General features: G+C 36.3%; 2 protein-coding genes across 5 annotated transcripts; both read left to right on the top strand.

The window, feature by feature from the left end:
• Nucleotides 1-23,733: 23,733 nt before the first annotated feature.
• On the top strand, nt 23,734-85,171 carry LOC126970404 (probable serine/threonine-protein kinase kinX). 4 transcript variants are annotated; one of them, XM_050816236.1, is made up of 4 exons: nt 23,734-23,908; nt 72,272-72,311; nt 80,278-83,360; nt 84,221-85,171. In XM_050816236.1, the coding sequence occupies exons 2-4, from the start codon at nt 72,273-72,275 to the stop codon at nt 84,330-84,332; spliced, it is 3,234 nt and encodes a 1,077-aa protein (XP_050672193.1). In that variant the 5' UTR covers nt 23,734-23,908; nt 72,272; the 3' UTR covers nt 84,333-85,171. The 4 variants fall into 4 exon arrangements, with proteins under 4 accessions (XP_050672193.1, XP_050672191.1, XP_050672192.1 ...); XM_050816234.1 differs by lacking the exons at nt 23,734-23,908; nt 72,272-72,311 and adding exons at nt 79,004-79,153; nt 79,327-80,000; XM_050816235.1 differs by lacking the exons at nt 23,734-23,908; nt 72,272-72,311 and adding exons at nt 79,151-79,197; nt 79,327-80,000.
• Nucleotides 85,172-88,262: 3,091 nt separating this feature from the next.
• LOC126970716 (uncharacterized) lies at nt 88,263-90,978 on the top strand. Its single transcript, XM_050816809.1, has 2 exons — nt 88,263-88,277; nt 89,105-90,978. The coding sequence occupies exons 1-2, from the start codon at nt 88,263-88,265 to the stop codon at nt 90,866-90,868; spliced, it is 1,779 nt and encodes a 592-aa protein (XP_050672766.1). The 3' UTR covers nt 90,869-90,978.
• The last annotated feature ends 53,201 nt before the right edge of the window (nt 90,979-144,179 follow it).

Raw genomic sequence — 144,179 nt, 5'->3', positions numbered from 1 at the left:
CCTTAAACTACACAATATGAGATATTAATTCACAAATAAACCCCATTCGATAATGCAATTATTGTCGGGTTCATGAGTAAGTCAGAATCGTAAATAGCATGTATCTTCAACAGTTTAATGGGATGTGCTAAATGCAGTGCGTGTCCTGAATACGGTTGCTAAATAATCAATGTTAGTGTAAACGTATTGTTTTCTAAGAATAACTACAGCTCAGTACATTCTTCAATTTATAGCACTCTTTTCCTGGGGAATAAGCAAACATATCATTGTTGTTTGTAATCCATAAACCATTAACCACCAGTGGGAGGCTCCTTTGCACAGGATGCCGGCTAGTTTATGGGTACCACAACGGCGCCTATCTCTGCCGTGAAGCAGTAATCTGTAAACATTACTGTGTTTCGGTTTGAAGGGCGCCATAGCTAGTGAAATTTCTGGGCAAATGAGACTTAACATCTTATGTCTCAAGGTGACGAGAGCAATTGTAGTGCCGTTGAGAATTTTTGGGTTTTTCAAGAATCGTGAGCGGCACTGCATTGTAATGGGCAAGGCCTATCATTTACCATCAGCCGAACGTCCTGCTCGTCTCGTCCCTTATTTTCATTAAAAAAAAACATTAAATAAAAAGGGATTACTTTGCAACTCCAGAGGTATTACGAAAGCTTGTATATTGTATATTAAAATCTCATACTAACAAAAAAAAAACACAAAATGGCTTCTAAATCATGCCAATACCATGCATATAATATAACGTTAAACTAGAATTTAATCTTCTTTAATATTTATACTGAAAAGATCAAATGAGGAGTTGGAGCGACTTTAAACTAAAAATGTGCACATTCGCTCCTCTGACGTTGATAAATGACATGTCGTTCGATTTGTGCAAGTATCACTCGCTCAAAAATAAACCAAAACTTATAACATGGAAAACCTTTCACAATCAGACATCGCATCTGCAGGAAACCGGCTACAGTAATTGGCAGGTAACAGTTTTCCTTATATTTTATCCAAGTGTCCTTTAAATTGGATTACCATTGGGTATTTGATATGTATTTTCCATAGTTATATTTGTGATTAGCGCGAGTGTTATATTTAAATAAAATACTTTTTGAGATCTTAAGCATCCCCAGATTGTGTTTATTTGTCTTGTTTTGTCTGTACTGGTATTCAATAAATTTCATGTTTTTCTTTAAAAAGTTCTAGTAAATAAAGGGAATGAATAGTTACACCTATATAATAAATAAAATGAATGTTTGTCTGTATGTCTTTTATAGAATCGTAAACTATCCATTTGATCATATGATGATCTTCAGCAAAGTGTAGTGCATGAGCCACGAAGGTTTCTGAGTTGGTACAACCAATCTTTGACCACGGACAAGTAAAAAAAGAAGGACTCCACGCCGTGATATTAGCAAGTGAAGTACCGTTATGCTAGTGTGTGTGCGGTTATGGGGGATACTAGTTACACAATTTTTTTAAATAATCATATATGGCCACAAATGCTTACATAGTATCGTTTTTACACTTTTTCACAACGCACGACGGCATTTCTTTAATATTTTATTGAGACGCAAACTGATCTGTCACAGACGATGACAATTCTCATAATGGCCGCCTATCGGCCTGTAGTAGTGTAAGTGTGTGCGTGGGACTATGTATTTACACGTTAATCGGCTTGTTTTGGTGCTACACTGTTATGTAAGGTGACACGGAGTCCGTATTTTTTTACTAGTCCGTGTCTTTGACAGATGAGTGTCACATTGTTTTGAAATGAACAAAATCAATAAAATGATTAAAAATAAATTGAATATTTGTGTAATGTATTTCCTTCACAGCACAGCAAGGATTAAAACGCGTGTAATTGTAACTCTATTATAACATTAGGTTTTTCCGTAAAAGTAACATCTTTAGCTGTGGTCTTTAGTATTATTTTATTTAACCCGACGTTTCGTGACCTTTGTAGAGCATGTTTTCAAGGCGACTACCGTTGACAGGATTCGAGATAGTATTTTTCATAATGTCATTGTGAAGTTTAGCGCCATTTGTTGCCTCGGTGGTGGTATTTGCTGTAGACAGATAGTTTTGGCAAAATTTACTGACGGTGTCCTCGTGTTTTTGGTATGTGTTTCCAAATAAAAACACAACGCGTTTTAGTACTTAAAAAAGTATTTCATTTAAATGTATTTTCCAATCTGCCTTACATCATCAATCATTTTATTACAATAAGAATCATTTTAAATACTCCAAATTCATACAAAAATTTTGAAGCTTGTAAACACAACAGAATTTTATTAATGATTAATTCTCCTTTTTTCATTTTCTTTATGAGCTTTTGAGATATTGAGCGTTGCTCGTTTTTATTTTGATAAATTTTTATGGTCTTGTTTCTTCTTTCAAGAAAGTAATATTTTATGTTATTAAGATTGAATTGACTAAGGATTTTTGATTAAAGAAATTGTACTTGTACCATAATATATAAACGGTAATATGAAATAATTACTCGCATAGATTGCATGAAACAAATATCAGTGAAATGTTTTCATCTACAAAACGTAATTACTAATGCGTACAATTTTTGCACACATTGCATATCGTATGCAACCTTCATTATAATTAAAGTTTACATTGAGGAAAGGTTGCTATACAACTTACATTGGTGTTAAATTGAAACAATATCACACTAAATAGAAACAATGCTGTCACCTTTTTGATATTTTTATGATTTTAAGTATTAAATTAAATAGATTTACGACGATATACTACTACTAGTAACTTGTAAATTTAAATTTGTGACAGTAGCAATAGATTTGCTTTCCTTTTCTGTGTTATTCTCCCTTGCACGTTTTTTTAAGAAAATAGGAGACGAGACGAGCAGGAAGTTCAGCTGATGGTAATTGATACGCCTTGCCCATTACGATGCAGTGCTGCTCAGGATTCTTGAAAAGCCCAAAAATTCTGAGCGGGACTTCAATTGCGCTCGTCACCTTGAGACATAAGATGTTATATCTCATTGGCCCAGAAATTTCACTAGCTATGGCGCCCTTCAGACCGACGTAGTTAGTGAAATTTCGGGCTAGCAGTAATGTTTACACATTACTGCTTTACGGCAGAACGACTACACATCCCGATAGTTACCAGGTCTCTTTCGACGCTCCGCTCGGAACGTCCGACTATTGCCTGGTCAGGAGTGTAGTGCCTATCCGACGTCAACGTCGCAGACCACCAGTGACCCACTGCGTTTGGCACTACAAGTCAGCAGATTGGCAAAGGATGCGTTCCTTTTTTGCATCCTACCCTTGGGGCATTGTTTGTTTCCCTTCGCATGATCTTAGTGCCTGCGCCGTTGCAGTAGCTGATGTGATACTGGGCATGGATATTTTTATATCAACCTCTGTAGAACCGATCGGTGGCACAGCCCTGGTTCGATGCGTCAGTTAAAGCAGCATCGGACTGCAAAAAACAGGTGTATCGAAATTGGGTTGTGGCACTGGGCTCAAAGGATCCGAACTGCAAAGTTTCGAAGAGGAAATATGACCGTGCTTCCAGATTTTTTAAGCGGCAAATCGCCCCTGCGAAATCGAAGCACGTGGTCAAAATTGGCGAGCACCTTTCCAGTTACCCGACCGGAACACGCAAGTTCTGGTCGTTGTCGAAAGCTGCTCATGGTAACTTCAACCAGCCGTCCATGCTGCCGTTGCACATGAGGAATGACACCCTGGCCCATATGGCAATAGAGAAAGCCGATCTGCTATGCACTCGAGTACGATTCAGGCAGGTAACGCGAGCACACGTGCCGCGTTATCTGTCCTCCTTCGAATATTTTTATTACCTGCGTTATCGCACTATCTGCTCAGGCCACCTGGGCTAGCTATTGTTATCGCGCGCTATTGTTCGGGACTCTTTGAGTCTCGCACCTGTTACGTTCCTTCACGGAACGTAGCTTAGTTATTATCCGTGTTAATTACCCGGTTTTACGATCGTGTTAGTTAGCACCTGTGCTGTGTTTCGCGATTCTGCACGCTAATCGTGTGTGTTGTGAGTGTTGCAGATCGTGCCGTGTGTGTCTTCTCCGTGGGTGCCTGCACAGCGTGCATCGGGGTTCCGGCCCAGCCAGTCTACATCCAGCAAAGCTAAGTCTTAGGCTTAATTATTATTATTAATTTCTTTTAATTTTGCATACTTTATTATTATTAATAGTATTTTATTAATGTGCAAGTGTACAACTAAACTATAGTTGCCCACTTTATTATTATATTCCCCCTCTGCCTGACTCGGGCAGCGGGGGTTGCCACCCGCTTAACCTAATTAATAACAACCATGGCTTCACCAATGGTTGCCGACAAGGGCCTTCTACGCGCCCTGCTAGATGAGTTATTTACGGAGAAGATCGCTCCGTTAATTAAGGAAACAATAGATATCCAGACAGCGAAAGCCAAAAAATATAAATCGTCATCTGACGTTTCGAGTTCCGACGGGGAATCCGAAATGAAGATAGGTAATGCGTCCGACGCAAGTTCCGTGGCCTCGGTCAAACCGAGAAAAGTGATCACCCGATCAGCCCGTCCGCCTGTCTTTCAGGCGTACTTTGACGCGCAGGCGACCCCTAAGGTCCCCGCGGTCAGTCCTGACTGCACGGAAGCCCCTCAGGCTTCCGGTGCTTCACCGGCCCAGCCGGAAACCGCTCTACCGAGAGCGGAGAGTGTCGCGTCGGATGCTGACGGTTTCATCACCGTCAGTCGCAAGAAGAAGCGCGGTCGCGAATCGCCTTCTCTTGATGGCACACCCGCGAAGAAAGCCGCCGCCACGACTGGCTCCGCTCCCGCGTCCGCGCCCGCGCCCGCTAAAGCCCGCGTACCGCCTCCGACCAAGCGCCCGCCTCCTATTTTTATAGGAGACCGAGGCCGCTGGTTAGTTATTAAAAATAGGATCCCGAAGACGCTCTCCTTCCAGGCGAGGGTGGACCACCGCGCCTTGACATCTCTTCTTATAGAGCTGAGTGTGGGTTTCCACACGTACGCTCTGCCTGAGGAGAAGCGTCTGAGGGTCGTTATTATGAACGTCCCCAGAGAATTAGACGAGGCCGACATTCTGTCGGACCTCAAAGAGCAGGGTTACCCTGCACACGAGGTGCACCGTATGCGCGGAACCACCAACAAACAACCGTTTAACATGGTTCTCGTCGTCCTCGACCTCACGCAAGAGGGAAAGGAAATTTTCAATATTAAATCGGTTTTCTCCCTTCAGGGTATCCGTACCTAAGCTCCTCGCAACCGCGGGGGGCCCGGTCAGTGTCACAGATGCCAATTATACGGGCGCTCGGCACGCAACTGCGAACACACCCCGAGGTGTGTGAAAGTGCCTCGGAAAACACGGCACGCCGGAGTGCCCTCGACCAGCGCAATGAGTGGAGCCCCCGGCCTGCGTCTTGTGCGGGGAGAAGGGGCACCCCGCGAGCTATCGCGGGTGTCCCAAGGCACCCAAACACAAGCGTCACCCAGGGCGCCGCCAGCCGCAAGGCAGAGCAGAGAAGGTGGAGTTCACTCCGACCTTCAAACCTGCGCCGCCTCCGAAGGTAAACGCCTGGGCGAGGTCTCCTCCGGCTGCCAACGTTGCCACAGAGGCCACTCTCGCGGCCCCCGCGCCCCTCCGGCCACCGCTAGCGTCCCGCCCGGCGCCGTAGGTCCCGCGACCGAGGCCACCGGCGCCCGCGTCCGCGGCAACAGGTAACAAAGGCGGCAGCACCTTTGCCTTCATGTTCGAACTGTCAGAGCTGTTCGACATTGATGAAATCACAGCCCTGGCCAGCAGGCTCGATGCTGTCCGGGAAGACCCGCCGTCGCTCCTGCAAGTTATGGCAGACAACGGCAAAATATTCCGTGCCCTCACCGATATAGGGCTAAAGTATAAAAACATTCGCGATGCCTAATTACGTAAGCGGACGGGTTAAACCACATACGCTCCGTATAGCGTATTTTAACGCCCATGGCCTTAAGCCTCAACTAGACTTGGTGAAGGAGTTCGCTCACGAACATCAACTAGACCTATTCTTAGTGCAAGAGACATTTCTAAAACCACGTATACGCCATCCGCGTATCGCTAATTATAACTTAGTCAGGAATGATCGCACCACCCGTATGGGTGGCACCCTCATTTATTTTAAAAGGTCTCTACACTGTATACCTATAGATCCTCCGGTCCTCACTAACATCGAGGCCTCTGCCATCCGGGTCAGTATGGCGAATCACCAGCCGATCACTGTTATTTCAGCTTATCTTCCGCCCAACAAAAAAGTATTATACACAGATATAGAAGCATTACTCGGCCACGTGGCTGCAGTCATAGTGGGTGGCGATCTTAACGCCAAACATTCCAGCTGGAACAGTAGAGCCACAAATAGAAACGGAATCTTATTAGATTCGCTGACAGACACGCTGAACTTTTCAGTAATAGCACCCGACGAACCAACACATTATCCGGATAACGTCGCGCACCGACCCGACATTCTAGACGTTGCGCTACTTAAGAACGTAACGCTCAATGTAAATTCAATCGAGGTTTTTCACGAATTAGAGTCAGACCACCGGCCTGTCGTCCTAAATCTAGGCCCACCGGTCATCTTTCAACCACCGACGAAAACAGTGATCGACTGGCAATGGCTGGAAAAGGATCTCGAGTCTATCAAGTCCGACGACCTTGACCTTATACCGGACGTCATCGATTCGGTCGTCACGGCTCACAGTGCTATCTCTCATGTGACGTCACACATACAGAATAGGATCAAGGCCTGCTCCAGGCAGGTTCCGACGATGCAACCGCATCGCCTAAACCTGCCTCCAGAGGTCAGGAACTTACTCACACAGAAGCACAGAGCCACTAGACTTTACGACAGGTATCCGTCGGTCGAGAATAGGCGCCACCTCCGCTACCTACAGCGGGTGGAACGGGAACGTATCGCGGAACTCCGCGGCGAACGTTGGGACCGCTTGCTCGGCAACCTTAAGCCATCACATGTGGCTTTCTGGAAGCTGCCTCGCGCGTTCAAACAGGAGCCGCCCACTGTCATGCCTCCTTTGGACAAACCGGGACTGCAGCCGGCGCTCGATGACGATGAGAAGGCTGAATGCCTCGCCGATAGTCTCGAGAGTCAGTGCTCTCCAAATGCAGCAGCCGACCCGACACACGTTGACGAAGTTGATCGTGAAGTTGAACGTCGCTCCGCTCTGAGCCCTTCAGGCGATGTAATAAAACCCACCTCTTACGAAGAGGTGAAGCTAATCATTAAGGAGCTTCACTCCAAGAAGGCCCCGGGGCCCGACACTATAAACAATAGGGTTCTTAAAATCCTACCCTCGACTCTTATTACTTTATTGGTTACCATTTTTAATATTCTATTGTCTAATAGCGCGTTCCCCGAACAATGGAAAGATTCCATTGTTATCGGTATCCCAAAACCCAATAAACCTAAAGCTAATCCGAGTAGCTATAGGTCTATTAGCTTAATTAACTCGATCGGGAAACTTTACGAAAGATTAATTCTCGCGCGTCTTAATCATTACATCGCGGAGCTCAACCTGACACCCGACATACAGTTCGGATTCAGAACCGCTCACTCGTGTCCCCAGCAGGCTCACCGACTCACCGAGTACATTCTCGTACGGCGTCAACTTCACGCTACCACGGCAGCCGTGTTATTCGATGTCGCGAAGGCATTCGACAAGGTATGGCACAACGGCTTAGTATTCAAGCTGTATCAATTGGGAGTGCCAGACAGGCTCGTGCGCATCATACGAGCCTGCCTTACTGATCGCTCCTTCCGATATCGAGTAGAGGGCACCCTATCCTCACCCAGACCCATCAGGTCTGGCGTGCCACAGGGTTCAGTCCTCTCTCCCACTCTTTTCTCGCTCTTCACGAGCGACATTCCCAAGTTTCCAAATTTCCAGCTCGCTCAGTACGCTGACGATACGGCACTCTACTTTGGCTCCGTTCTATTGAACCGCTCAACCTTGAGCAGGAACATTAAAGTGCTTCAAGCCGCCGTCGATGAACTAGGCAACTGGTTCAGAAAATGGCGGATTGAAGTGAACCCCACCAAGAGTGCAGCGGTACTCTTCGGTAACGCGAATAGCATCCGCGCTAAAAAACGACCGACCGACGTCATTAAATTGTATGAAACACCCATACCGTGGGTGAAGGATTATAAATACTTAGGAGTCACGTTCAACAGCAATATGAACTTCAAGAAACATATTGATACGGTATGCAATAGAGCCCGATTTGTCCTCAGTCGCCTTTATCCACTTGTGTGTGGGCGAAGCAAACTTCCGCTCAAACACAAAGTGACGCTGTACAAAACCATCGTACGGCCCATACTGTCATACGCAAGCGTCGTTTTCGCGCACACCCGACCGAGCTACTTACGTCGTTTGCAAGTAGTTCAAAATAAATTCACGCGCATGGCAACCGGAGCCCCTTGGTTCATCCGAAACGTTGACCTTAACCGCGACCAAGAGCTTCCGACGATAGCTCAACACTTTAAAGAGATCTCGCGACGCTTCTTTGACAAGGCGCCTAACCATCCCAACATCTTGGTTAGGAAGGCATGCGGGTACACCCCCCTTCACCATAGTCTCAACCCAATAAGACGTCCCAGACACGTAACGGTAGACCCGGATGACGACATCACCATCGCGAACGCGACACCCACACAAACACCGACACAGACACGCACACACCGCCTTCGCAGGCGTAGGCGCGGTCAACCACCGCAAACCACTGGCACTCGTCACTCTGACGATGGCCAGCGGCCCGCACCCTAGATACACCACACATTGTTTTGATACCCGACGAGACGTTAGTCCTCGTCCTGTAATCGTTTCACTACACTCACTAACACACGGACTGACTGACGGACTGACATACACCACTTACACAACCACAAACACACTCCACAAGCAGACACAAAACACAAACATACATGCACACTAACATTTACACTACTTACACACATACAAACATACATACATACAATCATAAACACATACACACACACTTACATACATTACACTAAACATCACCACACTCGCCGGCGAGTGTGTTCTTCTCATCTTTTCATCTTCATTTCATCTTCATTTTCATTTTCATTCTCTCTCCTTCCCACAAGCACACAGCCGGTCTGAGGTTCGAGTCTCCTTAGGAGACGCCCCGCGACTGTTGTTGCGTAGTCTTTGCGGCCTCCACGGCCCACATCCTACTTCGCTGTGAAAGCCAGGGCTGCTAACAGCACAGAGGAGGTTTTAGTCGGCATGGGGCGTCCGCTTACGCGGACACTCGAGTCCGACATATTACGCCCCGTTTCGGGGCGTAAATACGTAACGGTATTTCCTCCTCTCAAAAAAAAAAAAGCTGTGCACTCTTTTTGCCTCCAACTCGACTCTTGACGACAACGGAAAAACACCGCCGACCATCCCGTGGTGTCAGAGCTCCATGCCTGAAGTACAGTTCAGACAGAAAACTGTTCGGCGAAACATAGATGGGCGGCGGCTATTGAAAGCAAGGGGGAAGACCTGGCAGTTAGGCTGGATATAGCGAAGGCCTTTGATTGTGTATTGTACAAGGCGCTCCTCTCAAAACTTCCACCATTTGGGCCTCTCGAGAACTTACTGGTCGTTGTCGTCTGTTATTGCTAAAATCCCAAGCCCGTGAACGCTGGAGTGCCCCAAGGCTGTGTGCTATCTCCCACGCTATTTCTTCTGCATATCAATGATATGTTAGACACCTCCAACATACATTGATATGCAGACGACAGCACTGGTGATGCCGTATACACGGGCCATCTCTAGGGAAATCGTCGACCAGAGCCGGGAGAAACTTTTGTTCTCTGAGAAACTTGTCTTCTATCGAGTCCTCTCTCAAAAAGGTCGCGGAATAGGGTAAATTGAACCTTGTCCAATTTAACCCCCAGAAGACTCAAGTTTGCGCGTTTACCACTAAAAAACCCCATTTGCCGTATCACCGCTCTTTGACAATACTTCCCTTAAAGCCTCGCCTAGTATCGGAATACTGGGTCTCGAAATATCGAGCGATTGCCAATTCAATGGCCATCTGGAGGGCAAAGCCAAATTGGTGTCGAAGAAGCTGGGCGTCATTAATAGAGCACGGCAATACTTCAAACCGGCCCGGCCCACATTCTAGCGCTCTTCAAAGCGCAGGTCCGGCCACACATGGAGTATTGCTGTCATCTCTGGTTTGGCGCACCCCAGTATCAGCTCGATCCATTTGAACGCGTGCAACGCAGAGCAGCTCGAATTGTCGGGGACCCACTGCTCTGTGAACGGCTGGATCACTTGGCATTGGATAGAGACGTCGTTTCATTGTGTGTCTTCTACTGCATTTATCACGGGGAATGTTCCGAAGAACTGTTTAACCTGATTCCTGCCGTCGAATTCCACCTTTGCCACAAGTTAGGATATCATCCCCATCATCTGGATGTGTGGCGGTCCTCCACAGCGCGGTTTTCAAGGAGCTTTCTTCCTCGTACTATAAAGCTGTGGAATGAGCTTCCTTGTGCGGTGTTTCCGGGACGATACGACATGGGAACCTTCAAAAAAAGTGAGTACACCTTCCTTAAAGGCCAGCAATGCTCTTGTGATTATCCGTACGCTCGTTTGTCCTCCTATTCCATAAAAAAAAATAGGCGCCGTTGTGGTACCCATAAACAAGCTGACATCCTGTGCAAAGTAGCCTCCCAATTTTTATGTTTCTTATGTTGTAAGTGTATGGACAGGACGGTAAGTAAATTTGAGCTATTGCACTCGTGATTTTGACACCAAACACAAACAATTGGTGTGTGTACACTAATACTTGGTACCTACTAAGGCTGCGTCCCCTGCATAGGATCCTTCATCCCATTGGAAAGAAAAAATGCGAGCCCTCTCGCGCTCCGTTCGATCGCTTTTCCACAGAGCCAACCGTTCAAGTGACGTAAAGTTCAAAAATCTTGATTTCTTTGTTCAAATCTCAGGTTGTGGCTTCATCTACACTTTACAGTTGATAGCCTGCTCAACCCCAATATTTGCATATTAGGATATTGACATGATATGTCGCTCTTCCAAATCTAAACAATTTGTATCCTCACTTCAATCCCAATTAATTACACATTTGAACAAAGACATGAACTTTACGCCACTCGAACGGCTGTCTCAATAGAAGACCGCTCGCTCGGAACGCGATAGGTCGCGGGTTCGAGGACCGCATCGTTCATAAATTTTGTTTTTTAATTTAATGTGTGTAATTAATCCCATATGTGAGGGTTGTCACTTTAAAAATAACAACGGCGCCTATTTCTGCCGTGAAGCAGCAATGTGTAAAAATTATCGTGTTTGGGTCTGAAGGGCGCCGTACCTAGTGAAATTACTGGGCAAATGAGACTTAACATCCTATGTCTCAAGGTGACGAGCGCAATTGTAATGCCGCTCAGAATTTTTGGGTTTTTCAAGAATCCTGAGCGGGACTGCATTGTAATGGGTCGGGCGTATCAATCACCATCAGCTGAACGTTTTGCTCGTCTCGTCCCTTATTTTCAAAAAAAAAAACAAATAGATAAATAATTTTAAATAGATCATATTATTTCGTAATCACCAGTGAAGTTAAATGTTTCGTGTGTCGTCAACGCGCAATTTAGCATGTTTTATTACATCGAGTCTGCGTGCGTTTTTCATAGCGGTTCCGACACATGCTAAGAATATATTATTGGTGTTACAGCGATGACGTATGCACTCGTATCATCAACGGAAATAATTTCAAGTATAGACAGAAAATAGTGCCGATGCAAAGAGAATTTTATTTCCAGCTTTCCGACAGACACCGCTGGCTCAAGAACTATAATGGTTGAAAGCAAAATTATTCTCAATGAACTGGACTAAATTGGTTTTGTTTAGTCTTTTGTTTCTTTGATGAGTGAAATGATATTAATTTATAATTGATTCAGTCTAACTAAACTACACACGGAAATCTTGAAACTGACAACTATCTAGTGATGTGAATAATATATATTTTTTTGATGAAGGTAAGGGACGAGCCGAGCAGGACGTTCAGCTGATGGTAATTGATCAATCTGCCCATTTCAATGCAGTGCCGCTCAGGATTATAGAAAAACCCAAAAAATCTGAGCGGCAGTACAACTGCGCTCGTCACCTTAAGATATAAGTTGTCAAGTCTCATTTGCCTAGGAATTTCACTAGCTACGGCGCCCTTCAGACCGAAACACAGTAATGCTTACACATTACTGCTTCACGACAGAAATAGGAACCGTTGTGGTTCCCATAATCTCGCCGGCATCCCGTGCAAAGGAGCCTCCCACTGGTATGAATTGCACATTTCAAAAGGTGAATCTGTTTGCCTGTTCTCTATTTTTAATTAAAAAAAATAAAGTCATTAATCGGATTTTCGAGATGGTAATTATATTTATGGAAAACAATTTTAACCTTATTTTTACGTCGTCATTTTACTTCGAAAATATACGCGTCTATTTAGATTAAATTGTTATATTTGGATAAAATATAACAATCTAATCTATCTTGGAAATGCATTTATGTCCTTGGTAGTGATAGTTTTTTTCATGTATTCATATTAAGTATATTATTTCATAAAATTGCGATAGTTGTGTGTGTTATGTCCTCGGGGGGTATCTCAGTTATGGTATTGCTTCACGTAAAGGCCTCAATTGTTTATTATGCTAATTTAACCGCAATGTTGAATAATTACAAAAAGAATTTTTGCATCAAATCATTGCTATATAAAAATAACAGAACTAGTCGAATTCAGACTTTAGTCATAGCTTATCTTACCTTATTAGTAATATTAATCTATCGTGATATTTTTTTATTAATAGTAGTACGGAAAGAGGTTTTATATTTTATTTATTGTATGATACACTTTTCTGTTTTATATACTACAACAATATATAATATACATATTTATAATTTTTTAAATATTTTATCTTTATTTAATGGCTAAACAAAAGAAATTTAAAGTTGGATTTTTTAACCCGGGATCCCTAGGAACACACCATGATGAAATAATTGTTCTAATGGCACGACATGATGTAGATATAGTCGCATTAAACGAAACATGGCTATATCAGGGAGAAGAAGGTAAAGCTCCTCGTATACCCGGATACCGCTTACGCCATATTGCTCGAATACCTAATAATTTAAGGTCGCGAGGTGGCGGTGTAGGTTTTTACATTAAGAAGGGAATAACAGTCCGCTTTCTTGATTGTCCCACTCCGTCATTAATTGAGCAGATGTGGCTAAGAATAAAAGTAGGAACCAAAATTATTGCAATTGGCACTGCTTATCGCCCACAGTGGACTAACACAGCAATATTTCTCGACTCACTTACTGAAACGATAGGTTCGCTCCCATATTATGACTATATATTATTAGTAGGAGATTTTAACATAAATTACTTAAACTCTCAGGAAACAAGTAGCAAGGGCTTAGATAATTTTCTAACAATTCATAACTTGAAACAACATATTAATGAACCAACACATTTTACTGGGGATACTGCAACTTTACTTGATCTTGTTTGTTCGAATACAAAAGTACATAACGTGTGTCTTGACTTAGTTGCGGAGGTCAGCGCTCACACATTTATATCTTTTAATCTCAACATCATGAGGGATAAACTTTCGCCACAAAATATAATCTTTAGGCCGCTTAAGGATATAAAATCGGACAATTTGGAAAGTGCATTAAATTTAATTAATTGGCAGAATATTTCACAAGCGCCTAATGTTAATGACATGGTAGACCAATTCAGTCAGAACGTTTTGTGGTTGTTCGATATATTAGCTCCGTTGAAGACCATATGCATACGCGACCATCAATATCCATGGATAACTTATAATATTAAGTTACTCATGAGACGCAGAGATGAAGCACAAATAAGGGCTAGAAAAAACAAATCGGAGGTGTCTAAAAATTATTATAAGGACCTCAAGTCTGAAGTTACGGCCGCAATTGACAGGGAAAAAGCGGTATATTTTGACACTTATATAAATTCGAATTTACATAAATCGGAAGTTCTTTGGAAACATGTGAGAAGGCATGTTAATGTGAATCAAAAAAATTACAATGATCTTCCTGAGCACCTTAGGGATCCCGATTTAATAAATTCACATTTTGTGAATGTACCTGGAAGCCAATATGTACCGCTTTCGACTCTTTATTATTATGAGAATAATAGGTATAACCGTAGTGTATTTTCTTTAAAGCCCACGAACGAAATATCTGTTTTAAAAATAATACGTTCGTTACATTCTAACGCTGTTGGTCTTGATGGTATTTCACTTGATATGCTCCAATTATTGTTACCCCACGCTTTACCCGTCATCACTAGCATAATGAATACATCCATATTATCTGGTGTATTCCCTACAAGTTGGCAAACAGCTTTGGTGAAGCCCCTACCAAAAAAAGAAAATATTAATTTAATGATAGAGTTACGACCAATCAGTATATTACCGTGCCTATCGAAAGTATTAGAAAAAATTGTTTATGCTCAACTCACAGAATATTTAGAGATAAATAACATACTACCAAAATTGCAATCGGGTTTCCGGAAACGGTATAGCACAACAACTGCTTTAATTGAAGTATTGGATAATATATTAGATGCACAAGATAAGGGGGCGGGTACAATCTTGGTCTTACTAGACTTCTCGCGTGCCTTTGAAACTATAAATAGATCTTTATTAATATCTAAGTTAAAATTTTATGGCTTTAGCTTGGAAACTCTTAAATGGTTTCTAAGTTACTTAGAATATCGTAAGCAGACTGTGGAGCTTACATCATCTGATGGCAAGAAATGTTTTTCTAAATTTACTCCTGTCAATCGAGGTGTTCCACAAGGTTCCATCCTAGGCCCTATAATTTTTGCACTTTACTGCGCAGACATTGTAGAAAGTATTAGACATTGTAAGTTCCACTTATATGCTGACGATATACAATTATATATTACATGTAAGCCTGACGATGTTAGTAGCACTGTTACGAAACTAAATGAAGACTTACAACGTATTTCAGAGTGGTCAGAGTCTCATACACTATTATTAAACCCCGATAAAACGAAGTTCATGATATTAGGAACTAGAAATCAGATCGATATTATAGGCCAACAGCATCCATTACTTCAAATAAATGAGAAAAGTATCGAAAGAGTTAATGAAGCACGTAACTTGGGTTTATTAATGGACGAACAGTTAAGATTTGAGAAGCATACACTCACTACCGTCCGAAACTGTTTCTATCGACTTAAAATTTTATACAATATTCGGAATTACTTGAATGTAGGGACACGTATCAAGCTTTGTGAGAGTCTAGTTCTATCTAAATTCAATTATGCCGATGCAGTTATAAGTCACAGGCTCTTAGCAAGAACTAAAAATCTTATTCAGCGGGTACAAAATGCCTGCGCTAGATATTGTTTTAAAATCCCTCCTCGTGAACATGTCTCACCATATCTAAATAATGCTAAAATGCTAAAAATGGAATATCGGCGACAATTGCATTTCGCTACTCTTCTTTTTGGGGTTATAAAATACAAAATTCCACAATATCTTTATACCAAGTTACGATGGTCTGCTGACACTTGCAAGTATCACACTAGAGCTTCTCCTTACCTGCTCTGTGTACCACCACACCGGTCAGCGGCATTCGAAGGAGGCTTTTGTTATAATTATTCTAAAATATGGAATGACTTACCTCCTCCCCTTCGTAATATAAATAGTGTTTATACCTTTAGAAATAAATATAAAACGTATTTGTTTACACTTCAGTTGGGCCTCTCTCAAAATACATCTTAATATGTAGTTTTAAAAAAAATCACGCCGCAAATCTCTTTCATAGTTTGAATGAATATATTTAATGTGTATATGTATATATGGATATATATGTTTATATATGTATGTATATATATTTATATATTGGGCATATAAAATAAAAAATATAAAAAACCGGTATGCACACAAAATTACATACAAATTGGTACAGCCGTTTCGGAGGAATTTGGTAAGAAACACCGGGACACGAGAATTTTATATATTATATAATCAATATATATCTAATTAATAACTGTAACGATCTAGCCGTCTACTATAATATTATTTTTTACCTTATGTTTTGAGTACTATCATTTATTTATTTTTATTTATTACATAATTATTGTATTTAATAATGGAAGCACTTGTGGCTGTTATCGCGACGGCCGGCTTATTGAAGGTAGCTACTGAAAATCAGTGTTGGGTGATACCCAACTAATATGCTGAGTAGCAAACCTTTTTGGGACATAACACTGCAAATACCACCTTATTATGTTGATATAGAATAAGCCTTACTTTAGTTTTTTAATGTATGTTAGTTTTACTTAGATTAGGTATATTATAGTAATTTTTAAGATAAGTTTTTTCATGTTATTTGTTATTAAATTTTGTAAATGTTCTCGTGTATTTGTAGTGTTTGTTCCAAATAAAGATATACTTACTTACTTACTTACTTACTTACTTAAGTGTTATAAATAAAGTTATTAAACTTAGATTAAACATTGGTCTCGCTGAGACCAATCCCTGGATCTACGTTATTAAATTTTTTTTTTCAAAAAAAGAAAAAAAATGATAATTTCGTTACACAATTTTGTAGTTATAAGAAATCCCAATTTTAATAGATTAATTAATAAAAGCTATATTAATTGGAATAGTGAAGACATTACCACAAATCTGAATTGTATTGCCTTCCATATTTTATTCTGCAGAATATTGTGCTTGTTTTAATGGTCGTGTGATGGTAGAGCTAGAAGATGGTAGAAAAAGGCTCGGCTGAGCAATGCTTGGTTTGATTCTCGCCCGCGACGTATTTTCGGTTTTCGAATTAATATGTTCGTTTAATCGAGGCATTATAAGGTTCGCAGCTAACTCGTGACCTCTTATATTATATTTATATCATCATCAGCCGGAAGACATCCGAAGCTAGACAAAGGCCTCCCCCAAAGGTCTACACGACAATCGGCCCTGCACTGCCCTCATCCAACGTATTCCGGCGATATTGACCAGATCGTCGGTCCATCATAAGGGAACCCTACCAACATTGCGTCTTCCGGTACGTGGTCGCCATTCAAGGACTTTTCTGCACCACCGGCCATCTGTCAGTCGAACTATGTGCCCATCCCACTGCCACTTCAATTTCGCAATCAAATGGACTATGTCGGTGACTTTGGTTTTCCTACGGATCTCCGAATTTTTGTATCGATCTCGCAAGGAAATCTCCAAGCATAGCCATCTAAGCGACCTTGAGCTTACTGATTAGGCCCATAGTAAGCGACCACGTCTGCGTACCGTAAGATATCACTGGCAACACACACTGGTTGAAAGCATTCGTCTTCAGACACTGTGTGTATTTGGGACGAGAAGGTTTTATGGAGCTTCACGAACAAAATATGAACAAGAATTGAAAACATCAGGCCCATACTTAGCCTAAAACACCTCTTATATACCCTAAAAAATACAGCAGTTTACGATTTTGTTAACATTGACATCACAGTAAACACGTGTCTTACTTCCTAAATATCAAATCAAAATCACTTTATTCATGTAGGTCACGGAAATGACACTAATAATAATATTCAAACTACAAATACTCAAAAAAATGTAAATTAATACGTAAAAACAAAAGTTATTGAGTACAGTCACGGCCGTCTACTACTGTATCAAAAATAATAGTACGCCATGGTACAGTAGATGCATCAATCCACATACACCGTAAATAAATAAATATATTTAGCGACCATTTTATTAGCAATTAAAAAAAATATAATTTTTAATTTTAAAACCATGAAGCAGAGTTTCCGGCTACAGGATCATCCTGCCACCGCAAGTAGCGCCCGTTCACGAGCATATCGCTTTTAATGTATTCAATTTAATTTACAATTACATAATAACCAGAACGAAAATCATAAAGGGCTTCAAATTTCATACACGAGTTAAATTATATGTGAGCAGTTTTATAAAATTAAAGAGCGACTTTAAAGTTTCCGCAAACAGTATTAACTTTCCCGACGGTTGCTCCATAATTGAATACAAACACAGCTACCTCATATCCAGTTTACACTAGGAAACTTTCCCAGAACTTCGTCAAAGCAACCTTTAATTTAAAGCTTTATTATAAACTCAAGCTTAGTTGTTACAATTTTATACGAAAAATACTTGCTAGTTAATATATTTTTTTTATTATAAATTATCCGTTACAACATTGCATATGTTTGAAAAAATTTTCTTCGCTTGCTCGTAAGGCTAACTTATCGTTAGTTTTTTTTTCAGTTTTTAAACTACTTATTTTCTAGTTTACTACTTATTTTAAAGCTTTTTAGTCTCATAAAAGCGTCAAATGTTAATTTAAAAGGTCTCGACTTTTGTGTGTGTGTGTCAACTTTTCCACTTTAAAATATTGTATTGTAAGCAGTCCTACATACATGTGTATTTCTTAAAATTACTTAACACTAGGTGAAGAATTAAAGTGGAAGGTGAAAGATTAAGTAACATAGAAGGACAGATAGATAAGGATATGTATATAAAGCGTACTTAGATGCGTAAAAGTAAAATCGGCTAATTAGCTCACTGATGTAACGAAAAACCTTAAGTCCTAAAAAAAAAAATTTCTATATATTAAAGTATGTACAAAATTACTTATAATCTACTTATTATAGCAATTCACAATCAAGCCTGATATATAATGTAGGTCTCAGAAACTTATTTCTACAACCCTATCTACGTGTTGAGAGATAAAAGTTTATTGTGCTTATAACTAATACATCTGGTTTGTGGGGGAAAATCCAGGAAACTGGGAAAACCGGGCTATTTGCTATAACGAAAAACATTAAGTTAATTCAAAAACTAAAATAGCTGTCACCAAACCACTCAAATGGACATTTATATAAATCATCTGCATAAGCCTTAATAATATAACTCCAAATACGACTGGGATGGCATTATTCAGGTATTTCATGAGAACCCTTTTTTGGGTGGGAATATAATAGTGAATATGTTTTGTATGAGAAAAAGTGACGATAACGAACGAAAGATATTCACCTGAGGGTGCATGAGACGCCCTGTACGATACAATGTAGTGCCGCACAGGATTGTTGATCATAAATGCCCTCGGTACAAGATGTTAAGTCTCTTTGTCCCAGGGATTTCATTAGCTGCCGTGACCTTGAAACCGAAACAGAATAATACTTACACATGCCCTTCGGACCCAAACACAATAATATTTATACATTACTGCTTCACGGCAGAAATAGGCGCCCTTGTTACTTTTAAAGTGACAACCCTCACATCTGGGATTAATTACACACATTAAATTAAAAAACAAAATTTATGAATGATGCGGTCCTCGAACCCGCGACCTATCGCGTTCCGTGCGAGCGGTCTTCTATTGAGACAGCCGTTCGAGTGGCGTAAAGTTCATGTCTTTGTTCAAATGTGTAATTAATCCCAGAAGTGAGGATTATCACTTTAAAAAATTACAAATTGTTTAGATTTGTAAGAGCGACATATCAAGTCAATATCCTAATATGCAAATATTGGGGCTGAGCAGGCTATCAACTGTAAAGTAGATCCTGTAGATGAAGCCACAACCTGACAGTGGAGAATGGTGCTGTTGTGGTACCCACCTTCCCGTCATCTTGTGATAAGAAGCCATTGACTGGTATATTCGTATCATCGACCCCATCGCTCTCGAGTTTTTTACTTAGTAGTCTTAGATTTAAGGAAAAGAAGAGCTATGAAGAATAGCTTTTATATTACGGCAACTTTATATTGTAGTGTGTATTGTCTATTTGTAAAGATGTGTTTGTGGCATCTTGACACTCGATGGCATCTTTCAAAATTTGTAACTTACGCTTCGTGTTATTTTACATTGAAATTTATAAAATAGTAAATACTTACTGATGATATGTAATCCCAATGTCTTTCTTATTACTAACAATATTATTTTTAGAGTCTTACTACGCAAACCCGGCTTTTTAGTTTCAATCATTAGCAAAGTTTAACAGAGCATGTGGCACGTTAACGTTACACATTGTTCGAGACTGGCTGGAGTAGGCCCACTTGGGCGTAGTATTAGTTGCTTCACTTTGCGATTACGACCGGTATATAGTTTTTATTTTTTTTATTTATTTAATAGGAAGCCCACGTTGTATACAATGTATTACCTTATAGTATATTTACACATTAATTACTTATATTATTTAGCATCGTATACTCCATTTACGGGCTAACTCGACATGCAATTAATTACTTAATTTAATAATTACAAGTACTTAAAAACATTATTAACATAATGTGACAATTTCTTCGTTTACTTACTAATTATCTAAATGACTTAATAAATTGGTTACCTAAACAAAAATATAAAAAAATTATCACTCAAAACAAAAAAAAAAAAAAACTAAATTTTATATAAACTAAATTTAAAATACAGCAACTATAATTAAATACGAAAAAAAAAAACGAATGATATTATTTAATTAAATGATTTCTAATTTTGCGCTTGAAAATCGATGCAGAGTTCCAAAATAAGTCCAACTCTAGTAGTTAATAGTTAATACTTAATCTAAATAAGTAGTACACATAGCCAATTCATTTTATTTACACGTATTTTTTTAAAAGGAATTACATTTTATTGTTGAGAACAAATATAGTTAAGCCCTCATAGTAATTCATAATAAGGCGACAAGTTTTCTAAATAAATTTAAAAGAATGTAGGACTTATAATATTGACTTATTAAATTAAAAATTTGACAAATGGTATACATTATTAGGTACATACGCATACTTAAAAGAGGGAAAAGATTATTTTATTCTTTGTCATAAATCGAAAACAAAAATACATCATAAAATTAAAAATCTGTTTAATGCTGCCAATGAAGCCCTTTAATACGATTCCCCACATGAATTCAATAAAGACACAGGGTCTTTATTAAATTCAGTTTTTTTTTTCTGTGAAATACTCTCTACTCTCTACTGTAAGTACAGTAGAAGTCGCTTAATAAGTTTTCTTTCATAAAACGCCATTTTATGCAAGTCCCTAATGCTCAATACGATTCAACATCCCGTTTAACACGCCTAATACGTTAACAACAGAAGATCAAGAACCTCTGATACTGCAGAGTTTTCCTATATATTCTTCCATTGATGACAATATGGCAGCCAACGAAATTAAATCGATTGAAGATCTTATTGAGAATATAACACACAAAAAGCAGCCCTAAGTGAGAATATAAAGATGAAGAGGAGAAGAGGAGTCAATTCCGATTTTGTCAATTGCCCAGGCATTCAGCTGTTTGTGATGATGAGTGAGTCAAATTATGTGATAAGTTTAAGCAACGTAATTAAAATTACACTTTATATTTAACTGTATTTATAAATGTACTAGCTGACCCGGCAAACGTTGTTTTGCCATATAAATTATTTTTAGAATTAAACCGTTTCTTGGACATTGCAACATTACCTTATTTTTCTAAAATAAACATAGCCTAAGTTACTCCTTATTACATAAGCTACCTGCCAATAGAAGTCCTGTCAAAATCGGTCCAGCCATTTCAGAGATTAGCCGGAACAAACAGACACACAGAAAAAATTGAAAAATATGTTATTTTGGTATATGTACCGTATGTATGTTCATATACATGTAGTAAAAAAGGGTTATTTCAATATTACAAACAGACACTCCAATTTTATTTATATGTATAGATGTATAGATAATTTAATACCTACATTACCTATACAATCGGTCTTTTCTGTAATGACAAATGTATAGTAAATAGTTTCAACCTTTCACTAAACTGAGTATAAGACGGTATTAAATTGCCAAAATTCGAATCAAACCAATCGATAAAAATCGAGGCGAAACCAAGAAAGATGAGTGCCACATGCCGAAATACCTACGTAACATAAAAATTCACAATAAAATGATTTACATATTCTTGTTAGGAAAATCATAGTGAAAATTTTCACGTTCAAGGAAATCCTTCGGAAATCTCTCAAATTGATGGCAAGCCTGCATTTGACACTTAAACAGCCTCGGCATGGCGCTTGTTACGCGAGCGCCACGTACCAACTACACCGTCATATCTGTCCTTGACAACTTTTCTATAAGACAAGACATATAAGCAAATTTTATCCTAGTGCTTTCGTTTGCAGAAAACTTATATTTTTGCAATGATATGAATTGGATTATTGTAATGTTGTAATATCAACTAACAATTGTGTGGTTTTATGAAGCCATCGCAAGTGAAATAATAATAAAATTGACACAATTTCATATAAATTGGACGTCATTCCTGAAAATTGTTCCATTGGCTGCCATTTTTTGTTAGTCCGTTAATATGAATCACATGACCAGTTTTGTGTTCTTAACTCAATTTGGACAAGATTGTGGCTTGGAACGTTTTTCTGGAATTACGTCCAATTATCTTGCCCCAAACTAGGCAAAGCCTATATGTTCTGTGAGCACAAGACAACGATATGTTAATATGTTACAATATATTTACTAAAACATATATAAATACAGAATATCCATGACTCGGAAATATACATCCATATTCATCATACGAGAATAATTGTTTGCACCTACCTACCATTATATAATTTCAATTTATTATAAATTAAGGTCCACGACTTATTTCTATAACTCTATCTACGTGTTGGGGACTATAACTTTATTATGCGTAGCATAATTGATTGCAAAATGTATTTGGGGGAAATACAGAAAACTGTTACAACCTGGCTGTTTTCTATTTATTATGTTATTCTGGCAAATACTTAAACTAACTGACATTGATTTGATGTGACAATTGGATAGTCACTAATGTACATTCATATATTAGTTTGGTGTAATATTTAATTGGCTAGAAACTGTCATAATCACAATGTTAACACCAGGAACAGATATAATCTTATAATGCCTACTACTCGGCTAAGTCGAGTTCGTAAGTCTTTTGTGAGGCGATAATATGCTTTTACAACAAGATCCCAGAAAATGTTCAAAACAAATGTATTAAGAAATTCAAAGGACTTGTTAAACACGTTTGTGTGGTAAATTTTAAAATATAAATGACTTTCTTAATGATACCATAGATGGGGAATGGAGCGACCGCCCTCAGGCTATTAAATAATAAGTTTAATTGTACGATATTACTTTTTAACTATATTTTTTTTGAAAAAAAAAAAAGAAGCCCGCCGAGTTTGTTGCGCCCGTTCTTCTCAGGTCTGAGGCATACTTTTTGAGGGTGGTAGTTTTTGACTTTCAATAATTGATATTATCTATCTGTCTATATTATACAATTATCGTTATATTTTGAATAAAAATATTTGAATTTGAATCTTACTTTGAATATTGTTTACGTCTGCGCCTGCGACAAAAAAGACACCAAGACTGTTATTAAATATGACACTCTTTTATGAAGAAATAATATAATTCGATCTGCTAACGTTTCGGTAAAATGTGTAATTATTTCAAAATTTAATCATCGTACAAAATCGGAGACACTTTTAAGATTCTTCGTAGATTTTAGAGTAATTCGAAGCGTCAGAGAACAAATGGGACACGACATAAATATATTTAATAGGAGTTATCATATCTTAAAGATCCTCAATATCTCCAAGCATTTAAACAGTCGCGCCCGAAGCGCACACTTGTCGCTTTCGCTATATTTTCGCCCAAACAATAAAATTATAAGCGGTTAAAAATAACTCGGAACGGCAGCGCTGTCGGCATCTCGGAAACATTCTAGTGTAGTTCTGGAGACCTGGAGCGTGTGGTACGCTTGCGTATCGTCGGCACACTACAGCAAGGTTTGTAGCACACCTGTACCTTCTCACCTCACTCAATGTCATTACCACTATTATAATAACATAACAAAACTTCAGTCGACCGCGTGCGTCCGCGAAAACTGAAAAAAAAAATGGCATTCGCCAAACAGCGGATGTCTATTTTTACAAGGCGTTATATGCCAGTTGTGTAATAATTTGAAGTTTTTGTGTTACATAATTAGTTTCAGTTTTTTTGTTACGTGGGTATCGATTACATTTTTTTTATTTGTATGATTATAAGAATAATGTGATTCACATCAATTTTAATAGAAATTTAACTTTGGATATTGTAAATTACTTATTTAACATATAATAATAGATTGAAAATTATAATGTCATGTTTAAAATATTTGTCAGTAGACGTTAAATTAAAATTTAAACTGGTTGATGCATAGTAAGTACGTGTCTCCGACTTTGTTTGAGTTGAAATTAAACTGTTAGTACCTAAAATTATTTTTGCCTATGTTAATACAATAATATAAATTTTCTGTTTAGTATATAAGTAATACAAAAACCTGTTGCACTCAGAGAGCAATTGTAAATTGTCACGAATGCTTGCTTTTCAGCAGAAGGTCATGCGCATGGCAAAAGTGTTTATCCCCACAATGTTCGCAATTTTTTTAACATAATATTAATATCATACTTTTTCATTAGTTTAATTTAAGAAATATGTTTATAGAATAAGTAGTATTTGAAAGAATGCCGAGACGATGGGAATTGGAATTCTTAATTGCAAATTGCGATTTTACGTACCGGATTTGATACCTACTAGTATTTTCATACTTTGTTTTTTTACTATCCAGAGGCAGTGTCTCCTGTAATAAAAAAAAGATTTTCGTAACTATTTGTTTTATAAAGAGTCATAGATTTTCTGAAAACAGATTCCCTTAGAATACCTACTTTTTGATGTTATTTAAAACGCTACCACCTTTTCGCAAAGAGATCAAACGGCTCGAGTAATAAAAAGTTTACTTTTTTTTTTTTTCAAATTATGTATTATAAAATTTGCCATTCCTATAAAATATTCTGCCGTAGTAAAGTTCACATCATTTACTTATAATATAAAAAAAATTAAATTCATCAATTTAAACTTATAAAATGTACGGGACCAATTTAATACCAGGAATTTAATTTAGGCAATAATTAAAAAAAAATGCAAAAATTTTAAAACGGTTTTAATCAAAAACTTTTATCGTTTATTATAAAGAAATTAATAATATTAAAATCATGCACCGTGTCGCAAAGTTGAACGTCTCAAGACAACACTTTAACTCATGCCAAAGTTGTTGAGAACTTCACTAACTATTAACTACAACTTATTATGGCTCCTGAGTATGCATTGAAAACTTGAACGAACCTTAAAACATCCGTGTATAGGGAGTACAAATAGCTTTACTTGTGTACTACATTCATCGTCTTCTTCTCAGTCGTTTCCCTCACTGCTGAGGATCGTGACTCCTTCTGATCTTGTCCACTAGCTATCGCCATTAGTTGCGTTCCTGATGTATTGCAACATTCATTGGCACCTCCAGCTCTTTGGAAATTTGGTCAGACCGCCGTATGGGACTCCGGCCTCTCGGTCTCTTTTCTTCTACCTTCCCTGTCACCATAAGACGCTCCAAATTATAGGCATTACTGCGAGCAATGTGACCAAAGTATCGCACTATTCTTTGCGGGCAGATTGTGGATTGTGATTTTTATGAGAGTAGATAGTTACTCTCGTAAAATTCTAATTATAAACCGTAGTTAATTGCTGCTGTGAAAAGGAAAAAAAAAATGAGCTAAGAACTTACCTCTATTTTGAGCAATTCATGCACACAAGCACAAAGTGTCATACAAATCGCGAGTGTACCTTGTCACGCACACTTAACTAATACTCCTGGCCTGTTTTCATCGGTTGTCTAGCAGCAAGAAGCTCTATCGAGACATATAAATAATCTAAGTTATAAACATTAAAACATTAAATAATATTCATATGCTTTATTATTAAATCACAAAAGCAATATTAAAAAAAAAATCATATCATACCAATTTTTTTTTCCTAGCAAAAAAATATAAATAAATAAAATCTACGGTCACATCGGTAACATTTTCCGTTTCATAAACAATGTACTATTATAAACCAAGAAAGTGCTGTCGATCCTCATGAAGTATACCTAGTAGGATTCCGTAGTTGCTTGGCACAATAAAATAATAAATAATGATATATTGACACACTTTTAACACAAATTATCTTGCCCCAAACTAGGCATAGTCTGAGTTATGGGTACAAGACAACGATATACTTACTTAAACATACATAAATACATATAAACATCCATGACTCGGAAACAAACATCCATGTTCATCATATAAATGTTTGCACCTACCGGGATTCGAACCCGGGACCTCTAGTCCAGTAGGCAGGGTCACTAACCACTGGGCTATTATAGGTCGTAAAAATATATTTATCGTATTTATGTGTTATTATTAAATATTAATTATATGTCGAATTCAAACAATGCCGAGAGAATCGAACCCGGGGCACCATGTTGAGAGTCAATAGTTCTATCTATTGCGTCAGAGACACTTCTAACTGCCCGATACTCCATATATTTGTCAATTTTCTAGCATTAATTACTTCCGAAGCAAATCCGTGGAGAGACGGACAGATGCCAATGGATAAATTGCGAAAATTTTAGAGTCCCGTTTTCTACGAACCGTAAATATAATTGAAATAAAACACTTTTAAAGGATTAAAAACGCGTGTAATTGTAACTGTTTTTACATTAGATTTTTGCGTAAAAGTTACATTTTTATTTTAGTTAACCCGACGTTTCAAAACCTTTCCAGATCTCGTGCTCAAGGGGACAGTCCCCTTTTTAGTTTAGGATTATTATTAAATCCTTTAAAAGTGTTTTATTTAAATATGTATGTATGTGTATGCGCCTTAATCAAAAAAAAATTATTATTATTACAAAATGCACAGATATGCCAGTCTTATTCCTATAGGCGATGTCTTCCAAACAAAATGGTACATTAACCCAGTCGTATGTAATAAGATAGAATAGATCATCATGAGCCGGTCCAAACATTTTTATCATTAAAACAATTTGACTCTTAACAGATGAATTATCAGCCTTAAGCTCACCAGTGGAAGGCTCTTTTGCACAGGATACCGGCTAGTTTATGGGTACCACAACAGCGCCTATTTCTACCGTGAAGCTTTAATGTGTAAACATTATTGTGTACCGGTCTGAAGGGCACCGTAGTTAGTGAAATTACTGGACAAATGAGACTTATCATATTATGTCTCAAGGTGACGAGGGCAATTGTAGTGCCGCTCAGAATTTTTGAGTTTTCAAGAATCCTGAGCGGCACTGCATCATTATGGGCAAGTCGTATCTATTACCATTACCTGAAAGTCCTGCTCGTCTCGTCCCTTAATATCATAAAAAGAAATAGGCTAATTTTCTAATACTAATTGATATGTTCGTCCCATGAATATCATATTGTGTATCAAATAACCTGTTTGTATTGAGCTGTCTTATCTGAATATCCTGCTCGTCTCGTCCCTTATTTTCATAAAAAATTCGCTTCATTGTGTGTCTTCTACCGCATCTATCACGGGGAGTGTTCCGAAGAGCTGTTTAACCTGATTCCTGCCGCCGAATTCCACCTTCGCACGACACGCCACAAGTTAGGATTTCATCCCCACCATCTGGATGTGTGGCGGTCCTCTACAGTGCGGTTTTCAAGGAGCTTTCTCCCTCGTACTACAAAGCTATGGAATGAGCTTCCTTGTGCGGTGTTTCCGGGACAATACGACATGGGTACCTTCAAAAAAAGCGCGTACACCTTCCTTAAAGGCTGGCAACGCTCTTGTGATTCCTCTGGTGTTGCAAGAGAATGTGGGCGGCGGTGATCACTTAACACCAGGTGACCCGTACGCTCGTTTGTCCTCCTATTCCATAAAAAAAAGCCATTTTGTGGAATCATCAGCCGACACAACCTTCAAGTATCATACTTACATCTCAGACTGACAGGACATCTCTTGACATCTGCTATTGCTGATGTCGATGTCTACGGAACCTGTTTTTTTTCTTTAAGTGAGCCACATGCCCGTTTGCCCCTTCCAATAGAAAAAAAAAACAGTCTGCAATGCAAAACAACGGCCAAATAAAAAAAATACATAAATGGAATTTTGTTTGACATAACATCTTATGTCTAAAGTTACGATGCCCCACAGACCTTCGCACTGCATTGTAACGCGTATCACTTACCATAAGCTGAACTTTTTGCTCGTCTCGTCGCTTTTTGACGTGGTTTAGCCATGCTTATGCGTTGTCATTTTATTTTGAATGTATGACTCTTAAGTGCGAAATATGTTTGATGATTGATTGATTTTGATTCTATTTGACTTAGGCTGAGGGCATAGAGCTTACTTAGACTTAACTCAGGTAAAACTTGGCTGATTGTGAGCTTAGCATAATCTTTGTTTCCGTTTTTATAGTCATTTGTGAGTGAAGTTATACTAAGCTATGACAGCCCAATGCAAAAGCCAAGTTCGCATTATATCACACTAAGCTAAGCGGCACTACAACTGCGCTCGTCACCTTGAGACATAAGATTTTATGTCTCATTTTCTCAGTAGCTAATTTCACAAGCTACGGCGCCCTTCGACCGAAACACAGTAATGCTTGCACATTACTGCTTCAGGGCAGAAATAGGCACCGTTGTGGTACCCATAATCTAGCCGGCATCCTATGCAAAGGAGTCTCCCACTGGTATAATATATAAAATGAGTTCTAAATATTAATTCTCTACTATAAACGTTGTCGTATGTGTATTATATTTAGTAACAGCGTAGGAGGTTACGTGTTTTGCAACTTTCTCTAGTTCGTCGCGACATATAAACTAAATGCAACGTATTTTAATATGAAAATGTATTTGTGTCGGCCTTGATACTTCTAATTAGTTGATTTATCATGTTGAGTTGATGTTATACGAGTATATCTTGAAAACAATAAATTCTCTTCAGATGTTATTTCAAGAAATATAAAAGTTTCATACGATAAAGAAAGACTAGAATACTATGTAAGCCTATGAGAAATATGTATGTAATATAATTTACCAGTGGGAGGCTCCTTTGCACAGAATGCCGGCTAGATAATGGGTACCACAATGGCACCTATATCTGCCGTGAAGAAGTAATGTGTAAGCATTGATTGTGTTTCGGTCTGAAGCACCGTAGCTAGTGAAATTACTGGGCAAATAAGACTTAACAACTTATGTCTCAAGGTGGCGAGCGCAATTATAGTACCACTCAGAATTTTTTGCTTTTCTCAAGAATCCTGAGCGGCACTGCACTGAAAATTGTAATGGGCTAGGCGTATCAATTACCATCAGCTGAACGTCCTGCTCACTGTCATAAAAAAATCTAAACAATTATGTGTTTTCCTTTTTGTTTTTTCTACTTAAACATAGAAGCCAAGAAATATTCTCGTTTCGAATTATATTTTTATCCAGAATTTAAGAATGTCAAACATTTTTCATCTCTCCCAAATAACCGTCTGACATTAATTTGTGAGAGCAACAGCGTAAATAATTTGATCCAATATTCCCGCAATTATGTCAAGGATAGTTCTGTTATAAACGGGATAAGCAATTCAAGGTTCCAGGCTTGTTTATTGCTCTTTTCTTGTATTTCATGGCGCTATAAAAGATTATATTGTCATAGTTAATTAGTCTATAAAACATTGCTTATGTACAAATGACGTTAATGTGGGAAGGGTATTGTCGATTAAAAGAGCTATATTTATTATCACTAATAAACTTTTGCAGCTACTATAAGATATATAGATATTCTAACATTTTCTTGCATAAAACTTCTTTAAGAGGCATAAAAGGCATTTATTTCCTCAAAATTGATTTCTTCAGAATTCTTTTTGATGTCAGTTCTAATATTACTACCGCTTCGGAAACAAATGGCGCTATGTGAGAAAAGAAGCGGCGCAAGAAACTCTCCCAGCATTATTTTTTTTGCGCTCTTTTTAATAAAATATACAATATTGTATAGTCATTATTAGTATATATAGATATAGATTAGTTACATTTATTAATAAAACATTTAATTTATTTATATAATAATATATACCTGAACAGTGGCCGGGACTTTATTATAAAAGTGTATACATTTAAAGCTATTATTATATATCTTATGAAGCTGCTAGGATTAGTTACAAGCAATCCCTTATTTTTAGTGTTATAATAATGAAAATCACTATTAAGAGCTTTAGGCGTGTTGAATTATTTTTAATATAAGAAACTCTATAATTGCTTCAACAAAGTGTATCAGAATTTGTAATTTTTAATACTAGCAAAATTCTACCCATCGTCACCGACGATTACCTGTATCTTTAAAATTAACGGACTGCTCATATAAACTTTTACGGCCTTACAAATAAACTTGCAAAAGTTGACTATATCGCTGACAACATATTTTTTTTTAAATGCAAAATCTTTATTATTAAAATATGAAAACAACCATTATACAGCTTCTTAATCTATACAATTAACTAAATAGAATATAACTAATTATTACTCAAAGTTAACTTTCATTATTGTAGGTAACTTAGTGGCTGTCATTAAACTGATTAACCCTATCGTTTCTTACTAGTAAAAACTGTATCACGAAAAGATAGTATTCATCGTCCTTAGATCAGCGATACTTAGGTGCGTGTACTTGACATTAGCAAACTTATACAAACTAGGTATTTGATTGTGTTCAAAATCGATCAAGTGTTATATTATATTTACGTTATGACTGTTATGTGTGTATGGTGAATGTGTAGGGGTGTGTGTATGTGTGAAGGGTGATTTTTTTTTTTTTGCGCCCAAGCAAGGGAATGGGCTACCCTCCGGGATAACGACGGGAGGGAGGTGGTGAATGCTCATGCATACCAACGCAGCCTAAGTCTGCGTTGGTTATGTGGGACTCACGTGAAACCTAGGTGCCTACCCACTAAACACCACCTGCAGTTGGCTTTGGGCAGGTGCCCTCTAAGCCTACATTGAAGGCGACCTTCTCATGGGGAGAGAGAGGCGCAAGCGGCACTCCCTATGGAGTTTCCGCTGGGATGAAGGGTGATGTGTGTACTGTATTTATATACCCGAGGGGAAGAAATGCCTTTGTGCCTACTGGTCAGATAAGATTTTATAGTAAATTTTCGGTCTCACTGTAGTCCAATGACTTCAGATATTTATCAATTGTGGTTTTGCATGATCTATGATTAAGATTTTTAATTTTTAAAATTTTATTTAGTTTTTTGTAAAGGTAACCAAGATAACCATGATATCTTTGAGCAAAGGATGTCCTAAATTTAGGTATTTTATAGACTGCATCTGTTCTACGTCTCGTAGTGAAGTAAGGTTTAACTCTGTATTGTGCTAGGATCTCACATTTAATAAATAATTTACGTACCGTAACTCCCAATTCCGAGTATAGCAAGCTTGTTGGATATGTATATTTTTTACGTGTCATAACTTTTAGAATCATATGTTGAGCTCTTTCAACTAGTAACATGGTGCCCTTTGAGGTACCTCCCCAGGAATAAGACCGTATTGTAATATAGACTGCCATAGTGCGAAGTAACATTGTCGATACAATCATAATTCTGAAGTTTTCCGATTGTACAGCAGCCTTGAAAATGAACGCGGAAAACGTTATACATCCGAATAAAGCAAGCATAAGCAAAATGTCAATTTGTACACATTTTGCATATTCTTGGTTTATTCACTGGTATAACTTTATATCTAGTTCATTTGTGTGGCCGTTCGTCTATATTCGTCATGAAAAATTTACGAGAGTGAAATTTTATGATGCGCACGCATCTGTGAAGTTGGTTCCTAAAATTTTCTGACTTTTGCGACATTCGTTAGTTTTTTTGGTTTCTCCTTCCATTATTAGGACAGGCAAGGGTTAAAGCCCATACAGCCGTATTCGTTATTTAATAATTAATGGTCAAAGCCATCTTTGTAAGATTATTTAAATATTGCTCTTTCTACAAACGTAGAATAGCACGAGGAATAAATAATTTTAATGATTTTTGCTTTGTTACGCTAAAGAAGTATAACATCTTGCGTGCATAACATAAGTACACGCACGTTTTTTTTCAGTTTTTTTTACTGAGATCCATTCAATGCAGTCACCTTATTACTCCATCTTTGGTCTTACAGAAGTGCCACATGTCCCACCCATTTCCACTTCGTGTAAGGTGTAATATAACACGTGTGTGGCTCTGTTCAATAAAGCCTTACTTTATTCTTTCTATAAGTGTTGACCCGGCAAATGTTGTTATATATAAACGGGCCAGACTCGTCCAGGTTAATTACCACACTCGCACAGAATACCGGCGTGGAGTAGCGGCCTAGTGCCGCTATGTTTCGCATAGGTTAGTGTCGAGGACCGGAGGCCATCCCTTCCCCCCCCCAACAAAATATGAGAGCGGTCCATAAAAAGATATGGATATTGGTCCCAGGAGGGTACCGGCTCTACCAGAGCCAGAGAATCCCTCCCCCAAAAACTCTCGCTCGGGCTGCCAACACCACGGCACCCCGCTCCACGCTCAACGTGGACTTTTGCAATATCAGGGGAATTCACTCCAATTTAAACGCCGTCTACCACCTTGAGGTTGCGTAGCCGGCCTTGTGTTTCCTTACGGAGACGCAGATATCTCAACCTACCGATACGTCATATTTAACGTACCCCGGGTACGAAATTGAGCACAATTTTTTGCCTCATGCCGGGTAATGTGTGTACGTTATGGAGGATATCTGCTGTCGCCGTCTCGGCAATTTTGAGGGTAGGGACCTGTCTACTCTCTGGCTCCGCGTAGATTTAGAGGACCGCGTCCCTATCTATGCGTGTGTCTACAGGTCCCATAGGGGTAACGCAGAAACCGATCATCTCATGGGCTGCGTTCAAGCGGCAATTGACGACGTGCATGCACAGATCCCTCCGCTGAAATCGTAGTCTTGGGTGATTTCAACGGGCACAATGCCGAATGGCTTGGATCACGTACCACAGACTACGCAGGGCGATCTGTGCATAATTTTGCATTGACGTATGGTTTGTCCCAATTGGTTCAGTCGCCAACGCGGCTCCCGGATGTGGATAGCCACATGCCGTCCTTATTAGATCTTCTGCTGACTACACATCCCGATGGTTACCACGCCCCTCTCGGAACGTCCGATCATTGCCTGGTCAGGAGTGTAGTGCCTATCCGACGCCAACGTCGCAGACCACCAGCGACAGCAGATTGGGATAGGATGCGTTCCTTTTTTGCATCCTACCCTTGGGTTTGTTTCCCCTTCGGATGATCCTAGTGCCTGCGCCGTTGCAGTAGCCGGTGTGATACTGCAGGGCATGGATATTTTTATACCAAGCTCTGTAGTACCGATCGGTGGCAGATCACAGTCCTGGTTCGATGCGTCAGTTAAAGCAGCATCTGACTGCAAAAAACAGGCGTATCGAACTTGGGTTGCGGCGCTGGGCACAAAGGATCCGAACTGCAAAGTTCTTAAGAGGAAATATAACCGTGCCTCGTGATTTTTTAAGCGGCAAATAGCCCGTGCGAAGTCTAAGCACGTCGTCAAAATCGGCGAGCAGCTTTCCAGTTACCCGACCGGAACACGCAAGTTATGGTCGTTGTTGAAAGCTGCTCTTGGTAATTTCAACCAGCCGTCCATGCCACCGTTGCACATGAGGAATGACATCCTGGCTCATACGGCAAAAGAGAAAGCCGAGCTCCTGTGCGCCCTTTTCACCTCCAACTCCACTCTTGACGACAACGGAAAAACACCGCCGACCATCCCGCGGTGTCAGAGCATAGAGCTCTGAGCCTGAAGTACAGTTCAGACAGAAAACTGTTAGGCGAGCTCTGTTTTCGTTGGACTTTTAGTATACCTAGAGGGTCACCATTTGATCAACGACCGACAGTACGGCTTTCGCCATGGACGGTCGGCAGGTGATCTACTGGTATACCTAACACATAGATGGGCGGCGGCTATTGAAAGCAAGGGGGAAGGCCTGGCAGTTAGCCTGGATATAGCGAAGGCCTTTGATCGTGTATGGCACAAGGCGCTTCTGTCAAAACTTCCATCATTTGTGCTTCCCGAGAGCTTGTGGAAGTGGATCTCCAGCTTCCTCACTGGGCGTAGCATACAGGTCGTCGTCGACGGATATTGCTCGAACCCGAAGCCCGTGAATGCTGGAGTGCCCCAAGGCTGTGTGCTATCTCCTACGCTGTTTCTTCTGCATATCAATGATATGTTGGACACCCCAACATGCATTGCTATGCAGACGACAGCACTGTTGATGCCGTATACACGGGCCATGCAGGTCTATCTCGGAAAATCGTCGACCAGGGCCGGGAGAAACTTGAGTCTTCTCTCTCTCGAGAAGGTCGTGGAATGGGGTAAATTGAACCTTGTCCAATTTAACCCCCAGAAGACTCAAGTTTGCGCGTTTACCACAAAAAAAAACCCATTTGTCGTATCACCACTCTTCGAGAACACTTCTCTTAAAGCCGCGCTTAGTATCTGAATACTGGGTCTCGAAATCTCGAGCGATTGCCAATTCCGTGGCCATCTGGAGGCCAAAGCCAAATTGGCTTCGAAGAAGCTGGGCGTCATCAATAGAGCACGGCAATACTTCAAGCCGGCCCACATTCTAGCGCTCTACAAAGCGCAGGTCCGGCCACACATGGAGTATTGCTGTCATCTCTGGTATGGCACACCCCACTATCTGCTCGATCCATTTGACCGCGTGCAACGTAGAGCAGCTCGAATTGTCGGGGACTCAGTGCTCTGTGAACGGCTGGATCTCTTGGCGTTGCGTAGAGACGTCGCTTCATTGTGTGTCTTCTACCGCATTTATCACGGGGAGTGTTCCAAAGAGCTGTTTAACCTGATTCCTGCCGTCGAATTCCACCTTCGCACGACACGCCACAAGTTAGGATATCATCCCCACCACCTGGATGTGTGGCGGTCCTCCACAGTGCGGTTTTCAAGGAGCTTTCTCCCTCGTACTACAAAGCTGTGGAATGAGCTTCCTTGTGCGAAGTTTCCGAGACTATACGACATGGGTATCTTCAAAAAAAGCGTGTACACCTTCCTTAAAGGCCGGCAACGCTCTTGTGATTCCTCTGGTGTTGCAAGAGAATGTGGGCGGCGGTGATCACTTTACACCAGGTGACCCGTACGCTCGTTTTTCCTCCTATTCTATAAAAAAAATATATAAACAAAGTATCACGCGCCCGCTCATTGTAGGAATTGTCTTACGGCCATTCCCAATATTCAGTCTATCTCCTACTTGAGATAAAAAATCGTAACTATCGTTGACTTTTCTGTCCCTATAAACTAATCGACAGTAACTCATCTTATCCGTACACGCTGTATGTCAATGGGACGATATGTAGCTTACCAGGGATAGAAGTTTGTATGGAAATTGCAACAGTGAACTGGCGATAAGAATGACTTATCGGGTATATTGGGACAGCTTCAGATTATTTACAGTATAAGGTAGTTATTTATTTCTGTCTGTTGATAGTATATTGGGAACGGCCGTTAAACGCAATGAAATGTCAGTGGCAAAAATATTTGTATTATAAATATAAAGGCAAGGCATTATATAAGTCAAAAAAATATAGGTTCCGGTTAAGTGATCACCAACATATCATATACTTAATCCTACTCCGAAACACGCTGCATCTTATGGTATAAGTATTATTCCGATAAGTTCAGTAGTTTCGTTGTATAACCGTAAAAAACAACCGGCTTTCCATTTATTAGTATAAATGCAGAAACAGACAATTGTTTTTTTTATTTTTATTTAATTCCAACGTTACTTTTAAATATTTCTTTTAGACTGTAATACTTATTCTATGTAAGCTGTGCCCTACGCTCTAATTAATCTGTATGTAATTCACTTTCAATAAATAAAATATTTTTTTAAGAGTTGCTTTTTCTGCCATACCGGAATTTTATCTGAACATCCTCGTCTTTCTACCAGGAATGATTATCTGTAATGAGCGGATGCTATGAAATCAGTTCGTGGCTCGAATATTCAAATACATAAAAGCATAATACATTGATAACAATAATTCAGTTTATTCGTATTTGGCACCCGCACAAATATGCAAATGTTATGAATATAGCGATGTAACTCTGATATGTGGCCCAATTAATTTGTTTATATTCATACTTAAAGCTTTGAACGACAATTACACGTATATGAGCTTTTAATGCTGTTTAACCATTGTGTGAAGCACTATTCATTATGCTGAAAATATTTGTTTTCAACGACTAACTGCATTTGGAGTTTTGGTTGATACTATTACAATAATAATATTACACAAATAAAATTTGAAAAACAAAATTTTATGAACAATGCTGGACTCGAACCCACGACCTCCGGCGTTCCGTGCCGGTGCTCTAACCAACTAAGCTAACCGTTCGCGTGACGTGTCGTTATTAAATCTTGTATGCTTTGTTCAACTCTCAGGTTGTGGCTTCATCTACAGGATCTACTTTACAGTTGATAACCTGCTCAACCCCAATATTTGCATATTACGAAATTGACTTGAGATGTCGCTCTTGTAAACCTAAACAATTTGTTAGGTTTTTTCTAAAGTGATAACTCTCACTTCTAGGATTAATACACAGATAAAAGTTGAAAAACAAAATTTTATGAACGATGCGGGACTCGAACCCACGACCTCCGGCTCTAACCAACTGAGCTAACCTAAATAAATAATAATATTATAATAAAGATCTTTTTTTTTTCAGAAAATAAACTCCAAAGATTATTAAGTAGATAAAAGTATGTTAGTAATACAATTTTGTTTATGCATTTTATTGTCCTGTTACTTGAATTGAAGTGAAAATTTCTCGAGGGGCGTTGAGTACTTTTCTTGGGATGGGTATAAAATGTTAAATTCGTGTCAGGACACGTGGCCTGATCAAAAATTCGTAAGACAGTCGTTGAAATTATGGATGAAAGATTTATACTTAAAACTAATTTTAGTTTGACTATTGACGCTTGATGAACATACGGTCATTGGACTACTGGTTGAATTATTGTAGTAGCGAATTCGAAACACCGCGGGATTGAATCTCAGCGGTGAAATATTTTTACAGTTTAATTATTTATTCGTTTTTTTGGCTTTGTCAGTAGCGAGGACTATCCCTAAGGCGTAAACTATAATAGTTATACTTTTATTTCTTTGTTCAAGTTTTCACTTCTGCCGGCACTGCCGGAGTGCAACCCGTATTTTTTTATATAAATGGGACAATAGGCATGAGTGGTTCAAGTGGTAAGGTATGGTATCGGCTAAGGGACACTGCAGCCGGTAATTTATTCTACAAAGTAGATGTGCGAGGCAAGAAGTTTCTCGCAAAACACACGGTTGTAGAAAGCCAAACGTCAACATGATGGGGATGGAATTTCGCATTTTGACGTAATGTACGGTCGTGTTATTTGGTTATGGGAGTTTTCGCACTACGTCCGATCAGAGTCCGATCCGTATCCGTGAAAACACGGTCCGAAGCAGTCGTAGAACTATTTCTACGGTTGACGCTAAGAAATCGGATGATGGAAGCTACGGCTTTAGTGCGTAAACTGCCATGATACGAAACGGACCCGACGCTCCTATGATACCAATACGAACAACTTCTCTTAGCACTGTATATATGCGGTGAAAAATGCAGAGAGAACCCAAAACTCTGCGCAACGTTACATAATGAAGCCTTTATTTATTTATTTTCACAAAATCTACAGCGTCACAATAAATAATATAGAATATAATTATAGTATAAAGTAGAAAAATAAGGTCAAAACAGATTAGTGATTACAGTATGTAGGTATTAAACAAAAGAAGTAATATTTATGATTTCACAAGCCAGAATAAGGTAACAAGTTTACAATTACTACTTAGAATGTAAACTTAACAAAATAAGGTTACATGTGGGTGTAAGTAAGGGTGTGTGTAGTGTATTTCAGGGTGTATGTAGTGTGTGTGTGTGTGTCTGTATGGATAATTATTGCAGTAAATGTATATTGCTTATTTCTTTTTATAGCTGTTCTTTGGACAAGTAAAACATATCTAAATTATAATAAGCTTCATTGTGGGTGAGAGTCAGACGTCGCAGAACAGAGGTTTGCATGTAGTTGTTGTAGGGCTTAGGTACAGCCAAAAGGTCCGTGTGTCGAGTTTTAAACGATGAGACATTCAATGAAAAACTAATAAGGACGATCAATTTTACCATTTAGGATTGATTTGTTAAGTATATATATCTTCTTATCAGCCCAGTAGAAATCTCAAGCCAGCGCCGATATATCGATGTCTCTGATCTGGCAGTAATTATGATCAGTATGCTGCTGCCAGTGATTTTCAGATGCTGTAGTATTGAGGCTGCATGATAGCGAGTAACAGCATGAAGCACATCTGTACGTGAGCCTGCAAACTTTATTTTTAGAAGCATCACAGCATCAAAGCACTTCAGCCTTAATAACGTCTTGATTATAACTGCTTTAGTCTTAGTAGAAAGCCTATTTTGACGTATGGCCTTGGCTGATTTCTTTTAACAAAGAGAGGGTGATACTAATTTGGCAAATTCCATTTATTTTTCACTTATCCAAATTGTGTTCTTTAAAAGATCACGTTTACCTTAAGTGGGTAAGTTCACGGTAAGTGATACGCTCTGTGTAATATGATGCAGTTTTAAACAGAATTGCGAAAATCCCAAATTATGCATGTAATTCTGTTGTACTAAATGATGTGTAACCGTGTAAGTTAACTGTACACTAACTAACATATATTTTTAATTTTTTATAAGTAGTTTATGTATTAGTATGCGATTATTGGGTTTCCAAAGAAATAAATAAAAAAATGTTAATAGTTAGTTGCTTTATCGCCGGCAATGGGACAAGTGCCTAATGAAAATTTGGACGCTTTAAAAAGACTACAAATTCTTAATTTGTCTAATTTACACTTCACTTTTCAAAATAGATACATATATATTCGCAGTTTAAAATAATTTGAACGGTGGTCTATGGAGAGTACACGAATACAGCCACATATTTTGAACGTGCCTTACAGAATAATTAGTATATTACGGAATATTTAGTAAGTCTTCAGGTTATATAGATACTAATAACATAATAATATACACTAGTAATCTAAGCTAAGCGGTTTACTCTACAAAACATACAAATGCGCGTAAACACAATATACGCTACGTTTGCTGATGACGTCAGTGAGGTGTGTCGAATAGTAAGAAAAGCATTACAATATGAACTTTTTACTACCTTTCGCTCTTTATCGGTAACTAGGCAACTTTTGTGGCATCGTCGCATGGAATTCGGATATTATGTCGCGTTCCATCGGGAACCATTGCCAATGAGTGTCTGCGTCATCAGGCGTTTTTTACTCTGCAAACGGTAATTTTTGAGGTGGATGAAATCACTTTCAACAATTCAGGTAATGCCTGAACTCAACGTCACTATGACATCACTAAGATGACGGCCTATCCCTTTGGCAACGCGCGGGAATTATACCTATGGCCTTTTCAGTACCCCTTGCATAGTTAAGGCGTGATTAGGAAAAAAACATTCGCAATCATAATATTATTTTATCTATATATCTTATTTTAGCTTTTCATTTATATTATTCAATATTTGATAAAGTGATTTTATATTATGGTTAGTAATATCTGCTTCGGAAAATGATAAATGATCAATTATAATAAAAGAGCAAAAAGGTAAAATTTGTATACTGGTATTAAAAGAAATAAAAGTTAATTTTAATTTATTTCTTAAAAGTGATTGCAACTTTAATTCTCTTTACTTTACTTTTATCTCTTTACTTAACTTTAATTTAATTATGTCATTACCGCAGTGCAGAGAGCCTAAGACGTAATGCATCATAACGTGCTTGCCATATTAATATCCGGGATTCCATTTTGTGAATGGATGCGGATCTAAGATGGCTGGCGGGCTGCCAGATGACGTCACTTCCGGAAAGGTACAGGTGACCCGTCTGAAGCTATCCAAATATTAATGAACTACACGTATGAAAGCAAACTTTATACACAGATTGAATAGTTTGTAAAGAATTCTTACTACAGGTTGTATATTTTAATTTAAAGAATGGTTTATATTTTTATTATCTTTGCATTGCTTTTTAGGTTGTAAAGTTGGGAAAGGAGTTCTTTATGTTTCAATAAATGTTAATTTTTTTGTGCATGACACATAAATTATGTAGATTGTAGATACTAGTTTTGCCCGCGACTTTTTCACGTAAATTATGGTGCATTTGTATGAATGCTTATTTTTTCATGCAAACAAGAACGTAACGTTTTTTTCCATGCACCAATTTTGATGAAATACAGCCAAAATGTTGCTCCAGGCAAGATACGATAAAAGCATTCGTACAGTTAACAGACAGACAGACGGGCGATGTTTTTAAAAATTATATCAATCAGTTTTTAAAAGAAATAATCAATCTGCAGACACGTCGACTCTATAGTTTTATTCTAGAATGCGGATATTCGAATGCAGACGGTTGGCTAAGTTGGTAGTGTTGGGGAGCGGTGCGGGTTCGATTCTCGAATCGTCCATAAATTTTGGTTATAAATTTAATTTGTATCTTTTTATTATCTTAATATTCAAATCAAAACTGGGCCATTTTAAAGAATCCTTACATATCATTAATTCTTTGCTTATACATTACTATCATCACACATATGTCGGTATAATATGTAATTAGATATATCATATTTGAAGCGTAACAAAAATTTCTAAGGGTAAGTAAATTACACTTTCACGCGTGAACAGATAGACTTTAAATATATCAGCGTATAAATGACCTGACAGCCCGATAGCTCGCGGTCAATTTTGTTTTGTCAATGTGTGCGATACTCAAAATTCTGAGGAGCTAATACCAAGTGTGGCTGACTGTTTACGACTTGTCAATCAAAATCAGTTACAGTTTCTATAGATTCGCTTCTTTAGGCACGATTTTCTATGTTTCGTAAGTATTGTTACACTATGCGTGAGCCTATGGTCGGACTCGGGTGTCAACCTTTACCATAACATATTGAACCCTGACCTGAGACCGAGGGGCATTCCCAATTAATTTTCAAAACTTAATTTAATGTTGTTGAAATTGAAATTATTTTTATTTGCAAGAATCATTGTACTTATGATGTTAACATAATACTTTTGATAATCTAATGCGCACCTATCGTCAATTGACATGCAAAATATGTTATGAAGTTGTCTACATGATCAATATTGACCGATTAAGAATACCTTCTTCCCTTTCTTGTAAAATTTCGCTAATTAACATGTCGAATTTCACAATGCCATCATTAATATTAATAAAAGATTTAAAGATATTATAATAATTCATTCAGTACCTATGTATAATGTACACAAATATAATGTCACGAAAGTTAATTAACATAATATATAAGTATCAAATAAAATGTATCATAGATAATATAACATTATATACTGCTATGTTATTTTTTTTTATCTACACCCATGCTTTAAATTCTTCAGTTAGTTTATTGCCAATATTAAAACACCCAATGTCCTAATAACCATTACATCATCCAAACGATTGTTGTAATGAAATTCAGTACAACATTACAACACTCTTTTGGATGATGTAATGGTTACTAGGACTGGCTTTTTTAATGTTAGTAGTAGGCTAACTGTTTCAGAATCTTTTATAGAGGATTCATATTATGGATGTAGATATAGTCTTGTATGCAACTGTTGATAATTAGGAATTAAAACACTCATGTGATACTATTATCACGTACATTCGTGTTTTAATACCTCTTATAACACAACAGTTGCATAATAATAAAAAAGTAGACGATAAATAAAAGAGTAGATGATTTTTATGCTATTCTGAGGAAAAAGATTTTTTCAATTATAAATCTATTTAATATTACTAATCCTAGAATAAGTTAATACTAACAATATATGGGCAATGCTGCCTGAAATAAAAAAAAATATTATTATTATAAATAACTAAAGTTTCACACAAAAATGACGCACTTACAAATTCAGTGTGCCAACAAACTGAAACTTATAGTTTTGTTACAAAGTGATATTATATTCGCTTTGTATTATAACAGTACTCAAAAATGATACAAATATTTTATGACAGTTTCGCTGCACTGTGTGATAAAATAAAGTTTGTTGCAACCATTTGAAAATATTTTATACGAAAGCTGTTTGGTGTAAACCAGCACTTGTAACTTTTCCATTTGGCTATTTTTGTATCAATACTCGAAACATGAATTTTCACATAGTTTATTATTTAGTACAGCTCGTAGGCTGTCTGTCGACTGAGTGCCAAATGCAGATTGCTTTTGATTTTGTTATTTACGGTTCTAGTTTTTGGCTCTGGATTTTTTCTAAAATAATGATATGTTTTTATCAAGGCTGAATTTTAATGAGAAATTGACAAGATGAGCAAGATGTTCATCTGATATTCAATGCTACGCCCTGCCCATTATAATGCAGTCGGGTCACTGGCCTCTGATGCAGCGGTGGCTATTTTTTTTTTTCAATTTTGTGTTGATTATCATAATATGTACCTAGTAGATTATATTATAGAACTTAACCTAATTCAGATAATATTTATGATTCTATAATGTAGTGTCTATAACTCCATTAAGTACATTTTACCCTATATGGCTCTTCTGCTGTCATTTTGGATTACTCTATTAGTTACGTGCATCTAGAAACTTAAATAAGCGAAAGAGCAAATAATTCAAATAAAATTCATTGCTTTAAAGCACGAAACAGTATGTAATAATACTAAATATGTTTTAGTTTAAATCCTGTATATTTAAGCGCTTGAAGGCGCTGTTCTCGCTGTATTTACAACAATAACGTCGGCACTGAGAGAAATGTTCGTCTATTAACTTTGATATAGAGCACACTATACAAAAGAGCTATGGTTGCTTCTATATTGTTTGAAGGATTATTCATTTAATTGCTAATTGTTAATATAAATAGTACTTAATAAATCTTCAGTAAGAGTTAAGTCAACAATAAGCGTTTTTCTACTAAAATAAATCAATTTACTTGTGGCACCTCGTATTGTGGTCTAAGAGCCCGTGGACCCCAGACCTACGTTATTTTATAATAGCCGAAAGTTTGTCAGCGCATGCTCCCACTACCACAAAAAATCGCACATTATTATTAAACTTTACTAAAGTAAATTGTAACGATCTCCCAGACACGTCCAAAGACATGTAGCTAAGTTTGTAAAATCCAAAAATAGTTCTGAAACAAAAATAAGAAAATTTTTAAGGTATTAATATTGGTATACAAATTAATTCATTGAAAATCAAAATACTGAGGCATTTTAAAGCAATATTCCCCTTTTTTATATGTAAAAACTAATCATAACCGGTACATAAATGTAATACATAAATGTTTATAATAAAGACATCCATGACTGTTAAATAAACATTAACATTCATCATCTTCTAGAAGCGTCTAGGAGTGGTGTAAGGGCTAGTACCGTTGCCTCCATCCGGTTCGCACCGGTTAATTCGTCTACTTTATTTGACGCTCTTACGGTGAAGGAGAAGGCCATGTTGGATTTAAAAAAAGTTCCCAAATTCGTCCTCTGTTACAATATTTTATTTTTGTAATTAATCCCAGAAGTGAGGGTTAGCACTTTAAAACATAACAAATTGTTTAGAATTGCAAGAGCGACATCTCCAGTCATTCCTAATTTCCAAATATTGGGGTTCAGCGTGTGGGATTATCAACTTTAAATTAGATCCTGTAGATGATCAACCTGAGAGTTGAACAAATCATACAAGATTTTATCAATGATACGTCACTCGAACGGTTAGCTCAGTTGGAACGAGCGCTCGAACAGAACGCGAGAGGTCGTAGGTTCGAGTCCCGCATCGTTCATAAGATTTTGTTTTTAAATTTCACCCAAACCTTGGAGTTGATATATTGGTGCAATTATACTATTGCGCGAGCGCCATCTGGAATTTCAAAGTATTGTGCTAGGGATCTATTATTGGTTAAAAGTCCATGGCATGTACTAAAGTTTGTCATTACTTCAAAGTGGTAACTGAAAAGTGACATAGCGCATATTCACGCTTGATTTTACACCTCATAAAATTTAGAACTGGGCCTATAACTCAAAATTATAAAATAAAAAAAAAATAAGAGGTTACCTACCAAAAATTGGTATTCCGGTTCCATATGCATACATTGATATTACAAAAACACAGACAGTTCAATTAATTTTTATTTTTGTGTAAGTATATGTATAATGAAAGTATTTATTTAGAAAACCAATGATAAAGTAAAATGAGTGGAGGCATTTTATTACTGTTTGTAGAAAAATTTAAAATGGAAACAAATTAAATGTACGTAGCTACAATCTTGTAGGTACAAGATTGTAGTACATTGTATTACACGGACTAGTAAAGAAATAAGAACTCCATGTCACCTTACATAACAGTGTAGCACCAAAACAAGCCGATTAACGTGTAAATACATAGCCCCACGCACACACTTACACTACTACAGGCCGATAGGCGGCCATTATGAGGATTGTCATCGTCCATGACAGATCGGTTTGCGTCTCAATTAAATATTTTAAAAATGCCGTCGTACGTTGTGAAAAAGTGTAAAAACGATACTTTATAAATATTTGTGGCCATATATGATTATTTAAGGGAGAAAAGATTTGTGTAACTCGTATCCCCCGTAACCACACACACACTAGCGTAACGGTGCTTCACCTGCTAATATCACGGCGTGGAGTCCTTCTTTTTTTACTCGTCCGTGGCATCAGCATGTTTGTGTGTTAAAACCAAAACAAAATCGCTTCCATTTAAACGGATAAATAACTAACAAAATATTTACTAAAATGGTAAATACGTTGACACTGGCAGATTGCCAAGTTTCGGAATACATATTTCTAAACCAGGATAACAATAATATGACAATATTTATGAACGATGCAATATTTTGGCTTCATTGCGGTTATCGCGTAGTATTTTTGAACAAAATTCATGTAATACGACATATTTATTTCTAACTCTGCTATTTCTTAATTATAAAAATATTATATTAGTTTTCTTAGCAAAACGATCGAACGCCTGCAGTTTTATATATCACCTTCTTTATTTTATAAATTACTAGCTGACCCGACAGAACGTCAATAGAAAAAAAAAATATGATGAAAGAATTCGGGAAAAATGCAGGTTAAAGCAATATTAAAAGTGGTTATCATTATTTAATTAGTTAAAAGAAACAATGGATGTAGTACGTTACCCATAAGAGATAAACATATGCCATTGCGGACTATTCTGTAGACCTATATATGATATACAATTCCACCATTCATTATTTTGTTGTATATCAAAAGGGCTTAGACAGTTTTACGCTCCTTTTTTTCCCGAGACCTCCAAATAATATCGTTAATTTATACAAATATGTATACAAAATACTTAACAAATTCATCACTTAAGCTTTCCTCGAGAATCACGCTATCCATTCATGAAAGCAGCAAGAAAATCGGTGCAGTAGTTTTTGAGTTTATCGCGAACAGACAGACGGGCAGACGCGGCGGACTACTTTGTTTTATAATATGTATTATAAATTACATAATAATGTCATTTAAGTTTAACATGAAATTATTCAACGTAAATTTGGTAGTTTTTTTGATGAGTGTTTTTAAACAAATGTAATGAATATTTGTAAGGAAAATATCAAAATCAGCACACACTTCATTAAATTTTCTACAAATTCTCATAATCGGGTTGTTATGCGATTCATTATTATTTGAGAAATTGATTGAAGATAGGCATGGAATACGCACAGATCGTGTTGGCACTTTAAACTATTTGGCTTATCAAACTTAATAGAGGACTATCCCTAGTACTATTCGCAATTGGATCTACGGTTTTGTTTATAATTACAAGTATTTTAATTATATAAGAAAGAGAGCTTTAGTTACTCTTTATAGCTATCAGTCACGACAAAATCAATCCTGTCGTTTCGGAGATCAGCTGGAAGAGACAGATATACAGATAGGCATTCAAATAAAATTGTTTCCTGGTTTATTTACGGCCGTTCCTAATATACTATCAACAGATAGAGATAAATTACTACCTTCTAGTATTAGTAATTAGCTGACAATAATCTGAAGCTGTCCCAATATACCCGATAAGTCATTCTTATCGCCTTATATTGGGACGCGTGAATTGGAATTTCCATACAAACTTCTATCGCTGGTAAGCTATACGTTGTCCATTGAGAGAAAGCGTATCCCTAGATAAGGTGAGTTACCGTCGATAAGTTTATTGGGACAGAAAAGTCAACGATTGTTACGGTTTTTATCACAAGTAGGCCACAACCGGAGATAGACCGAATATTGGAAACGGCCGTTAGCATGTTAACATCATATGCAACTATACTAGCGGCACACTATGGTGGCCGTTTTGAAATATTATAATAGTGATGTGAAATGTCAATTTATTCTTGAAAAAAATATAATAAAATCTATTAGTTTTTGTTACAAGTAGTACCTGATTAAAAAGGTTCAATAAAAAAAAATTTTGTTTTTCAAATTTTATTTGTGTATTAATCCTAGAAGTGAGGATTATCACTTTAAAAACATAACAAAAATATAAATGTTTACTTAATATATTTAAACGTACGGCAGGCTATGATGGCCTTTTTGACGTTTTTCCACTCATGAAGTTTCGTATTAATTAATAATTACAATGAAGGAGAAAATTACTGTTCTTTATTGTCAATAGTGACAAAAATTTATCGAATGTATAACTTTAGGCCACAAAATTTATTTATTGCATTAATTTCTAAACTATATTAGGGGTCTTGCGAACATTTATTTTTTATTTTATAAGATTCTAATTAATTACCACAAAACACGGCATTTGTTGTTCGAAATTCAATATTTATTGATTCCATTTTGTAGTGGAAACACCTGTCATACCTATTCACAACACAAGAACATACTTCAATTGTTAATACCCCTGTACTAATATTATAAGTCTCAAGGGTATATTTCATTGACTTTTTTATGGGAGAGGAGGATAAACGAGTTCACACGCGGTCCACCCAATGGTATTTAATTCATGGTATTTCCAGGACAATATGACACGCTTACTTATTCACTAATAGTCTAACAGCCGTTCCCAATACTCAGTCTATCTCTTACTTGAGATAAAAATCGTAACTATCGTTGACTTTTCTGTACCAATAAACTTATCGACGGTAACTCACCTTATCCATGCACACTGTCTGTCAATGGGACGACGTATAGCTTACCAGCGATATAAAGTTTGTATGGAAATTGCAATTCACGCGTCCCAATATAAGGCGATAAGAATGACTTATCGGGTTTATTGGGACAGCTTCAGATTGTTGACAGCTAATTATTGACAGGAGAAGGTAATAATTTATCTCTATCTTTAGATAGTATATTGGGAGCGGCCGTTATACACTTTATTCATGTAGATCACGGAAATGACACTAATGAATGTAAAAAAAAAACATTTTTCTTATTGAATTTACCGCTACTTCGTAAAGGGTTGACCTAATGAGTAGAAGTAGCAAGAAACTCATGCCGCTCTTTTAAATTGCCTTTCTTAAATGCCGGCAGCGCTCCTGTAATTCCTCTAGTGTTGCAAGAGAATGTGGGCGGCGGTGATCACTTAACTTCAGGTGACCCGTATCCCAGGTCAGAATTTCTTATAAAACCAGAGGAATCACAAGAGCGTTGCTGCAATAAACGCTACCGACGCTGCTTGATCGTTTGAACTTCGCATTAATCTGGACTTAAATAATTTGTACTGACAGCTTGCCTTAATATTGATTTTTGTGAAAAACCTCTCGCAAGCTGCTTTTGCACGTTTTTTTTATGAAAATAAGGGACGAGATGAGCAGGACGTTCAGCTGATGGCAATTGATACGCCTTGCCCATTACAATAAAACACAAAAATTCTGGGCGCCACTACGATAATTGGGCTCGTTACCTTGAGACATAAGATCTTAAGTCTCATTTGCCCAGTAATTGACTAGCTACAACGCCCTTCATACTGAAACACAATAATGTTTATATATTATTAATTCACGGCAGAAATAGGCGCCGTTGTGGTACCCATAATCTAGCAGGCATCCTGTGCAAAGGAACCTCCCACTGGTGGTACGTATGCTAGCGTATCTGTAACAGATAAATAATATACAGGGTGGACTAAAAGTCCGTTTATAATTGGAATGATGATTAAAAAAAAAAACTAATTACAGTAGATCAAAATTATTTATTGTTTTCGATAGTAAACAAAAGGGGAATTTATTTTTTAAAAATCACATCATCCATATGCAATCCTTCGTTATTCTGGCATTGCTGCAATCTAGAGCGGAAATTTTCGATGACAGCTTTACATGTTTCTGTTGAGATGTTTTGGATTTCTGTGCGAATACGATCCTTTAATTCGTCAAGAGTTACTGGGTTGTTTGGCTGGAATGCAGGGGTTTTTGATCACCATGACATAGTGTCACTCCAATAACGACAATTTTGTCTATTAACATGCCCATTTGTTGAGAAAAAAATGTTTGTAAAACTGGTGATTCGCTCTACCATTTCGTTCGCAAACTGCAACCTAGTGGCATGGTCCTGAGGCCTTAATTCCTGCACCATTTGGATTTTATAGGAATGTAGACTTAAATCTTTCTTGAGAATGCGGTTTAATACATCATTATCTTGGCACGTTAAGAACAGCAGACCGCTTTCGAGTTGATAGTCCAGGTTGGTCACGAACAGACGATTTTACTCGCTCCACGTTTTCGGGGTCCCTTGACGTTCTAGGCTGGCCAGATCGACGTAAATACATTGTTGAACTCGTCTTCTCAAACTTGAGCACCCATTTTTTAAATTAACACACCTGATGGAGCTTGATTTTTATGTCGTATCTTGTAATGATTGCAATACTTTCGTTGAGCTAAGGTCGCAGAATCGTTGTTTCGATAGTACTCGCGTACACAAAATGCACGTTGACTACCGCTAAACGACGCCATGGTACTAAATTCCCATTGACCGCTCTTGCAATGGGTAACCCTTCCACCCCCTTCCGCCGCCGCTGCTAGACGTGGCAATCGATTCAAATGTAAACGGACTTTTGGTCCACCATGTATATTCAATGTTCTACAGAAGTACATTATATACAGAAGTCCGCGATGCCATATTATGTCTATTTATAATACAAAAGCCACAACCGGAATATTATGACAAAAAAATGTATTGGACTTGTATTTGTGGAAATCCCCTTTTCATATTATGATACTCATATCATGTCGGTTTATTATTGTTTCTGATACAAATTGCAGCTAACCTAGAGAGCAGAAACCATTGGAACAAACCAAACCAGCTTACATCATTAAATGCGTACAAAAAAATTACATATATAAAGTTCTGGATATCAATTCAGGTCATGCTTAACTGACCCAGACTCTAAAGGATCAGAGATAAACTCAATCAGTTGAGGATAACAAGTCAAACTTTGGTTGCGAGACTTTACCAGAAGTAACAGACATGCAAGTTAGTTAAAAGTTTGTAAAGAAATTGTCAACTCAATCAGTTGACAATTTCTTGTTGATGTGAAACATCTTTAAATAATAAACAATCTACCTAGTCTTGCCATAAATACTGAAACAAAGAGAGGCCAGTTATCAATAGAAGCACGCACTCTTTCCATTGGAAAATTCTTCACTGCCAATCGTACAGATTGTTATAGGGACTCCTAATTGTCATGGCGTTTAGAGCAAGCCGTACTCTCTAAGGCTGACCGTAAAAAAAATAATTCTGTGACTTTCCATTGCGTACCGTTTCAGTGGTTGTTTCGGTTTTACCACCCAATTCTTTTTTAAATTATCAGTTAAGAAATGACCAGTACTCTTATAGATTATATATTATCTCTTATAGGCTTTAAGTCCTTAGTCATATTTTAAAATACGCAACATGGTTCTAGGTGCTATCTTCATCTCCCGAGAAAAAATCTTTTGCTTTCGGACAGGATTTCTGCTAATTCTTTCTCTCACTGCTTTGACCACCTTTTTATTACGAACACTACGTGGACGGACAGATCTTTTTCTGTTAGAAACAGTGGAGGTCACATTGTACCTATTAATAGCCTGGTACACCAACATTTTACTTAATAGCAAGCGTATGACGAGTTTTTAGATTTGCATTTGACTCCATACCTACTTTCTGTACGAGTAATGCAATCACTGCGATTCGGCTCTCTTTATCACCCTACTTCCTTTTAGTATTGCAAAATATTGTAGAATGTATTGGCGCCAAAATGAGAAACTCAATGAACAATCATACACAAATGACAGATTCCAAATTCAAATGTAATATATGTTTATTTTTAATTGCAACAGTATTTATGGCGAGTCTAAGTATATACCTACTAATTCGGCGCCACGGTCTTGTAGTATTTAGAGATTGGATTGTCACAACTTTAAATATCCTTTTATTTTATAAAAGGATTTCCTAAACACATCTAGATTTGTTTAAATTAAAAGAACATTTTTAAAGTGATATCATTTACGTGATTTATTTAAGGTAAGTAATGCAAATTTAAATAAAATTATTTTCTAGTTACGAAAAATAGCGGAACGGCTAAAGAAATAAATGAGTTTAAACCTCCAAAATTAAGATTAAGTTGTTTATCCTTAAAAAAAAAACAAGTTATCAATTTAAACCTTTACATCACGAATACCATTAGCACAGAGTAGGGATGAATACTTACGTTATTACATATTCTAAAACAAAGTTTTGAGGTTTCACATCTGCCAGCCATCCCAAAAACGAAGAGTCTAACGGCCGTTGTCAATAACCTATCTACCCTTAGTTTAACTAACGGATACATTGCTGTCACCGTTTAATGACAAGATCTTATCTATCCATAGTTATGTCTAATATAGTTATAGTCTAATGCTATCTGTCAATAGGTTATTGAAACGTAAGTAAGCGTAAAAGGATAGATTTGTCTACCTCTAGTAATTTAAACTAAGGATAGATAGGTTATTCAAAACGCCGTAAGAGGGCATCGGTAGTCTTTTACAATCAGAATATATAATTAATTGAAACAATAATATTTAGAAATATCAAGATCGTGCAAATGTAATAAGACCGCCCGAAACCAGTGTTTACCGGATTTCCCGACCATCTGGCATCTACACTAATGGCAATATTGTAGTTTGTTCCATAATTGTCACGTTCCGAACAGATCTAAATATAAGTAGGCAGGAATAAAATAGTTCAGGTCATTTATAGAATGTTGCACATTCAGGAGTGTGATATTTGTCACAGTTTTATTATATTATATGAAGAGGTTTCTGCCCCGAATATTTTATTTATGATATTTAAAACGCTTTCAACAAACACGATTCATATATTGAATGCAGCATCTTACAAACTAATTTGTATTGTATATTACAGCCATTGTAAAATACTCTATTGATTGAAAAGAGTGGCCGTTGAGTTTTTTGTATTTTCTATTTTATATGACTAATTCAGTAATTTAAAAAAAAAGCCTAATTGAATAAAGATTATTTGCCTTTGACTTTGAGAAAATAGCGAAACGAGTAAGTTCATCTGATGGTAAGTGATAAGCTCTGACCGTTGCAATGGGGTGATGCTCAGGATTCTTAAATAATCACAAAATTCTGCGAGACATCGCTGTTGCGCTTGTCTTTTTGAGACATAATATGTTAGGTCTCAACAGCCCCGTTATTTAACTGGACGAGGCGATTAATACATCTCGGTAAGAATATTTAACAAATAAATTCTGAATTGGCCAAAACATTAAATTTTAAATATAAAATAACTATAATTAATGTAGCTATCTAAATATTTAAATTGCTCCTCAGGGGAGTTGAATGGATTTATACCAGCGCATTTCACCACCGGTAATTACGTCAAAATGGAAAATTCCAACCTGTATCATATTGATGTCTGTCATTTTAAAATGGCGCATTTTTGCAGGAAATATCCTGCCTAGTACAGCCACTTTGTTGAATCAATCACCGACTGCTAATTTGCTAAACCGATACAACTTAGGCACCTTCAAAAATTGAGCATCTTAATGCTGGAGACCGCGCCATTGTTCTGGGGAAATTGACCGGAGCAAGAGGTTACCTCTCTCGCAAAAGATCGCCATAGTTTTACTCGTAATTCATGATTAGAAGCATTTTTATTTATTACAAATATAATATAACTTTCTTCATTTTCTTCTCATATTCTGTAGATATATAACTATTATTTGTAAAAACATAAGCTTTATATAAACGGTCAAGAAATGGTTTCAATTATGCGCTATTTTGGCGATAGCGGCATTAATGGCCGGCAACACATCCTTTGACCCCTGGTGTTACGGGTGTTTGTGGGCTGTTGCCTCAAAACTAACTATCACGTGAGCGTCTTGCCTGTTTCCCACTTTTACATAAATTAGTTGAAATATTTAAGCCATTGACCACCAAGGATACCAACAACTGGCGATCTATAAAAATTCTACCGGTGTTTAGTAAAATCTTTGAAAAGCTAATACAAAGTCAATTGCTTTCACACTTTACTGTATAAAACCTACTTCACCCAAAGCAGTTTGGTTAAACATATTTTTGACTCTTGGGAAGACCACCTTGACACAATAGCTATTTTACGTGATCTCTTCTAGGCTTTTGATTGCGTGATACTTACCTTTTTACTTAAGCTCAAGTTTTATGGTATTTGCGATAGTTATTTAAAATTGATTATTATTTAAAATTATTTATTTATTTATTTTCATGTAATCTACAGCGTCACAATTTATATACAATATAATTACATTATTAAGTATAAAAATAAGGCCAAAAACTGATTACAGTATATAGGTATTAAACAAAAGAAGTAACATTTTATGATTTAAACAAGCCAGAATAAGCTAACAAAATATTTACAATTACTGTAATAAGCTACTTAGAAAATAAGCTTTACAAAATAAGGTTACAGGAGTGTGTGTGCGTGTATGTAAGGTTGTGTGTAGTGTATTTGAGGGTGTATGTAGTATGTGTGTGTTTGGATAATCATTGCAGTCGATGTATATTTCTTATTTCTTTTTTTAGCTGTACTTTGGACAAGCAAAACATATCTAAATTGAAATAAGCTTTATTGTAGGTGAGAGCCAGACGTTGCAGAACAGAGTTTTGTGTGTAGTTGGTGTTAGCTTTTGGTACAGCCAGAAAGTGCGTGTGACGAGTTCTAAATGATGGGACGTTAAATAAAAAACCCGCTAATAAGGAGGGACAATCAATTTTACCATTTAGGATTGCTTGCAATTTCGTAGTACTTACAAGCTTCTTCATAGCATGAAAAGTTTGGATTCAATCCATTGTTTGTGTATGATATAGTAAGGTGACCAGATGTTACTTGCATACTCAAGTGCACTGCGAACATAACTGAAGTACAGACTTTTTATGCACTCTATGTTGCTGAAATTACTTGAAGTTTGATGAATCCCAGCTGTTTAAATGCTTTATCTGCTACGATATTAACCTGGTCGTTCATAGAAAGCTTAGTATCAATTTTGACTCCCAAGTCTCTAACTGAGCTCACTTTAGATATTGATCCGCCGTTTATCTTGTAATCGAAAAGTATTGGTTTTACTTTACGTGTCAATGTTATGTAGTGGCATTTTTAACGTTAACGACAATCCTATTATTACTATAATATTCAGACAAAGCATTCAGGTCTATTTGCAACTTGTAACAGTCATCAATATCACGTATTTTGAGGAAGATTTTTTTGTCGTCTGCAAACATTTAATGTTGGCTGTGAGTAAAGCAACTTCCTATATCGAATAAATAGGCATTATACAAAAGCGGGCCAAGGATAGAGCCTTGTGGCACACCTGATGGTATTGACACGAAGTCGCTTCTGGCGCTACCCGTCACAACAGCCTGCATACGATTCGTGATATATGAGGTGAACTTCTGTAGTAATATTATGTGATCCACACGGTCAAATGCTTTTTCAAAGTCTGTGTAGATCACATCTACCTGATACCTCTCATCCATGCACTTTAAAACGTAATCGGTGAATACCGCCAAGTTAGTCACGGTGGAACGATCCTTCATAAAACCATGTTGTTCGAAGGGGATAGACCTAGCAATTGTTGGGGTAATCCGCTTGCAGATAACCGTCTCAAATAGTTTGCTTATCCCATTGAGGATTGATATTGGCCGGTAGTTCTCAATTTTAGTTTTTGATCCACTTTTATGAATGGGAACTATTAAAGCTTCTTTCCATTTATCTGGGAAGGCGCAGAAAACGTTAAGGGACAGATTAAAGATCATGGAAAGGGGCTTAGCCAAGGAAGAAGCACATTTATGTAGAAAAATTGAGGGAATGCCATCACTACCGGCTTCCTTATTTGTATCCAACGACCTTAGCAATTTGAGAGTTTCATCTTCTCGAATAATAATATTGCATATCGTTTCGTTGTGTGTAATGTTTGTGAAACTTGGCGCATCGTTTGAATTTGCTGGTTTTACGAATACGCTTTCAAAGTATTTACTAAAGCCATTGCATACTGTTATTTCATCGGAATATGTAGATTGTCCCAACGTGAGTTTTACAGGATACCCATTGTTATTGTTTTTGAGTGATTTTATGTAGGAGTAAACGACTTTAGGATCTTTACGAATATAATCTTGCATGCGCTCTGTATAATCTGTAAAGCACTTCTTTTGAATATTTTTTTGCCTTGACCTGAGTATCACAAATTCATCATAGTCGCGAGGATTGTTAGTTTCCTTCCAATTTCTATGTTTTTTAAGCTTTTCCTTTACTATGTGAATCAAAGATTTAGAGTACAATACAGGGAATTTAGATTTGGACTTAACTTTAACTGGGATGTAGTTGTCTATAGATTATTTTAAGCAAGCGTAAAAAATATCGGTAATGTCGTTAATTGAATCCGCTGATAGAATTTCGTCCCACTTAATTGAGGACAAAGTTTCATTTATTTTAGTGTAATCACCTTTAAAAAAATTTGGGCCTTTAGTAGGTTTACGCTGTGTATTACAAATTAGCAAGTTAGACAGATCGAATTCAATTATTGACTTCTTACTTAGAGAGTAAAAAGTTTGTAGACATTTGCGGCATACAATAAAAAGTCTTGGATGTAGAGATAGGCATGCCACAGGTTAAAAAGATCAGATAGTTAACTTATGTAAATATAGCTAGTTTGGTCTAGCATTATATCATACGGTTTATTATTGTGAGGAAATGCTGCGGAAGCTCATAGTATGTTTGTGCTCTGCCGTGTTGTGTGTGATAAGTTGATAAACATACTAACTCTTCTCTCAACATACATTTATACAAACGTGATGTATGTTAAAAAATTATTACTGAATTCAAGAAAAATTGTGATTCGAAATCATTCAACTCAAGAATAAGGTTATTTGTACTGTACATGTAGTGTAATAAGTGAGCTAGGGTTAAGGGAACATAAATTTAAGAAATATATTAGCTTCTTTGACAAAGAAGGCTTTCTATAGTATAAAAGGTTATACAGAGGATAATAATGCATCAATTCTGATTGAACCAGAGCCGTTCCAGAGAATTCCGTCCTGCCATCAAAAATTGTATAGTATTATAAAAAGTAAGCTAAGCAATTTTGTTAGTTTGATATAAAGATGGACTGGGAGTTTCTTATCAGTTCTTCCCCCCGTGACAAAGACACTTTACGAATTAATATAGCTTCATTACGTTTATAAAGTGTTGTATATGTATGTAAATATATAATATGTTGTTGTCACTATTGTAAATAAATATATATCTACAAAAAAAGAAAATCATATAAATTATGGCTTGATTATTATCTCGATTTAAATTCATGGCACTGCTGCCGCACGCTACAGTGTAAAAACCTTGTATAAACAAATAACAGTCGTACGAACTAAAATGTAACCTACGTTCCATCTTCAAGTACCGTAATTGTTTTGAAGTAATTTTATTTGAAATGGCCAGTCTAGAAACTTCAGAATGGCCCACGTATACCTCACAACATTCTATAGTTAGTTTCTGTTTTAAAATGGCAGAACAATCCGACTAACTATTAAGTCACGCCTAGAGAAGCCTCTTTCAGCCGAAATCTTTACTTTGCATTCCTGAATTTCTTTTTATGGTGATCTGACCGAATAATCGGATACTGTCAACAAGTGGGGACAGAAATAATATGCTAATAATATTATTATGTACGTGGTGGATGGGGATCAAATCCGGGGCTCCGTGGTCAGAATCAACGGCTCCACCGCGGTTATCACATGCATACAATCAGATGGACACTTTTTTCTCATTTAGACCTGCGAGCAGTCCTCAAGACAAGTGAGTAAAAAGAGGTTGAGCTTTGGTGAGGTGAAGCCACTACTCAATCTCCCCTTATTTAGGTAGCGCATGGGCTTTTGAGTCTTCTAATCTGATTTGGCTGCAAGTTTGACTCGTGGATTTCCGAGTTCGGAGCGTACCAAGGCGCCGATGAAAGTACCCTTAGCTTACTGTTTTGAACTCTGTGGAGCCACGTCATGATGGATTTGCTGGCTGTCAACCATCAGATACGAGGCATACTCGTTTGTCATCTTCTATAAAAAAAAAAAACAATTAATCATTTACTTTACTTCTACTCCTAAGCCAGGTTACATAGTAGACATAGTACATTTACCTTGACTCTATTGTTACTATGGCGAGTCAACACCAACAATAAATGATCTGTTTGTCGTTTCTTTCTACTTCGTTCAGGTTGATCACCCTACTCATCTTAAGTTCGTCCTCCGATCTTTTAAACTGTCTTTTCTCCGTTTAGTGTATTTTCAATATATTGGTATTATCTCACACCAATAGTAAAGATGGTTGGTTGTCTGTTCGACATTTCTTAGCAAAGGCCTCCTTTATATATTTAAAATCTGTTTGTCTTATCTTTCTATTTTTGTTCAGGTGGTTTCCCCTCCAATCTTTTGAACTGCCTCTTCTCCGTTTACTATATTATCAATACATTATTATTTTTCTCGATATGCCCTTTCCTTCCCTCTCTTTGTCTGTCCAATCCTCCTCCATTTGAATTGAAATACTTTTATTGTTACATTTTCTATTTATCTTAATGCTTTCTTCAACTAATTTTCTTTTTCCGATCTTTATCCTTACCATAGCAGTTAGGTGGACTTCTATTTTCCCCAAACCCTGCAAAATAAAGACAAAATAAATAATTTTAGTAATATTGAAAATATTTATTATTTATAACATGCAAACTCATAAAAATTATATAAAATGATTCTAATGTTAGATTGGATATTTTATGACCAATAAAAACTAAGCTAAGGATTTATAGCTTGTATAGCTTAAATTTTGACGTCATTAAACTGTATAAATGCATGAAATTTCAAGGTCTCGATATTTGGAATGAGTTTTACAGCTTCTTAAGAAATAGCCAGTGAAACTTTAGTTTTAATTGTTCGGTTCCTATTTATGCGTCCGTAACTGTACTTTGTAGCTGTATTGATTGCGCTAAATGCATGCCAGATTGTACACATCTTGGATTCGTGTCAAACGAATAAATCTACAGGATTGCGAAACGAATACGTCTCTCGAAATGGATTCATAGCACGGAGAATGTCTGACACAGCGATCAATGGCATATGCCGGACGCATTAGAAAATAACTGAAAGCTTTAAAGTGTCTAAATTATAAAATTTAGATGATGTTTTAACTTTATGGGTATTAAATGAGATTGAGCTGTCACGCTCGGATATGTAACGCTCGTTCGGGTAAAATCAATTTGACGCGACTTAGCTAGCGCGCTCATTCAAAGAAAAATAAACATGAGTAATCTATACACAATTACAATGATAGAATGTTTTAAATGTTATTACTTTATATTTAGAAGTGTACCAAACTGCTATGGTAGGGACAATACTCGGTAATACTTAAATATAAAATTTAACAATAAAAGTAAATGGTTTAAAATGGAGGAGGATTGGACGCATAATAAGAGGAACGCAAAATACAAGTGGGGCAAATTAATAGATTATCGTATGTGTGATATAGTTTATACACGCTTTTTATTAGCTTCACCTGTAAGTATGTTTGTTTGTAACGGACTCAATTGGGCGCGATTTTGATCCACTTCAAATGACCAGATTTCGTCCAAACTTCGTAGATGAGATGGCCGATGACAATACATTGATACGATAAAATTATTCCATTTTTCAATTTACAAAATTAGATTTTTGTTAATTTACACACATCAACAGAATCTAGGGATATCTTAATTCTAAATTATTTACGACTTTAAAATTTTTTTTTAAGATTCCATACACGTTTAAAAGACACGTTAAAAGTTTATATACACATTGAAACGTCTTTTATTCTATTTTCAAAATTAAAAAAAAAAAAAACAAAATAATCACAAAATATTTTTTTGTTTTGTATATAAGACCTTAAAATAGCCTATCATTCTTCCATTTAGTATATTTGAAAATTCCTCATAGATTTTCAGTTATTCAATGAAAAATAAAATATACCTAGATTTTGTTGATGTGTGTATATCATTTTTTCATCTATCGTCGATGAGGCAGGAATTATTATTATCTTTTCAACAAAACCGTGATTTTGAGTTTTTTTTTTAATTTTTGTTACTTCTGTCATTTGGTCTCAATCACACACCAGATTATTTAAAAGATATATACTGTCAAAACCCAGTATTGATTGAAATAACAAAAACATGAATGCGTTTTATATCCATGTTACATCTGTTTTTAAAATCCCGTCTAATTAGCATCGAGAGAGAAGAATATCTCTACCAGAGATACAGCAAGATAGAAAACTTAGCGAATACATTGTTATTCTAACCGTTTTTTTGACACGTCGTAAACAGCCAGTCATGCTCGGCATTAGATCCTTAATATTTTGAATATTAAACTAGCTATATAATATTACTAGAGCTACTGTGAATATAGTGTACCCGTGACATTATAATGCCACTAATCCAGGCCGTTAAAATGCAAGAAATGAAGTCTATTGAAAATCTACCGTTTTATCTATACTGTAATATTATAAAGCTGCAGTGTTTGTTTGTTTGTTTGTTTGTTTGTTTGAACGCGCTAACCTCTGGTAGTACTGGTCCGATTTGAATGATTCTTTCAGTGTTGGGTAGTCCATTTATCGAGGAAGGCTATAGTTTTTTTTTTCAAAATTAGGGATCAGTAATAAAATTGCTATTTTTTAACACAAGGTGTAAAATCGAAAACCTATTTTTGCGTGCGCTGCAAAAACTATTGACAATAGAACAAAATGATGTACAGGCTATAATATAGGCAATATTTTATTACTTATAAAACTATCGCGTGAATTATACTTTATATGGCAAAACAACGTTTGCCGGGTCAGCTAGTTATAATATATAACTAGTGAAATTGTAATATCACGGCTTTGACAATATACCTGCGACATATATACCAGTAGGCTCCTTTGCACAGGATGCCTGCTAGATTATGGGTACCACAACGACGCCTATTTCTACCGTGAAGCAGTAATGTGTAAACATTATTGTATTTCTGTATGAAGGGCGCTGTAGCTAGTGAAATTACTGGGCAAATGAGACTTAACATCTTATCTCTCAAGGTGACGAGCGCAATTGTAGTGTCGCTTAGAATTTTGGGGGTTTTAATTCTTAGCGACACTGTATTGTATCAATTACCATCAGTTGAACGTCCTGCTCGTATCATCCCTTATTTTCATAAAAAAAAAAAAAATGCTTAGTTTTAATGTAATAATACAAGTTGTAGTGTATAATATTATATTTTTGTTTCACTAAGAGTTGGTAAGACGACACGATGCATGTTGCAAGACTATTGTTAAGTGATTAAGACTTAGAATACAATGTCGGAGCGGAGCAAGCTCCAAGAAGCTTAAGTATTTCTCGAAAATGTATTTTATTTTCGTCATTTCTAGGTTCTTAGTTGTCACTGTGACGCAGGTGTTTAAGTTGGCATAAATATAATTTTTGTCAGGTCGTTTATTGGTGTTAAAATGGAGGAGAAATATATTTAGTTACCATAGGGAGATCCCTATGTATCTACAATAACATAACATATTGCAACAACACTTGCTAAACGTCATGAAGGTAAATTAGTTCGTAAAGCGGCCTTGACATGGGGATAAGAACTGATAAGAAACTCCAGCACATCTTTTAAATAATATAACAATTTAGCCTGCGCAGAACCAGACAAGAACTATGCATTATTATTTTGTATATAATCGACTATACTATAGTAAGCCTTCTTGGCCAAAGAAACATTAACATATTTCTTGAATTTGTGCTGAGCCCTTAACTCTAACTAACTTACTAAACGGCCCATAAAGTATATTCTTCCTTATTGAATCAAATGAATTGAGCATAATCAATATGTCAAGGTAATTTTCTGGAGATTGAACCCTTTAGAATTGTATTCGATATCGGTTTTACCGCCGCAATGTGCACATAATTCTTCGCGGTCATGACCACGCCTCAACTCGTGAACGGGTGCTGCTTGTGGTGCCAGGTCGACCTGTTATAGTTTATCATTGTATTTGTTGGATGCAATTACTAATTTTGACAGTAATCAAAATCATCATCACACACACACATCAAATTTTTTTTTATTTTTTTTTATTTTTATATTTCGGACTCGAGTGTCCGCGTAAGCGGACGCCCCATACCGACTAAAACCTCCTCTGTGCTGTTAGCAGCCCTGGCTTTCACAGCGAAGTAGGACGTGGGCCGTGGAGGCCGCAAAGACTACGCAACAACAGTCGCGGGGCGTCTCCTAAGGAGACTCGAACCTCAGACCGGCTGTGTGCTTGTGGGAAGGAGAGAGAATGAAAATGAAAATGAAGATGAAATGAAGATGAAAAGATGAGAAGAACACACTCGCCGGCGAGTGTGGTGATGTTTAGTGTAATGTATGTAAGTGTGTATGTATGTGTTTATGATTGTATGTATGTATGTTTGTATGTGTGTAAGTAGTGTAAATGTTAGTGTGCATGTATGTTTGTGTCTGTTTGTGAAGTGTGTTTGTGGTTGTGTAAGTGGTGTATGTCAGTCCCTCAGTCAGTCCGACACATCAAATCATAAAAAAAGAGTGTGTGTACTTATGTACACGCGTTAGAAGTTATACTTCTTTGGCGTATGGAAAAATAAATCAAATTTTAACAAATAGTTAAGATCAAAGATAGTATAAACACTCGGCATTTAAGGTTAATATAAAACAAGTATAGAAAATTAATTAATATTTTTTATTTATACATAAAATTTGTTAATATAACAGAAATAAAACAAAACGAAAAAGAAAACATTTTTTAGACAAAAATGTAATAATTTTTAATTAACGAAGTAAATAAATTATACATACTGAAAATTAACCTCAAATCTATAAATGCACTCAAAACAGTTTATTCAAATCAGTTATATCACTAATATTCAATATATATATATAGATATACTAATAAATTATTAGTAAATACTACCACCGTCGTATATGAAATTGATTTAATAAAAACACCAAAATAATATTTATTTATTCACACTGTTTAATTGTACTGTTACGAAACACGTGATCTAAATATAAAAATACTAGAATATACAAGTTGAACATAGTTATCGATTTTCATGCCACCTAGAACTTACTTCACGCTGTAGAATTCAAGTGTCAGTGTGCGCGCGCATCGTAAAAATTCACTCTCATAATTTTTCTCCATCGCGCCAAAAGAAGTATAACTTCAATAAAAAATTTAAGCTCTAATAGTTGATATATCCAATATATAGGATAATTTATATTTGTACAGATTATTCTTTATTACTTTTATGAAATATTTGACATTTAAAACGCTTTAAGCTAACACGATTCAATCATTTTTTTTGTATATCAAAGAGTTTGTTTTCACCAAGGGTCGTTCAACTACCGATGCTGGTGTTGACTTGATACATAATATATGTATGTATTTGTATATTGTAAAATACTCTATTAATTGAAAAGAATGCCCGTTTAGGTTCTTGTATGTTCTCTTTTTTTTTTTGAGAGGAGGAAATATGGTTACGTATTTACGCCCCGGAACGGGGCGTAATATGTCGGACTCGAGTGTCCGCGTCAGCGGACACCCCATACCGACTAAAACCTCCTCTGTGCTGCTAGCAGCCCTGGCTTTCACAGCGAAGTAGGACGTGGGCCGTGGAGGCCGCAAAGACTACGCAACAACAGTCGCGGGGCGTCTCCTAAGGAGACTCGAACCTCAGACCGGCTGTGTGCTTGTGGGATTGTATGTTCTCACGAGCTATTCTTTTTCCGAACATAATATGATGGTAGATTATTAAAAGATTTAGGTAGGTAATTTAAAAGAAATATTAATAGTGATGCTTCAAAACCGCTGAGTTGAATAAAGTTTTGACTGTGTTGTTTTAAAAGAGTATTTGACTATGATGGACCCACCGGTCGGTCCGATGGGAGAATCGTACCGTTTGATGGACCAACCCAAAGGTCTGATCGATGCTTCGATCAATCCAGTGTTCAGCATAGTTCAATACCATATACATATAAAAATGAATGTTATATAGTATATCTGTCGGAGTTGCATACTGATTTTACGAAGGTTCACTGATATGATTGAGAATCTATAATGCTATATATACGCATGTAGTCATTTGTTACGAAAAGATGCTATTATACTTTTAGAGAAATTGGATTATAAAAAATGAAAACTGAACCATTAGTAAGTGTAGTTTCGTAGATAACCATCCTGCCTCCACTTCCACCATGACTCCGACTCGCTCTTGATGGGTCGTAATATAGCCCGGTGGTTTAGTGCGAGGCTGCCCCCCGTTCGTCCGATAGTCCGGTCGTACCAAATCTGACCATGCTTAAGTTATAATGTACCACACTATTCATCACCGTTTCTCTATGTTAAAGGTCATTGTCGATCAATCGAATATGTGACATTCTATTAAGTCTGGTGAACTTTCCCCTTGCCAACAAAAGGCAATACATGCAAAAAGATTTTCTATGGACAGGCTGCACCGACTCCATAAGTGTGTAAGAGAACATGGACAATTAAATGCAATAGAAATAAATAGAGAAAAATGTGCAATTAAGGTACATTATTTGGCAGCATTTCCGCGGTGGATAGATCCGTTGACCAAAATAGGCGCTTGGGTTTCCAGTAGCCCTATTGAGCGTTCTCCGCGCCTCTAGGCCCCACGGGCCAAGTTTCTCGACACCAAACGGCACAAAGATTTATGACTCACTGAGACCAACATACTTGCTACGCTTGCTGTGTTCGGCAGTCGAAGCAGCAGCTCCAGCACCAACTGACATAACTTGGACATGAGAATGAGCCAGAGTGGCGATTTAAGTCGCTTCCCACACCAGCGCCCTTCCCCGTGCCCAAGCCACAAGCCTCATACGATTGACATATGGTATATTAAAAACAGCAAATGCCCTGCGGATGAATTCATTAATGCTAGCGTGACGACTGATACGGCCTGCCGATTTTAGGCAAGATAACCATGACGAATGATAAAAAAAAAATGTTATTAAAGTAACTTTATCTATGAGCAAATTCAATAAATCTGAGAACACAGATAAGTTGTTCTTTAAAACAATAAATCATTGAGCATCTTTCATTGTTATTCATCAAGACTTAGGCGCCGGTGGTACAATAGGTAGAACAGTTGACTTTCCCACGGAGAACCCGGTTCGATCCTCGTCTACTACGTACCAATGTGGTCTCAATAAAATTCATATTTATGTTATCCGCATTATAAAGTCGGCAACGCTCTTGTGTTTCCTTTAGTGATACAAGATAGTTTGGGCCGCGGTGGTGACTTACCATCAGGTGACATGTAAATAATAGGCTCGTTTGTCCTCCTATCTCATCAGAAAAACCTAAAATTATAAAGTACAAAAGTACAGACTCCCATTCCCCTCACTAAAAAAATAACAATAAAGAGTATATTTTAAATATATATGATAGGAAAATTAATAAAATAGTGTAATGTACACGCTGCTATCAATAATATTTGGATTAAAGGCATTCATTCCAAATAGATTGAAACCGAATGGGCGTGGCTTAAGCGGGTTGTAATAAACTTCACTCCAATACCACATAAAAGAGATAGCAATGTTAGGTGAACCAATTGCTCGTTTTCCCCTCTAATAAAAAAAAAGATAACAACAGATCAAATCGTGCAAAAGCAATTTAGATAAACGACATATATTTTTTTTTCAACTTGTAATGAATCAAATAAATCAAGCAAATGTATAAAATATTAATATTTATTTTCTTATAATAAAACTCCTGAGCACCGATTTCACCATTGAAATAGAACGCGGTTAGAACGCGATTAGATTACTTTGAAGTAAGCTTTTACCTGTAAACGAGCTAACAGATTTAATTATTCTAATTTCACCAACACAAACTAAACGCTACAGTTACAGGCTAAACGCGATTAAATGCTGACCGCTGAATTTTGTACGTACAACATAATTTGATCGCGTTCAAGAGCTGTCACTTTCGTTATCGTAATAAAAACATTGATATTTAACACTATTGATTTTGTTCATAATTATAGATGACAGTTTTGACAGGGTATTTGATGCATTTTATTGTTTATGATATGTAAACTCACGTTTACGTTAACAGTATTGGCGAAATCGCATTGTGTTTAATAGAGATCAAGACTGGCATTTGAACTCGTTTACGTAAAACTGAGTTTTATTAAACTCAGTTTGAAGTGTCATTGGTGGAATCGGGGCTAAGAGAGTTGAACCAAGGTCTGGTACACTCTCTTCATAGGAAAAAGGGTCTACGTTGGTTTCTTCTATAGAGTTCTATGTTAATTGTGTTTTAACTTAAAATATGTGTACTACATAAACTAGACATGTAAAAAAAGACCACATATTGTATTTTTCAAAAATACGTTCTTGAGGTCTTGCTTACTTTCACTCTTCAAAAATTGTGACACAATAACAAAAAACAATTATCGAATGAGTTTTCAGATATATTATTTATCGCTTTCACGCCAGATACATATTTACCCATTTTAATTTAGGCTACAAGTCTGTTTAAAATTTAAATTTGGAATAAAGCTGTTTTAAAAGGTTGTTTTCCAATTCTTCTGATCAAAACCCTTTCATCTGATACACATATCACGGGACTTCATTAAAAATGTCAGTGTTGTTAGCCGTTAAGAAATTCTTTCATTAGGAGCTTTAAGCACTGAAGCCATCTTGAAGAGACAAAGACAGCGTTGACACTCTAGCACAAATTGACGTTAGTGCAATATTTTTTTTCATAATGGGCGAAAGAATATCTGGCATTGATGACTCGAAATTATAAAAAAAGCTATAATAAATATATATATATATATATATAATATTAAAATAAAATATGAATACATTTCAGCTTATATCAGTCGCCATTTACTCGCATTTCTTATCTGAAATCTGTTCTAGACTTATCGCCGATATACAATTTAGTTTACGTATGAGATTTTCGTAAAGCTACCCATTATTTCGTTAAATATACGAGCTTCAGGCGAATCGCGCCGCAAGCGGTAAGATAGATATTTCTTTGTGTTCGGTTACACTTTATCGAGTGTATCTGATAAAAGTGACTCCAATGTCGAGCTTCTAATATATACGTTTGACACACACAAGCTTGTTCAAAATGTATAATGAACACTAGTCTCGTCTTTTTATCTTTATTATCTTCTTCTATTTATTTAGTAAAAATCACCAGCGGTAGGTGGTCTGACCCAGCAAACGTTATATTGCCGATATTAAAATCCCGATACAAAAGTAATTGTTGATTGTAGATGGGTGAAAATTTGAAGTTATATGTATTATTTAATGTTGACTCATAATCAAACAAATTTAAAAAAAAATCTCAAAAAAATAAAAAAATAAAAATTCGTGTGGACCACCCTTAACATTTAGGGGTATAAAAATAGATGTTGGCCGATTCTCAGACCTACTCAATATGCTTGCAATATCGGTCAAGCCGTTTCGGAGGTGTATGGGAACGAACATTGTGACCTTTTTCTAGATTCTGATTGTGGACACCAGTGTTTTTTAAGGTTTATCATCCAGTACAGGGGATGTTTATAAAATTAAATTAATTACAGAAAATACCCAATTACACAGATATTTTTCTATTCCTTTTATTTTTTTATGATTGTCCTCCAATTGAGCGTATTCACATTCTCTTGCAACATCAGAGGAATCACAGAAGCATTGCCGGTCTAAAGCCGGCCGGTGTTAGCGCTTTTTTTGGAGGTACCCTAGTCGTATCGTCCCGGAAACACCGCACAAGAAAGCTCATTCCACAGCTTTGTAGTACGTGGCAGAAACCTCCTTGAAAACCACACTGTGGAGAACCGCCACACATCCAGATGGTGGTGATGATATCCTAACTTGTGGCGTGTCGTGCGAAGGTGGAATTCGGTGGCAGGGATCAGGTGAAACAGCTCTTTGGAACACGTGATAAATGCGGTAGAAGACACTCAATTATTTATTCCTTATCAATTGTAATTACAAACATTGCTTCTTGATGCCTAATATAAATATTACAATGTCAATGTATAAGTCTCTTAACTCTTATAATAAAACAAAGATCTTCTATGGCATCTTTTATGTTTTAATTCCTGTGGATGGCTCACTAGGACACCCTGTGCAGAGCTAACCAGCATATAAAATAATGTGAATAAAAAATAAATTGAAATTATCATTTTCATCGCGTCAGCAGCAATCAAAAATAAATCGTAGAATAAATCACTGACGCACACTACAACGATCAAAAGTTTGGAATAATATTATCATTTTAGAATTTTATTAATTTAAGTTTTACAATTATGTATGAAAGACTAAATAAAATTAGGGCTGTCGAGGCACAGCCGTTGATTAAAAGTAACGAAAGTAACTAAATATTTATTCAGATATTCAGTGTTAGTTAGTTATTGAGGAATCAGCAAAAAATTTGTGCAATTTATTAAGGCTAGGTTGTATCATATAAGCCGCTATAGTTAAGGTTTAAGTGAAATTTAACGTTAACAATAGCGCCGACTTTAAAATAGACTGCGAAATGTGTTGCACCATCGTATCTCTTGGAATAGTTAAAGTTAAATAGTAGATTGTTAAACGAGGGTCGAAATAATCAATGCCCGAGGTATTTAGATATACAACGTGAACCAGAAAGGGTATAGCATTCCTTCAATGGTACGTTATTTGGGTCATATGCAATAGTATGGCGATGTTTAAGTTTTAACAGATAATTAAAAAAAAAGAAAAAAACTTCCCTACGAAATTAAAAATATTATTTTTCAATTTCTTTTCTTAGACAACCCTAACTTTGTTTATAAACAGAATGAGGTCACCTACCTATGGACTTAAACATAAACAATAATCTATGATTAAGGAGTATGCACACTACATGAAATGTGGCTTGTGTCTATGTTATTATTCATTCATTTTTTACTTCCTGTTATTGACAACAAAATAAGAAATTACATAACAAACTGTGTAACAGTTTCACATCTGTATTCCTGAAGGGATAGAGGTGTATTTTTTCCACCCACGTTTCACTATGTTTAATTCCCACGTAATAGAGGGCGAGCATCTACATTTCTGAACTATGGGCTGCTAGTGCGAAATTTCCTACGAAAAACTCAATAACTGCCCCATTCCATACCCAGGCCGGGTAGAAAACCCGGTCCGGGAATGGAGCACCTATTATTAATACGAGGATGGTCAAAGATATCCATATTTGACAAAAAAATCCGTGAAGAACAATTTCTTAATAGGAGTCTATTAGAATTATCTTTATTGGATAAAACATTTTTGAATTAAAATGTCAAGTCTCATTTGCCCAGTAATAACAACAGCTACAGTGCCATTCAGACCAAATCATAATAATGCTTACACATTTTTGCTTCACGGCAGAAAAAGGTGCCGCTGTGGTACCCATAATCTATAATTACAAATTTGGAATTATTTTCAATGTAACTTGAAGAAAACTTCAACTTCGTAATAACTTATCAAAAATGTGAACTCATTTAATTTCCAACATAATAAACAAATCTTGAATTAAAAATGGTGCAGTGTGTAGGGTGCCTTTAGAATAGACATTTACACACACACAGAGCAGTAAATATCGTGTTCCAAAGCACAATTCAAAGAGTATTAACGCAGACAGGCCGATCTTTTCAACCTTACATTTTTAAATAAACACAAAATGTAAAAACACAGTTACAATAACAGTAGTTTTTATCTTTTAAACGTGTTTTATTTAAATGTGTAACACTCGCGGATATCAGAGTAAATACTAACATAACATAGTTTCATAATTAGATTAGAATTAACTATCTTTATTGGGTAATACATAACTACAGTAAATACAAATTTAGAAGTATTTTCAATGTCAGCTAAAGCAAATGCAAATATAAAATAACATTTGTCTTCATGTCAAAATGAGAACACAAATTGCTTCACAGCTGCAATAAATAGTAGGCATTTTACTATTATCTGATATTATGTCACACCTACGTTTTTCATCTGTTTTAGGTTAAAGAGAGTTCAAAAAAACAGCTGATTAGGGTTGAGGGAATCATAGTTTTTGCGAAAACTTAGAACTTTAAATATTGTATTAAAATATAATGCTAATTCATTTCTGACTTCACATAGTCATTACAGATGACCTAAGGAATGTCTGGTTCAAAGCATAGTATACCCATTTAGTTTCACCTTGTATACGTAGATATATACGTCTACATATACACTAGTCTACACTCTTGGTCCCATACCATAAACTGCCCGAATAGCTCATTTCTGACATAATGCTGTGAAAGTAGATACTTTTGAAATAAACCAAACTTGCAGTTTCAATGTCTGTTAGGGAACTGCGTATGCGTCAAAACTAAGCTTGCTAAATAGTAATAATATATTATATAATATATTTAATATTGACGCACTGTCACACAAATTATCTTGCTCCAAACTAGGCATATGGTAGATTCAAATTCAATTCAAATTCATATGTACTATGGGTACAAGACAACGATATAATATTTTAATACAATATACATTCATAAACATACATAAATAAATATAAACATCCATGACTCGGAAACAAACATCCATATTCATCATATAAATGTTTGCAACTACCGGGATTCGAACCCGGGACCACTAGCTTAGTAGTCAGGGTCACTAGCTATTCGGCTATATGGGTCGTCAATCTAAATCTCTTTCGAATGGTTAGTTATATTAAGTTAAGTTAAATGTATTAAGTTTAATGTATATACAAATGTAGATTATTTAATATTAAAGGCTACCGATTACAGTAAAATGAATTTGAACAAATATGTTTGACCTATTTTAATTTGACATAAATTTATTAAAACAGTAAATATGGCGATGAATCTTTCTATTCGCCGCTGGGTATGAAAGCTGGATGATAACGGCTCGAAGCGAGGTTAATGGGAGGATTGAGTTGGATTGGTGCCTAATGCTTGCTTGACACGGGTGATTCGTTTTTACAATTATATTTATCGGATCCATAAGTTCATTGGACAGTAGAATCTGGTTGCTTACTTTAGTTTTCTTTTTCAGTAATGTTTCCTGCGTATTTCTTGTAGAAAGTTTTTCGGAGATAGATATATCCAATTTTTTTTTTATGTAAATAAGAGACGAGGCGAGCACGACGTTCAGTGGATGGTAATTGATACGCCCTGCCTATTACAATGCAGTGCCGCTCAGGATCCTTGAAAAGCCCAAACATTCTGAGCGACGCTACAATTGCGCTCGTCACCTAGAGACAAGATGTTATGTCTCATTTGCCCAGTAATTTCACTAGCTACGGCGCCCCTCAGACCGAAACACGGTAATGCTTACACATTACTGCTTCACGGCAGAAATAGGCGCCGTTGTGGTACCCATTGCATCCTGTGCAAAAGGAGCCTCCCACTGGGATGACCAGCTAGCCAAGCTACAATATAATGCATTTAAACGTAAAATTCTCTCTGGTTGTGGCCCCCTTTTACAGGATCAACTTTACAGTTAAATAACCTTTTAAAGTCCAATAATTGCATATTTGGAAATTGAATTGATCTCGCACACCCCAACCACTACCACTAGATTTGAGAACACGTATCATGATTTACGTATCATACGTCACTGGGATGGTTGACTTACGGCCGTTTTCAATAAACGTATCTCTAGTTACGGATATTTTGCTATCACCATTTAATGACAAGAACTTATCTACCCATAGTTATGTCCAATATAGTCCAATGCTATCTGTCAATAGGTTATTAAAAAGTAAGTAATCGTCAAAGGATAGATTTGTCTACCTCCAGTAAGTTAAGCTAAGGATAGACAGGTTATTGAAAACGGCCGCTAGTCGGTAAGAGCGCTCGGGCGCATCCCGTGTGAAGCGGGTTGCCGCATCGGATTTGTATATTTATTCCCAGAAGGTACGGTGATCACTAAAAAATACTCGGCGATAAATTTTTGTCCCCTGGGTATGAAATCTGGATGAAAACGGCTCGAAGCGAGGATAATGGGATTGGTTGGTAATTTTGCGAGTTTTTAGTATTACCTGTGTTTTTACACATATATGTCAGACTATTATCGTTACATTACCGGACTATATACACATATTAAAAGACATTTTTTTTATGTAAATAAGAGACGAGGCGAGCACGACGTTCAGTGGATGGTAATTTTGAGACTATAAAGTCTCAAAATTGCTTCCTCTCTCTCTCTCTCAAATTTAGATTTTTTTTGATGTAATTTCTAATATAATAGATACGATTACCGCTTCGGAAAGAAATGACGGTCTAAGTGAGTAAACTCTCACATAATCCTTTTTTTGCGCTCTCTTTAATAAAATATACAATATTGTACTGTCATTGCTATTGTTATAGAGTAATCATAATCTAGTCCCGGGCTGTAGTAGGATTTACGACAGAGTCATTTTTTAATAAAACATTAAAATTCATTTATAGATAATGCCTGAACAGTGGCTGGAACTTTATCATAAAGTGTATATACATTTACCTTTATTACCGGGTGACCGGGTCCCAGGAAATGTTTTTCTTTCTACTCATAAATAATACCTGTTTTTTTTCTAGTTTGTTCTAAATAAATAAATTTAACGTGCGCAGTTAAATAGAATGGAATGTTATATGGTGATCACTTTCGAAAAAGAACAATGCAAACGTGTGCAAGAAAATGTAGCCAAAATGCATGAGAATCGTTTAAAGAGTAGGTATATACGACGTAAAAATATTAGTTTTTTTTTTTCTTAATTCATTTATTGCAGTAGCCTTTACAAAATTCATGAGTACAGTCTGCCAAACTACGTAAGTAGTTTGTCGGCAGCAGCTCTCGTGCAAAGATAATACTAACTATAATACTAACTGTACTACATACAATAAAACTAAATTTACACTATTAACCTAAAACTACTATTAAACCTAATGTACAGCATTAAACTTATTTCGTATTTGTAAATGAATACGGCACAGTAAAGTTAAAATTATAAATTAAATATTAAATAATCTATATTAAATTCATTTCATGGTGCCCATGTGAGAGATAATGTTTTGTGAGAATTTGTTTAAGGTGATTTTTAGAGAAAACATCTTTTAGCAAATCCTGTGGCAGTTCATTTATGACAGTGGGCTCTATCCAGCGTTTTTCTCTTTTCCCATAGTTGTTTTTAATTTTGGGGATAACTAATTTGTCTTTGTTTGACAAACGAGTTGGGTATGTATGTTTAACTTCTATTTTATAATCACTTTTCATAATTTTTATGACACAAATTTTTCGTATTGCTCGCAACAAGAAGTTTTAGAATTCTAGTTTGTTATCTTTTAATTTTGTTTAGATGTGAGGGGAAAGTTAGACCATACACAACCAACCCATATGTGATTATAGCATCCGCCAATGCAAAGTACAACATTTACAATATCTTTCTGGTGACTATATACTTCAAATTATGCAACTTTCCCAATATGGAGCAACATATAACATACCTTATCAACATGCAAATTCCACGTAAAATGATTATCAATATATAATCCCAAGTATCTGTAGGATTGGCTTTTTATTTTATCTTTTTGTTAAAAGTCCGTTCTTGTTCGCAGGATGTCTACAAAATCAGAGTCAGAAACCGAATTTACTGATGTAAGTACCTTCTCATTTATTAGTGGTTTATTATTCTGTTTCTAAACTATTTTAACGCTCATCTGTTTTTATAAACCAAGGCTAACATATAATTTATACGTCTAACGGCCAGTCCCAATATTCAGTCTATCTCTTACTTGAGATAAAAATCGTAACTATCGTTGACTTTTATGTCCCAATAAACTTATCGCCGGTAACACACCTTATCCGTGTACGCTGTCTGTCAATGGGACGACGTATAGCTTACCAGCGCTAGAAGTTTGTATGGAAATTGCAATTCACGCGTCCCAATATAAGGCGATAAGAGTGACATGTGGGGTATATTGGGACAGCTTCAGATTATTGACAGCTAATTACTGACAGTAGTAATTTATCTCTATCTGTAGGTATAACAAATCTTATAACTATATTTACAATACTACGACTACATAAAATTAAAACTATCATTACGTGGAAGCGTACCAAGAATACTGGCAGCATTACCGCGTTGGATACCAAGGCTGATCCGTTGACCGAAATAGCTGCCAGCGCTTGGGTTTCCAGTAGCTTTATTGAGGCGCGAAGATAGTATTTTGAACATTCTCCGCGCCTCTGGGCCCCACGGGCCAAGTGTCTCGACACTAAACGGCACAAAGATGTATGACTCACTGAGACCAACATGCGACGCTTGCTGTCTTCGGCAGTCGAAGCAGCAGCCCCAGCACCAACTGACGTAACTTGGACATGAGAAGGAGCCAGAGTGTCGACGCAAGTAGCGTCCCACACCAGCGCCCTTCCCCGTGCCCAAGCCACCAGCGTCATTCCATCAGGACGCTTGCAATCGCGGCGGGTAATACCATTTGGCTCTAAAACAGCTGGTATATTAAGAGCGGCAAATGCCCTGCGGATGACTTCATTAATGCTGGCGTGACGACTGATACGGCCTGCCGATTTTAGGCAGGATAACCCGTGGCGTCCAAGAGCATCTACCTGAACGCCACATCTACATTGATGTGGTTCATTCAGTTTTATACCTAGCCGGAGTGATACGCATATTGACAATGTCATATTGTCAAGTAGCGTTCCAATCGGCGCAGAAGGCAAGGCTTGTAACCAAAAGCCCGACTCATTTTGTGTCACGGCCAAAAGACGAGCACGCTCTGTTATGTCAGTAGATGAGATCAAAAGATCATCAAAGGCTGACTTACAAAGAAGTGCGTCCCATGCTTTTTGACACTTTAAATCGTCTGGAAAATTTTGAATGTTTGCAATATTTAGCCAAGCATTGTTAGCTTCGTTCAAATACACAATCTCTGAGTTACCTGGTACATGATTTACAATTCTAGTAACCAAAGGCTGCGCACTATGAACTGAAGATAGAAATGCTGGTAAGGCAACGCCCGAAACTTTGCGAGTACCCAAACCACCAAACAGTATCGGTAAAGAGGCTTGAGACCATGCACGATCTGTAAACGCGCAATTCAATACGGTTTCTAAAATATTTTTAAGTGAAATATCCAATCACATCAAGCAAATTTGGAAATTTCCATAACGGGCTAGACCTTAAGAGGTACGTAAATTTTGGAACAAATAAACAAGACCGAATAATAGTTAAGGCCATATGAGAATTAATTTTCAATAATCTGTCCGAAACGTTATTAAATTTTTTAATGTGATCGTTTAAGATCGTTGGAATTGAAACAGGAAATAATGGCGCTCCAAGAAGGTCAAGTGAATTCTTATCCAAAACTTTAATATTGGGGGCCAGAACATTAAATTTATTGGTAATATCAACCCGGTCTGAAATTTGGAAATTTTCGCCGATAAAAAGCTCGCATTTCGAAAAATTTAACTCAAGGCCGATTGAGCTAAAACTTTCTATTACAACTTTCAAATCATCTAAAACAGAGTCCACTTCACCACCCAAAGTACCATCATCCAAGTACCAAACATTAAATTTTGATTTTAGTTTTGTTATGGCGGAATGAATGGCAAGGCTAAATATTGCTGGACCAAGAGGGTCGCCTTGCTGACAGCCAACAGAAGACCAAATATTATGATTTTTGAATAATAATTTGGATGGTTTACTATAACATTGCCAAATATAATGATAGATTGAAGGAATTGAATTTTTAACTTCTCTCAGCAGAGCTCCCCTATCAACAGAGTTAAAAGCATTTTTCACATTTAATTTTAAAAAAACAGCACCAGAGTTCCTCTCCAAAAAAGTTCGCGCAGCGTGGACTGCAGCTTCGCAACCACTTTTGCAGCCGAAACCCAACTGAGTTGGAATGAATTTAGTTGATAGGAAAGGAGAAATATGTTTACAACAAATTTTAGAAACAAGGCGTCGAAATGTGCAGCCCACGGCTATAGGACGAATACCACCATCTTTTTTCTTAAGAGCACATATATTCGCACCATATAAAATTTCGGTAATTTCGGTATTATAGTATAATAGTAATATTCGGTAGTATAGTAGAATCTGTAGGTAGTATATTGATAACGACCGTTAATAGACTATGACAGCTGTGAAATTTCGAAAAAATAGAGTTTAAAACTAACCTCTACTTTGGGGACTCACGCACACTAACACAAAGTGTAATACGTAGCTTGTCACGCACACTAAACTTATATTCTTGGCCTGTTTTTATCGGTTGTCTAACAACAAGAGACTCTATCTAGACGTATAAATTATCTAAGCATATTGTGATGAGACTTACACATTTAAAAGCTAGATTTTATTCAGTTACATGTTACAGAACATCGTGATGTCAAAGTCCAAAAGGTTTTATATGACTTTAGATTATCGTTATTGGTATTGAGTATCGAAGTCTAATTTCAACTCATTTCCGTGTCGTGTCATCAATACTAATATTATAAATATGAATGTAAGTTTGTTTGTTATGCTTTTACGCTGGAGCTACTGAACCGATTTTTATGAAATTTGGTACAGCGATAGACTAGAGCTTGAAAAAGAACATAGACTATATTTTATCCCGGAAAAATCCATGGTTCCCGCGGGAGTTCTGAAAAACTGAAATTTTGGTAGATTAGCTATAACTATACCAATATTAGGTTTAGTTTGCCATAGCAAACTTCCTCGAAATAAGAATCATATAATATGTTGGGAACGGGAGCTAAAAGGGCAACCAGGAACTGGAATAGGACTTGAGACAATCTTCAATTCCCAACTTGCTTATTATTTTTAAAAACCCTTTACCTACGTGCATCAGAAGTCGCGGGCATCAGCTAGTATCATAAATACGAAGGCTGTTACATAAACAGTTTATTTTATATTAAAACAGAACGTACTGTTCTGAAACAATGAGAAAATAAAAATGGTAAGCGAAAACATATAAAATTCAGAATTCCTACAAATATTATTTAAACATAGAATTTTTGGGCAGGGAATCATCGCAGACGTCTCCATGACACTATTTCCAAAGTTCCATTACAATCTTATCATTAGTTTCGGAACGCATCGGGCATAAAAATATAAACATTGATGTTTTTTATATAGTCCGTCAAATAGTGGATGACACTTGTAACTGTGCGAGTTGAAAAATTCTCTCGGTAAAAAAAATGCCAACGACGCGGCTTCTTGAGCGCTCACTATTTAACTTCCTGAAAACTTGAGACAGACAAACTTCGCAGCACCATTCACAATTATATGCCGTTTTCCGGTCTTCTAGTAGAATTACTGTTCTGATCCAACACATCGAAAAAATGGCGGTCAATGATTTCAACAAAAGAGATTTGTTTGGAGCTGTCAATTATATTTTTTTTATATAAAGTTGTAGTTTATTTATTTTCTCTTTTCTTCTTAGTCGTTCCATCACTGCTGAGTATCGTGACTTAAATTCAGGTCAACTGACTCCATTGGTTTCGTTCTTTTGCCTGGTGAAATGACCATCGTTTAGGACTATGGCCTCTAGGTTTTTCACCCTCAATTTTCCCCGTCACCATCAAACGCTTAAGGTTTTCGGCTCCTCTGCGTGCAACATGGCTAAAGTATATCACTATGCGCTGTAAGCAGACCGTGTTCTGACTCTGAGCATCCGATAGACTTGAGCTGCATTAAGATGTAGATGTTTGTGCGACGGGCCGTCCACGGTATTCGGAATATACAGTTATATTGATGATATTAGTTATTTTAAAATATCCCTGACAACTAAAACCCCCCTCGTTGTCATTACTCCATTTAAGGCCTGACCTACTGTCGAAATTCTAAGTCAAAACACGTTGAGCGGTTGTTTATTTCACAGTTATCTAAAGGCAAAACCAAATTGACTTCGAAGAAACTGGGCATCATAAATAGAGCAAAGCAATAATTCAAGCCACACCACATTCTAGCGGTCTATAAGACGCACTCTATCTGGTCTTGTCTGATGCACATCAGTATAAGCTCAAACTATTTGACTGCAGAGCTACTAGTATAGTTAGAGAAAATTTTGTTATATATTCATTAAATTAATAGCTTATTACAATATTTGTTATTATAATTGTGTTTAAATTACTCTGGGAAATTGTCAATATTAATAAATTGGTTAATCATAATAAATTGGTGAAAAGCAGTTGAAAAATTCGTTGAATTTGTCGATATAATATCTTTTATCCTAATGAAAAATATGTAAATCATTCCCGGACACGTTATATATTCCAAACAGCAAACAAAATGGACAATGAAGCCCGTAAAATAATGTCGTGAATGTCAGGAGTCAGGTTGTTATGTGATTCAAGGATTTACGGGTGTTAGGAATATTTCCCGCGTGGCAATAAACCATCTTTCACAAATGTAAAGCCTTTAAATTGCAAATTGTGAAGTATATCTTTATTTGGTACAAACATTGTAAAAACAGGGAAATATTTACAAAATGTTACAGGTTTTTCAAATTTTGTTCATAGTTCACCATTTAATCCTAATCTAATAAAAATAAAAAATAATGAAAATAAGGCACGCTCAGTAAATAATGAAAATAAGGCTAGTTATAGTTCAATGTCTAATGGTTTTGTCCCATATACTCGTATATTAGCTGATTTACATTAGCTACCTACAAGCGAGCGAATTTCGCGATCATAATATAGCCAAAATGCTCGGTGTATTAAATAACAAGAAATGTTTTGGTGATAGTCGACGATTCAAATTAAAAAAAAATATTGCAAGGCACCTGAATATGTGACGCCCGGCATATTAAAGCAACATTTTATAGGGTTCACAAACCAAATATCATTAAGAAGTGGGTATCACAAATAATATATGAAAGATATTTTATTTACTATTATAACAAGAAATGTTTTTGGCCGGTGGAGTGGTAAAGTCCTCGAATGGCAACACACCGGACACATGACCGGAAGACTTAGTGGTGGTAGGCCCCCCATAAGATGAACCGACGATCTGGTCAAGATCCTTGGGAGAGGCCTTTATCCAGCAGTGGATGTCTATTACTAGCTCTCACAACTATTATGGTAAAAAAATTTGGTTATTCATAATTTGACACACTGATGTTTTCAGGTCGATTTGTTAAAATAAACTACCATAAAGGCTGACAACGCTCTTGTTATTGGTCTTGATGTGGCGGCGATTCTTCTATCAGGATACTTTTTATCCTCCGATTCCAGAAAATAAAATCATAAAAATATTGATTTTGTCTGAAGTAATAAATAAATAACTGCTTATCAAATCCCAAAGACGGCTTTCTCCTGTTTCTCACAGACACTGTCAATAACTGGAACATATAACAGATTTGTCTACGAAAAAGGAGGACAAAGGAGCATACGGTTCTCCCGATGTAATAATTACCGCCGCCGCCACCGGCTCACATTAATATAAACACTATGGATAGGTTGACGGATGATTACGAAACCCGCGATGCGCAAATCAAATTCGCTGTATATTTCAGTACAATGAACTAAAAATGTTCGTCACTTGGTTAACAGCCAAATGCGCTTAAAATTGTTCAGATAAACAGACGCCATCAACGTTAAATTTGATTCTTAAGCTGCTTTACAAAGAATCTGAAATAACACTAAATTACCATCATTTTCTTAAAAAGCCGCGCTTAAACGAAAATGGACTAAGCGATGTAAAAGCTCGCGTCAAGAATATCTTATCATATTTATCAATTTTGTAAAACTGGGCTCACGACTAAAATTAGTGGCTTCGAATCTCATCCTACGCGATATAATAAATTGCATTGTAACGTTTATATGGAGTTTTATCTATTCTTTCATTACTTCCGCCTGTCTGTTGATCAAGAAATAGAACTAAAATCTATCAAATACTAACATATAACTTAATTTTAGCATTTTAATTCATTAAACACTGGCTATGCACGAATTTAGGTACTAAATTGTTTATTTGGATGATATAATTAATTATTAATGACGTTATTTTAATGTCTACATAATGTAATGATTGACTAATTTTCAATGCATTTGGTCAGTATCTAATACAAAACAATTAAAAATAAAAGGAAGTACTGTACAATGGAAAACAAAATTAATCGGTGTGAAATAAGAAGGCAGAGACTGACGCGACGACACGATTGAGTAAAGATATTCAAGATTTATGAGGAGTGTAATGGATTGCAAGCGCATTTAAGTATAGTTTACGGGACTATTTGCTTTATTGTAGTGGCGACTCGCTTAAGACAAATTGTAGACAAGACGTCCGATAATATTGGGGTCGCGACCAAAATACACGGCGGCATATACGCGGTGACCGGCAGTCAGCGGTAGGCGGCGTACGCGCCGACTGCGCGCTGCTGAAAAATCTTGCCCTGCGCTAAAATTAACCGCTTCTGTATGTTTCTAATCTGCATTACGAAAATAAGTGATTAGTCTTTAAAGCTGTTTGTGATGTAAGTTGTGATAGTTTAAACATATTCTAATTTCAATTGATCTTGTGAGTATCTCATATTTTTTCAAATCAATGCTGTTGTCAGCTTGCCAAAATCTCATTTCGTTATTGAATTTATATCAGCCATAAACAATATTAAGGAAATGTGTAGAATGTAAATATCGTTTTGAAAAGTTTTTTGCAGCAACATGAATCCGCCATCGGCCTTACACAGCGCTATGAATAGAGACCGTAAGCCCTTTACATATACACCAGGAGGAATCGATTTATCTGAAATCAAGTCGGAACGCATGGCAAAGCGTCTAATGAGAAATGCTATGGATCAAGGTGTACCAGAAACACCGGCTCACTTAATACATTCACCGCCAACACCATCTACACCAATTCAAAATTTTAATTGCTTACCTGTTCAAGTTTTTCCTACATTTGCGCTACCATCAAATCCAAAGTCTCTACTCAGAACAAGAAGTACCCCGGATCCACCTGCGTATCTAAACAACACTCAAGATAAAATATTAGAAGCAAATAAAAAACCGGATTTGAATAGTGTTGATGCGAAATGGAAACCTTATGCAGAAACAAAACAAGCCACAGACAATGTTCCATTTAATGAACCTATAAATTACGGAAGTAGTGGTCATACTTTTCAAAGCTACCCATACAATCAAGAGAATTCATTAAAAAAATCCAACCCAGATTCTTTACATTTAAAGTATGATTTAGAAGAACCATACAACCAGAGCATGCAGCCAATATTTCGTACAATACCAGAACCGTCCCCTAACGTAGTAATAGATCTTAACAGCAATATTGCAACAAGCCTGATGGAAGAGCAAAATAACAATAAGGTTGAATTAAAGTTACTGTATGCTTACTATGTTTATATCTTTATGTCTGTTTATATTGTATGTTATACATATTTAGTGTACAACATTAAAGATCTATAAAGATTAATCTAATACAATTGATCGTGAGTTCATATAACTTTATGTTTTCAAATTTGTGTTCTATTTATATCTTATAATCTGTTGTTGTGAGCACTAATCATATTTATATATTATGTTGCATGTTTTATTTGTCTTTTTTAAAGCCATATTAAAATAAAACTTATGCATAAATTTTCAGGAAGAAATTGAGGTGGAACCAGCACCGCAAAAATCCTTAACAGAAGACGTACCAATAAAAGAAAATGGTGACACAGATACCGCTATTACTGTGAAATTACCTTCAAAAAAGTCGGAAGTGAAATCTGAAACAAAAGTAGAGGTATCAAAGAAAACTTTGCCGAATGGGTCCGTGCAAGAAGTAAAGAAAACAATTACCAAAACTACTATTGATGGGAAAACTGAAATTAAAACTGAAACAGAGACAACAACCATACCAAAACAGGAAGACGATGAAGAGATAGAGTATGAAGTTGAAGAGGAAGAGGAAGAAGAAGATGTTGTTGAAGAAGACGAAAATGATGAAAAAGTAGTTGAAAGTAATTATTTAGAATCTAAGAAAAATGTCGGATGTGAAAGAAATAGTACTGATGAAGTTTATAAAGAAAGTGTTGAAGATACATTTGAAAAAGACAATAAGGAAGAAGAATTAGAGCAGGAAAAGGGCATAGAAAGCAAAGGTCTAAGCGATACTTATAAAACTGGGCAGGTAATTACTCAAGAAGAAAAACACGAATCAAGCACAACGAAAAGAGTCGTAATTGTTCATTCCGAGGAAGATTTTGATAAGCCTGATAGCGAATGTCATAATGAAATCAAGGATGTATTGAATTATCAGGAAAATGATCAAGAATGTGTAGATGCTAAGGCAGATGAAGTTGTAGAAATTAATATTCAATCAAATGTTGCAGAGGAGTCTCAGCTTTGTGATGACGATAAACCAGAAAACGATGAAGTAGAAACTAGAACCATTGAATCACAAATCAAAACGAATTTGAAGCCAAACGAGGATAATGATGAAAAAGAATTGATATCTGAAAATGGTGTGGAGAACGAGGATGACGTTAGTGAAACTTATGAGGAAGCAAAAGAAGGAGAAGACTCCTCAAAGCTAGACGATAAAGTAATGAAAGACACTGAAACAAAAGATAATGTAGATGAGACAGAGGATATGCCTAAGGATTCATTGAATGATCAGAATCAAATTGTTAAAAATGTGGTCGAGGAGTTAAATTTATTAAAACCACAACAACTAATAGACGGTGATCACAAAGACATAGAAATTCCAATAAAAGTAGAATACAATGAAACAATATCACAGCAAGAAACAAAAAGTCACGAGCCCTCTTCAGATAGTAACGTTACAAGAAAAACAGAACAGGCATGTACTGTGCCACTCGATAAAGTGGAAGAGATAGAAATCAAACCTATAGGTCCAGTACAGGAAATTACCAAAAAAACACATACTGAAATAATAACTACGACTTCCGATAAGCCAGCTAGTAGACTGAGCACGCAGACTGAATTTAATATAATTGAAAATTTCGTAACCGTGAATCGGACGACTAAAACTTTGGACCATGCTTATGAAGAAATCCCTGATAATATACCAGAGATTAAAACATTTGCTCCTTCTGACAATCATAGAATACTGATTTCACCTCCACCTCATATCAAAACCTTTCAACCAGTATTCTCCTCAGAACCGACAGAGAGACGACACAGTTTATTACTTGATAGGATTAGCGTAGAACGCCAAATGCCTTCGGAAATAATCCATAATAGCTATATAAGTCCAAATCAATTCAGCAACAACCAACAATATCCACAAGAACCGCAATCAGAAGTTCTTGTAGTAAACAACGTCAAACCAAGTGCTATAATAAAAAATCAGCAATGGTACCAGAGACATAATGAAAATACCAATTGCGAAAGCATGGTTCATGAAACATATCAGAATGATCAATGGCAGGAGAGTCAACCCCTTCGAAAGCCGCATTTTAAATGTCAGTCATTCCCAAAACCTGTTCAGCAACCAAGACCTCAAACACAACAATCAGTACCACCACCTCCACAAAATGCGCCGAGAATACAACCCTCACCACAACCAATTTATCAAACAATGGCACAACAAACACCTTTCGGAACTCACCCAGTAAATCAAGTACAAGAACCACCAAAACCAATCTATCAACCACAGCCTCAATTTCAACAAACATATCACAATACCTCTCAAGAAAACTTCAACATTTCAAACAATAATTATGAGCATAATATTTATCCATCCCATAAATCACAAAATACTTGGACCCCTAGTAATTGGGACATTCAGTCCCAACCAAACCCTCAGTCGAATCAGTACTCCTATTTAACAAAGGAAGTTGAAAATATTCAGAATTCGACTCGCGAATTTAAATCATCATACGTGCCTCCACCGTGGGAACAAGATCCTAAATATGTCGTTGACAATGCACCTCAAACTCATTATCAGCCGGCTCCAACTAAACCACAATTCTCTGTGAACCAACCATGGAAATCATCCAAACCAACAAACAAGTTTACAAAAACAACCACTTCGTCGTACACGCCCCCAGCTCCTAATCAATCCTTTGTTAAGGCGGCTAGCACAACAGAATCCTCAAAAACACAAGGTCGTAAAACTTATTATAGTGAATATGAACGTCGATTCATCTCTGTTCCGGAGTCAAATTACCTGCCCTCTGAGACAAAATATCAACCACAGCCAGATCCATCGCCACAGTACTATTATGATAATAATGAGCCCGCTGAAATTGTTGAGCCCCAGTGGCGTAAGGAATTGAGAGAGTTTAAAGAAAAGACAACAACACATACAGAAGAAACTACTGTGAGACCACCGTGGGAAGAAGATCCGAAATATTCAGCACCAAAAGACTTCACACCAACACAAACACCAATACCAACTTGGACACAGACATTAAAACCCAGATCTTGGCGTGAAAGGAGTTATGAGCCAGAGCATATAGCATCGAAAGAATGGCCAAAAACAAACTCGCTAAGACGGGGTCGCCCGCAGAGTTCCTACATTAAAAATCATGTCGATAGAGTACCTGAAAGGATCAGGGGTGTATCGGTGGATAGATATAATCCAAATAGTTATCAGCCACCGCTAACAAAATTGCATCCAGCGCCAGCTACTCACGTATTAGATCCAATTATACAATCGCAGACGTATCACAACCCCAACGTGCCTGCTTATCACGCTAGAGCTTCAGCAGAACCAAGGTAATTTCATTTCATTTTAATTAAGAGTAAGTTTTTTCCAAAAGAAGAGGAATCAGAGGGACTTTGATAAAGGTATATGCGTTTTTTTAAAGTATCCAAATCGTATTGTCCCGGAAATACCGCGCAAGGAAGCTCATTCCATTGTTTAGTTATAGATTTTTTTATGAAAGTAAGGGACGAGACGAGCAGGAAGTTCAGCTCATGGCAATTGATATGCCCTACCCATTACAATAGCATATAACTGCTTCACGGCAGAATTAGGCACCGTTGTGGTACCCATAATCTAGCCGGCTTCCTGTGCAAAGGAGCCTCCCATTGGTGAATATTGTATGTGCTTAGTTAAGTCTTAAACTAATTTGAAAATATCTATAAAGTTTCGTGACTTAATGAGAATAATTAAGCGTCATTTGATGTTTGAGATCACCAAGTCACTCTCTTTAAAGCTGTTTATTATAATAAGTTAGTTATAAATCAATGATTCTAAGCTTTTGACAAAGTAACAACTCATCAACATCTTTTTCTTTTCAACAAGTGAGCTAAGTTATTATATAAATATATATATATCATTACTAGTATTTATTTTAAATATTAAGTCAAAGGCAATAGTAACATTTATTCATCTAAATTTCTATAAGTAACATATAAATTTTTGTGACAATGAGATAATACGCTAGGCTAAAATGAGTTTCGGAACGTACCGGATCGCATTGTTTATTTTTTTAACGCGGAGTAATTCCGTTTGAGTCAGTGTTTAAATAGATTTTATTTGGTTTCTGACACTTCTGCAATTGTCAAATTTGAAGGATTCGCGGTGTAAAGTCAAGTTTATATTTCAGTTCAAAATTGTATTTATTTTTCAGAGAGCAACCAATTTCTTATCAGCAGCCCCGAGCGAGCAGGGAACCGAAAGCAGCCCCCGTGCAGTCCAGATCTTTTAAATATCTTCAATGGATTACTGGAACTGAAGATTGAAGACAAGACGAAACGAAACTATTATATAAGATAATTATTTAAGGAAATGTTTGTATAAACTTGTTCTGCTCTAATTAATTATTAATATTTCAATTTATACTCATATTCGTCATAACCTCTATAACAATTATAAGAAATCTAGTTGTTAGTTTTAATGTTATACGTAACTTGAGTAATAAATGAAGGATATCTTTGTATAATATTATCAATCTGCTAAGGCCGCTTGAAAATAAATAAGTAATATTTTAGATTAATTCTAATCTTAATGTTTGTTACCGTATCAAAAACGTTTAATCTGTTTTAAATACAATGAAACATGGTTTTTCACTAATTATCTAGTCAACAGTTAAACGATAACTAACAATTCATGGATTTTTAAATAAAACTCATAATAACAAATGAAGTTGTACAAGAATGTCTCTATTAACATGTATAAATTAAAAGCTGCGTCTGCTAGATATAATATTAATTGTAGACAAACCAAAGATGATAAAATTTATTTGATAAAGATAGACTTTTGAATTTTAATTTACCTATTGTATTGAATACTTAAGCATTTATTAATAATCTTTTAATATACATTAAGGGCGTATAGTGACCCATGGCATGTTTTAGATAAATAAAATATGTTTATGCTCATTTCGTAGAAAATACGCTTTTACACATTTTTTTCATTAATTAAAATATTGATGAAATAAATTGTACTTTTTATTAACTTTCAGTAATATTATATTAAGTGTTTTTATACTTCGCAATTGTTTGTTTATTTAATATTATATTTTAAAATTTATTCAGTTAATTTTTGAAGTTTTATAATTTTAATTAAACTATATTATATATTTTGTGATTTTCATTTAGTAGATATATTTTTTAATGAAAATAAGGGACGAGGCGTGCAGCACGTTCAGCTGATTCTTGAAAGACCCAAAAATTCTGAGCGGCACTACAACTGCGCTCGTCACCTTGAGACGTAAGATGTTAAGTCTCATTTGCCCAGTAATTTCAGATCGAAACTAATGTTTACACATTACTGCTTCACGGCAGAAATAGGCGCCGTTTTCGTACCCATAGTCGAGCCGACATCTTGGGCAAAGGAGCCTCCCACTGGTGTTCGACCAACTGGAGTTAGACCAACGCATTGAGCGGACTATTAGAATTGCATAGAAACACAGTGGTTGTGTTGCAGTGACCAACTTTGGTGTGTGATAATAGTAGGGCTCTCACTTTCACAGTGTTTATTACTACATTTCATATTTTTGGTTACAATGAAGTATTGTCATGCAATCAATAACAGTAGCTTGGGTTAAAATAATAAACCCATCATATAAATATACTATATATATATAAATATACCAATTGAAGTTGGGTTATAGGGTACCGGTTAGGCAAGACGCATTGGTCATCACATTGCTAGCTTAATTATCGGTAGCACATGCACCCAGGTAACATCGCAATCGGAAACGGCCCACAGGAAAAGCACACAGCCGGTCCGAGGTTCGAGCCTCCTTAGAAGATGCCCCGCTACTGTTATTGCGTAGTCTTTGTGGCCTCCACGGCCCACGTCCTATGTCACTGTAAAAGCCTTCAGGGCTGACGTATAGAGGAGGTTTTTAGTCGGTAGGTGGTGTCCGCTTACGACACCCGAGTCCGACATATGGGCCCCGTTTCGGGGTCTTCAATACGTAAAAGTATTTTCCTCCTCACCAAAAAAATAAAATTACCAACACTATTATTATGTTTATTTGTATGTATGTATGGAGTATATTCTATACACTTGTTAATAGTTGATCTCTTACACTCTTGCCACTCCATATTCCCATAAATATCAAGTTATGGGAAATCAAACTTTTGCAGAGAAAGTGGACTTTGCATCGGTGTTTATCACTTATCGGAGATAGGATTGTGTCCTATTACTCCATAAATGTCCTCATGTAAATTTCAAATTTATATGTATATTTACCATTTTCATGTCTTTCGAAAATTGAACATAACGAGAAGAAGTTAAAAGAAAGACATCTAAATCAACATTTATAGGTTTTAAAAAATATTTTTACAATCTTAGGCAACAGCCTCGACAGCCGAAATGAAGTAACAACATTAAGAATAAGCGAAATGAAATAAACTTTCGCTTCAATAACTTACTCTGGCTCCTAGGAAGACAAGCAAGTTCAATATAATGTGCTTTCAGAGAACTTAAAACAATATTCTTAGGATCGTATCAGCGCCCTGGTTTACCTACAATAACGAAATACATGAATAAAATAAATAAATGGATTTACAAAATATATGAGAAACAGAACGCTTCAGGATCACTTTTACAATTACTTTTTTTATGAAAATGAGGGACAAGACGAGTAGGACGTCCAGCTGATGGTATTTGATACACTGTACCCATTACAATACAGTGCCGCTCAGGATTCTTGTAAAACCTCAAAAATTCTGAGCCACCCTGCAATTGCGCTCGTCACCTTGAGAGGTAAGATGCTGTGTCTCATTTGCCCGGTAATTTTACTAGCTACGGCGCCCTTCAAACCAAAACACAATAATGTTTACACATTGCTGTTTCACGGCAGAAATAGGCGGCGTTGTGGTACCCATAATCTAGCCGGCATTCTGTGCAAAGTGCCTCCCACTGGTATTTTACATATAATTATTCTTTTTAGTCATTCATCAATAGACAAGCGTAGTTTAACTTGATGATATACGATTAATCCCGTCCATTAATTCACTAGTTATGTATGTACGTTTTCTATATACTTCTAAACAGATGGGCCGATTTGGATGTAATGTCCAAGAAGTCTTCAGATTAGCCCAGTGATTGATGACAAGTTACTAAGCATCAGGTGACCGTACGCAAGTTTTTCCGCTTGTCCCATAAATAAAGCATTCGGCCACTTTCTAATCTTGTGGATAACTTTTGAAGTAACAATATTCGTCGTTTTATATAAGGGATCTATGGCCCTTGTAAATTCTAATATTTTATGGCAATAAAAGTCAAAGTAAGTCTATCGGAAAAAGTTTTTGGCAGTTAGAGTTTACTCGATATTGTAGTAAGGAGTTATGATGGTGACCCAAAACTTTGAATGTTGGAACACAGACGAATGCTGAATTATTAAATTCATATTATGCTAGTGTTATATACGATTACTAAATATACAATTCTCTCATCATATAAAAATTACAACTACTTTATTATATGACGTTATTTCATAAGACGTGACTTTAGACTCAAGGTCAATACCCAGAATTAGAAACAAGTGATGGGCTGGAATCTGCATGTTCAGAAAAGTTATAAAATTTATAGACATAATTTTGAAATATGGTTAATAAACTATTGTTAGAAACAATAGCCCCTAGATGTCGTTATTTAAAGGGCGTCAAATGCTGTTTCCTTCAGAAATGGCGTTTGAGTGAGGTCCGAGTCCAGTTCCGCACGATATGTCATGTCGACGGCTCCTAAGTATACTGAGTCAACTAACAAATTTTAAGAATTGCACTTTTTTGTGTATTAACAATAATTAGATCATTTTCTATTAACCTGTAAAAGAAAAAAAAAACTTTATAAATAACCAAAAAAAAAATAGCGTATACTCGATCAAGTATAGTAATTTATTTATTTTGCACACAGTAAACTGAGTCAAGTGTTTGCTACCAATATACGCGGGACTCGAATGCGCTCATTTCGGTGCAAGTTCAAACTGGTTCAGTATACGGCGGAATAGCGGGGTGTGCGGACGTTATTGTCTGATTTTTGTTATCAAGAAATAGTTGCTTTTCTTGTTTTATTTTTATTTAAATTTAGAGTCATAATTGTATAGTAAGTGGTGATGAGTACTAGGTCTCGAAAAATCATTAATTTAGTGAATGAAAAATATGATAATTATGACGTTAATAAAGAAAATACTTCTGAAGCTTGTGATAATGTTCAAAATGAAGCGGAAAGAGGTAAGTGGAGTCAAATTATTGTTTATTAGTGTAGAAAAATAGTTAAGTACATAATTAATTTGATTATTATTTCATTTTGAAAGTAAACCGCGTATACTGGTTGAACTGTAGATAGCTCAGTATACGTTGAACAATTTTTACAAAGCATTAACTTGACTCATTCTGCTGATTTTGGTCTTGGTTTGAGATAGATAGTTAATAGGAACGAGAACTACATGGTTTTAGTTTTAGATTTTATGAGTTGTAGTTATTACAATGTGTAATTATGTGTGATTTTCTTTCAGATTCTCCCACTGCCTTCAAATGCGAATTTTACCCAAGAAGAATTATCAATATTAGATGATATTGATTTGGAAGATACCGATATCTTATTACAAAATCTGCCATCAAACTCTTCTATTTTTCCGAATGATATTCCTGAATTTTCCCCGTCTCCTGACAATAAACACTTCACTGAAGAACCTTGTAATAAAACTGGGACCTTGCTACCTAACTCTTCACCGTCATCAGTAATTGAAGATTCTCAACCAAACACTCCTAATCCACATATTTTTTATAAAAACTCAGAGCCTCTTGAATCGAATATCAAAGAAAAGCTTAGCACTAGTAACTATCATGAAAGATCAGGCGAGGATACTCCAATGCCATCACCTTATATTGATTTTTATCCTTCACCAATTTGTGTTTGTCTTGATAATCCTGTCGCTACGCCCGCAACTGACGTTAACGATACAGACTCTCCAGTAACTACTCCAACTTTTCAGAGAGGTAAGCGAATTTTTGGAACTAAAAAAAGCTAAGGTAGAAAAAGAGAACGTTGTCTGAAGGACTGGAAGGATGAGGTAAGGAAACAAAATGTCAACAGAGGTTTACAATATATAAGTAGAAATGGAAAAGTGCATAATAAAAAACTACTGAAACCTTCATGTCCTACAACCTGTAGAAAGAAATGTTATGAAAAAATATCCGGAGAGACTAGATCAAAGATATTTAAAACGTTTTGGGATATTGGAGATCATTCCAGGCAGTGGGACTTTTTGACGAAGTATGCTACCAAAGAAATAAAGAAGAGGATAACAACAGACAAGGAGAATACTAAAAGACTGAGTACTATTGCTTATACTTTACCTATTTACGAAACAGACAACGTTGTTATAAGGAATATACCTGTATGTAAAACAATGTTTTTAAATACCTTATCTATAAGTTTCAATTTCCTTTATACAGCTTTAGAAAAACTAGAGAAAGGACAAGGAGCTGTACAGTCTGATCAGCGAGGAAAGCATGTTCACCATCAGAAAAAAATAACTGATGAAATGAAACAAAGTGTGCTTGATCATGTTGCAAGTTTTTCGCCTGTGGAATCGCATTATATTCGTAAAGATTCCAACAAGAAGTATCTTGACAGGTCTCTATCGTCTCCTAAAATGTTTAGACTGTATGAAGAATGGTTTGATTCCAGTAAGTACACAAATAAAATAACTAATGTGCGGCAATGTCGTGACATTATCAACAACAATATAAACATTAGTTTCCATAAGCCGAAAAAAGATGTATGTGAAGAATGTCACATATTTGAAAATAATAAACAACACACAGAACAAGAAGCAGAAAAACAGGCAGAGGACTTGAAACAAAAAGATTTAGCAAGACAGTTAAAAGCAGAAGACAAAGAATTAGCGCAACAGAATCCAGAAATACTGACAGCCGCTTACGATCTCCAAAAGTGCTTGAATGTACCCCATGGGAACGTAAGCACATTTTATTATAAACGAAAACTGACCGTTTATAATTTTACTGTTTTTGATCTAGGACATCGTCAAGGTTATTGCTTTGCCTGGCACCAACAAACTGCTAAAAGAGGAGCAAATGAAATTGCTAGCTGTGTTTTTAAATTTATTGAACAAACAGTTATGGCAGGTATAAAAGATTACCGATTCTGGTCTGATAACTGCAGTGGTCAGAATCGGAACAGAATCGTTTTTTTAATGTATATGATGGCAAGTTATAAATACAAAATAAAAATTAGTCATCGTTTTCTGATTGTTGGTGACACTCAAAACGAGGGAGATAGTATGCATGCGCTTATAGAAAGACAGACGAAAGACAAAATACTATATACGCCTGCCCAATGGTACATGGCGTTTCAATTTGCTAAAACTGACGATAAACCTTATAAGGTCACCGAAGTGTCTCAAGATATTGTGATGGACTTCAAAACAATGCTTACAAAGGTTAACAACTGGAATTTTGCCTGTGATGGATCTAAGATGCAATGGAATAAAGTTACTGAAATAAAAATTGAGCCAGAAAATCCTTACAAATTATGTTTCAAAACTAGTTACATGGCAGATTCTTATAACTGTATTGACTGTGCTAATAAACCTAAAGCAACACGTAATCAAACTGTCCCTAATATAGATTTTCGTGATCTTCGCCCAGCTTACAACAGGCCAATCCCAATAGATAAAAATAAACACAAAGATTTAATGGACATGTGCAACAAATTAGTGATACCTAAGGAATATCACTTGTTTTTTTCTAGTTTGATTAAGACTGACAGCAATAGAAATGAAAGCGATTCAGAATAATTAATAATTTGTCTTTTTTCTTTGTTTAGATTGTTTTTTTTCGTAGATAATTATTAAGTACTTAGCTAATAAGTACATTTTTTGAGACTGATTTTATTTGATACTCAGTATAAGGATAATAATAAGAATTGTGATTTTCTTTAAAAAAAATAAGAAAGATTTATTTTGTTTGTTTTGTTTCTAAATTATAGTGATTTCAAATAATTCTCCTATTTTACAGAAACGTGCAAGTTGTATTTTTATTACTTAAGACTAGACCAACTTAAGTTTTTGTTTCTATTGGTACCTAGTATTGTTGATTTTTTTTATTTTTTTGTTAATTTTATAGATATCCTAAAGTTGTGCTAATGTTTCCAATACCAATTTGATTCTCTCTTTGATTAAAATATTAAACATTAAAGGTGTTTTTTATTGTTTTAACTATTTTGTACCACACTTGACTCAATTTAAGTATGGTTCACTTTTAAAATTATGTCCATGTATAGTGAGTCAATTTATTATATTTTAAGAAAATATAAATCCATGACACACAATATAATATATAAAAAATCTAATAACTAAATAGAAATATTATTTGCCACACTTGTAAAGTAATTATTCCCCCTAACGTAGATTTAATAATACGACGTATAAAAATGTAAGTGGTACTTGATCCATTTTTAAGAAACAAATAATCGCCGTATACTAGTCTATCTACATTATCTCATAAATTAAAAAATAATATTAAATTTATTGTGTACAGATGAAAGGCTTTATTATATTTAATTCACTAAAATTAGTTATTTTTTCTTGTTTGTACTAACAATTTAAATATAACCATTTGATCTTCTTATCGCCTTCCTGTAAAGTTATTAGAAGTATAATTGACTCAGTATACTTAGGAGCCGTCGTTGTGTCATGTCGTTTGACAGTGACAGGTGGACAGGGTGAAGACATATAAGACATGAAGACATATAAGGCGACGCCTCCCGAGTCATTGTGTTGTTTGAAATTTATTATTAGGAGCTGAAACAAAATGATCTATTTCATTTAAAAGTCAATTATTTCGATGTTTTAAATTGTTTTTATTTAGTGGTATTAAATTTTTTCACTAGTTTTAAAAAACCCCTTTTTGATCTTATAGACTATTATAAAGCAAGTAAACCTTCTACTGAAATAATAATATATGATGAAATGGTTATTACTCGTAAGGATTTTAAAAATAGACAGACTGGTACCTAGGCGCACAGACTATAAAAGTAGACATATTGGCTATATACAGAAGAGAACGTAACATTTCAAAATTTTGAAAGGAAACCAAAAAGTTTAACCACAGACAACGACTGCCTATAAAGGTAAATTCGTTACAAGAACATGCACAGATAGCCAATATGTTTGCTAACAAGTTTAAAGTCTTCCACGACCGATAGATGCTGACTTAAGAGCTAGAATCTGTCATCCTTCAGTTGCACTCGACAAACCTGTGGTTAAATTTACTCCTGACCAGGTGATTTAATTAGTTCGCGAAATGAAGCGTGGTAATCACCAGGTCGTGATGAGCTTAGTTTAGAACATATACTCTTTGGAGGTGAACTATTGCACATTAAATTATGTAGAGTTTAGAGGGTAATGGTTTTTATTCTCTTCGTTTATAAAATCGCCAGTCTCATTTGAAGATATACTTCTTCAGGCGTGTTATGGAAAAATGATGAGAGTAAGATGCGCGCGTATCACTTTAACACAGTAACAGGTTGAAGTTGGTTCCTAAAATTTTATGACGTTTGCGTCATTCGTTATTTTTTTTTTGGTTTCTTCGTCCATTATTAGGACAGGCAAAGGGTTTAAGCACGTACAGCCGTATTCATTATTTAATAATTAATTGTCAAAAACATTTTTGCAAGATTTTTGCAAAATTTTTCTATCTATAAACGTAGAATAAATCATTTTAATGATTTTTGCTTCGTTAGGCCACAGAAGTATAACTTCTTGCGTGCATACATAAGTACACACACACTTCTTTTTTATCAATAGAAAAAGAAATTCAGAATTCTGAAATATATGTGTCATAATCAAATAGGCTCCAAGGCGATAATGGAATCTATGGGGTATTGGGGGAAGTCTACGTATAACTTTTTGTTTTTTTTTTCAACAACTAATCAAGCTTTTGTATACTGGTCTTTAATAATGTCTGGGCACTTGGAATATATACAGACAATGCGGTCAAAATATAAATATTCTCACAAATTTACCAGTGGGAGGCTCCTTTGAAGCCGGCTAGATTATGGGTACCACAACGGCGCCTATTTCTGCTGTGAAGCAGTAATGTGTAAGGGATTTGTTCATGTTTCGCCCCGGGTTTTTGTCCCACATTCCTGTTTCGTCCCACGTTGATTTTTATTCCTGTTTCGTCCCACTTTTTAAAATTCTGGTCAATACCAGAGTATTCAATAATACTAACTTGTTGAGTTCATTAAAAATATTTATCGTCAAAAATATGATTTTTAAAATATTTTGTATGCTGTCCGTACAAAACATGTTGTAAGACACATAAATTACTACCCGGGGTGAATAAGGAACAAAAATTGGGGCAAAACAAGAATAAAATAATAAATTACTCATTATTTTTATTTTCGAGACGAAACAGGAATAAAATCTTGGGCGAAACAAGTATTTTTTGTGTGGGGCGAAACTTTGCGGGGTGAAACAGGAAAAAATCGTGTAAGCGTTACTGTGTTTCGGTCAGAAGGGCGCCGTAGCTAGTGAAATTACTGAGCAAATGGGCAGGGTGTATCAATTACCGTCAGCTGAACGTTATGCTCGTCTCGTCTTCTATTTTCATAAAAAATATTATTAAGTACCTACTAAATTTTACTTCACAGATTCTAGTAAATCACATCCACTTTCGCTTAGAACGCGAAATGCACCGAAATAAAGTTAAGTGTTAGTTTGATATCAGGAAGAGAGCTTTTCGGTGTAAGAGAGACTGTAAAATGAGATTTTTACGATAGCCAAGCGTGGAGCAGAGACGTATATTCTCATTACGTTACGTGCCCATTGCTATTTCAATTATAGTTAGTTTTGAACAATTTTAATTTAATTTTTACGGTACTTAGCCTAATGGCAAAAAACGAAACCCTTATGAATGCGTCATGTCGGTCTGTCTGTCCGTTCGTATGTCACAGCCACTTTTTTTCGAAACTATAAGAACAATACTGTTGAAACTTAGCAAGTAGATGTATTTTGTAAACTGCATTAAGATTTTCATACAAATTTAAAAAAGGAATAATAATTTTTGGTGTTTTTTAAACATTTCAAAATATTTGAGTTTCAGTTCTAAGTTTGGGGATGGGGGGAACTGAAACCTAAAATTATTTTCATCGAACCCATACGTCTGGGATATCTATGGATAGGGCTTCAAAAATGATGTTAAGGTTTCTTATATCATTTTTTTCTAAACTGAATATTTTTCGCATCACAAGTGGTAATGTGTCCCCCCGCGGAACTTCTAAAATGAAGAAAGAAAATGAGAAAACTAAAAAAAATATATGATGTAGGTACTTTGTATTACCATGTAAAATTCCACTGAAAATTGGTTTGAACGAGATCAAGTAAGTAGTTTTTTTTAATACGTCATAAATCGTAAACCGCAATTTATCTTTCAATTAATCAACATCATGATAAGTGCGGTAGAAGACACACAATGAAGCGACGTCACTTCATTGCATATAACCATTCAAAGAGCAATGAGTCCACGACAATTCGAACTGCTCTGCGTTGCACGCGGTCAAATGGATCGAACTGATACTTGGGTGTACCAGACCAGAGATAACAGCAATATTTCATATGTGGCCGAAATATAGGCCCGCTTGAGTCTTGAGTCTTCTGGGGGTTAAATTGGGCAAGGTACTATTTATCCTATTCCACGACCTTCTCAAGAGAAGCCACGATAGAAGACGACAGAAGAAGTTTCTCCCAGCACTGGTCGACGATTTCCCGAGAGAGACCTGCATGGCCCATGTATACGGCATCACCAGTGCTGTGGTGTGTTGCAGGTGTCCAACATATTACTGCTGTGAAAAGAGGTCTTGGAAGAAGAAAGAAGTCTTGGCACACAAAGATAAGAGACTAAGGATTCGCCATGGACAAGGAGAAGTTTAAAAAGCTGACTGCTGACCTCCAGTAATGGAGAGGCACGGGAAGTAGAAGTACATATCGTTGATGGGCAGAAGAAACAGTGTAGGAGATAGCATACAGCTTTGGAGCACACCAGCGTTCACAGGCTTCGGGTTCGAGCAATAACCGTCGACAACGACCTGTATCCCGCGCCCAGTGAGGAAACTGTCCACTTGCATAAGCTTTCGGAAGCCCGAATACACGATCAAAGACCTTCTCCCATACCAGAAGATCGCCTGAAGACCGACCAAGGCGAAAGCCGTATTATCCGCAGTAGTGGACGGCGTTTAAATTGAAGTGGACTCCCCTAATGTTGCAAAAGTCCACATTAAGCGTGATGCGGGGTGCCGTGGTGTTGCTGGCTCATTTGTCCTTGGACATTTGCGGTACTGTGCCGCTCGCCACAGAATACGACAGGCGGCTCGAGCGAGAATGCTCGGGGAGGGATTCTCCGACGCCGGTTGAGCCAGTACCCTCTTGGGGTAAAATCTGTTTAAAGGCCGCTATCATATTCTGACTCCGGTTTCAAAAACTCTAAAATCTAGCAATCGAGTACAATAAAAGAAATACTATAAATATATTTCGCTTTACTTGTTAGGTATTTACCTTAAATAGTTACACCAGTATTATAATCAGCGACGCATGATTTTGGTTTAATTTTGTGTTAATTAACAGGTTCAGCGATGCATTGCGTTGCAATTAGAGCTAATGATGTGATATTGTACGAATGTACAGTGGAAGATGACTAATTATTGATTCAATGCAATTGCATTATATTCGCAATTGAGTTGCGGAAATCGTGTTATGGCGATCATTGGTGGATGGGTATTACAATCGTACACTTATTTACTGAGTAATATATATTATATCTTTACATTATCTAGAATATATTGAATACAACAGTAATGATAGTTAATAGTAATAATAATATTACGCTTCCACGTAATGATAGTTTTAATTTTATGGAGTAGTGGTATTGTAAATCTATACTAATATTATAAAGCTGCAGTGTTTGTTTGTTTGTTTGAACGCGCTAATCTCTGGTACTACTGGTCCGATTTGATTTATTGTGTACTTATTATTTATTGTGTACAGATGAAAGGCTTTATTATATTTAATTCACTAAAATTAGTTATTTTTTCTTGGTTGTACTAACAATTTAAATATAACCATTTGATCTTCTTATCGCCTTCCTGTAAAGTTATTAGAAGTATAGTTGACTCAGTATACTTAGGAGCCGTCGTTGTGTCATGTCGTTTGACAGTGACAGGTGGACAGGGTGAAGACATATAAGACATGAAGACATATAAGGCGACGCCTCCCGAGTCATTGTGTTGTTTGAAATTTATTATTAGGAGCTGAAACAAAATGATCTATTTCATTTAAAAGTCAATTATTTCGATGTTTTAAATTGTTTTTATTTAGTGGTATTAAATTTTTTCACTAGTTTTAAAAAACCCCTTTTTGATCTTATAGACTATTATAAAGCAAGTAAACCTTCTACTGAAATAATAATATATGATGAAATGGTTATTACACGTAAGGATTTTAAAAATAGACAGACTGGTACCTAGGCGCACAGACTATAAAAGTAGACATATTGGCTATATACAGAAGAGAACGTAACATTTCAAAATTTTGAAAGGAAACCAAAAAGTTTAACCACAGACAACGACTGCCTATAAAGGTAAATTCGTTACAAGAACATGCACAGATAGCCAATATGTTTGCTAACAAGTTTAAAGTCTTCCACGACCGATAGATGCTGACTTAAGAGCTAGAATCTGTCATCCTTCAGTTGCACTCGACAAACCTGTGGTTAAATTTACTCCTGACCAGGTGATTTAATTAGTTCGCGAAATGAAGCGTGGTAATCACCAGGTCGTGATGAGCTTAGTTTAGAACATATACTCTTTGGAGGTGAACTATTGCACATTAAATTATGTAGAGTTTAGAGGGTAATGGTTTTTATTCTCTTCGTTTATAAAATCGCCAGTCTCATTTGAAGATATACTTCTTCAGGCGTGTTATGGAAAAATGATGAGAGTAAGATGCGCGCGTATCACTTTAACACAGTAACAGGTTGAAGTTGGTTCCTAAAATTTTATGACGTTTGCGTCATTCGTTATTTTTTTTTGGTTTCTTCGTCCATTATTAGGACAGGCAAAGGGTTTAAGCACGTACAGCCGTATTCATTATTTAATAATTAATTGTCAAAAACATTTTTGCAAGATTTTTGCAAAATTTTTCTATCTATAAACGTAGAATAAATCATTTTAATGATTTTTGCTTCGTTAGGCCACAGAAGTATAACTTCTTGCGTGCATACATAAGTACACACACACTTCTTTTTTATCAATAGAAAAAGAAATTCAGAATTCTGAAATATATGTGTCATAATCAAATAGGCTCCAAGGCGATAATGGAATCTATGGGGTATTGGGGGAAGTCTACGTATAACTTTTTGTTTTTTTTTTCAACAACTAATCAAGCTTTTGTATACTGGTCTTTAATAATGTCTGGGCACTTGGAATATATACAGACAATGCGGTCAAAATATAAATATTCTCACAAATTTACCAGTGGGAGGCTCCTTTGAAGCCGGCTAGATTATGGGTACCACAACGGCGCCTATTTCTGCTGTGAAGCAGTAATGTGTAAGGGATTTGTTCATGTTTCGCCCCGGGTTTTTGTCCCACATTCCTGTTTCGTCCCACGTTGATTTTTATTCCTGTTTCGTCCCACTTTTTAAAATTCTGGTCAATACCAGAGTATTCAATAATACTAACTTGTTGAGTTCATTAAAAATATTTATCGTCAAAAATATGATTTTTAAAATATTTTGTATGCTGTCCGTACAAAACATGTTGTAAGACACATAAATTACTACCCGGGGTGAATAAGGAACAAAAATTGGGGCAAAACAAGAATAAAATAATAAATTACTCATTATTTTTATTTTCGAGACGAAACAGGAATAAAATCTTGGGCGAAACAAGTATTTTTTGTGTGGGGCGAAACTTTGCGGGGTGAAACAGGAAAAAATCGTGTAAGCGTTACTGTGTTTCGGTCAGAAGGGCGCCGTAGCTAGTGAAATTACTGAGCAAATGGGCAGGGTGTATCAATTACCGTCAGCTGAACGTTATGCTCGTCTCGTCTTCTATTTTCATAAAAAATATTATTAAGTACCTACTAAATTTTACTTCACAGATTCTAGTAAATCACATCCACTTTCGCTTAGAACGCGAAATGCACCGAAATAAAGTTAAGTGTTAGTTTGATATCAGGAAGAGAGCTTTTCGGTGTAAGAGAGACTGTAAAATGAGATTTTTACGATAGCCAAGCGTGGAGCAGAGACGTATATTCTCATTACGTTACGTGCCCATTGCTATTTCAATTATAGTTAGTTTTGAACAATTTTAATTTAATTTTTACGGTACTTAGCCTAATGGCAAAAAACGAAACCCTTATGAATGCGTCATGTCGGTCTGTCTGTCCGTTCGTATGTCACAGCCACTTTTTTTCGAAACTATAAGAACTATACTGTTGAAACTTAGCAAGTAGATGTATTTTGTAAACTGCATTAAGATTTTCATACAAATTTAAAAAAGGAATAATAAGTTTTGGGGTTTTTTAAACATTTCAAAATATTTGAGTTTCAGTTCTAAGTTCTAAGTAGATGGGGGGAACTGAAACCCAAAATTTTTTTCATCGAACCCATACGTCTGGGATATCTATGGATAGGGCTTCAAAAATGATGTTAAGGTTTCTTATATAATTTTTTTCTAAGCTGAATATTTTGCGCATCACAAGTGGTAATGTGTCCCCCCGCGGAACTTCTAGAATAAGAAAATGAGAAAACTAAAAAAAATATATGATGTAGGTACTTTGTATTACCATGTAAAACTTTCAATTAATCAACATCATGATAAGTGCGGTAGAAGACACACAATGAAGCGACGTCATTTCATTGCATATAACCATTCAAAGAGCAATGAGTCCACGACAATTCGAACTGCTCTGCGTTGCACGCGGTCAAATGGATCGAACTGATACTTGGGTGTACCAGACCAGAGATAACAGCAATATTTCATATGTGGCCAAAATATAGGCCCGCTTGAGTTTGAGTCTTCTGGGGGTTAAATTGGGCAAGGTACTATTTATCCTATTCCACGACCTTCTCAAGAGAAGCCACGATAGAAGACGACAGAAGAAGTTTCTCCCAGCACTGGTCGACGATTTCCCGAGAGAGACCTGCATGGCCCATGTATACGGCATCACCAGTGCTGTGGTGTGTTGCAGGTGTCCAACATATTACTGCTGTGAAAAGAGGTCTTGGAAGAAGAAAGAAGTCTTGGCACACAAAGATAAGAGACTAAGGATTCGTCATGGACAAGGAGAAGTTTAAAAAGCTGACTGCTGACCTCCAGTAATGGAGAGGCACGGGAAGTAGAAGTACATATCGTTGATGGGCAGAAGAAACAGTGTCGGAGATAGCATACAGCTTTGGAGCACACCAGCGTTCACAGGCTTCGGGTTCGAGCAATAACCGTCGACAACGACCTGTATCCCGCGCCCAGTGAGGAAACTGTCCACTTGCATAAGCTCTCGGGAGCCCGAATACACGATCAAAGACCTTCTCCCATACCAGAAGATCGCCTGAAGACCGACCAAGGCGAAAGCCGTATTATCCGCAGTAGTGGACGGCGTTTAAATTGAAGTGGACTCCCCTAATGTTGCAAAAGTCCACATTAAGCGTGATGTGGGGTGCCGTGGTGTTGCTGGCTCATTTGTCCTTGGACATTTGCGGTACTGTGCCGCTCGCCACAGAATACGACAGGCGGCTCGAGCGAGAATGCTCGGGGTGGGATTCTCCGACGCCGGTTGAGCCAGTACCCTCTTGGGGTAAAATCTGTTTAAAGGCCGCTATCGCTTTACTTGTTAGGTATTTACCTTAAATAGTTACACCAGTATTTACACGCATGATTTTGGTTTAATTTTGTGTTAATTAACAGGTTCAGCGATGCATTGCGTTGCAATTAGAGCTAATGATGTGATATTGTACAAATGTACAGTGGAAGATGACTAATTATTGATTCAATGCAATTGCATTATATTCGCAATTGAGTTGCGGTAATCGTGTTATGGCGATCATTGGTGGATGGGTATTACAATCGTACACTTATTTACTGAGTAATATATATTATATCTTTGCATAATATACAACAAAACATGTGAGATCAGGGGACCCCTATCGACCGCCGTACCTTAAAAGGAAAAACTCAAAAGTCAAACTCAAGTCAAATTCAAATTCTAATATTGATATTCAAAATAGGAATAATATCACTGAAAGTTCAAAACTACCACCCATTCGAAAACGTATACATGAGAACTGGCGCAAGGAACTGAGCGGGATTTTTTTTATAATGGTTACAATGTAAAATCGTACACTAAAATGTATTATTTAACAGCCGAGAGCGGTCGCTCCATTCTCAATCAGTGGTATCATTAAGAAAGACATTTATTTTATAGTATTCAAAATTATTTTGAATTTAGTAATAATACATTTGGCAAAGGCATATACATCACTCCACAAAAGATTTACTAAATCGACGTACCCGACTAGTAGGCATTATAAGTTTGTTTGTTCCTGGTGTTATGACAGTTTCTAGCAAATTCACTCATGTGCCTATGTACATTATCTAGAATATATTGAATACAACAGTAATGATAGTTAATAGTAATAATAATATTACGCTTCCACGTAATGATAGTTTTAATTTTATGAAGTAGTGGTATTGTAAATCTATACTAATATTATAAAGCTGCAGTGTTTGTTTGTTTGTTTGAACGCGCTAATCTCTGGTACTACTGGTCCGATTTGAATGATTCTTTCAGTGTTGGGTAGTCCATTTATCGAGGAAGGCTATAGGCTATGTTTTTTTTTTTTCAAAATTACGGATCCGTAATAAAATTGCTATTTTGTAACACAAGGTGTAAAATCGAAAACCTATTTTTGCGTGCGCTGCAAAAACTATTGACAATAGAACAAAATGATGTACAGGCTATAATGTAGGCAATATTTTATTACTTATAAAACTATCGCGTGAATTATACTTTATATGGCAAAACAACGTTTGCCGGGTCAGCTAGTATAGTTATAAGATTTGTTTTGTGATAAAATAAACTTGAATCATCATTAGATGATTATTTCTTTTTAAATTTGCACTCAATGATACTTTACGACCTACTCTTCTAACACACAGATGGTATTGATATCGGCAGCATTGTGTTGTATATCATATCAATCAAGTCTGTCTGTCAAACCCGTTATCTACGGAAGGCGTGGAGGTGTCAAGTTGAAATTAAAATAATATACTCAAGTCTATAGTATTTATAAGCTGTGAATAAATCAAACTTCTAAGTTAACGTAATTAAAAGATACAGTTGTTGATGCCTCAAAAAACGTATATTACGACATTCTCAAGGGTATATATATTATATAGAATATTGTATAGAATGTTGCAAGTAATTAAGTCCTAAAAATAGGGTCTTCATGCAAATTTCAATAATTCAAAAGCTTGAACAGATTTTTTTTTATTATGTATAAGATTCGATGTATATCGAAGAACAAAAGTAACCCTTTTCTCTTTTTTATAAGTACCTTTGGGTAGCCTAATAATATGTACGGAACGCTCTGTGGTCGAGTCGGACTCGATCTTGTCCGCTTTTATCAACTCTGAATCAAATTAGGATAGGTTATGTTAATTATAAATCCCCTCTTATGTCATATCTCTCTAATCTGTTTATTTTATTGAACATGCAAAAAATAAATATAAATAAATAGTTTTATTTAATATTTTAGAAAATGCAAGTATTTCCAATGAGTATTTCATTAAACATTTGACAAAAAATAGAAGCTTAAACTTGTATTCGACTTTTATTCGACACTCGACTGAAAATTAATCTTTACGGATCAATGACATTCTGTGTATACGTATGTATGGAATGTAATTGTAATATACGGATTGTTACCATAAACAAAATAAAATTCAATGAAAAATACCAACTAAAATTAAACAAATTGTCAATATTGTCCCTACAGATTTGATAGAAGGAACTTTGCACTACCTCTCCGTTGCTACTATGTGTACTACAAAAATAAAATAGTATGTTTATAACCTTTATATATAAAGGTAACTTTTCCCCAAATTAGGTGGAAAAAAAAATTGTAAAAGACAAAATAAAAAACCAAAAACTTGGTTATTTGAATTTTTCACATAAATTTTGAGGTTACGTGAAAAGATTGTAAGAATAAAAGTCGTAGATCTTTATATTAACTACAACTTTTCTATTTAACTCTTTACTAATGGACTTGTAGTTTCGCCGGAAATCGATATAAACCGTTTTTTAACCTATAACCACTTCCCGACCTCAAACCGCCCGTAAATTATTTTCCTTTAATTATTGTTACATTCTCTTCCATTTCCAATGGGTTTCATCCTACTATTTTTTTTTTTGATTTCAAAAATTATCGACCCTGGTCTATAACAGAACTTTTTAATAGACATAGACATATTTTATTTCACATCATCTTCACACAATTTAATTTACAAAGTTTTATTATACACCTTAAAGTAAAACATAACAGTATCGCTTAAAGTAAAATAATATTTGTGAACATAATTATATGATTTACAATAGAATAAAGAATGATGCGAAAATGGACACCGCTCAGCGTATGCTGTAGCAAATGCTACAGCGCTGGTTTTCAGCGTAGCCCATTACGAGACAAACTCGCGCTGTGGTTTAGAAACATTTGAAAATTTTTAAATTACAGCATAACACATACTTACTTACACAACTGAAAAACCTACCCAAATAAACTATACGTAGAAAAACCAACATTAAAGAATAAAGAAAGAAAAAAATTACCAATAATATGATTATTAATTAAAAATATGATACACAACAAAAAATACATACGCTGCGATTACAATTTAAAATTAAAATAAAATAAAGCCAGTTCAGAAAATATATTTTTTATGTATATATTCAGTTTACCTAAGATAAGTGGGGACTATATTGCCACGTATTTGTAAATCTTTTTGAGAGTTTACTAAATAAACTAACTTCATTCTAAAAACATCGAGATAAAAATGTCAACAATTTCTATTCATTTTTTAAGAAACATTGAAGTTACATCTTTAAATGCTTGGTTTAATAATAAAATAAAAAGCGTACACAATGAAAATATATTTAAGAGACCTTCTCCACCTACGCAGTTGAGACTTACTACGAGATTTTAAGAAGTTCTAGAACTGTTATACATAAATGAACACAGTTAATGCTGATATGACATTATATGGCAATAACTATGTATACTAAACTTCCTGACGACTATAAAAGCAGTACTTTTAATAAATTTAAAAGGAGAACTCATGAGTTGTTTTTAAACAGATGCTATTATAATATTTCAGAATTCTATAATGATAATCTTATCTTAAATTAAGGACTACCTAACGGTTAGGGATATTTAAAAGTTATTGAGAATAATTGGATTTGGACTTTTATTATGTTGACATTTTAATCATTCCTTTTATTTTTATGCTTTGTTTATATAAAGTTTGTGTATAACTTAACTTTTTAATCATATATTGTTTCTGTAAATTTATTTAATTAAATTTAATGTAATATTCAAACACCTGTAACACTGTTAAAACGTAAAAGGCTCACCAGAAATTATTTTCGAACTATTGTATGTACCTTTATTTGATTTAGTTGAATAAATAATTAAATCATCAAAAAAAAAATCTTCAAATGATATCGTTATCTGATCCAGGTGGGTAAAAAAATATTATTTTTATCAGAAGCAGTCGAAAACATGCATTTTTTTTTATGAAAATAAGGGACGAGACGAGCAGGACGTAAAGCTGATGGTAATGGATACGCCCTGCCCATTACAATGCAGTGCCGCTCAGGATTCTTGAAAAACCCCAAAAATTCTGAGCGGCACTACAACTGCGCTCGTCACCTTGAGACATAAGATGTTAGGTCTCATTTGCCCAGTAATTTCACTAGCTATGGCACCCTTCAGACCGAAACACAGTAATGCTGACATATTACTGCTTCACGGCAGAAATAGGCGCCGTTGTGGTACCCATAATCTAGCCGGCATCCTGTGCAACGGATCCTCCCACTGGTATAAGCTAATCTAGGGCAACAGCTAATTGGATCTAACATAAATAATGTAAAAATTCATTTATGTATCTAAGCATTTAACAGAGATTACAAATTATATTCATAGCGGTACTAAAATAGATTTTACCCCAGGAGGGTACCGGCTCTACCAGAGTTGGAGAATTCCTCCCCGGGCACTCTAGCTCGGGCTGCCCTTCGTATTCTGGGGAGGGCACAGAACCGCGCATGACCAAGGACAAACGAGGCAGTATCACCACGGCACCCCGCTCCACACTCAACGTGCAATTCACTCCAATTTAAACGCCGTCCACCACCACCTTGAGACGGCGCAGCCGGCCTTGTGTTTCCTTACTGAGACGCAGATATCTCGACCTAGCGATACGTCATATTTAACGTACCCCGGGTACAAAATTGAGCACAATTTTTTGCCTCATGCCGGGGTATGTGTGTACGTTAGGGAGGATATCTGCTGTCGCCGTCTCGGCAATTTTGAGGGTAGGGACCTGTCCACTCTCTGGCTCCGCGTAGATTTAGAGGACCGCGTCCGCATCTATGCGTGTGTCTACAGGTCCCATAGTGGTAACGCAGAAACCGATCATCTCATGGGCTGCGTTCAAGCGGCAATTGACGACGTACTTGCACAGATCCCCTCCGCTGAAATCGTAGTCTTGGGTGATTTCAACAGGCACAATGCCGAATGGCTTGGGTCACGTACCACAGACTACGCAGGGCGATCTGTGCATAATTTTGCATTGGCGTATGGTCTGTCCCAATTGGTTGAGTCACCAACGCGGCTCCCGGATGTGGATAGCCACATGCCGTCCTTATTGGATCTTCTGCTGACTACACATCCCTATGGTTACCAGGTCTTTGTCGACGCCCCTCTCGGAACGTCCGACCATTGCCTGGTCAGCAGTGTAGTGCCTATCCGACGAGCGAGCTCTGTTTTCGTTGGACGTCAGGTAGTCGAGCGGGCCGGATGGCATTTCTCCAATCGTGCTTAGAACGTGTGCCCCTGAGTTGACGCCGGTGCTAACGCGTTTATTCCGGCACTCTTATTCTAAAGGCGTAGTCCCTGACTCATGGAAGTCAGCCCTTGTCCATCCGATCCAAAAAAAAGGAGACAGTTCGGATCCAAACTACAGGCCTATTGCTATTACCTCCCTGCTCTCCAAAATCATGGAGAGCATAATTAGCCGTCAGCTCTTGGTATACCTAGAGGGTCACCAGTTGATCAACGACCGACAATACGGGTTTCGCCATGGTCGGTCGGCAGGTGATCTTCTGGTATACCTGACACATAGATGGGCTGCGGCTATTGAAAGCAAGGGGGAAGGCCTGGCAGTTAGCCTGGATATAATTAGATATAATTAAGTAATATAGATATATTATGTATTACAGAACATTGGCGTAAGAGTCATCAGCTCCAGTTTAGTTTTAGAGAACATAAAGTAGTCAGTTCGTTTTGTAGAAGTAGGGCAATACATGGAGGTTCCCTAATTATTATTAATAATAGATTAAAATGTAAAAATAGAAGAGATATTGTTAATCTCTCTATAGAACAACTAATTGAGATAGCTTGTATAGAACTAGAGCAATTTATTATTGTAAGTGTATACCGCCCCCCCACTGCATCATATGAACAATTCCAACATAGAATGGAGGAGGTACTATCAAAATTTAGCAAAACTAGCAAGTCAATTATAGTGTGTGGAGATTTTAATATAAACTTGCTTGAACCTTCGGCCAATTATACTAGCCTTAAAAATTTATTTCAAAGTTTTAATTTGTTCAATGTATTTTGGGAACCTACTAGAATCACTTCTACAACAGCAACCTGTTTAGATAATATTTTTACAGATGTTACTATTACTAGTAAACTCATAATTAATAATCTTCAGTCCGACCATAGTGGGGAACTTATAAAAGTAAATACAAGATTGGACAATGTCAGACCAAAAAAGGTGACGATTATACCAGCTACGGGTAGCCGTCTTGAGAGGTTTAGAAATAATTTGGTAAATACAATACCATTTTTACACTGTGGCGCTACTGCTAATTTTCACTACAACTTAGTCTTCAATTCCTTCTGTGAGGAATTTGACAGGATTTTTACTCCAGTAACGGTGACAGTAAACAACAAACATAGTTTTAATGATTGGGCAACAATGGGTATCCACAAAAGTCGTAAACGCTTATATGACCTTTATTATGAGAAACATTACAATAATAGTGAAGAATTTAAAATATATGTAAAAAAATACTCCAAGCTCTTTAAAATAGTGTGTCCAGGCCATTCGACTAATATTGTTAAATACATACTTGACATTATAGCACCTGAATTAGCAATAATATTTAATGAATGCATAGATGAGGGTGTGTTCCCTGACCTCATGAAATACAGCAAAGTTATACCTTTGTTTAAATCGGGCAGTTCTTTTGACCCTGCTAATTTCAGACCTATTTCAGTGCTGCCTGTTTTAAGTGAAATTTTTGAAAAACTTTTGCTACAACAGCTACAAATGCATTTTTGTAAATTAATGAACAAAAATCAGTTTGGTTTCACTAGGGGCTTATCAACAATTAATGCGGGTACTAGACTCATTGAGCACATCTTTGACGCCTGGGAAGAGTCACAGGATGCATTGGGCATTTTTTGTGATTTGTCAAAAGCATTTGACTGCGTCCACCATGAAACTTTACTCCTAAAACTAAAGCATTATGGAGTGAAAAATAGAGCCCTAAATCTGTTAAAATCATATTTAAGCGAAAGAGTTCAGATAGTCGATGTAAGTGGCAAACGGTCTTCGGGTAAACTTGTGGGAATAGGTGTTCCACAGGGTTCTATTCTCGGTCTTTTCTTGTTTCTTATATATATTAACGATCTACCGTTTGTGGTAGATGATAGCCATGAGATTGTATTGTTTGCTGATGATACTTCACTTATTTTTTAAGTGAAGCGACGTGCGGATATTGATGACGAGGTAAGCAATGCACTCTCAAAGATAGTGCGTTGGTTTGAGACGAATAATATGCACTTAAACAGTAAAAAAACAAAGTGTTTACGGTTCATTACACCAAACACAGCGGAGGTACAAACCAACGTACTTATAAATGACCAGAGATTGGAACTTGTAGACACTACGGTCTTCTTGGGTATCACGTTAGATAAAAAGCTTCAGTGGGGTCCACATATTACCCATCTAGCAGAGACTCAGCTCTGCGGCATATGCAGTTAGAAAGATTAGAGAGTACACGAATGTTGCGACCGCTAGATTAGTGTACTTTATTTATTTTCACAGCATCATGACGTACAGTATATTACTATGGGGTCATGCTGCTGACAGTGATATAGTGTTTGCACTGCAAAAGAGAGCTGTTCGTGCTATATATCAGCTTGGTTATAGACAGTCTCTCAAAGAAAAATTTAAAGAAATAAATATTATGACTGTTTATTGTCAGTACATTTATGAAAATTTAATATATGTTCACAAAAATCGTCACCTTTTTGCTCTTAATAGTGATTTTCATTATTATAACACTAGAAATAAGGGATTGCTTGTAACTAATTCTAGTAGGCTTCATAAGATACATAATAGCTTTTAGGGTAAATGTATACACTTCTACAATAAAGTCCCAGCCACTGTTCAGGCATTATCTATAAATAAATTTAAATGTTTTATAAAAAATGGCTCTGTCGTAAATCCTATTACTCCACTGCTGAATATCTAAATGATCGGACAGCCTGGGACTAGATTGTGATTATTTTATAGTGACTGTACAATATTGTATATTTTTATTGAAAAGAGCGCAAAAAAAAGAATGCTGGGAGAGTTTCTTGCGCCGCTTCTTCTCTTTCAGAGCGCCATTTGTTTCCGAAGCGGTAGTAGTATCTAGTAGTATAAGAAATGACATCAAAAAGAATTCTAAAGGAATCAATTTTGAGAAAATAAATGCCTTTTATGCCTTTTATGCCTTTTATAGCGAAGGCCTTTGATCGTGTATAGCACAAGGCGCTCCTCTCCAAACTTCCATCATTTGGGCTTACCGAGAGCTTGTGCAAGTGGACCTCCAGCTTCCTCACTGGGCGTAGCATACAGGTCGTTGTCGACGGATATTGCTCGAACCCGAAGCCCGTGAATGCTGGAGTGCCCCAAGGCTGTGTGCTGTCTCCCACGCTGTTTCTTCTGCATATCAATGATATGTTGGACACCTCCAACATTCATTGCTATGCAGACGACAGCACTGATGATGCCATATACACGGGCCATGCAGGTCTCTCTCGGGAAATCGTCGACCAGTGCCGGGAGAAACTTGTGTCTTCTATCGAGTCCTCTCTTGAGAAGGTCGCGGAATGGGGAAAATTGAACCTTGTCCAATTTAACCCCCAGAAGACTCAAGTTTGCGCGTTTACCACTAAAAGAACCCCATTTGTCGTATCACCACTCTTCGACAACACTTCCCTCAAAGCCTCGCCTAGTATCGGAATACTGGGTCTCGAAATCTCGAGCGATTGCCAATTTCGTGGTCATCTGGAAGGCAAAGCCAAATTGGCTTCAAAGAAACTGGGCGTCATTAATAGAGTACGGCAATACTTCAAGCCGGCCCACATACTAGCGCTCTACAAAGCGCAGCTCCGGCCACACATGGAGTATTGCTGTCATCTCTGGTCTGGCGCACCCCAGTATCAGCTCGATCCATTTGACCGCGTGCAACGCAGAGCAGCTCGAATTGTCGGGGACCCAGTGCTCTGTGAACGGTTGGATCACTTGGCGTTGCGTAGAGACGTCGCTTCATTGAGTGTCTTCTACCGCATTTATCACGGGGAGTGTTCCGAAGAGCTGTTTAACCTGATTCCTGCCGCCGAATTCCACCTTCGCACGACACGCCACAAGTTAGGATATCATGCTCACCATCTGGATGTGTGGCGGTCCTCCACAGTGCGGTTTTCAAGGAGCTTTCTTCCACGTACTACAAAGCTGTGGAATGAGCTTCCTTGTGCGGTGTTTCCGGGACGATACGACATGGGTACCTTCAAAAAAAGCGCGTACACCTTCCTTAAAGGCCGGCTACGCTCCTGTGATTCCTCTGGTGTTGCAAGAGATTGTGGGCGGCGGTGATCACTTAACAACAGGTGACCCGTACGCTCGTTTGTCCTCCTATTCCATAAAAAAAAAAATCACATACTTGCGATCATTCATGTATCTAAAGATATTTCGTTTATTTATGATAATGATCCAAAACTAATTCCCTGCTCAATTTATTTTAGGAACATAATTATCTGTCGCAGGCGGGGCAATAAATAATTTATCATTGTACTGAGTAAATACAGTTAATTTTCAATATGTTTGTTTTGAGCTTCAATTGCTTAGTGGAGCGTTTAATGAACGTTTACTGGTATTCAATTAATTAGCAATACAGTCTACTCTATTTCTTTCGGCGATACATATATTTTAGAGTATTTGTAATTACAATGTAGTGCTAGGAAAAGTGTACGCAATTTTTATTGAATTTGATTGTACGTGGAAAAATGTTCTTGAAAAAAGGTGCTGTAGAGTGTGCAAAAGAGCAAAGGAGCTTCCCACTGGTATATTTATATTTTTTTTTATGGAATAGGAGGACAAACGAGCGTACGGGTCACCTGATGTTAAGTGATCACCGCCGCCCACATTCTCTTGCAACACCAGAGGAATCACAGGAGCGTTGCCGGCCTTTAAGGAAGGTGTACGCGCTTTTTTTGAAGGTACCCATGTCGTATCATCCCGGAAACACCGCACAAGAAAGCTTATTCCGCAGCTTAGTAGTACGGAAGAAAGCTCCTTGAAAACCACACTGCAGGACCGCCACACATCCAGATGGTGGGGATGATATCCTAACTTGTGGCGTGTCTTGCGAAGGTGGAATTCGGCGGCAGAGATCAGGTTAAACAGCTCTTCGGAACACTCCCCATGATAAATGCGGTAGAAGACACACAATAAAGCGACGTCTCTACGCAACGCCAAGTGATCCAGCCGTTCACAGAGCACTGGGTCCCCGACAATTCGAGCTGCTCTACGTTGCACGCGGTCAAATGGATCGAGCTGATACTGGGGTGCGCCAGACCAGAGATGACAGCAATACTCCATATGTGGCCGGACCTGCGCTTTGTAGAGCGCTAGTATGTGGGCCGGCTTGAGGTATTGCCGTGCTCTATTAATGACGCCCAGTTTCTTTGAAGCCAATTTAGCTTTGCCTTCCAGATGACCACGAAATTGGCAATCACTAGATTTCGAGACCCAGTATTCCGATACTAGGTGAGGCTTAAAGAGAAGTGTTGTCGAAGAGCGGTGATACGACAAATGGGGTTTTTTTAGTGGTAAACGCGCAAACTTGAGTCTTCTGGGGGTTAAATTGGACAAGGTTCAATTTACCCCATTCCGCGACCTTCTCGAGAGAGAACTCGATAGAAGACACAAGTTTCTACCGGCACTGGTTGACGATTTCCCGAGAGTGACCTGCATGGCCCATGTATACGGCATCACCAGTGCTGTCGTCTGCATAGCAATGAATGTTGGAGGTGTCCAACATATCATTGATATGTAGAAGAAACAGCGTGGGAGACAGCATTGGGGCACTCCAGCATTCACGGGCTTCGGGTTCGAGCAATATCCGTCGACAACGACCTGTATACTGCGCCCAGTGACGAAGCTGGAGGTCCACTTGCACAAGCTCTCGGTAAGCCCAAATGATGGAAGTTTTGAGAGGAGCGCCTTGTTCCATAGACGATTAAAGGCCTTCGCTATATCCAGGCTAACTGCCAGGCATTCCCCCTTGCTTTCAATAGCCGCAGCCCATCTATGTGTTGGGTATACCAGAAGATCACCTGCCGACCGACCATGGCGAAACCCGTATTGTCGGTCTTTGATCAACTGGTGATCCTCTAGGTTTACCAAGAGCTGACGGCTAATTATGCTCTCCATGATTTTGGAGAGCAGGGAGGTAATAGCAATAGGCCTGTAGTTTGCCGGATCCGAACTGTCTCCCTTTTTTTGGATCGGATGGACAAGGGCTGACTTCCATGAGTCAGGGACTACGCCTTTAGAATAAGAGTGCCGGAACAAACGCGTTAGCACCGGCGTCAACTCAGGCTCACCGGTCCTCGACACGAACCTATGCGATACATAGCGGCACTAGGCCGCTACTTCACGCCGGTATTCTGTGCGAGTGTGGTAATTAGCCCGGACGAGTCTGGCCCGATTGTGCTGACGTCAAAAGACGGCAGCGTGACTCTCCCACTTCTAAAAAGCCCTTAGTCGCCTGTTACGACACCCATGGGCCTGGGACTCCCCTATTCTTTTTACGTCCCGGGAAGAGTACAGGGTAAATATATATATATAAATAATGTATTTATTTTAAAAAACACTCACAGGATATATTTAATAGGATAAGATAAAAGTACCAAACAAACCGAAAAAGGACGTATTTAAATAGTAATTGATTTAATATTGGAGAGTTCCTGTGCAGAGCAGCAAATGGGTAACTGACTCAGGATTATCTATAACACAACACCAAATTTTCAGCTAATTTTGTGCGGAGTCGGCGGCAGGAATCAGGCCATACAGCAGCTCTTTCTAACACACGGTACACCACGGTAAATGCGGTAGATGATACGTATCGCCAAGTGATCTAGTCGTTCACAGAGCACCTGATCCGCGACAGTAGCAGCTATGAATTTTTAGTGATCAAATGGTTCGAGCTGATACTGTGGTGCACCAGACCTAAGATGAGAGCAATACTCCATAAAATGTAACTGGACCTTCGCTTTATCATACAACCCCTACTTTTTTCCACGGAAATTTAACTTCCAGAAGACCGCGGATTTCGTGATCGCTCGAGATTTCAAAACCCAGTATTCCAGTACCATTATGGCGAGGCATTAAGTATTGTCGAAGAGGAGTGACATAACAAATGGGGTTTTAGTAGTTAAAGTTAAAATCAACTGACTGAGGTCATCTAGTCTATCATTTCAAAAATTGTAAGCCACATAATATATAAAATCTCATTTTAATACTTTCTTGCTTACACTTACTTTTTGGTTGAAATTATTGGTCAAAGGTTCACCAAGGGGTTAACAAATGATTTTTTTTGTTGTTAACGCGAAAACTTGAGTCTGCTGGGGGGTAAATTCATTTTACCCCATTCCGCGACCTCTTCGAGACAAGACTCGATACATGGGCAAGTTTTTTCCGGTACTGGCCGACGATTGCCTGAGAGAGACATCTCCAGTACTGTCATCTGTGTGTTTGGCGGTCCTCCACAGGACGAAATAACACGAGTAAGATAATAAGCTAATGCTATGTTAAGAAATAAGAAAATAACATTTAAAAAGCTCATACATTATTTCAAAACGCAAGTAACGCTCCTGAGATTCCTGTGATATTGCAGGAGAGTTTGGGTGGCGGTGATCACTTGACATAAGGAGACCCGTACGCTCGTTTGTCCTCCAGTTCCAGGTTAAAATCTTTTAAACTTTTATTCTTTTCTTATGTTTGAGTCTAAAGCAGCATTAATAAATAGTATTTCAAATTTAATAAATTCTATTTCTTTAAAATTATGTAATGTTGTATTGGCATTGATCCTTGGTATCCTTTGAATTATTTATTTAATATAAAGGACTTTGTCATCAAAATTTAAAAAATCCTTTGAATGATTCAGTTACATAGATAGAGAAATATTTTTTTAAAGATTAAGGCCATGAGATATTAACCTAAAATATTGTTGTTAAAGAAAAATATGTTTATAATAGAATTATAATATTAAGGAATATATTATATCTCTTCTATAATCTGTATTCCGTATAATATTGTTAGCAGCTGACGCGAAATCTTTCAAGATACTGTCGAAGCGCTCGAAAGTTTCGTCGTAGACGCGAATGGCACCGTCTAATTCCACTTCATGATAGCTGTTATGTCTAAAGTTCCGTAACGCGCCATTAAATACTTATATTTGAATCGGAATACTTTATGGTGTTCGTTTGATGCGATTCTCGAACTTATTTGATTGGAACGTTGATGGGCCCGCTTACGCCTTGTAATAATATTTTATAAGCGATTCTGATGTTCCGAATAGTTTCAAAATATTGCTATGACGTTACGTATTTATTTCGTACCCATTACACCACTTTTTCTCAAATATTTAGACAAACAAAATTTGATGAAAGATGCGGGCCTCGACCCGCGACCTCTCGCGTTTCGTGCGAGTGCTCTTCCAACTGAGCCAACCGCTCGAGTGAACGTTGTGGCTTCATCTACTATAATCCTGAGAGTTGAACAAAGCATATAACATTTTATCAACGATACGTCCCGCATCTTTCATAAAATTTTGTTATCAAATTTTATTTGTGTAATTAATCCCAGAAGTGAGGGTTATCACTTTAAAACATAAAAAAATGTTCAAATATTTAGGATAAAATCAATATTATATTATATTTGGCCATTAAATATGCCTTTTAGATTAGAAATAGTTTTTTGATTTTATGCTTAATTTATTCCCTAATTTTTACACTAAAATCATGGATCGTCCCGGCACAACAAACCTCGCTATAAAAATATTTTCTGCACACTAACGAAAGGCCGGCAACGCTCTTGTGATTCCTCTGGTGTTGCAAGAGAATGTGGGCGGCGGTGATCACTTCACACCAGGTGACCCGTACGCTCGTTTATCCTCCTATTCCATAAAAAAAAACACTCAACCTAAACTTACTTCAGGTCCTAACCCCTATGTCAACTAAAATTTATAATAAATTACCAGAAAATGCATAAGCTCTAAAAGTTACTATTGTGAACAAGTTACTACCTACGAATACTTTGAGGATTCTTTTAGGGATGTCTACTGTTTATTGCTGTATCGTAATAGATGGTTGTAATAATTACTTTCATGTTTAGTAACTGAGTCTTATGTAACGCATATTTATAAATAAATAAAATAAAGTATTTTTTTTTTCCTATTTTAAAGTAAGTGATAATTTGTGAAAATTTCATCATCAATATCATAATATTTTGAAGATGTTTTAATTGCAAGAGTTCTTTTGTTATTTGCTATTTTCGAGTCTTAGTTTGAAATGACAAGATTATTTTCAAAACCAATATTAGATCAAAAAAAATTTACCTTTTTGTCAGTTACTTAAATATTGCTTTAGCAGCGCTTTTGTCATGCTTAAATTCTAAAAATAATATTCGTGTAAATATCAATAATAGTCTTAGCTTAAGGATTGGTCTCCGCGGTGCTCCAACTAGATACCGCATCACCCTTAGGTGTTCTTAAACAGTAGCTTTTTTACTACGGCAACTCTTAGCTGATACTTGTGTGCGTGGCATCTTGACACTCAATGGCATCTTTCAAAAAATTGTAACATACGCTTCGTGTTATTTTATATTGAAATTATTAAAATACAAAATACTTACTGATGATATGTGATCCCAGTGTCTTTCTTATTCCTTATAGTATTATTTTTTACAAAGTCTTACTACACGACCCGGTATTTTAGTTTCAATTACTAGCAAAGTTTAATAGTACATACACGAGACTAGCTTGAGTACGCCCACTTGGGCGTAGTTGCCGAATTTTGAGACTACGCCTAGTTTTTTTTGATGAAAATAAGGGACGAGACGAGCAGGCCGTTCAGCTGATGGTAATTGATGGTAATAATACAGTGCCGTTCAGGATTATCGAAAATCCCCAAAAAGTCTGAGCGGCACTACAGCTGCGCTCGTCACCTTGAGACATAAGATGTCAATAATGCAGTAATGCTTACACTTTACTGCATCACGGAAGAAAAAGGCGCCAAAGAAGGAATAGGCAAAGGAGCCTCCCTCTGGTAAAGTTGTTGTGAAGTAGTTAAACCGCAGCGGATACCAATCCTTTATCTCAGATAACAGTATATAACACCACAATTTTACTGCTTCAGTTCACTCACTTAAATAAAATTCAAAAGACCATTTGCTAATTTTGCTGTCCAAAATCCATTCAACACAGTGACAAATTGACCGCGTAAAGCAAAAAGAAACCTTCACAAACGAAGTAAAAATGAGTTTTGCAACATTTTCGCGTTGAGCTTACGTTGAAACTGGACGTGCTACAAGACTTAGCTTTCATAGAGCTTTACTTTCATAATGAAGGCATGCATACATACTCGTATCATTATATTCAAATAAGCTTTTGTGTTTTAAATTCTGATTATCACAATAGGAAAAGGAGTTATTTTGGTCATGAATGAAAGTTATTTTTTATGTTAGTCATTACCAGGTGAAAGCTCGCTAGTTGCTAGGTGATAGCTCCACAAAATATTATTATCTGCCTTTCAGTTCGTCTTCCTATCAAAGAGACTTTCTTAGTTTATAATACTTTTATTTACTTTTGTTTGTTTGAGTTATGAAAAAAAAATATTACCATTGCTCCGTATTCAAATTTTCTAGTCAATCTGAATTTTAAAACAGGTGAAAATTATCGTAAGAAAAAGATTTAAAAAATAAAATTATGAACATGAGATAATGAATTAAAATTTTTGTCTCAAAGTTAAATATGTTTATAATAGAATTATAATATTAAGGAGTATAGTTTACAGGACGAAATAACACGGGAAAAAATGCTTAAGTAGTAAGATATAAGTAAATAACCTTAAAAATACTCATAGATTATTTTAAAACGCAAGTAACGCTCCTGAGATTCCTGTGATATTGCAGGAGAATCTGGGCGGCGGTGATCACTTAACATCAGGAGACCCGTACGCTCGTTTGTCCTCCTTTCTTATTTTTTGAATAAATTCGATTTCTTTAAAGTTATGTAATGTTGTATTGGCATCGGTCCTTGGTATCCTTTGAATTATTTATCTAATATAACGGACTTTGATGATTGTGAAAATTCTTTTGAATGTTTCAGTTACATAGATAGATAGAGATTTTTTTTTTCAAACATTAAGGCCATGAGATAATGACTTAAAATATTGTTGTTAAAGAAAAATATGTTTATAATAGAATTATAATATTAAGGAATATATTATATCCCTGCTATAATTTGTATTCCGTATAATATTGCTAGCAGCTGACGCGAAAACTTTCAAGATACTGTCGAAGCGCTCGAAAGTTTTGTCGTAGACGCGAATGGCACCGTCTAATTCCACTTCATGATAGCTGTTATGTCTAAAGTTCCGTAACGCGCCATTAAATACTTCTATTTGAATCGGAATACTTTATGGTGTTCGTTTGATGCGATTCTCGAACTTATTTGATTGGAATGTTCTTGAAACACTTACTCCTTATAATATGTAATAAAACGAATTCGATTTTGTTAAGTTAAGAATATTGTAACAACAATTCGTATTTATTTCAAGCATCAAAAGTTTCAAATATGAAAATCATTTCATAACGAAATCACCATTTCATCATTACAAAATTTGCCATCAAATATCTGCCTTTTAGGTAAACTAAGCATATTGTTAAGTTACATATCCAATTGATTAACCATGTAATATTGTATAATATATATTTTTTTATACATTAAATAAAATTTTTGTTTGTCATACTACTTGCACTATTATATATTCTTTGGATTATCAATTGTATTAACATAGTTTAATTTCGTAGCACTCACTTCAGAGTTTGTTTTGTATATGACAAGAAATTTCAAAAGAAAACGTGGAATAAAAAATATTTTACATCATACTTGAACATATTTATAAAGAATTCCACAATTTTACTGCTTCAATTCATAAATTCAAAAGGCCATTTGCTTATCTGCTTGTAAAATACATAAAAACCAATGATAAAATTATATATCGAAGCAAAAATAATAAATAGCCTCATAGACGAAGAAAAATATTTTTTTCAATATTTGCGAATTATGGTCTTGAAACTGAACTTATTAGCTATTACACAAATAAAATTTGAATTTTTTTTTATGAACGATGCGGGATTCGAACCCACTACCTCCGGCGTTCCGTGCCGGTGCTCTAACCTACTGAGCTAACCGTTCGAGTAACGCCTCGTTACAAAATTCTGTTTGCTTTGTTCAACTCTCAGGTTGTGGGTTCGAATCACGCATCGTTCATAAAATTTTGTTTTTCAAATTTTATTTGTGTATTTATCCTAGAAGTGAGGGTTATCGCTTTAAAAACATAACACATTGCTTATTAGCTATTTTCTATATTCTGATGAGTACTATGTCTCCTGTATTAAAATTTATTTAATATTGGAAAGGATTTGTGGTCTACGAATCCGTTTAAATTCTATTTTATTATATTTTTTTATTATATATATTTTTTTTAGTGTATATTATTAATATATTTTTTTTAGTGTTCGACCGTTTTTACCGTAAATCAGTCCAGCCGTTCTCCAGTTATAAGTGTTCGAACAACTATATTGTGTAATGTATGTTAATTGGAACGAAGAATTTTTTATGATGATCTCACTAATAGGTATTATAAAAGCTGATGCAAAAGTTATAGGTAGCTACTGCAATTTACTCTTAGTAACTATGTTAAACAATTCATCTCGGTCAACATAAACATACAAATTTTGCGATTTAGAAACGTGTGACCAAGTCACGTAAGCACGTATGTTTGCTATGCTACATACTCCCTACGATTTGTTGATAGTCATTGAAAATTCAACTTACAATGGAATAATGCAGTGCGCTAGTCCTATTCGCTCGTCACCAAACCGCACCAGAATATCGCGCACTCGGTTGCTTATCGTCATCGTCATAACTATTTAAATATTGGTGCAAATTATGTAGCATAAGGGACAAATTTTATCTGCTTTAAATGTTACGTGGTACGTGATTAGCTCAGAGGTACCACGTTCCAGACACTCAAAAACGGTTTCTTCGGCGTGTACGAGTCTACTCACGATTCCACAATCCCAACGGTATTTTTCATGGATACATCAAGGATTTGTAATAGAGATACTGGCCCTTAATGATAATGAGACTTATCACGCGTCACATTCGGGAAACTCCCTAGTTATGTATTTCGTAAATTTTCCTAAAGGTTCAATAGGTATCGAAAGGTATTTAATATAAGAACCAGCTAGTAATGTTGGTATATAATTAATAATAAATAAAAAACGATAACAATCTAATTAATGACAATATAAGAATGTCAGTGAAATCCTGTGCTAAAAACACACTCGTAAAATATTGCTAGTGTAATTGAATAACTACAGGAGTGGTGCTGTTATAAATTATTACAGTGATATGGCTGACTTTAACAATGCGCTTCAACTTTGTTGTTTTACGTGAACTTTATTCTGGACTACAACTTTTAACCTTACTTAACTCCTGTTGAATTTAATAGAGTAAAATGATGACATTAAAAATAAATGGTCTATACAATTGTACATGACACTAGCTACGGCGCCCTTCAGACTGAAACACAGTAATGTTTACACATTACTGCTTCACGGTAGAAATAGGCGCCGTTTTGGTACCCATAAACTAGCCGGCATCCTGTGCAAAGGAGCCTCCCACTGGTGGTTAATGGTTTATGGATTACAAACAACAATGATATGTTTGCTTATTCCCCAGGAAAAGAGTGCTATAAATTGAAGAATGTACTGAGCTGTAGTTATTCTTAGAAAACAATACGTTTACACTAACATTGATTATTTAGCAACCGTAACTTTGACTGTTCACGCTACCATAGTTGACTCAAACTAACTTTACTGGATCGAGCTGTAACAGCTCACTCATTGAGTACCCACTAAAAGTGTAAGAAATTGTTTTCACTACAGTAAGTCTAGGTCATACATCAGCGCCATCTAACGAGTCTGTTGATAGCCAATAGCTAATTACTGTATAAGGTGCTCTATGTATTATTTATATATTACCTTAATTAAAACTTCATATATGATAATGATTTTCTTATTAATAATAATAATAATTAAACTTTATTTCAAAGTAACTGCAGACTCATAATAATGTTAGTTAGACTTAAAAACTACGTTAGTACTAAAACATAATCTTAACTAGCTACTTATTGCTATTATTTGACTCACTATTTCTCCATACCATTAGAGATAGAGCAACAGTGACTCATATATTTGCAGTCTAACCTGCTACCAATCATCTTCAGGACACCGTTGGTGCTGCCCCTCATTCTGCGCACCAGGGAACCGTATCTTTTGCGCATAGTTGCGTAAAAACAATCTACTCGCGCTGTTGCGAACATCCCCGATGCACTACAGAAACGAAGCAACCCCAGTAGCACCTTTAAGGCATTGTTATATTGGACGTGGAGGGCGCTGTAGGATCTTTGGGTGTACCTGGCCCACAGACTGCACGTCTAAAAACTCGTGCAATATGCTAGAAACAACGTTATTTTAACTCTGTTTGAGCAACGCGCAAACCTGCGAGCAAGCATATTCGCCCTCACATACAACGCCCTCCGTTCCCTACAACACATGCCCAAGGTATTTAAATTGTGACACCCTTTCCAGTATCTTATTACCGTTTAGCCTAATGGGTGGTAATTATTTTGGTGCTTTACCCTCGGCCTCAAAACTATCACTACACTTTATTATATATATATATATAAAGCTGTAGAGGATATTTGAGAAATTAATAGTATGTGACCAAGAGAGTCACTCAGATCAAAATTGGAAGATTTTAAAATTATGAGTGTTTACAAGCACTATATTGTATGAAAATATAGTAGGTACGCACGATCGAGTTGATTGCGTTCTATAAAGAATTCAAATTCAAATATTGTAATACATATTTAAATCATATATTGTAAGCAATAAATATGAAAATATAGTGGGTAGTGTACATAACACTCGAGTTCAAATTCAAATATTTTTATTCAAAATAGGTCTTGAAATCACTTACTCAATGTAAAAAAACTATAACCGTTCGCAATAATGTGCCTCAGACCCGAGAAGAATGGGCACAAGAAATTTAGCAGGCTTTTTTTTATAAACATATTATTAGATTAGACTATAGTATTTATTATTAAATAGCCTGAGGGTGTTCGTTCCATCTCCAGTCTGTGGTATCATTAAGAAATGCAATTATTTTTTAATAACCTTTCCCACACAAACGTTTTTTAACAATTCTTTTAAATTTCGTAACACATTTGTTTTGTACTTTTTCTGGGATCTTGTTGTAAAAGCATATACATCGCCCAATAAAAGAATTACTAACTCGACTTAACCGAGTAGTAGACATAACAAGTTTTTTGTTTATATTTATACTTTATAATTTTTATTACTGGTTAATAAATAATTAAATCTATTAACACGAGGGCAAAAAGTTCACAAATCTTACGAAAAAAGAAAATCATTGATAAATTTCAATGACTTATTGCGTGCGTTCGCACAATTCACAATTCTATTCATGAATCGCTAGGAAAACATCGTTACAAAATAAACATAGGTTGATATTGTTGCTCAACTTTATACGGATACAATAATACAACTCTATAATAAACACATTAGGTCTCCTATCAAAGTTTGCAGGCAAGCTCGTTGTGAGCTTAGAAACTTTATAAATGGATTCGGTCAAGGGGACCGCACTGTTATGTATTGGAGGAAATATTACATTTAAATTCACATATACTAAAACTTTATTTAACGTGGAGCAGTAGAAGTTATCAACGAAAAGGTAGATTTGCTAATTGTTTATGGAGTTGTAAATGGCTCATGGCTTATGCCTCATTAAAATGTAGTCTAGGTAAATTTCAATAAGTATGCAAATCTTCATTATAGTTGGTGAAATAGATTTCTTCGAATTTTGAAAACTCAAGATTTATTTTAGTTTTCTACATTTTATAAAATACGAGCCAATGTTTTGTTCATATTTAAAAAAAAATCTGTTATAAATTTCGTAAATTTTGTTCTTAGCTGACCTTTTCTACTCTAAAGGATTATTTCTTCCAAACTTCAAATCTCTCGGCCTTAAGGTTCCGGAGATATCATGATGAGTCAATACATAGGTGGAAATTTCTTATTTAGATATAGATATTTATATACTTTTATATCATATCATTTTGCCTAATATTTTTTTATGGAACAGGAGGACAAACGAGCGTACGGGTCACCTGATGTTAAGTGATCACCGCCGCCCACATTCTCTTGCAACACCAGAGGAATCACAAGAGCGTTGCCGGCCTTTAAGGAAGGTGTACGTGCTTTTTTTGAAGGTACCCATGTCGTATCGTCCCGGAAACACCGCACAAGGAAGCTCATTCCACAGCTTTGTAGTACGTGGAAGAAATCTCCTTGAAAACCGCACTGTGGAGGACCGCCACACATCCAGATGGTGGGGATGATATCCTAATTTGTGGCGTGTCGTGCGAAGATGGAATTCGGCGGCAGGAATCAGGTTGAACAGATCTTCGGAACACTCCCCGTGATAAATGCGGTAGAAGACACACAATAAAGCGACGTCTCTACGCAACGCCAAGTGATCCAGCCGTTCACAGAGCACTGGGTCCCCGACAATTCGAGCTGCTCTGCGTTGCACGCGGTCAAATGGATCGAGCTGATACTGGGGTGCGCCAGACCAGAGATGACAGCAATACTCCATGTGTGGCCGGACCTACACTTTGTAGAGCGCTAGAATATGGGCCGGCTTGAAGTATTGCCGTGCTTTATTGATGATGCCCAGCTTCTTCGAAGCCAATTTGGCTTTGCCCACCAGATGGCGACGGAATTGGCAATCGCTCGAGATTTCGAGACCCAGTATTCCGATACTAGGCGAGGCTTTAAGGGAAGTGTTATCGAAGAGCGGTGATAAGACAAATGGGGTTTTTTAGTGGTAAACGCGCAAACTTGAGTCTCCTGGGGGTTAAATTGGACAAGGTTCAACTTACCCCATTCCGCGACCTTCTCGAGAGAGGATTCGATAGATGACACAAGTTTCTCCCGGCACTGGTCGACGTTTTCCCGAGAGAGACCTGCATGGCCCGTGTATACGGCATCACCAGTGCTGTCGTCTGCATAGCAATGCATGTTGGCGGTGTCCAACATAGCATTGATATCCAGAAGAAACAGCGTGGGAGATAGCACACAGCCTTGGGTCACTCCAGCAGTCACGGGCTTGGGATTCGAGCAAAAACCGTCGACAACGACTTGTATGCTGCGGTCAGTGAGGAAGCTGGAGGTCCACTTGCATAAGCTCTCGCAAGCCCAAATGATGGATGTTTTGAGAGGATCGCCTTGTGCCATACACGATCAAAGGCCTTCACTATATCTAGGCTAACTGCCAGGCCTTCTCCCTTGCTTTCAATAGCCGCCGCCCATCTATGTGTTAGGTATACCAGAAGATCACCTGCCGACCGACCATAGCGAAAGCCGTATTGTCGGTCGTTGATCAACTGGTGACCCTCTAGGTATACCAGAAGTTGGCGGCTAATTATGCTCTCCATAATTTTGGAGAGCAGGGAGGTTATAGCAATAGGCCTGTAGTTTGCCTGATCCGAACTGTCACCAGTTTTTTGGATCGGATGGACAAGGGCTGACTTCCATGAGTCAGGGACTACGCCTTTGGAATAAGAGTGCCGGAATAAACGCGTTAGCACCGGCGTCAACTCAGGGGCACACGTTCTAAGCACGATTAGAGAAATGCCATCCGGTCCGCTCGACTTCCTGACGTCCAACGAAAACAGAGCTCGCCTCACAGTTTTCTGTCTGAACTGTACTTCAGGCATAGAGCTCTGACACCGCGGGATGCTCGGCGGTGTTTTTCCGTTGTCGTCAAGAGTCGAGTTGGAGGCGAAAAGAGCGCACAGGAGATCGGCTTTCTCTTTTGCCGTATGGGCCAGGGTGTCATTCCTCATGTGCAAGGGCGGCATGGACGGCTGGTTGAAGTTACCGAGAGCAGCTTTCAACAACGACCAGAACTTGCGTGTTCCGGTCGGGTAACTGGAAAGCTGCTCGCCGATTTTGACGAAGTGCTTTGACTTCGCACGGGCGATTTGCCGCTTAAAAATTCTGGAGGCACGGTTATATTTCCTCTTAAGAACTATGCAGTTCGGATCCTTAGTGCCTAGCGCCATAACCCAAGTTTGACACGCCTGTTTTTTGCAGTCAGATGCTGCTTTAACTGACGCCTCGAACCAGGGCTGTGATCTGCCACCGATCGGTACTACAGAGCTTGGTATAAAAATATCCATGCCCTGCAGTATCACATCGGCTACTGCAACGGCGCAGGCACTAGGATCATCCGAAGGGAAACAAACCGTGCCCCAAGGGTAGGATGCAAAAAAGGAACGCAACCTATCCCAATCTGCTGGCTTGTAGTGCCAAACGCGGCGGGTCGCTGGTGGTCTGCGACGTTGGCGTCGGATAGGCACTACACTCCTGACCAGGCAATGGTCGGACGTTCCGAGAGGGGCGTCGACAAAAACCTGGTAACCATCGGGATGTGTAGTCAGCAGAAGAACTTACAAGGACGGCGTTTGGCTATCCACATCCCGAAGCCGCGTTGGCGACTCAACCAATTGGGACAGACCATACGCCAATGCAAAATTATACACAGATCGCCCTGCGTCGTATGTGGTACGTGATCCAAGCCATTCAGCATTGTGCCCGTTGAAATCACCTAAGACTACGATTTCTGCGGAGGGGATCTGTGCAAGCACGTCGTCAATTGCCGCTTGAACGCAGCCCATGAGATGATCGGTTTCTGCGTTACCATAGGGCCCTGTAGACGCACGCATAGATTAAACGGCGTTTAAGTTGGAGTGAATTCCACTGATGTTACAAAAGTCCACATTAAGCGTGGAGCGGGATGCCGTGATGTTACTGCCTCGTTTGTCCTTGGTCATGCGCGGTACTGTGCCCTCCCCAGAATACGAGGGGCAGCCTGAGCGCGAATGCTCGGGGAGGGATTCTCCGACTCTACAGGAGCCGGTACCCTCCTGGGGTAATCTATCCTTAGATATCGCTCTCATATTTTTTGTAGGGGGAAGCGGGGGGGGGGGGGGGGAATGGGCTCCGGTCCTCGACACTAACCTATGCGAAACATAGCGGCACTAGGTCGCTACTTCACGCCGGTATTCTGTGCGAGTGGGGTAAGTAACCCGGACGAGTCTGGCCCGATTGTGCTGACGTCAAAAGACGGTAGCGTGACTCTCCCACTTTCAATAAGCCCGTATTCGCCTCTTACGACACCCTTAGGCCTGGGACTACCCTATTCTTTTTACGCCCCGGGGAAGCACAGCGCAAAATTAATAATAATAGATAAATGAGGAGATCCGTAGGAGAACAAAAGTCACCGACACAGTCCAAATGATTGCGAAACTGAAGTGGCAGTGGGCAGGGCAAATAGCTCGACGGATAGATGGCCGTTGGTGTAGTAAGGTTCTCTCTACCGGAAGACGTAGTGTTGGTAAGCCCCCCACAAGATGGACCAACGATCTGTTCAAGACCGTCGGAATAGGTTGGATGAGGGCAGCGCAGGACAGATCGTCATGGCGATTTTTGGGGGAGGCCTTTGTCCAGCAATGGACGTCTTCCGGCTGATAAAAAACTATTGCATGTTTACGATCTCTTTTCTATTCTACATAGACTTTGCCATTTTTTTGCATCTTAAAACTAGAGGTATATCTGCAGAATGCAATTGATAAGTGCCTTGATTTTTATTATAGTGGAGAGTTTTTGAACCCAATATTTGAGAATACATGACCAAAAGTTTCCAAATGAAATACTTTTCATAAGTTTAATAATAGTTTCATATGCATTGCTGATTATATAAAATATTAGATTTACGGAATCAAAATAAACCTAGAATGTTCATAGCTCAGTTACGTTAAGTCTTCCAAACATAGCCAATCAGCAAAAATTTTAAGTTCGGCTGTGAGATGTTAATGCATCCACCAGACTTGCCTTGCACCTTTGCATTTCCACCTGTTCTTCATTTCTTCAGATTTCTATATGCAGTGACAGGTACATCCAGAGTAGACTGTCAACACTCCTTGTCGCGTTTGTTTTTATCAGAATTTACTAAATTTTCACAGCTACGTGACCATTTCACTATCTACAAAATGGCAAAGGGTCATCGAACAAAATGGACATGTATACTTGTAATGTAAATAAGGTTTGAAAAAAAAATGTCCCAAGAATTGTTAAAATGCGAAAAAACTGTTACCCCAACCCTAATTTAAAATCAAAAGTAATGTACATCAAATTGCAAACAAATTCTAATCCAATCATGACTTGATTTGAAGATAACTGAGTCAATTTATATACGTCGATATATCAAAGGAATATGGCCTTTCCATAATAACAATCTACATAGGAGATTTCATAGCTCGTTTACACAAGAGGAAACTTTTTAATTTCACTTGTCACAGGTACGGAATTTCTCTTACAAATTACTGCAGGGTTGGACGTCACAGTGGTGTAAAGGTGTTTTCACACAGCGGGTGATATGTGGCGTTATTAACAAACGGTTTCGTTAAATAGCAGGGTGATATATTCTTTTTCAACATTCATTAAAAACTTTCACAGTATTTCATTACACTTAAGGGAGCTTCTAGCGAAAGTAAAAGGAAAGTAGGGGAAGTTGTGGGATTTGGTTATGCGCACAAATTTAGTTATTATTGGAAACTACGATGTTTATTTTATTAAAAAAAAACAATGTTTATAAAGTGTGTTCTTGGTAGACTTCCCCGTAATGATAGTTTAAATTTAATGTTATCATAGTATTGTTAATATAGTTGTAAGCATTGATACAATCGAACATTTAATAATATTTCCTTTCTGACTTGGGCGTTATTTCGGGGCTCACCAATATAGAACAGATGATTGCAAAACTGAAGTAGCAGTGAGCAGGGCACATCGCTCGAAGGAAAGATGCTGTTATAAAGATCAAGGCAGTAAAGTTCTCGAATGGCGACAACGTCACGGAAGACGCAGTGTTGGTGGGCCCCCCATGACATCGACCAATGATATGGTCGTCGATGAAATGATGAGGCGTTATTTTGCGGTGATCCATAACTGTTTATATATAATGAATAAATATGTTAAGTGTTAATTGTGCTAAGTTTTGTTTTGTTAATCTACACGCAGATTGCAACGCCCTGCCATTCGCTCGGCCTAGAGTTAGGGGTTTAATGTGTTCTCTTCTGAAGAATCGGCTCGAAGTATAGCCCCTTAATCAAATTTAATTTCTAAATCATACGATTTATAAGTGAATCTTAAATAAATCTCGTAAATATCTTGCACATGAATGACAAATCCAAAGCCTTAATAATAACTATTGAGGAAGGGATCAAATAGACACATTTATTTCATTACGTATTGCTGCTTTTTGGTGTAGCCTTAAATAGTCAATTGCAGCAAATCTTTCGAGATGTTTACTTATGAGTTCACGATATTTCGATCCATTTGCAAGTGTTTTGGATGCGGGTTGACTGTTGTGAGTATTTGGTTAATTTTGATTTTGAAGTGTTATTTGGTATATTTGTAAATGCATATTAAAAAACTTGAAATTATAATGTTAGGTATTACGATATTTACGAACTGCTGACATACTAGAAACATTATTATGTGTGAGGAATAATAATATTTCTACCTTTTTATTTAGAACTTATGTGATCACCTACTAGGTTAAGAGTTACCTGTTAATAGTGTAAAAGTACTTGTAATACAAGGGTGGAAAGTACTCGTGATATAAAAAAAACCATCGTCTTCAGCTGGGACTTATTAATGACAGCTTATTTGTACCTACACCTGTGTATCACAAGTTTTTCAATATAGTTGTGGGAAATAGTAAAAAGCAAATCAAATAATTAAACATATTTGTTTCAACATACTTTCAGAAAAAGGCACAATTTACAACTGAATAAATTATAAATATAAAAGTAATTATTCTTCATGAACATAAATAAAATACAAAAGACCATTTGCTATCCTAATCTCTCTGTGTAATCCATAAACACAATGACAAACTGACTATTGTACAGCATAATAATAAATCCATCCACAAATGAAGTAAAAATGAGTTTTTCAACGTATTCCCTACGAGTTGGAAGTGGACGTGTTACAAGATTTAGCTTTTATGAAGCTTTTTCTTCATTATGAAGTTATTGTTGCTGTTAAATGAGAGAAACATTATTTATTACGAGTTAAATTAAACTTGCGCTACTCGTATGATCTTTGATAATGGAGAGACAACGGCGTAAAGTTAATCATTAATTATAAATTGATTATTTGGAATATGGACATTTGTTGGTTATAAGCCAACATCAGTACAGTTAGCAAAAAAAGGCAACTCCACTCTTTATTTCAGTTTAGTATTAATAGTTTTGCGTTATATAAGTACAACCAGTGAATGTAATTTTGCCTTTAATTTCTATATTCAATTCCAACTCTTAATTAGCGATCCGAGATTGATATTTTAATCTAATTCCAGCTTTGGCAGGAATATGTTATTACAGCAATATTTTTTATTGTATTTGCAGGAATATTGTTTTGCTTTTTCCGTGTTATTTGTATGAATGTAATAGATACGCTTTATTATACGAGTATCTTATGCGGAATACAGAAAGGGGTTCGAACTGATTTTTAACATGCAATACTGCAGCGTGTGAGACATCAATAGGGTGTGATTAAAGATATAATATGCGACGCTATATTGCTTACTCTATTGACACAATTTATAGTGGCATTCAATTCCCATTTTTCTTTTTAAATACTAATCCAGATATTGACACTTACCTACAGAGAAAATATGAAAAATAATATGACAATATAAACATTTAGCTGTGAAGAAAATGTTTTTTTATGGAAAAGGAGGACAAATGAGCGTACGGGTCACCTGGTGTTAAGTGATCACCGTCGCCCGCATTCTTTTGCAACATCAGAGAAATCACAGGAGCTTTGCCGACCTTTAATGAAGGTGTTCGTCTTTTTTTAAGGTACCCATGCTGTATCGTCCCGGAAACACCGCACATTACACAGCTTTGTAGTACGTGGAAGAAAGCTCCCTGAAAACCTCACTGTGGAGGACCGCCACACATCCAGATGATGGAGATGATATCCTAATTAGTGGCGTATCGTGCAAAGGTGGAATTCGGAGGCAGGAATCAGGTCAAAAAGCTCTTCGGAATACATACAATACATACTCCGTGGTAAATGCGGTAGAAGACATACAATGAAGCGACGTATCTACGCAACGCCAAGCGATCTAGCCGTTCACAGAGCACTGGGTCCCCTAAAAACCGAGCTACTCTGCGTTGCACGTGGTCAAATAGATGAATTAACAGTTAGTAATGAATACTTCAAACTTACAGCTCTCGGTTATTTTATATATATTCGACATCTAATCGTATTAATGCTAACAAATGACTGCAGTACCAACTATCTTACATCAATCATATTGAAGTAACTTTAACAAAAATCTGAATAATATATGCAATGTTTTCTATAAACACTGAAAAATGATATTTATATTAATTCGTTTTCATTCTATATAATCAGATCATTACCAGAATAAAAAGAACAAAAGACATTAATTTAATGTTGGTACTGTCGTGGAAATCTGATGTTTCCTTAAGGCAATGACATAATTAAATTACATAATTATGAATGACATATGACATAATTATATTACGCTCCTAAAAATATTTGGCCAACCGATGAAGTATTCACAAACTTATAAATAATAGCCATGATTAACGTATGGTTGCCAACCATGGGCATTAACAGAAAAGTTGTTGAAGAAAATTGAAATCTGCCAAAACAGAGTTGAAAAGTTTGAAGAAGTTTTTTTTATGAAATTAAGGGACGAGTTGAGCAGGACGTCCAGCTTATGGTAATTGATACGCCCTGACCATTACAATGCAGTGTCACTCAGGATTCCTGAGAAAGCCCAAAAATTCTGAGCGGCACTACAACTGCGCTTGTCACCTTGAGACATAAGATTTTAAGTCTCATTTGCCCAGTAATTTCACTAGCAACGGCATGACAAAAGCGGAAAATGGACAAAAATAATAACAGAGTGGTATTGACGAGAATGAAAAAAAGCAAAGGGCGACAAATTAAACGATAGGATACCTATGTTGAAGGAAAAGTAATGAGATCGGAGGGAATTAGTTAAGGATTTAAAAAAAATGTTTTAATAATTAGTAACAGCAATAAAGGCTTATTTTATTTTATTTAAATAATAGTCGTTAAATAGTTTAATTATTAAATAGGATATCTTATGGCTCTGTGACGTTGGCAGCGCTTGCTACCACTTTTAATATGCATAAAAAGAGTTACATTAAGTACGACCTTAAACCTTTTATGGTGTAATTCAATAACAGGAGGAGGTACTGCTATAAATTATTCCAGCGATATGGACTTTTACAATGCGGCTTAACTTTGTAGTTTTATTTTTAAATTTATGCTATTCTGCTTTACAATAGCAACGCGTATAAATACGCTTAAAAAATTAAATCTTTTTATAAAATTGATTAACCTGGACTGACAGTCACCTTACAGCTCAAAATAATATTATACATGCTACGTAGGCCAAAACGTCGAAAATTTGGTTCATAGGTTAGTTTTAAAACATAATAAAATGTTAAGAAAGGGTATTTGGAAATTTAAACATCCATAAGAAGAAAGTGTTTTTGAGTACTGAGAATAAATAAATAATGATAGGAATAAGGTTTTATTTTGAAAATTCTCTAAGATGGATAAATAATCTTAAATGGATAAATAATCTTAAAGGAAAACTTACTTGCCAGTCTGTCCTTATGTGACAACTCTGTTGCCATAGTAACGCGATGAGATATTAAGCTGAAATTGATCTTAAGGCTATAGAAAAGCATTATCAAAATAAAAATAGTTTAAAAAAAAACTAAAAAACACGCTTTGGTTTAAAAAATAATGGTTCAAATTTATAATGAACATCAATTCCTGCCTTATCAGCGATTGATGAATAAATTAAATAAATTAACAAAAACCTCTTTTTGCAAATTGAAAAATGATATAATTTTATTAATTTGAAATATCATCCTCGGTCCTCGATAAATTTACGAAGTTCGACAAAAAATGGGTCAAAATCGCGCCCAAATGAGTCGGTTACAAACAAACATACAGATGTAATAAAAACAAGATTTTTTTCTTTATAAAGCGTAATATTTTACCATTTCGGAGTTTAAACCTAAAGGGATGTACGATTGGCTTATACTAAATTTAGCGCCTAAAATATCTTGATAACAGGACTCGCCGCCATTTTGTTACACCAAAGTAATAACAATGAACAAACGTGTTTCATAAATACGTTAATTTGGGGAGCTATGTAATGGAACTAATTCACACGAGTTGATTGCGATCCATAGGGAATATTATGATACGCAGAGTAGTTATAAAACAGTACATATGGTTCGGCCACAGATAAAGCTAAGCTTATGACGTAGTTAGACCAGTAATTTTATGCTCCCTGAGGTCATACTATCTGTCAATATTTCCTGGCCAGTGTTGTGCAACAGTTACAGAAATTACTTATCAACTCAGCCAACCATCCAAGTGAAAAGTTCAATGTGTTTATATTGTGTATTGTTGAAATTGTGTTCTTTTATTGATTACTAGCTGACCCGGCAAACGTTGTTTTGCCATATAAAGTATAATTCACGCGATAGTTTTATAAGTAATAAAATATTGCCTATATTATAGCCTGTACATCATTTTGTTCTATTGTCAATAGTTTTTGCAGCGCACGCAAAAATAGGTTTTCGATTTTGCACCTTGTGTTACAAAATAGCAATTTTATTACGGATCCCTAATTTTGAAAAAAAAACATAGCCTATAGCCATCCTCGATAAATGGACTACCCAACACTGAAAGAATCATTCAAATCGGACTAGTAGTACCAGAGATTAGCGCGTTCAAACAAACAAACACTGCAGCTTTTTAATATTAGTATAGATTATATTATTGAAAATAATTTTTAAAAATATATTGAAACTAATAATTTCATTGTTTTTTAATATTATGATATTTAAAATTTCACTTCTATCGACAGTCTCTACAACTGCCAATTTTTATCAATCTATCTCGTATGGCCTTACAAATAAATTTGATATAAAGTTATACCGAGGAATAAACCAAGAATATGGTAAATGTTGACTATATCGTTGACAACACAGCTAATACAATGATAATTATGATGTCTTCCGAATGTCAAGCTGCCTTTACATTTGCAGTTATACGTACGAATAAACCAATCATAAGCAAATGTTTATTTGTAAACATATTGCATATACTTGATTTATGCTCAGGTATTACTTCATAACAAGTTTATTTGTAAGGCTGGTAGGTAATGCTGTATTGCTTAAAATCGCTTAAACTATTATTTCTCGTAAAAGTAAAATGGGTATTGTGGGTAATGCCTAAGAGATATTCACATACCATCGTGAACTTTTTTGTAGACCTTTTAAGGTGTACAATACTGTAGCACCTTATTTTGATCTATCTTGTAGGGTTCAGCTTCAGTTCTGCTTATTGACGACATCACAATAGAAACCTCTATCAGTGTTTCTGAATATACTATATATTGCATGTATTATCAGGCCTGTCTCACTCCCCGTGTAGGTATCGAAATCGTAAGTACGTGCAGCGGCCTCTAAAGAGTAGGCCAACCAGTAGGAACTCACGAGCGAGAAGTGACATTTTTTTTAAGTTTCCTAAAGATCCAATTTGCATCCAATTTAATTATGATTCTTTAGCGTTTTATAATTAAATATTTCATAAAAAGCAATAAAAACGTATTATACAAAAAAGCCATGTACAAGTTACTCATAATGCCTGCTACACAACATTATACAACACAACCTTTAGATACAAACATTGAGAAGGAGCCTACGTACTTAAGTTTGGTAAGTGCATCTAGACAAGTAGGTACGAAGTTTTTATTGCTAGGACTTCTTAAATAAACTAGTCACATACAGACTGTAGGTTTTATGTGAAACAGACATAAAAGCTGTTGCCTTTCCAGAAAATTTATATTTTGCTGGAGTGGTAGGTATGTAGTCTACATTATGACAACAATCTACAAGTACCTGGCTGAGCTCTAACTCCTAACTAAGTTTCACTGTGTTTAGGATATTAGTACTCCCCGTGTTATTGTTATTCCATAGTTCAAGAATGTGTTTGTCTGACTATTATAATGCACAATATGAGTAGTAGTTTAATAATTTTGAGAGGAAAAATAACTAAGTAATATAATATAGTATTCCATTTAAGTAGGTAAAATATAATTTAAAGGTATGAGTAGTAATGAATAAATATGTAGGTAGGTATGTATACCACCAGATAATTATGTACATACTAGTGAAGGTATATGATTGTATATTTCTTTTATATGTATGAAATATAGATAGATATAATATTTAATTTAACTAAAAGAATATGTGCTTATTTGCTAATTAGTAACGTAAGGTATCTAAATTATTACCTAGATTTAAATTAAACAAGTTTAAATGTATCCTAAACCTATTGAAATATAAGTATTAATAAATAATATCGTATATTAATTATTTAGGTCAACAAATGTAATGTAAAGTAAATTATACGTGTAATGTGATATTTAATTAAAGTAGAATTACTTTCGGTACATACCTAGACCATTTCGCCAGTTGGGTAGTTAGGTACCTAACCTGATTCACATATTTGGTTTGTTACACTTAATTAAATAACAGGATGTCTACCATTTAATAATCAAACACACTACATTATTACCACAGATTCTAATAAAAATGGTACTAATAAGATACTGAAACATTATATTTATTTTCAATATACTAAATAGGTTTGACTATGTCGTGGTCTTCCAACGCATACATTACTATCTGAAATTAAAGTAGGTTTGACAACGAAAGGATATTGATTTAAAATTATGATTACATATACGATTACACATATTTTTATAAAATGGCCTTAAATTAGGTAGGTACAGTTTTAGGTAAAGAAGTCAACCCTAATGTAGTCAGAAGAGGTAAGAGTCACGCGATAGAAAGAGAGGCAACTACTAGGTAGTTGCGCTGTGTGATCTGAATTACACCTTATTGTATGACCGCAAGAGTCCCTATTTATTTAATTCATTTTGTGGAGTGAGACTTCCGTACTTGTACTATTATATATTCTTTGGTATTATACATATAAAACTTCCTCTTGAATCATTCTTTCATCTGTTAACAAAAAACCGCATTCAAATCCATTCCAAAGTTTTAAAGACGTACATGTATATACTGCAATGTGGAACCATTACTGTCTCTAATATTATCGAATTCTGAGTTTTATGAATTCGCCCGAATCTAGTCGCCCGAAGAAATTGAAGTGCATTCTTCCAAAGCTTCGCTTAAAATAGCACAACACTCAATGAATGCTGCCAACACTGAATATAACGTTTAGATTTCAATATTTCACAGAGTTGGAACATCTATATTCCATTTCATGACGAGAGATTTGGACTAGCTTCTACAGTTATAATGAATTTTAATAAATTATTTAGCATTTCAGTTTAAACAATTTGAAAGATGACACCTTTAAGTTTGTTTAAGGGATTTTCATGAGATAAAAATTTGTGGTTATTCCAAAATACGAATTGTAAAATAAATTAGTTATGTTATATTGAGTTAAAGCACTGTGTGACATTATGTTTAACAATCACTTAGCCTGGATCATTTATCGTCAACAAAAGAAATAATTTTATCTTTTTTAAATCGTTTTATAGAACGACTCATTAAATCTTTAAAAATATGTGATAAAATAGTAATCTTTCCTGAAAATCGTGTGTTATAAAACAGTGCGGTCCCCTTGACCGAATTCATTTATAAAGATTCTGAGCTCACAACGAGCTTGCCTGCAAACTTTGATAGGAGACCTAATGTGTTTATTATAGAGTTGTATTATTGTATCCGTATAAAGTTGAGTAATAATTTTGTCAACAATGATATTTGGCACGTATTAAATAATCGTTAAAACATCTTATTTTTTAAAAATTTTTTTCTTCTACATTTTCATTTTCGGTATTCTGAATTGTATTCAGATTATTTATGTCTTAATGAGAACACACCATTTTCAGTCGACAAATATAGATCCTCAATTAAATTTCTCTGCTTGATTTAATGTTATAAGCCAATTTTACGAATGCTTTCGTAAATAAATACCCTGTGGATATGTCCCTAGGTGAGTTCGTGCTTCCATAATAACAATTTACATGGAAGATTTCGTAGGTCGTTTACACCGGAGGTAACTTTTTAATTTTACTTGTCACAAGCAGTTGATGGTGCTGGCTACGCAATTTCTCTTACAAATTACTGCAGGATTGGATGTTGCCGTAATTTAAAGAGGTGTTACTACACAGTGGGTGGGATGTCACGGGATATGGTGCCGTTTTTTAAATTTGTTTAGGAAGGAACCTCCTCCATGTAGGAGAACATAAGCAATGTTCATCTTCAGGTGGCCAGCATGCTTGCGTCGTGTTATTCCATTACCTATTGTATAAGTTAATAATTTAAGAAAGTGCCATTTCATTTTAACTCTTTAACAGTTAACTAGTAAAACTCAAGACTAGTTTCTGCAAACATAGTCTCTTTAAATGATATTTAGTCGTAGTGGTTTGGTGATCTGGTTCTAGGATCCCCAGCTGATTGAAACACTTTAATGGACTGTAGTTGGCGCGACGAGTTAAGGCGTGAACAAGAGGATTGATAAAGGGAACAAGCGCACTTATCCGGAGTATCACAGGGATTGCTGATAGTATGCTCGTGTGCAGATGCAGCTGCAGTGCAGATGAGTTGATAGGCGGTGCCGTATTACATATGATTCACGAATGACTTGCGGTGATAACGGCGGCCGGAAGATATCTTGCTTATAGCAGATCACGCCACATTCTTCGGTTGAGCGCGAGTTTGTCGATAGAAATCGATATATATATTATAATAGTACGCTTGCGGGGAAGGGAAGATGAATTTAGTTTACAAAGAGTTAATTGGCGCGAACAGTGGTCTTAACATGGGCCGAGATGGTGTTGGCGTTTTGAATATGAAACAAAACTATGAAGCTTTTCAATATGTACATTTTTTCATGTAAAAAAATATACTGGCGAATATTTACTTTCTTAGAAATATTATTGTTCAAATTACTAAATTACGCCTGTCAGGTGCTTGACCCTTGACATCGATATCGTACAATTTCTAGTCGACGAAATTTTACTCTAGGTATATTGTTTATTTCCCGGATAATGTTCCTTTAAGTTGATCTAAATTTGTCGGATAATTTTTGAGGAGTAGTTAAAGTAAATCTGATAAAAAATCTAAAAGAGATAAATAGGGGCTACACCACGTCTATTATCTTTTTTCTTGGGTTTGAGTTTTTGAGCCTACATTTTCTTCAGCAGAAACTCTAATAGTTTCGTATTCTTGACAACCCGTGTTGAACTTTGTATAAAGCTGACTAAGAATTCTATAACTGTAGGCTCTCACCGTTATCGCGAGTCTATACCGGCTGCCGTCATTGTTTCTCATTAATTTAGTTTGACATTTGAGAAATTATTAGTGGTCTTTTTAGGATGCGTTACGATTTTCCAACACTAAGAAGAAGTCAGTGGAAAATCGTCCAAGTGAATCACTTCACTCTATACAAGATAGATTCCACATCAAAAATGTGGAAGGTATTTGTTTAGTAAGTGACACTGTTGATAGATACCAACAGGTAACATAGTCTTGTAATCATAATATTTGAAAAAATGCTGCTGCCACATAATAAAATTTGTAATGCGCTATTTGAAATTTGTTTGTGAATTAAAATAAAATAAATCAAACAAAAATGTATGTCTAAATATTAGAAAATATTATGTTTTGATCTGCAATAGCATAAATCAAGAATACTAATAAATATGTAAATTAGATGATCAAACAAACATATCACACACGTAAAGCAATTTATTTTCGGATGTTTGAATCGCCTATTCGATGTTTAAATTGAACAATATGTCATCTTTATGTCCAGTGTGTATCCGGACTTATTGATTTCAATTTGAATTGTAACTTTATTACTTAAACATACTTATATTATTGTGCTTGTTAATAAAATATTTGACAAATTCAATTCGTTTTTTTTTAGAATTATTATTCTAATATTGTTGCGTAGCAACGCTTCGACGTATATGACGAGAGTTAACAAACTTCAAGACATTGTTCAAGACTCGTAGCTCAGCGGAAAAGCGTTTATTTTCCCGGGTTCGATACACCTACCAGTGTATGGAATTTTTTGGGTTTTGTAAAGTTAATGGAACTTTCTATTAAGTTCAAGATCAAATCGAACAGAGTAAAGAGGATGGAAAATATGTAAGCAGGATACCAATAGTTAAAAGAAAATTCTAGTACAATTTAAATTTAAAGATGGAATGGGAGAATCATTTTTAAAATAGAACCGATCCGGGTTATATAAGCCGTGCTAAGCGTGGCCTACGGCAGTTCTAGTTCTGACTCGAAAGTGTAAAGGAAGAAGAAGTAAAAGAAGTAGTGAAAAGTGGAATGTGATCCAGGTGAAGAAGAAGAAGAAGATAGAAGAGACTTAGTGTTCGACGCGGTGTGACACGTTGAAGGTACCGCCGCCCACAAGAGGAACAGCGGCAGACTGGCGAAGTGCAAGTTCGGAAATATTGAACCCCAAATAAAGACTCGTTCCTATAAGCGGAGTATTATTTCCAATCCCTGACCCACTCTCGTGTCAATATCATATTCGTGTATATACTGAAGACTCTCCCTAAGGCGATAGTTATCTTTGTATTTCTTTGTTACATATTACTTTGTTCAATTTTTTTATTTATGTTTATAATTTTGTTTCTTACTTCAGCTACTTACCATAAACCTATTGTATAAGTTTGAGAGGTTGGCGATGTAGATGTTGGTAATGAAGATGGTGAAGGAGTCATTGAAATTATGGATTAAAGTTGATTTTTCTGAGAGATATACTTTTTAATGTTAAATAATTGTACTAGTTCTCAAGTGTTAAATTTTATATGTAACACAAATTGTCATTTAACACGTAAATGCTAGTATTTTATACTAAGAATGAAGCAATTGGTGCGAAATTATTCCCTAACCATTCCAAAACTATCTAAAATGCACAACGTTAATGTTCAAGTTTTCACTTCTAACCGGAGTGTAATAATTTTTTTTCATTATTTTATTTTTTAAACACTATAGTAATTACGTGAGACATACAAACTTAATTAGCGTCATTTATGATAAAATGAGTTCGATTTTCAAATCAATAAAGTTCTTAATTCTAATTTAGACATTTAAAAATAAAATAAAATCTTTGAAGCACGATCTCACCATTGACTGTTTAAATACAGTCAGACAGAGAATTGCTTTAGCAAACTAAAGTACCTAGACAATATGAAACAAGACGAAGTGTGATAAAGCTGCTTGTATCTAATATGCAGCTGTGAATCTTCTATGATTAATAGTTGTTTTTATAGAAAAAACGTCTTAAAAACAACAATATTTACAACAACAATACAAATTTTTGATTGTATGACCATAATAATCATGAGAAACAAATCTAAATCTAAAAAGTTTGTTATTTTTAAGTGATATCTCTCACTTCTGTGATTTAATATAAAAATTTGATTTGTACTACAATTTATGAACGATACAGAACCTGCGCCTCTAGGGTTCCGTATTTGATTGTGTTCTTTAGTTTAGAAAGAGTGACATTTCCAAAAAAATTCCTTGTTTGCAATTATTGGGGTTTCGCAGTTTGTCAACTGTATAGTAGATCCTGCAGATGACCGTATGATCATTAAGTTGAAATAGCCGAACTATAATTAGTTAGAAGTATAAATATTTCATCCACAATTACAACGACTGTTTTACGAATTTTCGATCAGGCCACGTGTCCTGACGGGAGTTCAACATTTTATTCCTATCTCAAGAAAAGTGCCGCTAAAGAAATTTTCACTTCAAATAAATCTAACTCCATCCATCCGTTTCAGCCGGAAGACGGTCCTGCCCTGCCCTCATCCAACCTACTCTGGCGATCTTGACTGGATCCTCGGTCCATCTTGTCAACGTATCAACACTACGTTTTTCGGTACGTGGTCGCCATTCGACGACTTTTCTACCCCAACAGCCATCTGTCCGTCTAGCTATGTGCCATGCCTACTGCCACTTCAAGTTCACAATCATGTAGGCTATGTCGGTTAGTGTGTTTCTCCTACGAAGGTCCTCATATCTGATTCGATCTCGCAGGGAAACTCCAAGCATAGACATCTTCATTGCCCTCTGAGCGACAATGACCTTCCTCATAAGCATTATTATTATTATTCCGCATAACTGAGCAGAGCCGAAGAAGTCTGACTCATGTTTGATTGAGCATGGATATAAGGAAGTTCAGCATTATATTTTACTTCTTCTTTTTCTATGTGTAGTTGTGGGTTTTAATTTAGAGATTATTGTATCCCAGGTGTAAGATTTTTTTTTATAGAAAAGGAGGACAAACGAGCGTACGGGTCACCTGGTGTTAAGTGATCACCGCCACCCACATTCTCTTGCAACAGCAGAGAAATCACAGGAGCGTTGCTGGCCTTTAAGGAAGGTGTATGCGCTTTTTTTAAGGTACCCAAGGCGTTTCGTCCCGGAAACACCACACAAGGAAGTTCATTCCACAGCTTTGTAGAACCTGGAAGAAAGCTCCTTGAAAACCGCACTGTGGAGGACCGCCACACATCCAGATGCTGGGGATGATATCCTAACTTGTGACGTGTCGTGCGAAGGTGGAATTCGGCGGCCAGCTGCGCCGTCTCAAGGTGGTGGTGGACGGCGTTTAAATTGGAGTGAATTGCAAAAGTTGATATTGCAAAAGTCCACGTTGAGCGTGGAGCGGGGTGCCGTGGTGTTACTGCCTCGTTTGTCCTTGGAAATGCGCGGTGCCCTCCCCAGAATACGATAATAATAATTTTAAACCGTATTTCCTATTGAAATTTGGGTGGTTTTAATTTCGATGGCTTCACGTACTAGTCTTGGGAGAAATCTATTCTCTTTTACCAAAACTGTTGGTTGGTCGAAAACCATTTGTATACAGCAAACCACCTCCACCACACAGTCAGTCCACAGTCTACCACCTCCGAGGCAATAAATGGCGCTAAACTTCATAATGACAACTATGACAAAAACTATCCATCACTGATTTCATCTGCAGTCCCTGAAAACGAGATCTGGAAAGGTCTTGAAACGTTGTCTTAACTAAAATAAAAAGTAACTTTTACGCAAAAATCTAATGTATAAACAGTTACAATTGATCACGCGTTTTAATCCTATAAAAGTGTTTTATTTAAATGTATAACACTCGCGTTAAACAAAGAAAATACTATATAAATTGAATGTTATAATAAAACAATTACAGCTTCCCCTTTACAATTGAAATAGTTTTTTTTTAATGTAAAATTGTTATTGCTAAATGGATTAATTTTCTTGTCCCCTTACTCCTCACAAAATCGTTTAGCAGATCTATTCATTTCAAGGTAAGGGCTGGTAGCGCATCTACAAAAGCTCTGGGTATTGCCCTTGTCGATTGAAGGCAAATTTCACTTTCTTTCCCATTTGCCTTCTTAATATAGAAAAACATCCAAATTCGAGTTGGCTCTTGGAAATGATACTGTATTCCGTCTAATAATATCTAACTTGTAAGAAATCTAAGAACGAAGACGTCATCTGGAAGTATTAAGAGGCATAAAGTGACCCAGCTTACTAATCGTAAAGATTTTATGTCTTCCGCTCGCACGCTGACCGACGAAGTATGAGTGTAGCATACAAGTTTTACCATCATACAATTTGATGTAGTTACTAATATTAGTATCGTTATAAGTTTATTTACGTCCTGTGTTTGCTACTCAAATGATTATATGACGAAATGTCAAATAAGTGCAACATGTTTTGATATTACGTATATCAATTGTATGGTGACTACCATACAAATGATTTATTTTATGAAAATAAGGAACGAGACGAGCAGGACGTTCAGCTGATGATGATTGATACGCTCTGCCCATTACAATACAGAGACGCTCAGGATTCTTGAAAAACACAAAAATTCTGAGCGGCAATACAATAGCGCTCGTCAGCTCGAGACATAAGATGTTAAATCTCATTTGCTCAGTAATTTCACTAGCTACGGCGCCCTTCAGACCGAAACACAGTAATGTTTACACATTACTGTTTCACGGCAGAAATAGGCGCCGTTGTGGTACCCAATACTAGCCAGCTTCCTGTGCAAAGGAGCCTCCCACTGTTAAAAGGTGATCTCTAACTCCCATTGATATCTGCAAGGCGTAATGTTTAAGGCGTAATTTACAACAGCTACCTCAGGTTTGTTTTAGTAATATGAGCAGATCTTCAGTACTGAACTTGACAAAACCGACAGTGAGACAGCCCCGCCTCGTCAACCGATCTTCAGCATTATTATTGCTCCTTGATAACGTAAGCCTCACACGACACGAGAAACCTACATGATCCAAATTTAGAGGCCCACCGACTTCTTCGTACCTACTCGCCAGAACTAAACCCACCATTTTGCCGAAATTCGAACTTTTTACATTGTTCACTACGGAAATTTCAAATTTAATTAAATTAATTTTAACCCCTAATATTATTAATTTTACACTTCGAATGGGTATTCTGTACAATCTATAAGATACAATACTCCATACGTACCTGGTAGTGTGTATAAAAGACAACAAAACTAATTTAAATGATCTTTTTAATATTGCTAAAACAGTTACCTTTTTACAAGTTTTTTATTAAGCTCACCTGTATGTATGTTTGTTTATAACCGACTCATTTGGGCGCGATTTTGACTCACTATAAACGGCCAGATTTCCTTCAAAATTCGTAGATTTATCGAAGACCGATGACAATACATTAATTTGATATAATTATTCCATTTTAAATTTGTAAAATAAAAAAATAATATTTTAGTTAATTTATATAATTTTCATCTATCACCTATAAGGCAGGAATTGGTGTTAATTTTTCATATTAAATTTTCTATTTTTTAGTTCGGCTTATAAAAAGCGTTTTTTTTTTAGTTTTTCTTTAACTACAGTTTATTAATCAAATAAATCGCTATTCTGATCTGTTTGTTACTGCGTAACTATGGATTCCCAGGTTTTCCCTTAAGTCAATAAGATTGTTAATAGCTTTTATAATTAGATAGTAAGCTCTTACGTAAACTTTAAATAGTAAATAAAGGAATTTGTAATTTGAATTTTATTGTAACTACGTTCTATATTCCATATATAGAAATAATGTTTGCAATGCAAAATGAACACAGAACAGTAAAATATTGGGCTTGTTATGAAAGATAGTCTTTGGTGGCTTTCGCAGTTCAACTCTTTTTTATATAATTTAAAAAATATTTCAAAATGGAATGAAATAATATTTTAAAACATAATTACGCTGTACCTTGAACGCATTTCTTCAATCTTAAACTTAATAACAAGGCAACAAAATTTACATAAATATTTATTAATTATTTGATTATAATATATCTTAGAAATTATCGATGATGGATCAGGTTCTCTATACAATCCCAAGGAAATTTATATTTATATTTATATTTATATTTATATTTATATTTATATTTATATTTATATTTATATTTATATTTATATTTATATTTATATTTATATTTATATTTATATTTATATTTATATTTATATTTATATTTATATTTATATTTATATTTATATTTATATTTATATTTATATTTATATTTATATTTATATTTATATTTATATTTATATTTATATTTATATTTATATTTATATTTATATTTATATTTATATTTATATTTATATTTATATTTATATTTATATTTATATTTATATTTATATTTATATTTATATTTATATTTATATTTTACATTTTTTGGAAAACTTACAGCTAGGTTAAAAAATATAAGTTACATACATAATTACAGAAGGACAATTAAAAGTTTTCACAGATAGAAATCGATATATGATGTAAGAGTTAAGTGGACAACAAATACGAAAATTATATAAAATGATAAAGAGACAAAAATAAATTAACAAAATAACTCAAATTTACAATTACACCTGATTGAAAAAGTTCTCGGTAAGGAGCTGTTTTACCTGCTTAATTGGAGTGGTGAACAAATCCAGGTCTAATATCTTAGACAAGTCGTTGAAAGACCGACCAGCCCGCAGTAGATAACTATTTTGTCTATAATTAGTTCTAGCTCCGGGAACATGCAGGCAGCATGGTCTCCGGAGTGAAGCAAACGGAACCTGAAGACCAATGCGCGCGAGCAGTTCAGGACAGTCGACCGAACCCCTCGCTATATTAATTAAGTAAATGAGATCGGCTATACGTCTCCTCTCTTCCAATGGCAGAATATGGAATTTTTGACAGCGCTGATTGTAGTTCGGAAGATATGCTTTTATTTTAAATTGAAGATGACGCAGAAACCGCTTTTGTAACGCTTCAATACGTCTATTGTATATATTGTAGACGGGGTTCCACACTTGTGAGGCGTATTCTAAGTGACTTCTAACATATGCACAGTATAATATTTTTATGGCTTTAATGGATTTAAATTCTGAAGACATACGATTATGCATTAAAATATCTAATGCATCATAAAATAAATAATTTTTTATACATTGCTTAGGTTATTGTATGAAATACGTGAGTTGTATAATTGCTGGTATGATATTGATCTAGAAAGAAATAGGTAGCCCTTTTCATTATGTGTTTAAGGGTAAGTGTAATCAAATACTTATTGATTAACTAATCATTAAATCTTCTTGTGCTGAACAATTTTTCAAACTATCAAATACAATAATAATCCATACTCTAGAACTAATTGCAACTCTCTTGAGTTAACAATCGAGTAGTTTTGTGTAGTATGAGTTAATAGAGTAACAATAGACTGAGAGCTAGTGATTTATAAAATATGAATTTATTTTCTATCAATCAATTTATTCAAGTTATTCCATACAGTTATTATGGAGGAGACAATTTATTTATCTGCTAATTCTTTGCGTAAATGGTAAAGTTGGAATCGCATATAGGTATGTTTTGTTATTCTTATATTTTTGAGTAAGAATATCATGTATCTTAAAAATAATTATACTTGAAATTAACAATATATGAAATTGATGAAGTAATCGTATAAAAATTGCTGATTTTCTTTTCATTATTTTAGTATCGTGTCAATAAAAACATAGTGTAAGATATTAATTTCGAGGATTTCCAACTATAATAACGATAGCCTAGGCCCTTGGTTGCTTTGTATTTATGCCTTGCAATAGTTTCGATAGACAAGCATTATAATGGATAAACAAAAACAATTTTTTATAATAGATAAAAAACTTTTTAACATAGAACTCCATACTTTAATGAGAAAATAAAGCATAGCATGTTTTTATTATTTCTCTATCGATAATTCTCAAACATACTTTAAACTATCTCCTTGTGAAAAACACAGAATCAAATAAATCAACATCTCTTGGGCTAAGAGTTGTGATTAGATTGTGTAAGTGAGCTGTCGTTATCTCCAATACTTTTGTTTATTGGTCGTCGAAGAGGATAAGATTTGTAACTCAATTATAGGAAGTAACTCAATATAGCCACCTGGGGCGGGGTTTTATTCGAACACACTAATTGAGTCCGTGTTGTGATTTCTTCTCGAATTTGACATGAGTTTCATACATTTATGTGACTTTAGTATTAGTCAGTTTTCATTAAAGTTAATTTTGTATAGAGTTGAATAAGGGCAGCCGTCGACGTAATTGTAATTTTAACGTCAAAATACGATAGTATTTTGACTTTAAAATTATATATTATATAAAATTAAAATTTATAATGAGTTATCACTCATTCCAAAACGTATGCCTCAGACCTGAGAAAACCGGGCGCAAGTAACTCAGCAGGCTTCTTTTTTATCCTAAAAATATG

This window comes from Leptidea sinapis, chromosome 21 (assembly GCF_905404315.1).
Source record: "Leptidea sinapis chromosome 21, ilLepSina1.1, whole genome shotgun sequence".
Classification (NCBI taxonomy): Eukaryota; Metazoa; Arthropoda; class Insecta; order Lepidoptera; family Pieridae; genus Leptidea; species Leptidea sinapis.
This window is presented reverse-complemented; position numbering and strand designations above follow the sequence as displayed.

Coding starts and splice junctions, on each gene's coding strand:
- LOC126970404 (XM_050816234.1), top strand. CDS start 79,341: ATGAATCCGCCATCGGCCTTACACAGCGCTATGAATAGAGACCGTAAG. Junction 80,001..80,277: donor AAGAGCAAAATAACAATAAG/GTTGAATTAAAG, acceptor ATAAATTTTCAG/GAAGAAATTGAGGTGGAACC. Junction 83,361..84,220: donor AGAGCTTCAGCAGAACCAAG/GTAATTTCATTT, acceptor TTTATTTTTCAG/AGAGCAACCAATTTCTTATC.